Here is a 123,149-nt window from a genome sequence, read left to right as displayed (position 1 = left end):
GCTGCTGTCGCGGAAAGAAAACAAACACCCACTCAGAAAATATTACTTACCAGAATACGAAACACTGAGGATCTTGGATAATTTGTCACGTTCTTCGGAAACTGATAAAATCACTTCTAGGTGAACTTCTATTAGAGACAAGGCTTAATATGTACTAGGAGCCGAGTCTAGCTTAGCACGCGTCGCTTGGAAATCTCCGCTGTAAACCCCTCCCATATATATAATCATTAGATATTCTAAATGTTTAGCTATTAGCGAAACAAAATGGGCGTTATTCCTACTTTCCTCAAGCGGCGGTTTTCGGAAGCTTGCGCGTGGAACATGGTGAGGCCATAGAAATTGGATAACAAACTAGAACGATTTTTGAAATTTTGTCGCGTGGTCCGATTAGAACTTTTAATGAACCCTGCCTTTGGGCCATGCTTTTCGTTTGGCTGGCAACGAAAGTTACGCCCATAGAAATCGGATAACAAACTAGAACGCTTAATCGAATGGCTGGCAGCCCACCGATTAGATTCTTGGCTAAAACGACAGTAACACCATCTACGCCGCGCGCACGAAGCTTATTTTATCTAGTGATCAGGTCCACTTTGTGAATAACGTAGGCACTGATGCAAATAACCATTTACAGGTGTTGTTGATTCATTAGTGGTCTTTTTCACTTTCTTTAACGGTTTTAGCTGTAAGTACAACGCGAGAGAAGGCTGCAACCAAAGATAATTTAAACTTCGTACCCTAGATTCGAATACTGGGAGCTTTCCCATTCACGGTTTTGTTACGAAGCGTTTACCCTCTTCCGTCCGGCACGTGACCTCAGAAAAATCGGTTCCATCGGTTGCGGTAAGGCGCCATATTTAGGCCTAGATTTGTTTTATTTAAAACAAGAGTATTTATAGAAACACGCTTAATTGTAAATCATATATTTCCAATAAAAACTTACTTTAACAAATGGTAATTCTGGTGCTTGAATATCTTCTTTCGGTAATGATGCCAATCTTGAAGAATTTCTAAAATTTCAGGCAAATATTCCTTAAGAATGTCGATATTAAACACGAAGCCTATTAAAATGGTAAATGAAATTGAATGAACTATTAAGTTTAGTCAAATTATGCTTGAATCGCTTGTAAGATTATATTACTCACCTTTAGTAAGTCTAGGTTTTTTCTTTCGATTTGAAACTTTTTTAGTGCTATAATTGTGGTCCATCATGTTTTAAAACTTCGAGTTGAACGCAAAACGCGTCAAATTACGCACCGCAACTTCCAAAAAAAAATTAGTTTCTATCCCTAGATGGCAGTAGTGCGCCACCATTGGAGCGAATTTTTTCTGAGTTCCGGCGGGAAGTGGGTAAACGATATCGGCAACGCGCGAGAGAGTGATTTCGAATCTAGGGTACGAAGTTTAAATTATCTTTGCTGCAACTATCCAGAATGTGGTTTTCGGATTCATATTTTTGGAAAGGTAAATACAGCATTTCTTTGTTATTTTACGAGATGATAGATTATCTTTTGAATAATTATTGTAACTTATCTTTATTATAAAAAAAATAGTTTACTGTATTTAATGCTAGTTAGTAAGGCTTAGCCTTTGCTATCTGATTCTGTCACTCTTGTTAGCTAATGTTATGTTATGTTACCTAGCTAACTCATATCCAAAAGTTAAATTTTTCTTCACTGTTTGTTTGGGAATTTTACATTGGTCGCATAAGCCTAACTATTTATAACACTTAGTTTATAGTAGGTTTTCAGTTTGCTTCTGTTAAAATTAGATGTACTTTTGTTTAGAGAAACTGTCTTTGCTAAAGGATTATATTAGGTATTAACCAAGTATATTCTTGCTGGCTCTGAGGTCTACATTTAGCGTTGAAATAATGCACAATGTATATACTAATTTAAAGTATTAAATGTAATTTTTTATTCGTTTGATTCGCTCGCGTTCTACATGTTGAACAGTCTCATCGGTGTCGTGTTTTCTTTTCAAAGCATTGATACTGGTCTAGTGGCAGTCAATATGATCTTAAATTGAAGTGACCCATTATTCCCACTTTCCCATCATTTTCTCTCACAAAACCTTCATAATTGCTTCATTTTCAAGCGATTTATTGCAGAAATAACAAGAGTTAGCTGGGTGGTAAATTTTAAACGCGTTTATGAAGAGCGGCCGACGCAAAATTTTAAGACGCGTTTCGGGTACAACGTTGAAACCGCAAATACGACACAACGATTGCTCGTTTGTAAAATGTTCACAGACTTTTTTTTGTAGGAAATAGCCGGGCCCTAATGTTCGTAATTGGGTTTATAGCCGTACATACAATACTAACGTAGATATTCGCGATAAACCATTACTGTGCACCGGTTTCCCCCATAACCATTGCGCGTAAAACAACTATTTCTAACAAGTAACCAGTGAAAGATATGTTTTTGTTTGAGTAATTACTCCTTAAATATTTAATTACGCAATTTTGAATCATTCTTCATTTTTTATTTTAAAAAAAACTAGCTTTCTATGATTTGAAGAAAAAAAACGCGTTTTCTAGTGCATTCTTGGCGATTGGAAATTATGGTAAAAAGAAAACTATTTCTAACACTAACCTGTGAAAAGATATGTTTTCTTTTGTGTATTTATTCTTACACGATTTAATTACGCAATTTTGGGCCATTCTTCAACTTTAATTAAACATAAGTCGCTTTAAAGATGTCAAAAAAAAAACGCGTTAGCGGCGAGCTAAAGTCGGCCATTTAATCTTAGGCGAAATAGAGTGTTAGTTGACCAGTGCGGCGACGATGGCGTAACTTTCGTTGCCAGTCAAACGAAAAGCATGGGCCAAAGGCAGGGTTCTTTAAAAGTTCTAATCGGACCACGCGACAAAATTTCAAAAATCGTTCTAGTTTGTTATCCGATTTCTATGGCCTCACCATGTTCCACACGCAAGCTTCCGTTCTAAATTATTTATTTTACATCATGGCATGTAATATAACCCTGTTAATCAATCACTCGAACTAAATTTTACGTAACGCCACAAGTTAAAATCAGTAACCCATTTCTCCATTAGACAATGGTCTTATATTCCAAAAACTAAAGGTAATTAATAAGGAATAATGGTGACTATTTCTTCTGGTCTTCGTTGAAAGGTTACCGATTTTAACTTGGAGGCGTTAAGTAAAATTTCTTTGAGGTTATACCTAACGAAATTATCGTCAAATCGTGTGCCTAAAACGTAAAAATCGAAGCATAAAGGCTTTCTCGGTTTCAAACGAAAATGACGCGCAGCGCCTCTCGCGGCGAGTTAACGCCTAACTTGGTTTAAAAGTTTTTCCCGCCCATTTGAAATTAATGTTAAGTTGGCGGTAATTAATCATATATTTAACGTTAGGGAAACAGTTTAAGAAGGCAGCGTAGTTCAAGGGCAATGCATACGAGAGACGTTAGTGACTTAAAAGGTCTACAATATAACAATTTATATAATTTAATTTTAATTGTCATATAATTTCTATAAAATACTACTCTAGGTTGTAGATAGAAGTATTTCGAATCACCGCTCTCTCCCTAGATGTCTATCTAGTCATACGTATTAACTTGAAGCACGGCAATTTCGAACAAAAAACGATTAAATATATCTTCAAAGCTTTTCTTGGGTTTCTTTAAACTCATTTAATATGGAAAAGTGTTAATCAAATAGTTTTTTTTCTAAAAATGGTTTTTTAATTTACTTTAAATCATCGCCACATTTCACATTAGCGTCAACGGAAATTATAGTTTATATATTTTAAACCAAGTTACGCGAGAGCTTCCCACTAGAGGCGCTGCGCTTCAATCGCTCTCTGTCTATGATTTAACCAATGAGTTAGAATAAATAGAGTTCCAATCAAATCTGGGATTCGCTGGACACGTTTTATTTGAGTAGGAGAATTAGGCTTAGATTTCAACTTTACCCAATCGTGTCGGTGCCATCTGTTTCTATAAGCAGACACTTTTACAAAATATATTAAGGTTTAGTTTTCCAATAATACGATATATGGCACCAACACGATTTGATTAAGTTCATTTACTAGGCCTAACTCTCCAGCAGTCCAACTCAACAAATACTGTCCCGCGAAATGGTACATGTAGGTCCTGGAAGGCGGATTTTGATCTCTTTTTATTCTACCTCATTGGATTCAACTAAAACTTTGCAGATAAACTATTGAACTTTATAGAGTAGTTTCAGTTCGTAGCTTTGGCTATGGCCGCTATTTTGTGCGGGATTTTTTTCTCTATTTGAAAAAGCATAGGTGACGTCGTGTCACGTGATACTGAAATCACTGTATAGGCTTCGAGATTAGAAAAGATAGCGCCATCTACTTTAATACCTGCCAACTTAATGTGTGAAGAAATAGCAGACGAAGTTTGAAGAATGTTCGGCTTTTATATCGAGATAATTTTGAATGAGCAGACAGCTTTCACACATTCGATTTAGCGTTTCCATTGGGAACCTCCGAGCACTCCCGGAGTGCTCCAAAATCAAAATCGTATTCCATTGGGAAAAAAGGGGCAACTCCGAGAGGGAGGATCGTCTTCCATTGGCAAAGGTACTCCCTCCCGGAGTGCTCCCGGAGTGCTCCCAGCTGCCGCAACTCAAGAGCCGGAGGGAAACAAAAGAGTGCTCCGAAAACGTTTCGTATTTCATTGGGAGCTACCAGGGCGAATCCTCCGAGCGCCTCCTACAGAGAGCACTGACGTCATTCAACAAATCCGGATCACACTCGGAGGTTCCCAATGGAAAACGCTATTATAGACGACCCGAGGTGGTTCTCACCGATTTAGTTCAAAGCTGGGGGATTGTTAGACGTAGATGTAGCATGAAAAATGTTAAAGGGAAAAGTTACGCTGGGCTTCCGTTTTGCCATGGCAACCCAAAATGTTTATATATATATTTATATTTCAAATTTCCCAATTTGATATGAATTCAAATTCAAAATTCAAATTCAAATTCATTTATTTTCTTTCGATTTACATTAAAGATATTAAGGGCCAAGTCAATTTGTCTTGCTGTGCAAGATAAATTGTAAAACAATGGTATCAAGTATAAATCATGTAGCAAAGGTAAAAGCATAAAATAAAACAAATGTAGAACTTACAAAACACAAAATAAGAAAGAGTAACATTTGGAGCAAGCAAAAATAAATTTAAAAAGAAAAAGCAGAACAGACATATTTATAGAATATTTTCAAGTACTAAGTTTTTAATAATTTTTTTTGGCCGTGTGGGTGGTAGTACACCGTTTAATGTCTAGCTGGTAAATCATATTATATTTTTTAACTCCGTTGTAAAATATTGAATTGAGGCCTTTTACAGTGTTACATTTTGGAGCCTCCAAGAGACCTAAGTTCCTAGTTGTTCGGATGTGGATTTTTAATTTAAATATAGGTATTTTTTCATTGTGTAGATTTTTAAATATGAATAATAGGTTAGAGTAATCTGTTAGCTGATATACATTTAGAATTTTCGATTTTAGGAATTACGGTTTGGGCTCAGTTAGCCAAGGTACATTGTATATATGCCTTAAGAGTCTTTTCTGGACAGTGGCGTAACTATAGGGTGGCAGGGCTGGCAAAATGCCACGGGCCCCCGACCCGAGAGGGCCCCGGCCCAAGCGGCCGCGAGTTCAGAAATAGCCTAACGTTTTTAACAAAATAGGTACTTAAAAACTATAATTTTTTCAAGTACTTAAAATCAATTAAAGTGAGACGCAACTAAGGACCATAATATACAAATTCAAACTTATAATTAAGCCGTATTTACTCCTAGGCATATTTAGTCGACGCTTTTTAAGAGCTTTTATTTAGTAATATATCCGCAGCCATATAAATCTGAAGTTACTTTCTGATTCAACGTGTAATTTAGCCTTTCGTGGCCACAGAGAAAAGGCAGATAGCAATGATCCAAGCTCGCGGGGAAACGTTTTGAGTATTGTTGAGTTATTAGGAAAATACGATCCGATTTTACAAGAGTTATTAAGTAAACCAAAGGGCCAGATAAAATACTTAAGTCCAAAAATACAAAATGAGCTAATTTCTGTTCTGGTTTTAAAAATAGAAAATGCACTTGTGAATGAAATAAATGCCGCACCATTTTACTCTATCATATTTGATACAACTCAAGATCTTTCAAAAACTGATCAAATGTGTGAACTTTACCGTTATTGTATGATCGAGAAAGATGATAATGGAATTCCAAAGGCGCTCGTCATTAAGCAGTCATTTTTAGGATTTCATGAAGTTAAGGATCAAACTGCTTTAGAAATGTCCAATCAAATTATTAAATCCATAAATGACAAAAATATTCCTATAAATAAGTGTCGAGGACAAGGATATGATGGTGCTTACACAATGTAAGGCACTTATGGTGGAGTTCAAAAACCCATAAAAGATATCGAGCCAAATGCGGTATATGTTCATTGTGCTGCTCATAACTTAAATCTAGTACTTAATGATGCAGTAAGAGAGGTTATTGACATGCAAATTTTTTTTGACACAGTTCAACAAATTTATAATTTTTTGGACACAGTATCAAAAGATGGAATATTTTATCAAGTTATATATCTAATAAAGAAAGTGAGTCTTCAACTTCGATAACATTAAAAACATTGAACCCTACTAGATGGGCAAGACGTTATGATGCTGTTTTTGCTTTGAAAGTTCGGTTTGTTGAAGTCCAAAAAACGCTAACGAAAATAATTCTGTTAAATTGCAAATCAGATGAAAGAAATGAGGGCCCCATCCAAAGAATTGGCCACGGGCCTCAGATGGTATAGTTACGCCACTGCATACGACCCTTCCTTTGCCTAAAACCCAGATACATATTACATTAAAAACAAGTGTCGGTGGTTCTGTGGTAGAACGTCCGCCTGTCAAACAGGAGGTCTCGGGTTCAAATCGCAAATTGATACTAAGACGAATATCGTAAGTAATTGGTGGAAACCCTGCCATTGGAAGTTGAGAGGTTGCCATAACATTCAGCACTCGGTCCGTCCCAAAAGTCAATAAGAAGGAGTTGGAGAATACGCACCCATAACAAACGTAGCGACGGTGGGCGTTAACGGAAAAAAAAACTCAACGCAATCGCAAATTTATCCATTAACGCTTACCGTCACACGGTGGTTTTGCCAACCTTTAAACTGCTAAAACGGTTGTTCGACTGCGTACGCAGTGATTACCCTTTGCCCCGAAAATGCGAAAGCGTTAGCAGGCCACACACACACACAGACTGACACGCTGGTAGTATAACCTCTCCTAGGGTACAAAGTCCCCTCGGAGAGGTAAAAAGGAGAGGAGAGAGTATCGAGCCTTGGGTTACGCCTATCTTTATATTTTTTAAATTTGAAAATTGATTTTTTATTTTTGTAGTACAGGTCCTATTTGTTAGATAGCTTGTTATCCATTTGAGAGCTATCCCTCTGATTCCCAATCTCTCTAACTTTTTTAATAACCTAGCATGCGGCACACTATCGAAAGCTTTTTCTAAGTCTAGAAATATTTCAAGCGAGAACTCACTTTTGTCTAGAGCATTTAATATTATTTTATACACACTGGAGATGGCTAACTCAGTACCGCGCCCTGCCCTAAAACCAAACTGGAAATCTGATAAAATCTGATTTTTTTCGCAGAAAGAGTTCAATCTATCGTAATAACTTTTATCAAAGATTTTAGCAATAAATGACAACACTGATATTGGCCGGATCACCCTTTTTAAATATTGGTGTAATTGTTGCACATTTTAGTTTTTCTGGATATGTGCAGTAGAGAATGAAAGATTAATTAGAAATACTAATGGTATAATTATTAAATTAATAATATGTTTAATAGGCCTTGTATGTAGACCATCCAGCCCAGGGCTAGATGATACTGATAGTGTGTTTATTAGCGTTATAACTTCTCGTTCTGTAGTTTCAAAGAGGGCACATGTAGTTTCACTTCGAGGGATATTAATAGTGGTGTCAAATTTTCTACTGGCATCAATTTTTTCAGTAAAATGTTTATTTAGGTCATCCGGCTGTATAGTCGTGGGAATGATGTTAGATTTTTTATTTCTATTTGTAATTTGATTAATTATTTTCCATTTATCTTTACAGGACTTAGCACTTAGAATTTTGCTATTTAGGAATTTATTTCTGGCGTTTCTAATCTGATTATTACAGAAGTTTCTGTAGGTTATATAGCTTGAAGAATTTGCGGGTGTAGTGTGTCGTTTGAACTGTTTATAAAGCTTTCTTTTGTTTTTAATTAAAGTTTTAAGTTCAGGTGATATCCATGACTGGGGACTGAGTTTTATTCGTTTAGTAGGGAGGCAGTTTTTGTATGCTTTACATAGACGGTCTTCAATCATTTCATAAGCCTCGTTAATGTCATCAGTCGCGTAGAGACCATCCCAATTAATTTTCGATATTTGAATTGACAACGGGCAGGGAGTTGTTTAGCGTTAGGGTGGTCGAGGCTAGCTAAGATTACTTCGCAGGTATCAATGAAGTTTTTAAATATGGCAGAGTGTGGCCTATAGATTATAACTAGAATTTCCTCCGTCGATATTATTTTTATACAATGACTTTCAATATCTTCATTAAAAAAACAAGAGTTATTTAAAGTTTCAAAGTCCAGGTTATTTCTAACTTAGAAACCGACACCACCCCCCCCCCCCTCCTGTTTCCGATCCCAGAGAAGACATAATTAGGTACGTAATAGAGGACAGTCATTCAAGAACCAAGTCTCAGTTAATGCAAATCATAAATTAATTCAGTTAGCCTAATAATATAAGAACTTACCCAATATTATTTGAAGTTGCCGAAATGGATCTGACCAAAGTTTAAACTACGCACGAAGCTTATAATTAACAATAACTTTCTTATTCTGTTTTTTCTTTTTAATTTTACAGTAATTGTGGTCAATGACCCTTTTATTCATGTATGTTAAAAGCCATTTGTTGGAAATTCCGACTCGCAACACAAAAGCGATCTGTTGCAAATTGCCGCTCGAGACACCAAAATAAATGATAACGTATTTTATACTCAGCCTGAAGAAATCCTGGCAGATGGCGTAATGAACCGAGGCAAAAGGGACGCAAAAATTCGAGCTAAGAAAACTCCGTCTCTTCCTCTTCACCCCCATTTCTCCATGTTTGGGGTCAGTATTAGTTTTCTAAATATGTCGCCATATATTTGCCGTCGGTAGTTGAGCAATCGATGTTTTTTTTTGGGTCGGTCGGATTGGGGATGCTCAGGTATTCATTTGGGGGCGCTGAGCATCCCTTGGCCCCCCTCCATATACGGGCCTGACGGAATATTTCCTTCCCAACATTTTCCAGCCACCCATGGACGAATTATATGAGCCAGCTTATGTTCATCGATTTCCGTTGCCCTTTAAATTAAGAATGTATGTAGATTTTTCTTGTAATCTTATTTAAGTCGCTTTAATGGAAAAATGCGCAAATAATTTACCTTCTATTTCAAGAATTTGAAATCTGCCGATAGACGTATTTATCATTCACCCTTCTAGGCTTAAAGTGGCACAAAAACGTTTACATTTTGGGGGTATCACGTGATTTTGGAAGTGGTAAGGTACGCCTGAGTCACGTGACGGAAAGGGAGGACTGGTCAGAATACCATCTGCGAAGTAGCAGTAGCGCGTAACACTACAGATTTGTTTGCCAACTCTGGAATTCGTGTAATCTTGCTTTAACGCACATTGTTGTTAAAACAAGTAGGTTAATCTTATTTTGATACAGTTGAAAAATCTAGCTGTTAAGAGACAAAGTAATAACAAACCCACCTAGCACAAGTTTATGTAGTAATTTTCAGTTATGTGGAGATAATCAGTTAGTTAGATCAAGTTCATCTTTTATATTATCCCGAGGGGCTAGTCACATAGGTAATCATGTGTACAAATCTTCGGTAATCACGGCAATTCGCTTAAGAAAATCCGAGGGGGTAGCCACTTAGAAAAAATTTGTACACCAGATTTCTGATTTCCAAATATTTCCGATATTTCTTAAACATTTCCGATATTTCTGAAATATTTCCGATATTTCTGAAATATTTCCGATATTTCTTAAATATTTTTCTGATATTTCTTAAATATTTCCGTTTAGTTCTCTAGATTTCCAATATTTCTTTGGATTTCCCGATTTCCAGAAATATCTAAAATATTTCCGTTTATTTCTCTAGATTTCCAATATATCTTTCGATTTCTCGAGATTTCCAATATTTCTTTCGATTTCTCGAGATTTCCAATATTTCTTTGGATTTCCCGATTTCCAGAAATATGGAAAATATTTACGTTTCTCTAGATTTCCAACATTTCTTTGACTTTCTAGAGATTTCTTTAGATTTCTAATATTTCTAATGTATTTCTAGATTTCCAGAAATATCGTAAATATTTCTGTTTATTTCTCTAGATTTCCCATATTTCTTTGGATTTCTCGAGACTTCTAATTTTTCTTTGGATTTCTCTAGATTTCTAATATATCTCCTAAATTTTTAGATTTCCGGTAATAATTATTACGATTTCTCACTATTTGTACACCAGATTTCCCTACCCCCTCGAGAAAAGCACTGGAAATCACAGATGAATTGTGAAAAATCACGGGAAATCACAGATAAATTGTGAACATTAGTGGAAATCACAGATAAATTGTGAACATTAGTGGAAATCACAGATAAATTGTGAACATTAGTGGAAATCACAGATAAATTGTGAACATTAGTGGAAATCACAGATAAATTGTGAACATTAGTGGAAATCACAGATAAATTGTGAACATTAGTGGAAATCACAGATAAATTGTGAAAAATCAGTGGACACCACTAAGAAACTAGTGTAAATCTCCGAATGTTTTTCGAAAATCAGTAATCAGGTGTACAAAGATTTTACGAGTGACTACCCCCTCGTATTATCCCCACCCAACAATCGGCTCTCAAATTGTATTTGATTCATTATCCCTAGTCACGTATCTGAACGGATCTTTTATACATTTAATTTGACCACTTAATGGTATTTTTTTTTAACAATTTTTCTGTTCACACTATAAAATTTTCTTGCTTACAATTAGTGGGATACAATTAAGTGTCGCATTTAATTGTATAGTGTGAACTGGGCTTAACTCATCTGACCAAATTCAGACAGCTGAACAGTTATCTGACTTATACCTTTAGTAGATAATAATTTTGTGGACAGAAATAAAAATTAAGATTGATAAAAATTTCAAAATAAATTTAATCGGTGGATATGTAAAATCGATAATTGGGTCATTCCATTCGATTTCAACCAATCATGTCACCAAGAGTCAATCGATTTTTTTTTTAATTTTAATCACGGATAGATTTCCATAAAAAACGGAGATACCCTAGTTTTTAGCTGAAAATATTAAGAATTGATAGAGTAATCCCAGTTTAACCGAAACCCCCCATTTTTTGGCATAGCGTACCTCGTTTTCAGTACCCCTTCGCTTAAAAATTAATAACCTTTTATATATAAATTGTATTTTAACAAAATTAGACAATCTTACAAATTTCGGCAAGACCAATTCAGAGGCGGAGACTATGTAGTCCTAACGGGAATTGGTACTACCAAGAATGTATTTATTTATACTCAGGGAGAATGAATATGTCGAGACTATCGACGGACACGTTGAGCCCCCAACCCCGTCACGTTAATGGGGGGGGGGGGGGAAGGAGGCGGTCTTATTTTTTGCGTCCTCGCTGCAGCGTTAATCGCGTCGAAAACGTAATTTTTAAGAACCAATGAGATTGCAGTATTATTTGATTTTATTAAAGCGGAGGAGCATACCGGGGGCCCCAACGGGTGGAATTGGAGAAACGCTAAAAATAATCTCGACATATTCATTCTCCCTGAGGATAAATAAATACATTCTTGGTACTACAGTAGGTTAATGGATGTCAAAATGTATATTTTAATTCGAGGGGCTAAAGGGTCATGTGGAAGATTGAAAACACAAAATATAATCAGACTACGCAAAAATAATATTTTAAAAATTTAAATTCAGCGCCTTAACGTAGAAGTTAGAAATTTCCAAAGGAAATAAACATTTTGTTGTAGAGGTTTTTAGTTTGAGATTTCTTTATAAATTCGTAATAAATTATTTTTGAAAAAAATATAATTATTTTAATTAATTTAATTGCAATAAACTAGGTTTTTTCTATAGCTATAGAGTAATATCGGCGTGACGTATGTCGACGTCACCCATGCTTTTTCCTATAGATAAAAAACTGCCCTCAAAATGGCGGCCATAGCCCAAAGCTACAGAGCGATACTACTCTATTTATAGATTAGTTTTCAGTCAAAACAAACATTACAGGCGACACTAGGAAGTTCAATGCCGCTATTTAACACGTAATTATTTGCAATTTAATATTTTATCAATTTAATACTACGGTTTCACGGCTCAAAATTAAGGGTTTAAAAATATATACACAAGTTAACCGTTTGTCATGACCTAAACGGAACGACAAATGTCATGTACCTCTTAACTTGATTTTGCGATTGATATCAACGCCTACAGCGACTGTTTCCAGAGCTAGATCCTTTATTCTTAAAGATTATGATTTATAAAATATTCGAGCATTATTTATAACACATCTTTAAATACGTAGTAATAGCCGGGAGTAGTGGCGTACTCCTGTAATCCCAAGCGTCCGGGAGGCAGAGTTTGTGGATGACCGTGTGAGGACGACCACTAATCCCCCAACGGGTGGTTGTCATACTTCCACCACGGGTTTCGGTCCAACTAGGGTATCTCCATTTTTTATGCAAATCTATCCACGTTTAAAATTAAAAAAAAATCGATTGACCGATGGTGACATGATTGGTCGAAATCGTATGGAATGACCCCTCTCCGTTTCAGAGACGTACGGAGGGTATATGGCGCCCAGCTCAAAATTTTCATAATGGCGCCCCCTATATACAAAAAAAATTATAAATATCTTTGATATTTTAAAGATAGGAGTTTTTCTGACGAACCCCTACATGAATGACCGCTTGGCACCCGGTTAAAATGTACCCCCTGAACCCGGGGCGGTACGCCTCTGCTCGGTAATTCATATTATGGAAACGTTTTTTATTTTCCTACTAAATATTTTTTTCAAAAGTATTGTAACGGTAATGATAAATCTAAAATGAGTACTTTTTTATTATAAATTATTAATGAGTAAAATTACATTATATAAACAAATACCACAAAATAAAGTTACCGAAATATAATAAGCTACATATTAATATGAAAGGTATTTATAACCTAAATAATAAATTCGTATAATAATTCTTTTTAATAATGTTTCTTATTTCATTCAATAGATGGCGCTCTAGATCTAAAATAAAGATGGAGCCTGAAATGGGATGAACAGCATTACCACCAGAGCTATAATCCACTTTTCAAAGTTCTTCTCATCGATTCTTGATAAAACTAGCGACAAATACATGGAATTCGTTGATCTCCCACCCACGATTCTCCCTTTAAATCCCATTGAATTTATTTCTAGCTTTATACAAAAGCCTTCAAACTCTTCAAAAGGGGCTTTAAAGATTTTGAAAATATATATTATTTAGTAATGTAACCTGAAAAAATGAGACGAGAGGAATGACCTAGGTACACAAAAAAGTTTTATGAGATAAAATTTTTAATTCTTTGACAGAGTACATTAACTACATCGGAGCACATTGAAATTAATTTGACACCGAAAGATTGAAAACGACTAACTGAGAAAAAAGGTCTCTCAAGTTACAAAGTTAGCCAGCGTAAATTCTTTTTGGTGAGTGAATCATCGGGTAGAGTTACCAGCCATTTACTAAAGTTCTGCACGAAACCCGCCAACATGACAAGTACAGCAGCGCAAATGCTGAACACGTCCGGCTTCTCTTTGAAGAAAATGATCTGCCAGATGAAAGCGGACACGATATCGGAGCCTGCTCTGGCGACGGACACCGGTCCCGCGTGTTCGTACTGCAACGCGGCGGTCATCATCAATTGACCGCATAAACCGAGCAGACCCATGACGATCAACCAAACGGGTTCCCATCTGTCGGGGTCCGGAACGACGAACGTTCCGAAGGAAGCCGTGTTGCAGACGCTGACGATGGAGGCGGTCCATCCCTGGTGAAACAATATCACCGTCCGGTGCAAGTTATTGTTGATTTTCCGCACGATGATGATCATACTAGCGTTGAATACGACGGAGCAAAAGCCGTAAGTGACACCCATTACGCTGTACACGCTCGAAAATTCCCAGGAACTGTTTGGCGAGTTGATTAACGGAAGTTTCACCACCAATATCAATCCCAGGATTGTGAGGAACAGTGACACAATCAGGGCGACACTGCATTTTTCTGTTTGAAAGGATAGGTTTCGGATTCATTTTCAGATTTACTAAGCACACGATGAACTCCGTAAATATCCCAGATTATGATTTACTACCACCAAAGTTAATATAGAACTCCGTACCCTAGATTCAGAGAGCTTTCCGATTGACGGTTTTGTGACGAAGCGCTTACCCACTTCCGGCACGTGACCTCTGTAAAATCGTCCTCCATCGGTTGCTGTAGTGTGCTTTTTATAGTTGGTAACTATGGAGCTTCTTTTTTCGGAGTTTCTGTAGGAAGTGGGTAAACGCTGTTGACTAAGCTAGAGGCAGTGATTTCGAATCGAGGGGTAAGCCAGTCTCAGATAATCTATACACCCAGTTCGTGCATTTAGCACTGTCAAAGGTACGGCAGTGTACACCGAGTTCGTAGAGTGTCTTACCCCTCGTTTCGAATCTAGAGTACGAGGTCAAAAAGAGGGGCGCCTCGATTTTTAAACGTTGGTTTAATCAGAGTGGTGGGCAAATGATAAATATCGGTGTATAATTATTTCCCCATTCATTCCTCTTTTTTCCACCTGCGATGAAAGATAGATAGCGGCACTTTTCTCATAGTCACTTCATTTGTCACAACGTTAACATTGAACCTATGAACTACCAATTGCGTGAGTACAGAAAAGCGTTCAGTAGCTCTTGACGTAACGCTGCAACGAAATGCAACGGTTCAGATACCGCTGCAGTCGATAAGTGACAACAACTGTCAACAAGTCCCGAGTCCCGCCGATGCGATATTAGGTGCATGTGTGAACCTGGCTCTAGTATATTTTCATTTTTTGCCGAATTATATTGCGCGTATGTCAGTTCGATATCTGACACGTGCTAAATTTTTGAAAGCCTCGTAATCATAGTGAGCCCGTGCAGGAAGCCGTGTCAAGGTGTAGGACCGACGTGACGCCTGATAATTTGTTATTGAATTGCTTCTTTTTTTCGCTAGAGGCGCTTATCATTTTGGGATCGACGTCAATTCTAATCCTCTTCACACATAGCTACGACTAATTATTTCTAATACCTGACACTCTTACGGAATGTAATTATAGACTTATATTTGTAAATATGGTGTAAATGCTTTTGAATCTCAAGGTGATCTCCGAAATTCTAAAATTATTTTGAGGTTTTGACCGAGGGGCAGCTCACTCCTAGGATTATTAAGACACCCTCGTATGATTAAATCATGATTAGATTAAATTAAAATTTAATAATAATCAGCTACGCCTAATCATATACGTTAAAGTTAGTGACCATGGTAATTAAGTATAAAATAAATAAATAAAAGCACGACGGATACTTCATGGTTTAAAATTTCATATTTATTAAAATTAGCACTTCGAAACCCCTTGTCAAGTGAAGTGACTCTGTTGCGATTTAAAACCGAAGTGCTGATTTCGTAATTTTGGAGCTGATGTTCGGACAAATTTCAGGAGGTTCAAGCTGATCTCAAGATTTCTAAAATTTTTCTTTTGCTGATTCAATTTCGATGGTCTGGAGTACCAAGGCATTTTCAAGGTCGATATTGCTCTGTTTAGTTTTTTTTTATTATAACTAATATTTTAATTTATTTTCGAGATAAACACGTTGAAGGCCGAGATCGCCATTTTATATTAATTATTTTTATTAGAAATTTTAAGATATTTCCGAAATAAACATTTTCAAGGTCGACATCGCCATTTTCTTAAAAATCACCCATTAGAGCAGTTTGGCGGATAAACTGTTATATGTGTACCGTGTACTTGTGTGTTAAGTAACCGTATGAGGGCGTTAAGGTAGAAAAGACAAGGCGGGAGATAGCTATCACTATGCCCGTTTTGGTTCACCATTTAAAGCTAGTTAGGTAGCGGCTAAAGCAGACGCTATGAGTTTTTCCTCATCGTTATTCGTTAATTTGACTTTAATATTAATTTAATATAATAATATTAAGTATATTATATTTAAAATATAATTTTTGCATCGATTGCTTATATTTTGATAAGTTTATTTAAAAAAAAATGTTCTTATGACTTTTTAATTTGTCTGTAGCAGACGCTAGGTCATATGCGCTACCTCGGAGAAGCTAGCGCCTTTACGCCACCTAGACTCATTTCGGTTGCGAATAGGGGAACGTGTCACGTTAACAGTACTCTTCATTAAACATTTTTTATTATGATAATCAAGTGTTTATCATTGCCGCAATAACCAACATCAAACCTTAACAAGTTTTCAGGGGCATTTGGCCGGATGTCCGACCCACGGGATGGGTACGACGCATATAGTGCGGCGAGCATTTTTACGAACCTTGGGTATGACGGTAGTCTTACCTTTGAGGAAGAATCGTGCGAAAAGCGCCACTAAAATTGGACTGCTGAAGATGATGACGTTAGCGTCGGCGAGGGGCAGTCGTTGCATGGCTTCGAATCGCAGGAAAACACTCGAAGAATCGAAAACACCGCGCAACAACAGCAACACGGCGAGGGTCCTGTTGCGGAACATGGGTTGTCCGCTGTGGATGGCCATCGGCAAAGCGAACATCCCGATGAAGAGAAAACGAATTAGCCCCAGCTCGCCCGGGAACATGTCGACTTTCTTGACGATCACTGATGTTAAAGACATCAAAATTCCCGACGCGACGGCCAGCAGGATTCCTCTCAGGCTTTTCAGGAAGCTCTCGTCAGTCTCGGTCGAAGGTGCCTGGGTATATGGCAAGGGCTGGCTTTCGGAGACGCAGCATCGTGCTAATGGACTGTAATTGGTTAACTGCACATTTCCCTTGGACACCACCAAACGTGTCAATTCTCCGATAGGTGTGTAAAACTGCGCAAATAATGAAAGTTACATAATCAGCTAGGTTAATACACAAGGCACCCCCTTAGGCCCAAGTCATCCAACAATTTTTCACGCCGTTAAATCAGGTGACCGGGTTACAATTCGTAGGAGGGTGGTGACTAGTCTTTCATGCCACTTCCTATTACCGTTAACCTCAACAAACTTTAATGGAGGGCAGTGGAGAGAAAACTTGCAAACTCAACGCGGAAGGAGGTGTTCCGAGTTTTCACCTAGTGGTTAGTGCCTCCAGAAAACTATAATTTTAAAAAGCCCGTGTCAGAATTAAAGTGTCAAAATTAAACTGAAGAAATTTACCGTAAACGGGCCTTTATAAAACCACCAGCAGGTAGGCTAGAATATAGAAAATGGACCCCTTATCTCACGTAATGACCAAATATTATCAATTTGGGGCCCCTCAAATATTACGGATAGGCTGTAACCTACCTAGCCTACCCCCGTCACTGAACACGAGGCACAGCACCTAGTGCCTACGAAAAAGATAAGACGATATTTTACCCGAGGGGCTAACCACTCTTAGAAAGTCTGTACACCGGATTACGCTTAGATTACCACTGCCAAAGGCAGGGACTTCGAAGATTACCTGACCTAAGCCCTATTTAAATTCTAAATTTAACTCAATCTATCTGACAAAGTAATTAAAAACTTATACTAACACTCCATATAAAAACCCAAAATACCCCAAAACCAAAGGCAAAATACACTTCCAAGCTAACATCATTAGTTTGTCATAACGATAACGGGGAAAAGAACCCAGCACCCACAAAAAGAAAAATATAACCACAAATAAGACAAAAAAAGTCTATATTAAAAAACAAATAACAACTAAGCAAACTTATGAAAATAATATTACCATACTCTGCAATAAAAATTAAAGCAAAACCTTCAGAACCATATTCCACATTAAACCCTGATACCAATTCAGACTCCCCTTCAGCAAAATCAAAAGGACTACGATTGGTCTCGGCTAAACAAGATAAAAGCCACACCCCTAATAAAACTAGTAAAAGACCTAACTTCACTAAAGAAAACCCTCAACTCTCCCCCAAATTAAAACTACCTACTAACTGCACAGTACTCAATAAAATCAAAGCCAAACTTACCTCATAAGAAATAGTTGGAGCCACAGCCCGATAACAACCCAACATTCTATAAATAGAATTGGAACTCCAACCAGCCCCCAAAAGAGAATAAACACCTAAACTCGACAAAACTAAAAAATAAATTAAACCATACTGATAAAAAAAACAACACCCCCTAAATTACATAAAGCTCAGTAAGCTAAGGCTAAAAATAGACCTAACACCGGTCTTAAGTAAAAAATCATTTTATTACTATACAAGGGCTAAATCTGCTCTTTAGTTATTAACTTTAGACCATCCGAAAAAGGCTGTAAAAGACCAATATAACCCACCCTATTAGGCCCTTTACGAACCTGAATATAACCTAATACCTTACGTTCTAGTAAAGTAAAAAAAGCGACACACACCAGAAGACACACTAACATCAAAGTATAGCTTAAAATTAACAAGATTGTTAAAAAAAGACTGTCTTATAAATGAAGCTTAAATTCAGCGCACTAATCTGCCATATTAACCAAATAGATTTTTTCTAATTAACATAAGATAAATAATTCATAGATTCTGGTCCTTTCGTACTAAGAAACTTTTTAAAAACTATAGATAGAAACCAACCTGGCTTAAACCGGTTTGAACTCAAATCATGTAATTTTTTAATAGTCGAACAGACTAACTAGCAAAGCTTCTTCACCTTACAGTTTAATTAATTCAACATCGAGGTAACAAACATACTCTTCGATTAGAACTCCAAAAGTATATTATCCTGTTATCCCTAAAGTAACTTAGTCTTATTTCACCAAAAATGGATCTTCATTAGTTTTAACTAAACTAAGTTTATTAGCTACCGCCCCAGTATAATTAAATTAGCTGTAAAACTAGAAAAATTTTTTAAAACTAAAACAATTAAGCTTTATAGGGTCTTATCGTCCCATAGACTAATTCTAGCATTTTTACTAAAAATTTAAGTTCAAAATATTCAAAAAAGACAGACACACCTTATTTATCCCTTCATACCAGATCTCAATTAAAAACCAAATGATTATGCTACCTTAGCACAGTCAGGCTACTGCGGCCCTTTAGTACAACCAGGGGGCAGAATTTACTTTAAATAACGGCCTTAAAGAAATGTTTTTGATAAACAGTTAAGGTAAATAATTGCCGAGTTCCTCTATTAAACTTAGATTCAAACTAATTCAACTAAAACTTAACCAAAAAATAACCAGTTCTTATCTCTACTAATTAAATCATTATGAACAATTTTTTAAAACTAAAATCTTCTCTTTATAACCCTTCAATTCTTAACAAAAAAAAATTATTAAACAACAAGCCACTATTAAGCCTCACTAACTACCTCTAACAAAAAATATAAAAATCATATGTTAAGCTTAACCCTAACAAACTTTTTGCTATTTTTTATTATCAAATAACACCTACCTTTTTAATTTCTAAAGAAACCAGATAACCTAAAATTCGATTAGCATCTCACTACTAAATACTTATTCCATTAATTTTGTCACAATTAACACTTAAGCATTTAACTCATTCTAATTCGGGAAACTAAAATATATCTAAAATTTTAATCTACCCTGAGACAAAAGGTACAAAAAATTCTACTTTTAACTAAATCTTTTAATACCTTTACAGTTCACACTTATCTAACTTTTTCAAAAAAATTTAATAAAACAACAAAAACAATTAGCTTATTCAACCAAATTCCCACTAATACTCAAACTAAAAAATATTCATAAGAGCACTCCGTGATACAAAGAACTATTTAATGTAAATAAATCGCTTTAAAGCTCTACTCTAACCTCTAGATGCAAGTTCCCTTACATCTACTTTGTTACGACTTATCTAATATTAAAATTAGAGTGACGGGCGATATGTGCATGTTCTAGAGCCTGATTCAACTCATCTTATTAATAAAAATTTACTAATAAATCCTTTTTCACACAAAAATTCAATTTATGATCCAAACCTTTACTAAAGTAACACATCTCTACCCAAGCATAAACTACACCTTGATTTGAAGTAACAAAACCAACCTATCTATAGTGAAAACTAAAAATTTATTTAACTAAGTAATCTAACAACAACGGTATATAAACTCAATTACTTAATAAAACCAGGGTAAGATTTATCGGGGTGCATCGATTACAGGACAAGTTCCTCTAGGGGGATAAAACACCGCCAAATTCTTTAATTTTAAAATTATTCCTTAAAACAATATAAATTAGCATAAAAGGGTATCTAATCCTAGTCTTTACCCTAACTTTTCATCCAACAAACCATAAAATTTATTAAAGAATAATATTTCACTAGTTAGTCCTAAATTTCTTTTAAAAATCAAAGTCAAAATGTGCATAAACAAACTTTATATAAACCTTACGTATAACCGCAGCGGCTGGCTCACTTTTAGCTGGCTAATTCACTTTAATCTATATATAAAGAAATTAGATAAACATAAATAATATTTCTACCCCCAGAGTCTATCAAAAAATATATAAAACTTTAAAGCAACTATAAAAGATTTTAGCTTAAATTAATCTATCCTGTAACTTAGACAAAACAATAACCCTTTAAAAGAATACCTAACTGAACCGCTTAACAATAATAATATAAAATATAACAAAACCTAATTTTTCCTTTTTCTAGGTTGGGGGTTAAAAAGAAAAAGAAAAAATTAAGTTTAATAAGACAACTATCTCCTGTACCTTCAAAGAGCACTGTGCAACAACACCAAAACTTAAAAGTAAGCTAAATAAGCTTTTAGGCCCATAACCTAACGATGAGAATAACTCCTTTTATAATTATAAAACCTGCCAACCTAATTTTCCTAATAATAGTTTTATTAGGACCAATAATCTCCCTAAGAGCTACATCCTGATTTTTAGTCTGATTTGGCCTCGAAATAAACTTAATAGGCCTTATCCCACTAATCATTAATAAAGTAAATATTAGTAGCTCAGAAGCTGCTATAAAATATTTCTTTGTACAGGACGTAGCTTCTTCTATACTTATTATCAGATCCGTACAAATAGAAATAAATTTTTCATCCTCTTCTCTTACACTCTTAGCATTAATAACAAAAATAGGGGCAGCTCCCGTACATTTCTGAATCCCTACGCTCTTAGAAAGCGTAAGCTGACTAAGCACATTTATTATCCTAACATGACAAAAATTAACCCCTTTACTTCTAGTAACCTTAACAATAACTAAAATAAATCTCTTATTTTATATTGTGTTATCATTATTATTTGGGGGTTTGGGAGGGTTCAACCAAACCACCGCAAAAAATATTCTCGGATTTTCGTCTATCTCCCATTTAGCGTGGCTTCTAGTGGCGCTAAAACTTAACTTAAAAGTCTTTATAGTTTATTTTCTTGTTTACTCAGCTACCTTAGCCATTTTATCAAATATTTTGAATAAGCATAATATTCACTCACTTAACAAAACTATATTTATATCCAAAGGATCCAAGCTACCTCTCTACCTCATGATATTAAGTTTGGGGGGGATACCCCCCATAATTGGATTTTTCCCAAAGATTTTAGTTCTAACACTGCTACTTACAAATGCCAGATACTCCCTAATTCTCTTAATGTTGCTAAGTTCTATAATTAACTTATATTTTTACCTACGAATTACTTACACTGCCTTAGTCATATTTAACCAATGCCCCCCAAATCTACAAAAGGGGCAAAACTGATTATCAATTTTATTCCTTTTATTGGGCCCTCTAACCATGCTAAACTATTAAAGCTTTAAGTTAAAAAAACTATAAACCTTCAAAGTTTACATTAATCAAAATTAAGCTTTAATAAAGTATATCTTAAAATTTGCAATTTTAAATTTTTTTAAACTATAAAACCATAGTAAAAGGAATAACCCATTAATAAATTTACAATTTACCTCCTATTTTCAGACATTTTACCGCGATGATTATGTTCAACTAACCATAAGGATATTGGGACACTATATATAATTTTTGGAGTTTGGGCCGCAATAGTTGGCTCTGCCCTAAGCATTCTAATTCGAATTGAATTAGGGCAACCGGGCTCAATAATAGAGAATGAACAAATTTACAACGTAATTGTTACCTCCCACGCTTTTGTTATAATTTTCTTTATAGTTATACCTATCATAATGGGAAGTTTCGGGAACTGATTAGTTCCCCTAATACTAGGAGCCCCAGATATAGCATTCCCCCGTTTAAACAATATAAGATTTTGATTACTCCCGCCTTCTTTTCTGAGATCAACCATAGTAGAGAGTGGGGCCGGAACAGGATGAACAGTGTACCCCCCTCTCTCAAGAAACTTAGCCCATAGAGGACCCTCTGTTGATCTAACTATTTTTTCTTTGCATTTAGCAGGTATCTCCTCAATTTTGGGGGCTGTAAATTTTATCACAACTGTTATTAATATACGAACCCCAGGGATAATTTTTGAATGGGTACCCTTATTCGTTAGATCAATTAAAATCACAGCAATCCTTTTCCTCCTCTCACTACCAGTTCTCGCAGGAGCTATCACAATACTCTTAAGTGACCGTAATTTTAATACTCCTTTTTTTGACCCGGCGGGAGGAGGAGACCCAATCTTGTACCAGCACCTATTCTGATTTTTTGGGCATCCAGAAGTATATATTTTAATTCTCCCAGGGTTTGGAATAGTTTCTCACATTATTAGACACCAAACAGGAAAAAAAGAACCGTTTGGAACACTAGGGATAATATACGCAATACTAGCTATTGGTATCTTAGGATTTGTTGTCTGGGCCCACCACATATTCACTGTAGGGATAGATGTATATACACGGGCTTACTTCACCGCTGCTACAATAATCATTGCAGTTCCTACAGGAATTAAAATTTTCAGCTGATTAGCAACAATACATGGATCAAAGCTAAATTTAGACCCCTCTCTTTATTGAAGCCTAGGTTTTGTCTTTTTATTTACCATGGGGGGACTCACAGGAGTAATCTTAGCAAACTCTCCACTAGATATTATTCTCCACGACACCTACTATGTAGTCGCACATTTTCATTATGTTCTATCAATAGGAGCAGTTTTTGCCATTATAGGAGGAATTGTCCACTGAATGCCCCTATTTACAGGACTAATTATAAACCCGAAATGATTAAAAACACATTTTATCCTTATATTTTTGGGGGTTAATTTAACCTTCTTTCCCCAACACTTTCTGGGTTTGGGGGGGATACCCCGGCGCTATTCCGACTACCAGATGCCTACGCCTCATGAAATGTTATATCCTCGCTTGGTTCCACACTATCCATAATTGCAATAATTTATTTAATTTTTATCATTTGAGAAAGTATAGTAGCCCAACGAGTCATAATATTCTCTTCCCACATACCAACTTCTGTGGAATGGGCACATCAACACCCTCCAATAAGTCATACTAATATTCAATTAAATTTAGTATTCAATTATGGCAACTTGAAATAAAATTATCTTCCCAGACGCAGCTTCACCTATTATGGAACAAATAATCTTTTTCCATGACCATACTTTAATTATTTTGATCTTAATCACTATCTTAGTCTCATATATAATAGTTAATTCATTACTTAATAAGTTCTCAAATCGACTCCTACTAGAGGGTCAAGAAATTGAGACTTTCTGAACAATCATTCCCGCTTTCATACTTATTTTTATTGCCTTCCCATCGTTACAATTACTTTATATAATGGATGAAACAAACCACCCAAATATAACCATCAAGACTATAGGGCACCAATGATATTGATCATACGAATACACAGATTTTAAGGACATTATTTTTGACTCTTATATAATCCAAACAAATGACCTTTCAAGAAATAACTTCCGATTACTAGAAATAGATAATCGGGTAGTAATCCCAACTAATATTAATGTACGCCTTTTAATCTCAGCTACGGACGTAATCCATTCATGAGCAATACCCTCAATAGGAATTAAAGCAGATGCTGTCCCAGGGCGAATCAACCAACTCCCTCTTTTATCCCTACGAAATGGAGTATTCTACGGCCAATGCTCAGAGATTTGTGGGGCAGAACACAGTTTTATACCCATCGTTCTAGAAAGTATCCCGACACAAAATTATATCAACTGGATTAATATAGAAGGTTGGGAAAATATATAAATAATACCATTAAGTGGCTGAAATTGTAAGCATTGGTCTCTTAAACCATCCTATGGGTCCCCCCTTAATGAAGAGGGTAGTTAATAAATAACAGTATTTTGTCGAAATACAATCGCAATCGCTCCTTTTATTGCCACAAATAGCTCCTATAATATGAACTAGCCTTTTCTTTTACCCTCTCATTTTAATAAGATTAACTTTAATTATACTAAGTTTTTACAAAAAATTCAATACTGAGGCCATAGACAACCTCCCGAATCAACAAAACAAAACCTTGAACTGACAGTGATAACGAATTTATTCTCCACTTTTGATCCATCTACTTCGCAAAATTTCTCAATAAACTGAATTAGCGCCTTTAGCCCTATTTTCATTATACCCTTATGATTTTGACTTTCACCAACACGAAACAATATTTTAATAAGTAAGGGGGTAAACTCCTTAACTAAGGAACTTACAGCTCTATTGGGGAGAACTTCAACACAAGAAACACCCTTAATTATTATCGCACTAATATGGATAATTCTAATTAATAATTTAATAGGACTATTCCCATTCATCTTCACCGCCACAAGCCACATAGTTATTACACTAAGCTTAGCCCTTCCAATCTGAGTCACATTTATACTATTCGGATGGCTAAATAATACAAATAAGATATTTGCACACTTACTTCCTAACAACACTCCAATTGCTTTAATAACTTTTATAATTATAATTGAAACAATCAGAAATGCAATTCGACCTATTACACTCGCTATCCGATTATCTGCTAATATAATTGCAGGGCACCTCCTTCTAACGCTCCTTGGTAACCAAGGAACAATTAATTCTTTAACTAAAAGAGGAGCAGTTATTTCAACACAATTCTTACTCTTGACCCTAGAATGAGCAGTAGCCATAATCCAAGCTTACGTTTTTATCGTTTTAATCTCTTTATACTCTACAGAAATCCATTATGAAGAACTTTCACCCCTACCATATTGTGGATCAAAGCCCATGGCCTTTAACAACATCACTGAGTGTCCTATTTATAACTTCAGGTATTATTAGATGAATATACCTAAAAATTAACTTTTTACTATTAATTAGACTAATAATACTATCTCTATCAGCCTACCAATGATGGCGATACATCACTCGAGAAGCAACATTTCAAGGTATACACTCCAATAAAGTTATAATAGGGCTCCAATGAGGTATGGTCTTATTTATTATTTCAGAAGTATTTTTCTTCATCTCATTCTTTTGGGCTTTCTTACACAGAAGATTATCCCCCAATATCGAAGTAGGAATAATCTGACCCCCACAAAGAATTCAACCTTTTAACCCCCTTCAAATCCCCCTACTTAACACAACAATCCTTCTATCTTCAGGCATCTCAAATACATGAGCACACCATAGACTCCTACATAATAATTTTTCACAAGCTAATTCAGCCTTAGCAATCACTCTAGCCATAGGAGTATACTTCACACTTTTACAAGCGTGGGAGTACATCGGAACCCCTTTTACCATCGCAGATTCAATTTATGGCACCACATTTTTTGTCTCAACAGGGTTTCATGGTTTGCATGTAATTGTAGGATCCACCCTTTTACTAGTCTCCTTACTACGACACAACAACTTTCATTATTCAAGTCTTCATCATTTTGGGTTTGAAGCCTCAGCTTGATATTGACATTTCGTAGACGTAGTCTGGTTGCTTCTATACTCAATAATCTACTGATGAGGGAGCTATCTACTTAGTATAATCAAAGTACAATTAGCTTCCAACTAAAAGGTTTGAATAAATTAGATAATCATTATTACACTAGTTTTAATTGCCCTAATAATTAGATTCCTATTTATGTTTCTCACCTCTAATTTAGCTTTTGCCCCCCACACTGCGCTAGAAAAAATTTCCCCCTTTGAATGTGGATTCAACCCTCTATATAAGAACCGAGTCCCATTCTCTCTCCAATTCTTTTTGATTGCATTAATTTTCATTGTATTTGATATCGAAATTGTCATTATAATCCCCATCCCTATTAGAGACTTTATGTCAATAACAATAGTTACATCCGTTATTATTCTAGTACTTATCTTAATACTAGGGCTATTACACGAATGGCACCAAGGTGCACTTAATTGAACTTAAGGTTAGTATTTAAAAAATAAAGTTTAATTTGCAATTAAAAATTGTAAGTCTACCTAGCCTTAATCCCTTAATAGTAGTATAACATTACATTCAGTTTCGGCCTGAAAGAAGGACAAACCCTATTAATTTAATAGAAACCAAATAGAGGTATCTTATTGTTAATAAGAAAATTGAAAACATTCCTATTAAAAGGACTAAATAAATAAAGTCGCTAACTTTAGAAATGTTATTTGATAACATAGTCTTTATTTTTATGGTGTAAAAAACACGTGGGATTTTCAGACCCAAACTACCTTTGGTTAAAAATACCTATAAAATTCTTACCCTAGTTGCTTCAAAACTATATTCTACTTAAACTATACAAGTAATAAAAAAACAACAAACTATAACTAGTAGGATAAGACCCAGCTGTGACCCTAAAAAATTATACTGATAACTTTGCATTTTCACTCTTATTTCACCTAAAACTCTATAGGCACCTACACCTCCCATTAATTCATTTCAACCTAAATCCCCTATAACCATGATCCTACCAATCTTATCCCCTAAAAGCATTGCTGGGTAAGAACTAACCCAATTTAAAAATCATATCCCCAATAAAAAATTTATCACCACATTAACAAATTTTACTAAAAAACTTCTATAAAATACATTTAAGAATACTAAAAATAGTACCAAAAGAACACAAGTAAGAGTAAAAACCTTTCCCCAACAAGATAAATAAATACCAGAAACATAATCCAAAGTAAGCCATTGGACTATACCCCCAAAAATTACCCCTAAAAGTCTTATACCTCCAATCGAAAAATTTATAGTGCTATCCTCCTTTTAAATAAGTAAACATCCCCCCTGATAGTCTCTTATACATAAATAGTAAACTAGACGAAAGCTATAAATTATCGTTATAAAAACACAAAAAAAAACCAAAAACAATAGAGAAATTTTTAGACCCTATAAGGTATAACTCAATAATTAAATCTTTAGAATAAAACCCACAAGAAAAAGGAATCCCACACAATCTTAAAAAACTTACTAAGAACCCTAGACCAATGAGAGGAGAGCTCTGTATTAGCCCCCCCCCCCCCAAACCCGAATATCCTGGTATCCAAATATACTATGGATAACAAAACCGGCACACAAATATAATAAAGCCTTAAAAATAGCATGAGTCAAAAGATGAAAATAGGCTATTTCTCAGAGACCTAAAGAAAGTGTAAACACTATCAACCCTAATTGACTCAAAGTGGACAAAGCAATGACTTTCCTAAAGTCTATTTCTACACAAGCACCCAAACCCCCTATAATAAGTGTTAATAAAGAAATCACTATTAAAACCCCCCTTAGTTCTAAACCTAAGAGCGCCTCAGAGCGAATAAGTAAAAATACACCTGCAGTCACTAAAGTAGAAGAATGTACTAAAGCAGAAACAGGAGTGGGGGCAGCTATAGCTGCCGGCAACCAACAAGAAAAAGGTAACTGTGCTCTCCTGGTTATCGCCCCTAAAATAATTCAAAACCCCAACTACATTTAAGTTTCTTCCTAATTCTCCAGGGGATAACCAAATAAAATCCCATCTCCCGCTTGAAGCCAAAAAAGAAATTCCTAATAAAATACCCACATCCCCAATACGATTCATTAAAACAGTGATTATCCCAGAATTATAAGACTTAATATTAGGGTAAAAAATTACTAAACAGTAAGAAATTAAACCAAGCCCATCCGACCCTAATAACAAGGATACTAAGTTAGGGCTTAAAACAAACAAACCCATTCTCAAGACGAATAAAACTACCAAATAAGAAAATCGCCTAGAATTCGAGTCAGCTCTTATATAACTTCTTCTATAAAAGAGTACAAATCTTCTAATAATCAACACTACAGAAAGAAAAAATAAGCCTACTCAATCAAACAAAAGTATAAAACTCATTCTAATACTCCCCTCATAGAGAGAATACTCTAAAACAAAACTTTGACCATTTATTAATAAATTGAACCCAAAAAACAATACCCCCATAAAACACACTCTTAATAACATAAATCAAAATTTAAAAATATTCACTACCTAAAAACTTCATATTATCTCCAACACCACAAATTGATATTTTTCTTAAACTATTTAAGGCTAAAAAAATCTAACTTCAAAACTAAAAGTAAAAGAGGGACGATATGTGCTAAGATAATAAAACTTTCTCGCAAATTGAGGCAGCTAAAGAATCTATAACTACACAATAAAGGCCCATGCTGGACCAAAGAAAACAAATATAAGGAATATGCAGCCCCCAAAAAAAATATTAACCCTAAAGGAACTGCGTATAATCTCTCAACACCCAAAATTCCAAAAGATAAAATTAATTCCCCCATCAAGTTCAAAAATGGAGGGGCAGCTATATTTCTTGCACTTAAAAGAAACCAAAATAACCCCATAAAAGGGTTAGCTAATAATATGCCCCGAATTAGTATAAGGCTACGTGAATGTAACCGCTCATATACCATATTAATTAAACTAAATAACCCAGAAGATGTAAACCCGTGGGCAATCATTATAATAACTCCACCATTATAACCGTATACTCTCAGACTAAAAACTCCCCCTAAAAACATTATTATATGCCCAACAGAAGAGTATGCTACAAGAGACTTTAAATCTCCCTGCGATAAACAAATAACTCTAGCCAAAACACCCCCCAAAACAGAAAAACTTACTACTAAATCTAATCAACTTTTAAGGGCATTCACAAAAAAAGGTAAAAATCGAATAAGACCATAACCCCCTAATTTCAATATAACACCGGCTAGTACTATAGACCCAAAAACGGGTGCTTCCACATGAGCCTTAGGAAGCCACAAATGCACCATATATGCCGGTAATTTAACCAAAAGAGCAAAGAAAATGAAAGGAAATATAATTAAATCAAAGTCACAATTAATATAGTACAAGTAGCTATAGCCCAAACTCCCCACATCTAACCCAATTAATAAAATCCCGACTAGCAACGGCAAAGACCCAAAAATAGTGTAAAATAGCATATAAAGACCAGCACCAACCTTCTCAGGTTGTGCGCCGTACCCCACAACAATAACTAAAAGAGGGACCAAAGACACCTCAAAAAAAATATAAAAGAGCATTAAATCATTCACGCTAAATCTTAAGAATAAGAAATTTATAAGAACAAGACCCAAAGAAAGAAACAATCCTCCCCCCCTCTCATTAATAAAGAATGAGAACTCAATAAACTTACTACTATAACCATAATAGTCAAAAACAAAAGAATACACCCTAAGCTATCTAAACCAAAAAATCTTCTAAAAGATCCCCACTCCCCCAGAGGATAAACAGAGACTATAAATACTGTTAAGAATAAGAGATAAGCTACAATAATAGAAGACTCTAACAATCCTGAAAAGAAGGTCAAAAATAGTCTACATAAAAAAATCCTTAACATTGTAACAAATTCATTACACTAAATATCTCCCCCCAAACCCTTTTACTAGACTAATCAAAATACCCAATCCCAAGCAACCTTCACAAACAACAAAAAAAAGATATAAAAAAAGAACTAAACTATCTAATAATATGTAGCCAACTCTATTAACGACTATGAGATAACCACTTAATATTAGAAACTCTAATCTTAAAGTCAAAGGTACGGCTCTGTACACCGATTACGCGGAGTGATCAGCCCCTCGATTTTACCATAAATGAAAATATAGGACTGTTGAAGTAGATTTTTCAGCGAAGCTATTTAATCTACGTTTTAAATACCAGAAAACGGCATTGACTTAACTTACCATTTTGAAATCAGTTCAGTTAGTCGTCAAACTTGTAGTGGTTAAAGGTAATAGTTAGTGTAGGGAGCTGTTGGCTCGCGTGGCATGTAGGGCTTGCCACCACCCTCCTACGCATTGTAACCTGCTGTTAATAAAGAACCAACTTTTCGTGAGGCGGTTTACACGTCTAGTCGATGGTGAGATTAGCTCTTAGTAAATATTTCAAAATACGCAAAGGTAGGACTGACAGACTTTTAGGTGAGGGCGGTACCCCCGCCAGGAATTTTTAACACACAGGCCCGGTCTGATTTAAAGACCCACCCCTGTCTATATAATAAATATTTTAATTTTGAAATGTCCGATTTTAAAGAATTTTCTTGACTATAGTTAAAATTTTAAAATTATGACACTAATATGTTAATTTAAACGTTTTCTTAGGAAAGATACAATTTTCTGCCCTCGCAATTTAATCAAAGAATGATACTCTTCTATTAGAGCTTTTACCAAATTCGTCAACCACTAAACTAGGGTTTTCTTTTAAACAATTTGACAAATCCCGATTAATGGACAACGTAGCCAGATTTAAAAGTCTAAATTCTCCCATAGTTGTTCGAAGACGTTGTAATGCCTTCAAGGATGATAATTAAAAGACATTAGGTTGATAATACAAACATAATTTAATATTCCCGATGATAACACACGCGCTACATAGGTACCGTCTCGATCCTCTACTCCCTGTACTGTGTTAACTTATCACATGACAGATGGCGGTAGTAGACTAGGCGCGGTTTTCAAATATGACACTATTACAATCCTCCCCTTTTTACAAAACTTGAATTTAGGCAATTCAGAATTTAATGATTATCACAGATAGACTTATATCTTAGTGTTTGTTGAGAAGGTTGTATAGTTTTTGGAGTTAAATGTTTTAGTTAGTATTCTGACTACATTTCCTCAATTAAAAATCGTGGGGGACGACGATTTTCACGAAGCGGGTATCTTCGTTCAACTGCAATGTCCTGCTGGGGTGCCGGAACTGCATCGTTTGGCGGTTCTCTAGCTACGTCCTCCTCCCCGTGTAACTGGACCGGACGAACAGGAGGATGGAATGGAACAGGATCCTCGTCAGCGAAATTGTCGTGCTGTCGGATTGGATTGGTAGCGTCGCCCTGAAAGTGTCTGAAAAAACTGTGGTTACGAGTAATAGTTCGTTGCATATTGCTGGCAGTAACCATCGATCCTTTGGTTTTGGTCACAACCAGAACGTCAGGTGCGAAGGTTGGTGAAAGTTTGTTTTGCTTCTGAGTTTTGACTAGGACACGATCACCGGTAGTAAAAGGTTTAGCCTGGTGATGTAGTTGACGATCGGCATGATGTTTCATACGATCTTTAGCTTGGGTGTCATTTTGACGTAACTTAGCGAAATTCGACTTTGCTTCTGTTTCTGTGAGAACTTGAGGTAATTTGCACTATATTTCTCTACCAAAAAGGATGGTCGCTGGAGCGAGGCGAGTAGATGAGTGTGGTGTAGACCGATAATTCAATGGGAATTGATGAATCGAGTCGCGCCAGTTGGTTTGTTCGATGGAAGCTGTTTGCAAAGACTTCTTTAAAGTGCGATTGAGGCGTTCCACGAGGCCATTAGCCTGAGGCCACAGCGGTGTTACGCGGCGGTGGTGAAATCCAAGTTCTTTCGAAAACTTCGCAAATTCGAAGCCATTAAAAGGAGGCCCATTATCACTTCGAATAGTGGTCGGGATGCCAAATGTGCAAAACAATCGTTTTAGTACGGGTATAACTCTATCACCGGAAGTGGATCGTATGATTTCGACGATAGGAAATCTGGAGAAGTCGTCGACCAGAACAAGCAGATATTCTCCGCTGGGAACGGGACCGACGAAATCGATGGATACACATTGCCATGGTCCGTTGGGCAATGGAGATAGAGTAATTGGGTCTCGTTCATTTGGTTGACTGGTGGCTTGGCAAGCGAGACAGTTGGTCACTTTTAACTCTACTAAACAATCCATTCTCGGAAACCAAACTTTGCTTCGCAAAAGTTGTTTAGTTTTTGTTGCACCTTGGTGTCCTTCGTGGGCCAGATCTACAGCGGTTTGGCGAAGTGATGATGGTAGGACGACTCTTGTACCACGCATGAGTACGCCGTTTACTACTGAGAGTTCCTGTTTGATATTTTCCATAGTGTCGACATCTGTGCGACAGATAGTTTGAGGGGAAAAGTCAATGGGTAAACGCCATTCAGATAATTGCAAAAATTGTATAACTTGCTGTAAGGTGTGGTCTTCACTGGTGGCCTTAGCGACTTGGGCGAGAGTCATGGCTATTGGAATGAATCGTTGTAAAACGTGGAGAGCGTAGACGTCTGCAAGATTTGATTCTCGACATGGTACTGAACTAGTTTGTGGTGAGCGAGATAGGAAATCGGCTGGGTTATTAATCCCCTTTTCATATCGTGTGACGTAGTCATATCTTTGCAGTCTCAAACGCCAGCGTTCGATCCGAGCTGGTGAGTGAGGATTAGTGGTATTAAATACGAACTCCAGAGGTTTGTGGTCGGTGATTATGGTAAATTGCTTTCCATATAAATATAGATGGAACTTTTCACAAGACCATACAACTCCTTAGGCCTCCTTTTCGGTTTGAGAGTATTTCATCTCGGTTTGATTTAGGGCGTGACTCGCGTAGGCGACAGTTCTACGTTGTCCGTGGTGGTCCACTTGTACCAAAATTGCCCCCAGCCCAACCGGACTGGCGTCGGTATATACTTCCGTTGCTTGGTTTGGATCGAAAAAACGAGGGATCTGTCTGAAGTTAATTCTGCTTTGATTTTCTCAAAAGCGTTCATTTGGTCCTGTCCCCATTCAAAGATGGCCCCTGTTTTAGTAAGCCGGCGAAGTGGTTCGGCGATTGTAGAGTAATGCGGAAGGAAACGTGAGCAGAATGTTACCATACCCAAAAAACTTCTTATTTCTTTAGCTGATTTGGGGGGTGCGGCGTTCTTAAGTGCCGATACTTTAGCCGGGTCCAAGGTCAATCCGTGATCACTGATGATCATTCCTAAGAAGGATAAGGAGCTTTTGTTGAAATCGCATTTATCCGTGTGTAGGGTAAGCCCATTTCGCGATAGAGCTTGAAGAACTTTTTCTAGAGTGGAATCATGATCAGTTTGGTCAACGCCCCCAAGTATGATGTCATCCGTCATATTCAAAGTGTGTGGTATACCACTGATTACTTCGCGGATTGCATTTTGAAAGACTTCTGCAGCCGATGAGATGCCGAAATTCAGCCGTTTGTACCGGTATAACCCTTTGTGGGATGCAAATGTGGTGATAAAACGCGATGATTGTTCTAACTCTAGTTGGTGGTAGCCGCTGCGAAGATCAAGCTTGGAAAATACTTTACAGCCACTAAGAGTCGCAACGATATCATCTATAGTCGGAGTAGGGTGTCTCTCCCTGATAATTGCAGTGTTTGCGGCACGCATGTCTACGCAGATTCTGATACTATTCGGGTCTTTAGGCTTTGGTACCAGTACTAGAGGTGAGATCCAAGGTGTAGCCCCGGTTGCTTTTTCGATGATGCCCATATTTTCCAAATTTTCTAGTTCTTTATCTAGCTTTCCTCTGAGGTGAAAGGGTACTCGACGAGCAGGCTGGGCGATTGGTGTGACGAGCGGATTAATATGTAAGGTAAATGTTTTGCTATACCCTTAAATAGCTCTGGAGATTTGGCCAATATAAACTTGGTGGAGTTCATGATACTGTTGATGTTTCCAAGTATTACTAAACCCAAATTAAGACTGGAACGAAAACTGAGAATTGGTTTGGTATGGCTTCCTTCCCCCTTAACAACGACGATTGAGGTGTCAATGGTGTGTGGGTTGCGGGTAAGACGTGTTTGAAAAGAGCCAATGATAGGCAGAGCCTTGTCAGAGCCGTAAGCAAAGACTTCTGTGTAAGAGTGTTGAAGCCTGGGTAGCGGATCCAAAGTGTGATAGGTGGTTTGATCAATCATATTGACAGTGGCGCCTGTATCAATAAGCCATAGTATCTGGGTGTTGCCGATTGGTATAGTCACTTGAGGTTGCTCAAAGGAAGGTACATGATTGAAAGATGGAATCGTAACCGTAACAATGGAGCCATCGGAGTCAGAGTACTCTGGTTCGGTGACGTGGAAGGTAGGAGTCGGGGTAGTATCTTCGGTATGTGCTGTGGTGTGGATGGTTTCAACAAGGTTCAGATGTCGGTTACCTTTCGAAGTGCGACGGGACTGATTACCCCTCGTGGCAGGTGTCGCTGGAATTTTAGCGTTTTGTTTGGATGAAGATGGTTGCGACCGACAACAGTGCGAAAAGTGACCTATTTTCCCAAAGAAGTGACACTTTTTGTTAAAAGCCGGACAACCTTGACGGCCATTGCTATGTGGATAATTTCCTCCACATCAACCGCAGATTGCCGACGATGATCTAGATGACTGTCTTGAAAAAGGCTTTGATAACTGGTTATTGACGGCGAAAAGCGATTTACTTGACCCTTTCTGATGGCTGGCACACTCTTATATCCCCTTATTCTGGGCGTCTGCCAGTTCGTGAGCGCGAGCAGTATCGAGAACGCCATTGAGGGTGAGGGCGGAATCACGAAGAATTTTGGCGCGGAAAGATGACGATAAGCATCCTTGGATGATTTGGATCTTGATTTCTTTATCTGGAGACGTAAAAACGCAGGTTGAAGATAAATGCCGAAGCCTGGCATGGAATTGGTCCATCGTTTCACCCTCCCTTTGTTTGGCTGAGCGAAATACCAGGGTCTCATAATCGGTGTTGGATGCTGGTGCAAAATGAAGCTGGAGCTTGTTTTTAGCCTCATCATAAGTCTGTGGATCGGTAAGAACGTTAAGATTCTCGAATATTTCTTCAACGTCGGGACCGGCGTAATGGAGCAATAAAGCTTTCTTGCGAGGGTCAGCGGGGATAGCGAGTGCCGTGAGAAGATTTTCGAAACGTCGAATCCATGTTTTCCAACGCGCCGCGACAGCGGCGGAGGCGCCGTGCCCGCCGAAAGGCTCGAAATGCGGTAAGGAAGGCAACGTGGCGGTCATTGTACGTTAAGCCTCGGTCCAGAGGAAACAACGGGTGAGAGGTGATTAAGACGAGTTTAGAAGGTAGAAAAAAACTCACTGCGATTAAAGAAAAATCTCCGTCGCCATAATGTAATGCCTTCAAGTATGATAATTAAAAGACATTAGGTTGATAATACAAACATAATTTATTATTCCCGATGATAACACACGCGCTACATAGGTATCGTCTCGATCCTCTACTCCCTGTACTGTGTTAACTTATCACATGCCAGATGGCGGTAGTAGACTAGGCGCAGTTTTCAAATATGACACTATTACAGACGTGTTTCTATTCTTTTCAGGGAACTGAAACTTCTTTCTGAGATGTAATTGTTACCACACTATGTTTTAATCTCCTGTTAGGGATAATTTTACGTTTACGTAAAGCTAAAGGTTCGCTGTTACGTTCAGGTACTGCAATAAAAGCCGATTCCGCGACTTTAGTAGCTTCTTCCCAAATAGAATCAAAGCGTTCAGAGTTTCTACAATCTTCTAAGGTCTTGACAGTAGCTTGGCAAATGGCAACGGCTTCCGTAAAAATAACTTTGGAACTTTGTAAATATTCCGACAGGAAATTTGTTACGCCTAATACTTCATCTAATGCAACAACTAATATTAAGACAATGACCACCTACTGCTTCTTCTACTTTAACCCTTACTCCTTTTACGTGTCCACTCATTACACTAGCTCCATCATAAGTCTGTGCAACACAATTCTCCAGTTTGAAACCACCCTCTTTTAAAAGATTTATAATTGCCAAGCTGATACTCTCAGAATCAAACTTGTGTAAATTTGAGAACCCTATAAATCGTTCTACGACACCTATTTCTGCTTTAGTTATCGAATACAAAGACTTAACTGCTCTACTCCCGCGTTGTCTCGTGTTTCGTCAGCTATTACAGAGTAGAATCCACCGGATTTGTTGACCTCTTGAACAATAATTTTTCTCACTAAACTTGCACAAATGCCAATTATTTCGTTTTGTATTGTGCTGTGCAAATATTTGGCATTATTCGGCATATTATCGCACTTGGCTTTTAAATCAGGACATTTTATTTTTAAAAGATCTAATATTGCAAAAACGTTTCCCCTATTCCCAATATTGTCGGCGGATGTGTAAGTGTTCCCCTGAAGTGCTAAATCTTGTTGGGCACATAAAATAATCACTTCCACGTGTGTAGATAGGACCTCTCTATTTCTAATAACGTCTAGTCTATGGTGGTCGTTAACCTGGCAAACTATTGATCCACGGTATTTGGATTCCATGTAGTCTAAGTACATTTTGTAGGCCAGTTGGTGAGAAGATTTGTTGGAAGTGAAGTGTTCTTCGAATTGTCTCCCCATGTTTTTCCAATCCGAAAATCCCTTTAGAAATGCAATGTTTCTACTGCCTAAAAAATGACGGCAACAAAAACAATACACTGCATCCTTTGCAACTGAATATTCAATCATTTGATATTTGTCATACATACCAAGAAGAATTGAAACCCCGATTTTTACCGCCAATTAATCTTTTGGAAAAGGATTTAATAATAATAGAGAACTTCAGCAGTATTACTAAAACAGTGACTGTTATCAGTCCCCAAGGATTCTAAACCCTTTCCCAATTCTTTGACTAGGTTTTTCTCAGAACTATAGTTATTGCTTTGCGCCGACGATTTCAAAAAACGTGCCATTGCACCTTTCTGACTACTAACGAAACTATCTTCCCTTTTCCGTTTTTCTCGTTTTTGGGACCCAGATAAAAGTTTTCTGGTACTCATATTTCAAAATGCTACTATTATATATTAATAGCGAAATAACCTTAAAAAGGTTTAAGAAAAAAAAGCTTAGTTAAAACAGACTTTTTAATAATACCAGCTATATCAAAGCCCTGAAAAAAGCTGTTTGAATTTTTTTTTCTAGAATAGCTAATTATCCTTGAAAAAGGCTTTTTGAATAATTTGGCTAGAATAGCTAATTAGCCTTGAAAAAGGCTTTTTGAATAATTTAGCTAGAATAGCTAATTAGCCTTGAAAAAGGCTGTTTAAAAATTAGCTTAAAACAGCTAAATAGCCTTTAAAAAGGCTGTTTGGCAAAGTTAGTCTCGGAAGAGACTTTGAAAAAATTTTACTGGGAGAGAATCGAAATTGAGAACTACCTGTTTGTTCAGGAGCGGAAAACGAAATGAAGAAACGCGCGTTATCTGGGACAAGTCCGACCACCGAAGGTCTAGGTCCTTTCTCTATGATCAGTGGTCACTGATATCACGTGATTTCGCAAAAGGGACAAAGTGTAAAAAAGAAAAAACCCTAATCCCCAGGACGCTCTCTATTCAAAGTAGTGACTGGTACGATGCTTTACGCTTCGACTTCAGCTCCGCGGGGATTTCCCTTCGTTTAAGCGTTACAACGGTTTAAGTCGTATTAAAGAAATCCAGTTTCTTAAATTTATGCCCCCCTTTTGTAGAATTCCTAGAAACTAAGCTTATGTTTATTGTGTTGGTTGGAGCTAAGTGATCACTGAGGCGAACAGGTGGTTTTTTTTGCTGCATTCCTTGTTCGGCGGACTTCCCCATCCCGGGCCAGTCTTTTGTCATATACTCTATATCAATGTTAACAGAGTACACTACCAAAAGCAGAAACCACAGAGTTCGCTGCCTTTGGTTGTGTACTCAAGTAATCTTGATTTCGAGTATAGGTGGTTCAAAAGAGAACGTTTTGTTAGGGCCATTTAGGACTCTTGGAAATTGGAATTGAATGGGAGTTCTTTTTTTAGGGGGCTAGATGACCAATTTTTAAAAATAAATAAAATTTAAAAATTACATTTGGAGGCCCCAGAGGCAATTTTTTTAAACTTTTAGAGGCCCCTAAAATGGGCCTAAATTTTTTGAACATAGGCACGTGCCTACTGCTGGCGGGGGCACTGGGTGAGGGGGCGGACACTTGTGCAAAATCCCGTACACGAAATCGTAAAACTAAATCCGAAATCATTGAAAAATATCACGAAATCTTCCCGCAAAATTCATAAATCTTAAAAGATTTCGAATTCATGACGAAATCTTGAAATCTCTGACCAAATCGAGTAATGTTGGAAACAATAAAAGTCAACGGGGGCGCATTCGCCGGATCGCGTAGTTAGTCTCTCTCATTTTGGACGTGAGAGAAAAACCCTGCGCGCGCAGGAGCGTACTACGTCAGACATTCCCCAGTCCTCTGAGGAGCTAGTAATTCGGGAGGGCTAAGACGATATTTACGTTTGTCTCATTGTCTGTCTGCCGCAGGTTTTTTTTAAACCACTATGATAAAACAAACATAAATTTTTAACTGTATTATTTTTTTATTACAATTTATATTTACTTTTATATTACAATTTATATTTAATATTATATTACAATTTATATTTAATATTATATTACAATTTATATTTAACTGTTTTCATTAAAATTTATATTTAATTGTTTTCATTAAAATTTATATTTAATTGTTTTCATTAAAATTTATATTTAATTGTTTTCATTAAAATTTATATTTAATTGTTTTATTACAATTTATATTTCTTTTTATTCTTTTACTTATCATTCTATTTAATTTCATTAGATAACTACATAAAATGTGTAAGACTTATTTAAAATTCATAAGAAATAAATTATTTCTTATGAATTTTAAATTATTAATTAATTTGTACTTATTTTATTTCAAATGGTTTAAAAACATACATATTTTTTGTTAAAAACTATTACAAATGATATCATAGCCAAAGCCACTTCTAAACAACCTTATTATTTTACAATTTTTAATTACTCTTATCCGCCCTTCGTTGATCGTCGCTCTCTTTATTGAAATGTCTTGAACACTCTCTAGCATTTTTAATATTGATGACTTCTGGTTTACCACATTGTTCTAACTACTTATTTCTAGTATTTATATCTCTATGGAAGTTGTTATTTGTAGTATCTTGGTCACTAGTTTCTTGGTTGGAGTTGTTACAACCCAATACGCAACCGTAACACTTCATTATTGGCATAATTGAAATTTTAAATAGCTCAAACTATTCCATATTTATCCTGATATGAAAAATAATTATAAAAATCATTAACGGTAAGCCTAAAGATTCATATAGCTAAGAATTGTTTTCGACTTGTTAAAAAAGGTATTATCTGGGATTAATATAAGGAATTATATACCTTTACAGTTCTCAAAGAATTACATATTTTAAACTGAGGAATAATTAACAATAAATATTTATTTCTGTACTATATATTCTATTTATTATTTATTTAACGTACCTTTTATCTTCCAGAGTTCCAAAAGTTTATTTCATATCGTGCTGCGGCTTTGTTTGCATGGACGCAAAAATATTAGGCCTAACGGAGATTTTCGCGTTGCTGGCGGCCGTCGCGTGGATTCGGACGGGGTGTGTTTCTTCTCTCTCGGAATTTGTGACGTCAAAAGCTCGAGGCGTGCCTCTTCTTCCCGCCCCAAAGGTTTTTCCCCCACAACCGGCGCCCAGTGCGTCCGCGTGAGCCAACCTTATAGTGCGGCTAAAAAATATAGTATTTGAAAATATTTTGTAAATATAGCTGTTTTTCTTTTATAAGGTTTATATTTGTTTATTTTTATTTATTTTTACTATTGTTACATAATTTATTTGATAGCATTGTTTTACAATCTGTTTTGCACAACCAGCCAGGGCTATAAGTCACAAATTGACTTGACCCTTAAGACCTCTATGTAAGTCAAAGATAATTAATAAACAAACTTGAAAATAAAAAAAGTAGTAGGGTACTACTACCCATGCTGGTTTTGTCACCAGTCTGGGTATGTGGACGCTGGCGTAGGGAATTCTTATGAGACCACCGTTGTAGTAGGCTTTATGATTCGCTTGGAGCACCGGTATATAAATTCTGACCACATGCCTCAAGCGTTAACTCGTTTCTATAACATCCCCTATCCTCTATTATAATGTATATAAAGATGCTTTATCTCATCGTCCACAAAGAGCACGTAGACCTAGCATATCGCTTAATTATTATGCATTATATTAGTTTTTTTAAACACGAGGACGTGTTTTGTCGTTAGGGGGGAGATGTGTAAAATATTGTTGTTATTGATGTATTGCCTTGTTGTCAAAATTGTATTTACGAGAAGTTTGTTGCCATAGAGACAACGGCGCGTGCATATTTTTAAAAAACGTGGTTAAGTTTCAGCGCACGCAACGTTTTTATTAAAAAAGTCCGGCAGTTGAAATTTGAATTTAAAAGGGATAAGATTGTTGGAATGTTTAGCAATTTGGATTAAACGTTTTGGAAAAAAAGAAACGGTTTAAACTTATTTATAACCGCACCAGATCAATTAATTTTACATTTTGGTGGCAGAAGTGGGATATCGCTTGTTATTACTGGGAACTACAGGACGTGTAACGCGAGAATATATTTGAAATATGCCTCAACGACGACAACCAGACCCGGAACCAATTCATCGGTCAAGTCTCAACGCTACTCCAGAGAAGTACGATGGTGACGGTGATTTCGGAACCTGGCTGAAATAATTTGAAGTGTGCGCTATCGCCATCGATTGGAACGACGACAGAATTCTACCTACATTACTTACGAGACGAGCCTTCAATACCTACGACGCTTTAGCACCGAATCAGAAGGACACGTATGTTAACCTTATTAATGCGTTAAAAGAAGCTTTCGTACAACCAGAACGACAACGAGTGTACGTGGCAGGATTTCGGGCAAGATTTCAACAACCGGGAGAGCATCTTGACGATTTTTGTCAAGATCTACGGAGATTAGTTGAAAGAGCCATGCCAGGCCTAGGAGCAGTTGCTTATGATACGTTGATACTGGAGCAATTCTTATACGGACTACAGCCGGAATTACAAGATCGGGTATTTCAAGCTAATCCAAATACATTGACTGGAGCTCTGTCGATAGCGAGACGGTTTGAAGCTATAAGCGAATTACGTAGAAACGAATTTCGTCCTTCCAACCATTGCCTCGGAGCCTCACAGGGAACGAGTGGTGGACTTCTCGAAATGGTGCAATCGACAAGTACTACTAACAATGATGTCGAAGCGTTAAAAGATACAGTCTCAAAGCTAGCTATCGAATTAGCAGAGTTACGTTTACAGAAGTACCACCAAGAAGCAGGTTCAACTCGTCAAGTACTGAACGCCTGTGCGTCAGAGTTTCAACCTCCGCGAAGTCATCAGAATCACTATGAAGCAGCGGCGTAATTTAGTCAAGCTCATCCTAACGCTGTAAACTACTACCACCCGTTTCACGTTCCACATTTATTTGAGCAATTGCAACAACATTTACCACCCAATATTTATCAACCGTGTTTTGAGCAAGCACAATATCAACAACCCGATTCAAGACCAACTTGCTACTATTGTGGGAGAAAAGGACACTTTGAGCGTGACTGTTTTAAACGTCAAGCGGATCAAAACCGGAATCGTAGATTTCGTGGTAATTTTCCGATCGGTACGGACCAAATTGCTTCTCAAGATGGAAGAACTCCAATGAATAGTAGAAACCAAGTTGGGCAAATTAAAGGACGCAACGGAGTGACGTATTACATTTCTGTAAAGATTAATGGAGTTAAGTCATCGGGTCTTGTGGATACCGGTTCTTCAATCACTATTATTCGAGGGTCGATGGCGCGTGACTTGGCAATTCCTAACTCGATTACACCCGCAGAAAGTCAACCGAAATTATACTCTATAACCGGTGAAGGTATACAAGTACGAGGAGTCGCAGAAGTGGAATTCGAATTTGGAGGATCTAAAAAACTTTGGGAAGTATATATAGCGGATGGATTAGTCAACGACTGCGTTATAGGTTGTGATTTACTAGATAATTTAGGAGCTGTTCTCAAGTTCAATAAGAAAGTTCTAAAAATTGGTGACACTACATTGCCTTTGATTCGATCGCAACACTCGTGTGATCCAGTTGTGTGTCGCGTTACGCTGGACGAAAATGTTGAAATACCCGCTCAGCACGAACTGGTCGTTCGTGGAAAACTCCAGGGTGAAATAATTCCAAAAACTTCAATCGACCTTATCGAACCAGTAGAAGGATTTCGTCAATCAAATACTCTAGCATTGGGAAGATCACTAGTCAACACTAAAGGAGGCGCTCTGTACGTCAGATTGCTTAACACTGGAAATTCACCAACGACTCTCTTCCGCGATTGCGTACTTGGTACTCTACATGAAGTAAAAGATGTTGAGGAAGAACGAGTAAATGATTCGGTCGGAAAATCGAAATTATCGTTATTACTAGATAAATTTAACCTTCACAAATGACCAATATCAACAACTGAAAAGAAACTTTTACAAAACTTTCTTTCGGAAAATGAAGATTTATTCGCGAAAGATCAATTTGATTTGGGATTAGCTAAAGGCGTACAACATCGTATAAATACCGGTGATGCACCCCCAATTAAAAAGCGACCGTACCGTATTCCAAACGCGCAAAAGGAAATAGTGGATATCCAGCTAAAACAAATGTTAGAACATAAAGTCATTTCTCCTAGTTCTAGCCCCTGGGCTGCACCGATTGTATTAGTCAAGAAAAAGGATAACACCTGGAGATTTTGCGTCGATTATCGATCATTGAATGACGTAACGAAAAAGGACGCGTATCCTCTTCTGCGAATAAACGATCCATTGCATTATTTGTCTGGAGCTAAATTATTCACTACTTTAGATCTGGCCTCTGGTTACTGGCAAATTGAAGTTCATCCCGAAGATAGGGAGAAAACCGGATTTATTACGCAACAAGGGCTATTTGAGTTCAACAAAATGGCTTTTGGATTGACCAACGCCCCGAGTACTTTTCAAAGACTCATGGACTGTGTGTTGCGAGGACTTCAGTGGGAAGTTTGTCTTATTTATTTGGACGACATTATTGTGTTTTCTTCGACTTTTCGGAGCATTTGGAGAGACTCGAAAAGGTTTTCTTTCGTCTTCGGGACGCTGAAATTAAAATGAATCCCCAAAAATGTAACTTCTGCCAAGAAGAACTGGAATATCTCGGTCACGTAGTGTCTGGTGAAGGAATAAAACCGAACAAGAAGAACATACAGAAAGTTTTGGACTGCTCGGTACCGCGTTCAACTAGTGAAGTGCAGTCGTTTTTAGGGCTAGCGTCATACTATAGAAGATTTGTTAAGAACTTTGCTAGTGTCGCCTCACCACTTTACGCGCTATTGAAACCCAAAACTCAGTTCCAATGGACAGACTCCTGTGACGAAGCGTTTAAAACTTTGAAGACTCGTTTAACATCGCCACCTATTTTGGGATACCCTAATTTTAAAGAGCAATTCAGAGTTGAAACGGATGCTTCCGGTTCAGGCATTGGATTTATTTTGTCGCAAATTCAAAATGGGAATGAAACAGTCATATCTTATGACATAAGTATATGTATTTGTACCCCGCTGCTCCGCCTTAAGCACTACAGCGGCCACCTAAAACAACCAGCCCCGGACAAAAGTGCGCTTTGCGAAACAACGTTCGGCCAGTGAGACAGCCATCTAGACTGCCTCACATATAGCAAACAAACGCCCTCATCATGGCCCAACAAAAGGCGAAATGAGTTCAAGGAAGAGAAAGCGGTGAAAGATACCCCGGAAACGAAAATAGAAGTTAGACACCCCAAAATCACCCATTCCACCATCGAAATACCTGTGAAAGAGAATGCCAAAGATGCTTTATCTCATCGACCACAAAGAGCACGTAGACCTAGCATATCGCTTAATGATTATGCATTATATTAGTTTTTTTTAAACACGAGGACGTGTTTTGTCGTTAGGGGGGAGATGTGTAAAATATTGTTGTTATTGATGTATTGCCTTGTTGTCAAAATTGTATTTACGAGAAGTTTGTTGCTATAGAGACATCGGCGCGTGCATATTTTTAAAAAACGTGGTTTTATTAAAAAAGTCCGGCAGTTGAAATTTGAATTTAAAAGGGATAAGATTGTTGGAATGTTTAGCAATTTGGATTAAACGTTTTGGAAAAAAGAAACGGTTTAAACTTATTTATAACCGCACCAGATCAATTATTTTACAATAACATTATATCTCCTGGGGATAGTTCCTCTATGGTGATGGACTAGCAGCGGCTAGTGACGTCTACAGCGAAAGTAGTGGCGGCGGACCTTCAGCCGGGGTTTGAAAAAATGGAGGTACGAACGAAAGCGACTTTTTCTTCCCAGTTGGCCCAGAATTTCAATCAAAACTAGTACAAACAACTGTAAAATATAATGTATTGTTGAAACGAGATCATATTTGTGTCTTTCCCAAAATTACAGAACTCCCCAAAGAAAAAGAGGAAATGCGAAGAAAAACATTTGTCAGTTTCAACTTTCATTCTTAGATATACATAAATTTCTTAAAATAATTCTATTTTGCTATCTACTACCATTTAAATTACTCTATTTAGTAATTACAACCGCGCTCTATAAACTATTAACATGTATATAGGAGTCAGTAGTTAACCACCCTCTTTCTACACACACGCGGGGGGCGCAGCGTTGCCCCGCGCGCACAGGTGAGTGTCGGGAGGGGGAATGAAGTGGGGAATCTCGTTTCCTCCCCCCACACGCACAGGTGAGTGTCGGGAGGGGGAATGAAGTGGGGAATCGCGTTTCCTCCCCCCACACGCACGTGTTTTGAATAATTAAATATATCAACAAGTGTTTAGTGATTAATGACATGTCAATCAAGTGTTGAATTTTAATGAGTTTAAATTAGGGTACGTGTTTACGTAAACATGTGCTAAATTCCACACTAGTGACCGCCATCGTTTGGCGGGAAATTTCTTTAGCATGTGTTTATTGCTTAACGGGTTTAACCTGTTTCTTCCACCGCCTTATTACATTCAAGGTTGTTTTACATAGGTGTACAGTTTGTTGATGAACTTTCCCCAGGGTGATGTTACTAGCAATGCGTGTACGTGCTAAAAAAATTATATGGTTTGTGAATTTTTAATTGACATTTCAGTGGCCATCTTTGGAATGGATATTTTTTTATAAAATTTTTGGGTGAGAGTAAAGTTTGTAGGTGACTATTTTTTTTTTTAACTACGGAGTACGTGCTTAGAATTTTCATGTGCATTTTAGTTACTTGTCAAGCGTGGCCATCTTTGTAACGATTATTTTAGGGAAATTTGTTCGTTTCGGAAGCGCCATATTTACTTTAATGTTAGGTTAATAGATCAATGACATATTTTTTACGTTCAAGGTTGTTTTTGAGGGGACACTTTTAAATAAGCTGTTCCTATATTTAACGGTTTTTTAGTTAATGATTATTAATTTTATATATTCTAACAAACAGTTTTCATGTACATAAAACGTTAACATCGTCAATGCATCAAAAACCATCAGTTTACGTATACATTGTCTTTAAAGTGTATATTTAACATTTGATATTACCTTACCGTTACTTAACATCGAACATATAACCTTTGGTCTGGTCGAACATGTTTCAAATATTTGGTCACGAAAGATAATCTGTCTAGGGAGAATGATAGGAAATTAAAAATTTATATACAAAACTATCGACTTTAATACGCTATAATATTTCCACTTCTATAATGAACTAAGGTGGTGCCTTGGGTATTAGCCTATCTGATTATTATTATTTACTCTTAGGATTATTATTTATTCCAGATCCAATACTTTTTCCCGTTCAATACTTTAAGGGCGCGGGGTAAAGTATATGGTACCAGACTTTTTATTGAGCGTACATATTTACCGATCAGTCTGGAAATGTTGCTACAAATTTATTGAAACATTAATTTTCAACGATTCTTTATAAATCTGCGTAAATAAATGGCGTTAATAAATTCGTGAACCCTTACTCTTCGTGTATTGAATAAACGTAACAAATTTTATACAGTATTAAGAATAAGAACTTTCCAATCTTATGTATATTGAATTTACATACGTGTATCGAACTATACTGTCTTACCTGTCAGAAATATTTGTATAAAGCCGTTATAAATTACATAGAAAACCTTAATTTTTAAACAAGGCCGGTTCGCACTCACAATATATGAAATTCCGTGTATAGAATAAACGTACAGTATTATTTCTAATAAAACTTTCTACTCTTATGTATAAATCTATCGTAAACTACATGTCAAAAATATTATTCCCTGCGAGCGCGTTGACAAAGCGGCGCGGGTAAAGGCTGTTTCAAATAAATTCTAATGTTTCCGTACATTTTTCCGGTTCAATCGTTGTCAATAGGCTATTATATAATTATTAAAACAAGTTGTAAGGACTACATGTTATAAAATGGTCCGCAAATAATGGAAAATTTCGTAAATGTGGTATAAGAGGCGTAATGCTTTCAGTGGCAGCCATATTTGGAACCTTATTGTATTCAGGGTTTGATTGCCATATCTCACCACTAGGAGTTTTTCGCGTTTAATTAAGGACTTAGCGGCCGCCATCTTTTTTTACACACGAACCTGACTGTAACGACTATTTTTTATTGCATTAATCAGAATAACATTAACATAATTAATAAGCCATATTTTTAAATACTTGACATTATAAAACATTTCAGTTATATTGTTTCCCCGAACGGATATTTTTAAATGTCCCTATATAACTAGCTGTTCGTATAACGAATGTTAATATTTCGGTTAAAGTTAATAAAAACCACCTATGGACTATAATGCAGTAAAATGACCAAAAAGGTAGAAACGTTCATAATAAAAGGGGGCAAAAAGCTATCCTTAACAAATTTAAAGTAATGATAAAACCTACGAAATACTTGGACCAATAGGTCTTCAAAAATAAAATTAAAACGCGAAACTCGGACCAAATAAATCTTAGAGTCAAAAACAAATTGATATTTTGGTAACTTGTTGGATTTAATATTTTTGTCCTTGTAAATAATTGTGAAACATTTGCAATTAACAGTTACACTTTCTGTTTTAGTTACGCCAGTTATTTTGTTAATTGGGAACAAATAACTTTTTACAAATATAACATAGTACATGATTAGAATGTATACATCCTATATAAATATTATATTTTTGATCTTAAAGGGAATAGAACCTCCAACGCGTTCTTTATGGAAGACCCCATCAATTTCCTTTATTCCCTTCACAATCAGCGATTATCAGCGCCGCAGGTGTGAAAAGCCATGGCATGCAGCGGACAATATTCGAACCCTCGGAGGGTGACAGAAATACCAGAGGTTATATTCCCTTTAAATCAAGGGCTCGAAAAAGTCCTGTCTTGGATAATTCGGAAGGCTAGTATTCGGTGTGGTAGACAATCGTGTATGGGGATATTAATATGGGTGAAATAATAAATAAATACTAAATAAGATGTTATTTCTAATTAGTCTTAAATATTTTCCTTATATCGTGCCACAATATTTTAAATTATAATTTTTTATATACCACAATGATTATATTTTTACGTGTGATTAACTGTAAATTGAATGGTTCGTCATTAAGCGTACATTTTCCCCCTATACGATTCAATTTGTTTTATTGGTCCTTATTGACGGCTATTGTGTATTATAATTATTACGTTATATGATTATTATAGCAAGTTTTATTTGGGTACATTCTACATATTCTACAAACAGTAAATAAAGGAAAATTTCGTTACAAAATGCTGGCTATTTTTAATGGCATAAAGCCAATAAAATCTATATAAACGTAAATTTGTGAATTGAAGCAGTACATTAATAAAGTATCATTAATTTTATATCGTACTTATTATTATTGTTTTCCTACTGTAACTTTTATTTTCGTTTTTAATGTTTTGTATTAAGATTTTTTAAGTGTTATGTATTACACATTTAACCGATTTACATTGTAGTTTCTTTTACATACAGCTTATAGAAACTTTTCATAGGATATATTTTGTATGAAGTACCTGTGTAACTAGTTTTTTACAGAGTAAAAACCACCACTTAAATAAATTATAAATAAACGTTTAAGCTTAACAACCGTCAAATTGCTGAAAATAAAATTTGTATATTCAGTAGCGCTCCCTAAGAAGATTTGGAAGAGGGTTGAGTAAAGATCTTTGAGCCACAACATATTATAGTATAATATTTAGTTCACAACCTGTAAGTCATTATCTTTTTAATGTATTAAATTCATCCGTCTATTATTATTACTATAATAAAACACTATGATTAATATTATTTTACATTTTATCGTATACGACATAACAAAATATTGTTTCATTTATATAAAAAAGACTTAGTTATTATATATATCAGTAAAAATATTTAAGTCTAAGGAAATCAAATAAGATTAGTTACGGAATGGTTAAATTATGTTTTTCAATGTATATAACATATCATTTTTGATAAAGTCGACTATTATAAAATCACTGGTATTTAATAGCGTCAGGCTTCATGGAATAATAAATATTACTGACAGGTGTTTTTTGGGATAATTTTTACAAAGCGTCGTTTTTACCCGAGATTTAATGGAGCCTATGTTGACAGAACGTGAAATATTTAAAACATGCAGTTGCGGAAAGCTGTTTCAGCGATAAGTTATATAAGTATGACACTAATTCTAATTTTCGTATAGCTATTTTCACCTGTTTAGAGGGTGTATAAGATTTAATTACTTTGTTAATCATTTTTAAAAAGCCTATAGGTGTTGTTTTATTTTTATGGTCAGTTCACTCCTATACGGTTCAATGGAAATTTTTTACCCTTATTTTTCGCTATCGTCTATTATAATAAGTTTTAAAGTCTACATAGAGTGGCAATTTATTCCAAGAGTGGGATTCGGGCATATGTATTCTTATACAGGGCGTCCACTAAAATATGGACCAGTGCGAATATCTAAAATACAGTTTTAGGTACGAATTTGAAATTTTTAGGTCGCATAGAGTGTGGAGGGGGAAACCTTCTTTGGAAATTTCGATGACCTTGAACTATTTATTCAAGGTCATTCAGAAACTATCTCGAGAACCGTAAACGTCAGAAAGTTGGTTCCAATTAAAAAAGTGTTCCCCGTCACGTTTTAGGTCTAAATAGCGTAGACCCAAGCGGATTAGACCAATAGGAAGTCGAGAAAAATATACCAAATTACAAAGGTTGTAATTGGGAAAATTGCAAGAAAACGCTAATAACTCCAAAACAAGTCGTGCTACATTATCGAAAATTTCTAGTTAATATCATCATGGTGGGAGATTTTAATATTCGGAAAACTGAATGACCTTGAACCATGTATTCAAGGTCATACTAAATTTATACTACATATTACATAGACATAGCGTTGATACATTTAATAATTATTTTATTTAGATTATAAATATAGCACTCAGAAAGTTTTTCATCAAGTTAATTTTTATTGGAATATGCAAAAAAAGTTATAATAATAACTTATCACACGTGCTTCGAAGCTACCAGCTGATAAAAAAGACAGACTTAGATATTGATAAAAAAGCTACCCATAATGTCACTCCGTTGAGAAAATCTCGCCAATGACGTCACTGGCGAGATAGCCGATTTTTCTCTCTCCGTTTCGACTTTCCCTCCAAAACCCTCAATCAGAGATGCGCCCCCGTTGAATATAGTCAAGATATTGAACGTATGAATTCAATACTAAGTAATAATTTCAAAAATACTAAAACAAATTGCACGTAATTTGGAGTTCTCATAATTATTTTCCCTGATTTCCCAGGAAAATTTTCATTTTCCCTGACTTTTTTGCTTTAAATAAATTTCACTGATATTTCCAGGTTTTCACTGATTTCCATGTTTGTATGAACCTTGGGTGAAGAGTTTTTGGTAGGAGCGCCCACGATTTGTGTAGACGAGTGCTTCGCCTCGTACACCCGCTAGGATCCCAACCTTCTCATTTCTTAAAGGGCAACGTAAGTGAGCTGGCATTTGTGTGAATATCTATGCAAAGTGCGAAATTTACGGTTTCGCCAGTACCGAGTGGGGGTGTAGGGGTTTAAAAAGCACGTTGCTTTTTCTTTTTTTTTTGCCACAGAGCTTGCGTTGCCCTTTAATGAGTAGTCTCGCTCTTCATAAGTTATTTGTTCGAGATATTCTTTTAACTCCCACGTCGATTCGATTTTCACGCACATTGTCTTTCGTCGCGGTTGGTTGATCATTACGCGGATTTTTTACGTAATGCCTTACTTCTAAAAACAAGTTATTATTAAAGCTTGCAATTTTTATCCAGAAATCTTTATGGCGGGAGAATTCGACGACTATATCTTTCCACCCATCGTCTACTTGTTTAGATGGGCCTTGTTGAGATGGACCTTGCTTCGATAGGGGATGTTTCGATGAGACTTAATTGTTTAGATGTAGATGGGTTGTCGACAATCTCATGGCATAATAAGTCTTCTTGAAGAACTTTTTACCTCTGCGAGGGGACTTTTTAATGTGGCGGTGCAGCAACTATAGTAGAAAAGTGCGGTGAACACGTTTACCGACTTCTTTTATTTGGCGTTTCAGCACTGTTGTTGAAGAGTTTAGAGTTAATTACGATTCTGAACATGTCTCCCCAGTTGACGACTCTGCAAATAATGTTGACGAAAAGTCTTCGGAATGTTGTTTTTTTTTGCAACATCCGTCGCCTGAAATTTTCTCGTTCCCAGAAATCAGGATCTAGCCTTTTGGCAGCGTACCTTTCCTTGTCTAGCAAGTGTCGGCTCTATCATTGCCACCTGTATTATGATAAGGCCCTTGTTATTAGAGGGCAATGTATCTATCTGATTCGTCGAAAAAACGACTTTATTGGAGAGCGTGGTGCCATCTATTATTGGCCAACGAAGCTAAAATTTAAAATAGCGAAACAATAACGTCGTCAGATAACCGTTGTAGAGTATTGAAATTAGACAACTTATACTCTACTTAGTGGACTTTAACCTAAATTATATATCCCATATAAAATATATCGTTTAAAAAGACTAAAATTTAAGTTATTGTGAAATTTACAAACTAGCCAATCAACGCGAAGTGTACTTTTATTTCCCGCCTTTAGAGTCAAAATGTAGCTTAAGTATCTTGATTTGATTTCGACGCTAGCGACATCTGTTGCAAAAAAGAGCTTCTTCACGCGTTGCCGACACTTGCTTTAAACCTTGGAGGAGAGAAGGAGTTCCTGGAGGGGAAAATATAATACCAAGAGCATAGGCGATAGGTACCCGAGCGCGGGACAGGGGAAGGCAGGGGGCGGTAATTTTTGGTCGAATCCTAGAACGTTAGTAGGATCTAGCGGTGGATAAATTTATTAAAAAATTAGAATTAGTCGTCTGCACATTTGGAAGACGTTTTTAGATCACACAAGGCTTAGGAATGCCCAACGGTCTTTTATGCGTTAGTTTAAATATTAAAACTTTTACAATTAATTCATTATTATGGGAAAGTACTGTTGTTATATAGATTGTAGAAGTGATTCAAGATTTCACAAGAATATAACTTTTTCTCCAGTACCTAAACCTGGAAAGAGAAATGCTAAGCTAGAGCTCACCCGAAAATGGATTTCTAGTATTAACCGAAACTCCATTACTGCATCAACTTTAAAAAAAAAAACATTTTAAGTTTATAACCTTATCAAAACGTTAAACTGTATAAAACATTCCGATCAACATCCTAAAAGCTTGCTAGTCGCGATCTGTGTTGTAGGTCAAGGTTAGAGTTCCCTTTATGAACCTTGGGTCAAGGTCAAATAGGAAAAAAATAATAATATAGTTCCGAATTCCCCTCAATGGTGGCAGCATTTAATGAGAGTCTGACCAAAAAAAAACGTCCCGAGCTATGTTTTTCATATTTTACCCTCCAAGTTTAAACTATCTGTAACTTATATCAAAATCCAACAGTAGACCAGTTTCGCGCAGTACTGTGTAAGAACTCTGTCTTTTCTCGGAAATCAGCCAATATCAGTAAATCTAATATACATTCAGGGTATCTGTAGCTTATATGAACCTTTTTGGCTATATTTGTTTTTACTTTTTTTGGCCTGGATTTTCCTAATACTATTTTTCGAAGTGAGGTGATGGATCCTGGTTATGCCTGAATTACACCTTTAAAATATTGTATCAGAATTCATATAATTCTCATATTAAATTTCACGTTCATGCAGAATCGATGAAAACAAAACATCACAAATATAATTTATTTAAATGCAAAATGAAAACGTTCAATTGAATAATAAAACGTCATCCGAACTGTTACTTTTTTTAATTTGTACTTGCGGGAAGTTATGCCTCCATTCTTTAACTTTATTTATGGAAATTTGATGAGAAAAGGATACGTCCAGCAATGATAAAACACGGCAGTTATTTAAAATTCTAATAAATGAGAAAAATAAATAAATTGACAATTATTAGTTTCATAGTAAACACAATGTCAATGACTGAATTTTGAATAACAAAATGTGAATAACTAGGAATTGCTATATTTAAAACACATTAAATGATATTTCTAAGAACATATTTATTAATACTTAGGGGTAATAGGTGTTTTTTCTAATTTAACGTAACCTTCTTGTTTGAATGTAGCTAGTATGTCACAACTTTAACTTTGATAATGGCTGCGTTCAGTAACTCTAAAAAAAGCTCACCGCTGAGCTCAACGGTAAGCGGTTATATACTGAACGGGTAAGAGCAGCTTTTTCCGTTGCTAAATGGTCACGTGACTTCACAGCTCGAAGTAAGGCTAGCTGCAGACGCTGCAACAGACAATTAAAAAAAAATTACAACAAGCGTAAAAAGCGTTCAACAAGATCCTACGTCCCGTTAGCAACGATCTCAACGAATATAATTTTACAGATACTTGGTTTTACGTGCGCGTGCAAAACGCGCGTGTTAAAACTATTCTAATAAACCTATGACATCGTGACGTAAGAAGATTAAAGATTTATTTTTAGACTTGTACAAAACCGCCCTTTTTAGCAGGGCGGCTCACCTTTTATAAAGGAAGCTCAGTCAATACATATTACATTAAATATAAGAATTAAAATATATTTATACTTTACAAGCGCTACAAGTGGTCGCGACGTTACTTAGCACGTTTCCATAGACCAAGGATGGTTTCAATTTGGTTAAAATCGACATCGTCGGTGGTGAAGCTTAACAATTGCTCAATAGATTTCGTATAGTTAAGTGCCCACCATTCAACGATGTATTCCTTTATATCTAAAGCCGGACAATCTAGAATGTGCCTGATATCCTCCAAATCATGTTGGCACAATTTGCACGAAGGTGAGATATTATTCAGGAGTTCGGATTGGCGCAGGCTGGTTAGAAGAGCACCTGAACGTGCGCCAAACAATAAGCCACTAAACCATGAACCGTCATAGAACGGTTCCGGTGCAGGTTTAATCTTCGTTTTATACACCAAAAGGCTACATTTTCCAGCAACTTCATTTATCTAGTCTTTCCGCAGCATCCCGAAACTAATAATAAAGGGACCGTTAACTACCGAGGAAATCGTTCAAGCCGAGTTATATTGTATATTAAGAGCTCAGAAGGAATCGTTCAAGAAAGAAATCGGTCACTTAGAATCTAAAATACTGACGCTGCACCCTGTATTAGACAATGGATTCATTTGTGTGGGAAGTCGTTTATTTGGAACCCATTTTACCGAACGTGAGAAAAACCCTTGGATTCTAGATCCCGAACATCACTTGACGACATTAATAATTAAAAACTACCACGAACGTCTAATGCACGCCGGAGTTAACGAAGTTATAACAGATGTAAGAGAACATTTTTGGGTACCCAGAGTACGCCAACTAGTAAAGTAAACTATATACAAATGTGCAAAATGTAAAAGATTTAAAGCAAAACCAGTAACTGTAATAAGTGCGCCATTACCGAAAGCCAAAACGAAACCGTCACCGCCTTTTGAAGTTTCTGGTATCGACTTTTGTGGACCATTGTTCGTAAAAAATGGAAACAAGTGTTACATAACCTTATTTACTTGTTCGGTAACTCGTGCAGTTCACCTGGAATTAGTCTCGGATTTAACCACAGAGAAGTTCTTAATGGCGTTTAGAAGATTCATAGCGAGACGTGGTATAGCACGGGAGATTTATAGTGACAACGCTAGAACATTCAAAAAAGCAGAACAAGATTTAAAGAAACTTTGGGATAACGTAAAAGATCATGAAGTAGTCAATTTCCTCGCCACCCACAGAATTAAATGGCAATATTAGCCGATAGAGCGCCATGGTGGGGTGGATTCTACGAGAGAATGATAAAGAGCATTAAGGTGTCGTTAAGGAAGGTTTTGGGTCTCTCGAAATTGAGCTACGAAGAGTTAGAAACCGTATTGACGGAAGCCGAGGCTGTAATAAATTCACGTCCGCTAACCTATTTGTCTGAAGACGCTATGGAACTGCACCCTTTAACACAAGCACATTTTTTGATTGGTCAACGATTGACCGTATTACCATCGGACTCGAGAAATAACGCACAAAAATCAACAAAAGAAGAATTAACTCATCGCGTAAAGTATCGTCAAACTTTACTGGATAATTTTTGGAAGCGCTGGCGATCAAATTATCTATTGGAACTGAGATCTATTCATCACCGCAAAAACACTCGAAATACAGAATCACTGAAAGTTGGAGAAGTAGTGCTAATTGAAGAGAAAAGGCTACCCCGCTTGATGTGAAAGATGGCCGTAGTGGAAGAGGTTATTAAAGGTCGTGACGACATCATACGATCATGTATACTACGTCTTCCGAGCGGAAATAAGACCCATTCAACTTTTATATTCTTTGGAATGTTAAATTTGCTTGAACTGTATTCAAGGGTGGGGTAAAGTGTAAAATATTAAAACTATCGGAATAATAATAATATAAAATTAAAACAAAAATAACAATATAAATGTATAAAGTTTAGATTTGATCGCGGGCAAGCACGTGAAAATATATTCACATTTAAAATTTCTCGAGATGACAGTAACGTTAGAAACATCGTTTTAAAAAGTTGTAAATTTTCGTTAGGGTTAAAGTTTTATTAAAAAGTCGTTACAGAAAAGTAATTTGTATTTCAGTCTACAAATATAGCTCTCCCAAATCAACTTATTTGGGTTATTTCCGTAAAATACTCTCTTAAGGAACTTCGTTCTAATTCCAGCCTGTTGGAGGCTTCTGAACACTATACCAAGAAGCATGTTGGCCGGTAGCAGTAGAAGGCGTCCTAAATACTTTAATTTGCTTAGCGCTTCACGATCCTTCATTGTGCTCCAACCCATTTCTCTCTGAATAGCCGCATTAGCCGAAAAGGGTCCCGCCGATAACGCACTACGAGCCGCTTCTCTTTGGGCCTTTAGCGTCGCATCCGAAAGAGCAAGAACCTCATTGGCATAAGTAACCGCAGGGAAAGCAACGGTTTTCCATAAAGTGCGGCCCACGGAGTACTTATTGTAAGAGTTACTCGCCAGATTTTCACGGCCCATCTTAACCGCGTGGCCTTTAGGGTCAACTCCTTTTCGTGTTCATGAATATAGTTGACTCCTACCGTAGAGAAGAGAACGCCAAGGTACGTATACTTCGTGTTAACATCAATTGGTACCTTATATAGAAAGAACTTATAACTCGTAGCTTCTTCTCCAAAAATCAAAACTTTTGATTTTGTACTTCCAAAGCGCAAACCCTGGCGATCCGCAAAAGAAGAAATGTTGAGGAGATTCTGGAGATCTGACGGTATAGTAGCCAAAAGAAGGACATCATCAACAAATAGTTGGGCAAAAACACGTAATCCATCTTCGCCATTTACGAAGGCTCCGAAGCCTGAGCTTTCCAGCTGATCAGCTAATGCATTGATGTTAATGGAGAACAGAACTGGGGAGAGAGGACATCCTTGTCGAAGCCCGACGGAATTTAGTATTGGTGAAGTGGTGACACCCTGTGCACTAAATATGCTGATAGTGCCATTGTACAGTTGCTTCAACTCAGGGGCGTATTAACCATTAAGCAGAGTAGGCACGTGCCTAGGGCGGAATTTTCCTAGGGGCGCCCAAAACTCTGATAAAGTCCCACGGTTGAAGTACTTGGCTTGCCCGTACTTAGCTGACCAATCCGTTAGACAATGCCTAGGGCTCCGAAAGGGTTAATCCGCCTCTACTTCAGCTTTTCATCTCCAACGCCTAGACCGCTCAATGGTTGCCATAATTAAGGAAGCCGAACGCTATCATACGCCTTTTCTAAATCCAAGAATCTACAAAATAGTTGTCTGTTACTCTAGCGATACACTTCAATAAGTTGGTTCAGCACAAAGAAGTTGTGCGCTATCCTACGACCATGACGAAACCCATAATGCGACTCATTTAAAAAGCCATTAGGTAAGTAGAGATTCGTTCTTTCCATAGAATAGCGTAAATTTTGTACATAATAGACGTCATTGCTATTGGCCTGTAAGATTCCAACTAGTCGTCCAGTTTAGCTTTAACCTTACGGATAAGACTAACTCGGGAAACCTTCCAATTTTCAGGGATGTCAGCAAACTCTTTAATGTCATTATAAATATAGCAGAGACAATTTAGCGCCAGAGGACCAAGCTAGCGACAAGATGCTTTCAGCATAGATTCCATCAGTAGTATACCCGTAGCTTTCCCACGTTGAAACTTTTTAACTGAATCTTCAAACTCCTTTGGTGAAACGGATCGTTAATTTGCTCAGAAGATTAAGTCCTTGGTTCTTTCGACTCAGGATTCCTCGCGGACGAAGCACCAACAGGGCGGTTCAACAGGTCATATTCTAAGTCAGATATACAGGGTGTCTCAATTTGCTCGATCAGGCAATTTTTCTCAAAATGTATTTATGCTAGGGTTCTGAAATTTTCATGGTTTATTTGTTAGGTATGGAAGGCTTTCGTTACTAAATTTCAGAAAAATCGAACGATTTTGTGCCGTTTTGGAAAATTTATTTTTTCACCGGTAGGTGTCACGCAAAATGTTTCAATAGAAAAGTTGTAGGGCATAGTCGAGAGTGTAAAAATAATTTTGGTTCGGTTGAAAAAGACCTATTTTTCACTGAGTTTGGTGGTCGGGGGAAAAACAAGTTGTACTAGCAGGCAATAGCCTTTAACGTAAACAATCGTACATAATCACAACACACATGTACATTTATTTTAGGGAACTTATGCTTTCAGCTATGTAGTTACTAATCAGATCTGCAAAAAGTTATTGTTATTTAACGAATTGTAGGTAACATGCATTTCAGTTATAAGATTTCGAAAAATAAACAAATAATAATTAGCCCAAGTGACAAATGTTTTTAATGACTTCTACAAAATGTTTTCACCTTCTGATGCAATGCACAAATATGCGAAATGCTCCCCGAACCATTTCTGGAGTCACCCGGCGACATGCTTCGATGATTCTTTGTCGTAAATCTTCAACGCTCGTCACAGGTGTTTGGTATACGTAGTCCTTTACGAATCCCCAAAGAAAAAATGTCGAGTGGTATTAGATCAGGGGATCTTGCAGGCCAACGAACAGGACCAGTTCTTCCGATCCATCTTCCAGGAAACTCGTCGTTTAGATATGCAACCACGTCACGATATTGGTGAGGTGGCGCCCCATCTTGCTGGAACCAGATGCGTCTGTACTCGGCCAGAGGAATGTCGCCCAACACGTTGGATATTTCATTTTGAAGGAACTCCCAAGTAGTTTTGACCGTTCAGACGATTTGGCAGGAAGAACGGGCCAATAATTCTGTCACCTAACAGACCAGCCCACACATTTAAGCGAAACTGCACTTGGTGGCGGTGAGGAAATCCCCAGTGTGGATTCTCGTAGTCCCACATATGTTGGTTTTGACGGTTGAAAGGCCCATCTCTTCCGAATGAACATTCGTCGGAAATCAGTAGTTGATCGTGAAAATCCTGGTGTGCGTCAGCCATGAGGCAAAACCAATTGCAGAAGTCGAGTCGGCGCTGTCTATCACCGTCATGCAGTCCTTGGTGAAGTGTCGCTCGATAAGGATGAAAATGGTGTCTTTTGAGTGTTCTCCAAACGTAGTTTCGATCCAACCCTAAGTCAAAGCTGGCAGTCCTGACGCTCGCTCGAGGATAGGCGACGAAGTAGGCAAGTATGGTGTTTTCCATGTCGATGTCCTGGAGACCACGACCACGAAACCTCGGATTGATATTACCCCAGTTGTCGAAGTCGCGGACCACTCTAAGAACCGTCGTATGACTTGGTCTGCAATTGGGAAATCTTCGTCTAAATAACTGACTTACTAGAGTAGCATTACGACGACCTTCTCCGTAAAATAATTCTAGCATATGAGCGCGCTGATCTCGAGTGTAAAGAGGCATACTGGACAACAATCGGCCAAGCTGAGATAATGTTTTAACTTTGAAATGTAAACGCTTTAAATACTACTCGGACAATTGATATTTCACGTTAAAAATCAACAAAAGAAAAATAAGCGTAATTTTTGGTCTACAAATCTTTGTTTGATGATCTTACTCGTAACCACGTCGAAATGGAAGACGCGGTCTTTGTCTACTTTGTCTAATTAGGTGTTGAACGTAATAATTTTCTTTAACAATAACTTTTGCAGATCTGATTATTAACTACATAGCTGAAAGCATAAGTTCCCTAAAATAAATGTACATGTGTGTTGTGATTAAGTACGATTGTTTACGTTAAAGGCTATTGCCTGCTAGTACAACTTGTTTTTCCCCCGATCTCCAAACTCAGTGAAAAATAGGTCTTTTTCAACCGAACCAAAATTATTTTTACACTTTCGACTATGCCCTACAACTTTTCTATTGAAACATTTTGCGTGACACCTATACCGGTGAAAAAATAAATTTTCCAAAACGGCACAAAATGGTTCGATTTTTCTGAAATTTAGTAACCAAAGCCTTCCATACCTAACGAATAAACCCTGAAAATTTCAGAACCCTAGCATAAATACATTTTGAGAAAAATTGCCTGATCGAGCAAATTGAGACACCCTGTATACACCGTTTTCTGCATACGGTTTACTACTTTTTAGGATAAAATAATGCTTAAACATGTTAAGGTTTAGTGGTTTTTAATAACCGTTGCCCAGGGTGACATGTTCGACGTCCCTACAACCAAAATGTATGACGTTATATCCACTTTTAGAAAACACGTTAGTTCAACGTATTTTTGTTAACTGGGAACCAAGGCGTAAGACTGTGTAAGATCTGGTAAGATTCACCGCCTTAAAATGTTCGTCTACTTTTAAGATACATCGTGAACGAACCAATGAATGAAGAGTTATGAAAATAACTTTTAAATAAACCTTGAAACTTATTTACAGTCATATTTATAATTAACTGATGACAAAATTAACTGATGACAAAATTAACGAATAAACCCTGAAAATATCAGAACCCTAGCATAAATACATTTTGAGAAAATTGGCCTGATCGAGCAAATTGAGACACCCTGTATTCTTGTATACACGCAATCATAAAAACAAGTTCAGCAAGCGTAGCTGAATTTATAAAAAGAACGATTACTATATTGAGGCAATACACGGGAATCATGATAGTTTCCTCCCCAGCCTGAATGAGGGGAGAGGAAAAAGTTACCAGCGTCCGCTTCAATCACGTCCGAGGATACAAGGTTTAGGGAACCAATGAGATTGGTTTTATTTGGGGTTATTAGCTTATTCTTGTAGCATATAGGAGAGTGGGAGTAATGCTAAAAATCACCATTATCCCTAAGTAGAAATAAATACTTTCTTGATATTACTCACTACTCAGCCTATTCGACAACAACTTTAAAAAAAAATAATCTTACTCTTCTACAGGTCTCTGAGTTATCTCTCGGGTTCCAGAAACATCCAATTCTTCCAAATACGGGCAGAATTTTGATATAAGCCACAAATCATTGTCATGGAGTGACCTACAAGGAAAAATTATGAATATTGCAATACATAGTATTATCCAAAGAAACCTTTTCTAGTGATTTTTGCGATTGACTGCGTCCACTAAAACTATTAGCTTAAAAAATGATTTAATATTGTCTACCTGACAGAGGTTAATGTCAGTCTTCGCATTCTTAGTCCACGCAATCCAATAAAAGTTTGCAAACATCCAGTTCCGCAGTCAAGCCCTAAACTTTAAATACAGGTTTTGTTGATGTAATTTATGAAAAACGGGTAAAATATTCGTAAAATGAAAAGAAAATCGTGCACTTTCTCACACATTTAATTCTATTTAATCGTATTATTTAGACAATGCTTACCACCATCCAAAATTTAGATCACTTAAATGGGGACATGCATTTGCCAAATGACACAGTCCATGCTGCCCCAGACTAGTTCCACGCCAAAGATCCAGTGTGGAGAGTTTACTAAGATATTTAGTTAAACACTTTAATTCCAAGTCCCATTAAAATACATTTCATACTGTCTCAAAAGTTGGAAAAAATACTACCTATATGGTTGTAAATTTAATAAACAATCATCCAATGAAGAAATATTTTGGCAGCTTCCCACTGACAAATGTTCTAGATATATACAAGACCTGAAAAAAGAACAAGTCGGCTTCACAATATATCAGAAGTAAATTTACCAAAGTTATTGGAGAGTGCCAGAAGTAAATGAACCAAAAGGGTGGGGTGCATTTGGCCGACTCCTCATTTGGCCGACTGCTCATATGTCCGAATGCCCATTTGGCCGACAGCTCATTTGGTCGACTTTTCGGTCGGCCAAATGAGCAGACCATATGGCCGACTAGTGCGACTACTCATTTGGCCGACTACTCTTTTAACCGAAATTCTGGTCGGCCAAATGAGAAGCCCATTTTACCGACTGCTAGTTTGGCCGACTGCTCGTTTGGCCGACTGCTCGTTTGGCCGACTGCTCGTTTGGCCGACTGCTCGTTTGGCCGACTGCTCGTTTGGCCGACTACTCATTTGGCCGACTACTCATTTGGCCGACTGCTCTTTTGAACGACTGCTCTTTTGAACGACTGCTCTTTTGAACGACTGCTCTTTTGAACGACTGCTCTTTTGAACGACTGCTCATTTCACCGACTGCTCATTTCACCGACTCTTATAATATAGCCTGTCCTTCTCTATGTCTTTAGTGTTAGGTTGACTTATAGAACGGGCAATGTATTCTAAGTTTTTTGCGACTGACGGCGCCGCGCACTCACTTCGCTCGAGCGCTGGGGGCGGGAATTGTGGGTATCCAAATTCGATATACACGTCATCACTAGATGGCGATAGTGGACCCATGAAACTTGAACACGTCAATTAAAGGGAGTTTGAGAGATATCGCGGTCTCATAACTTCAGTTTGTTTACTTCTGATAATATACTATTATCATTTTCCCAAATTATTGAAAAATGCAGTACCTCAATATTTTAATGAATGGTTTGTCACTTATTAGAGTATTATTCAAACACAGTATTTCCAGCTTTCGTAGAAGTGAAATTTGTTCAAACCCTTGTTCAGAGTGAATGTTCAGACAACCAGCTACGTTTAATTCTGAAATGGAACAATATTGTATACAATTGAAATAAGTTGAATATTTAAAAGATATAAGATTAATTATATCAATAATCGGCTAGGCTAGGCTAATACCCAAGGCACCACCTTAGGCCTAAGTCATCATAAGTTACATTATACCAATAAGTATGACAATTAGCAATATCTGTTACCTAACTGATTTCCATACCCTCTAAGCTCTAAATACGCTCAATTTAAATTAAACTACTACTGGGGATGATAATTTACTTCTCGGTTTGGTTTGCAAGTTCAAATTGTGGGCTGGACAGATTAATCATACCCAAAGCACCATCTTAGTCCTAAGTCATTAATTAATTAATTAATTAAGGTGGTCATGCCACGCGAGCCAACAGCTCCCTACACCTAATATTACCTTAACCGCAACAAGTTTTTATGGAAGGTGAAACAGAAGAGCTCGGGGAAAAACCCCTAAACCAGTGGGGAGAGAGCTTGCAAACTCAACGCAGGAGTTGTTCCGAGTTTTCACCCAGTGCCACAAGCTGGGAGTCCTAACGCCGGCCACATCGAAACTCGTGAAGTGACACTCCAAACCAAAACCAAAACTTAATAATATTGTTTGAAGAAAAACCGCGCAGGCGCACTACGTATTTAAAACCGTGATCCATCCCCAAGGTCATTCGAAGCGTTTGTTGTTGGTACGTTTTGTAGGTAGCGATTATTTCCACCCCAAAAATTGCCAACTTATTCGAGTAATCGGGTACCCGACTATGCAATTTTTTGGTACTCGATAATCGACGAAAATTTTCCAATTACTTATTCGAAAAAATGCCGAGAAATTGACGATTTTCGAGTACTCGCACAGCCCTGGTAACCCTTCAAGCTAGCCAACTTAGGCTCTGCTAAGTCTGCTTCTTCCTTAAGCCAAGGTATAAGGTATCATGCTGACGGCTAAATGGTACCGGGGAAGCGAAAATACGGTCTCACTAACGGTCCCCTCGGGGAACTAGACGAAACTCCGTTGTAACTAGCCTTCCACCCGGGAGGAGAACGACAGAGTGGTGACCTTTTACTTTCCTACATACTCGTGGGATCGTTCATGGATTCTGACAAACAAAAACCAAAACAAAAGCAAAATGAGCAAGGGTCTGCTTCCAGCAGTACCGGGCTGGATAGGGAGTCTGAGTCATGATCGGATGTTACCCGACACTCAAAAACGTTGCCACGCAATGCACGCTGCAAGGCTTGCTAAGGAGGTTCAGTGAATTTTGGAGCTCGAAATGACTGTTGATCACATACAACAGTCCATAATCGACTCCTACCACCAAAACTGTCCGGCAAAATCTACCAACCAGCCAAGATTAGTTCCTTGGTGGAATAATGAGATTGGTAGACTTCGCAAAACAACTTGCAAGCTTTTCAATAGAGCTAAGAGGTCGGGTGATTGGTCAGCCTATAAGCAGACCCTCACTTCCTATCATAAGGCCATACGGGAAGCCAAACAGGCTCCTTTGAGGGATTTTTGTGAGAGTATCTCTGATATTCCCAATACGGCCAAATGATACGTTGTGTCTATGGATCGATTCTATGTTGACGGATCCGCTCGCGACGGCCTCCTTGCTTGGCGAATCACCGAGGCCCATGGGGGTGTTCTCTCACCCCTGCTGCGGTGCCTGGTTGTGGACGAACTCTTGGTGCTCAGGCTAAGCCGGGGCGGCTATCACAGCTTGAGATACGCCGATGATGTCGCGATGATTATTACTGGGAAATTTCCAGGAACCATTCCGGCTATGACGAGAAAAGCTCTCATCTCTGTGGAATGCTGGATTAAAGAGGTTTGCCTCACCGTCAATCCTGATAAGACGAGCATGATTCCCTTCCCTCGGAGGAAGGTACAGGACTGGTTCAACGATATTTCATTCTTTGGGACCATTTTGGTCTAGTCAACTGAGGTTATTCTCGACAGTAAGCTAACATGGAAGCATCATCTTGATCTTAGTATTAGGAAGGCTAAAATGTTATTCTGGAGAGTAAGTGATACAATAAGCAAGTCTTGGGGTCTTAACCCAAAGGTTTTTTATTGGATCTATACTATAATAATATACTGACATATGCAGTAGTGGTTTGGTAGTCGAGGGCAGTGCTCAAGGCAGTTCAGGCTGAATTACGCACCGTGCAAAGACTGGCCAGTGTCAGTCCTGAGCTGTGAGAACAGCCCCAATCACTTCTCTGGAGTTGCTCCTGAATATTCTACCGCTCCATCTTTATATAGAGGAGGTTGCAATCATGAGTGCCTATCGGTTACTACATAATGGTTGGTGGAGGTCTGTTAATTGGGAATGTAATCACACTAAATTGTTTCGACAATATTCTGGTAATTTACCGATCTTATTGGTGGGTTCTGACAACATGGCTGCAAAAGTTATACTTTGGAAAGCTGTTTCCAAGACGCATAGATTGGACTGGCAACACAGATTTTGGAACCAAGGGTTAAATTGTTTGGTTCACCGATGGCTCTAAGACTCACTAGTAGTTTAACCCCGTCTTTCTGGATACGCGAGGGGGGCGCAGCGTGTTTTCCCCCACGCGTCCCCAGCTGCGCGACGGGGGGGAATGCAGCGGGGAATCGCGATTCCGCCCCCCCTCGGGCGCGTGTCACGCGTGCACTCGTGCGTAACGAGCACAGGTGTTAATTAATTAGCCTAGTTAGTCGACCTGTTCAAGGTCAAAAGGGTGAATATTAATGAGCGTGGTATTGTTTTACCGTTAGGGGTCATTGACCTGTTAGATAGTAACATGTGTTTAGGATCATCAAGTAGTTATATGTTTGAATATTAATTTTTGGCGGGAAAGTGTAAGCGTCGATCAACAAGTGGTTAAACTCTATAGGTCTATTACATGTTTGACATGATTTTGGCGGGGAAACGGGTAAAGTTTGTACCTTTAAAATAAACCGTTAGGGTATTTGACCTGGTAGCTATATGGTTGTTAAAGTTTTGGCGGGGATTTAACATGCGTTTATGATGATGTAAGCGCGAAAATGAACAAGTGGAGGAGGGTAAAGTTTGTATTTACTAGTATAAACGTTTGCATGGTTTAATTACCTGACAACGGTTAGGAAACGTCTTTGGGATTATGGACCCGAACAAGTGATCTCTTTTAGTGGATGTTATATGGTTGAACTCTTAGCCATTTGGCGGGTAAATCAGTATATTTGTTTATAACAGTTAGGTAACGTCTTTGGGGTTAATCAACAAGTGGTCTTAAGTAGTAAATATTAAAGAGTTTTATAAGCTGTGTTTAAACGTAAGGAAGCGCGTTAAAAATGACTTAACAGAACGGGGTAAAGTTTGGAGGCTGGTTTTAAAGGTTGTTATATGAACTCTTAGTAATTTGTAAAATTCACGTGTTTTGGCAGCCAATTCATATTTAAACGGGTTCTGTGTATTGAAAAGGGTGTCCATGTCTGTTATTTTTAGGAAATTTGCCATATATACTTTAGATCAAGCTTGTTTTTAAACAAGTTGTCCCTAAAGGATTTTTATATATATTAACATAAAACGTCGCATTAAAAGTCGGTAGATGACTTGGGCCTAGCTGATTATTATTATGACAATGCATCAAAAACTATATATTACCGTCATTTAACCTTTAATAAGGCCGCGGGGGTAAAGTTTGTAGGTAGCCTGGCCATCGTTAATAATAAGCCTAAAATTTATGAAATGTAAACTGGGTATTCAAGGTTATTTTTGGGGTGAAGAAATTAGGGAGTTTAGTTTTTTATTGGATATTTCAAGTTTTTAACATAGTCAATACGTTAATAACGTGGTAAAGATAGTATATCCTGTCGTCCGTTAGGAAGTGTCTTTGGGGTCATCTCACGTAAACATGTGTTGAAAATGGGGAATTACATAATGCCAAAAGATATTTCAAGAACACGTTTTCCCTAGATAGTTCGATCAAAAAGCCGCGTCACGTGATCATCTGATTTACGGTTATTGAAAGGGGTCTTCCATAAATTAAATTATTATAATCATGCAATGCTGCCATTTTTCGCCACTAGGCTAGTATATATGGATTCGGGTACATGTTTTCAAATATAAGTCACCCCTAATAGGGGTCCCTTTTAAAGATTTTATAGGTTATTAATCTAACATTGTCTTTAAGCACATAATTCGTTTTGTCTTACACAGTGTATTCAAGGGTATTTTTGGGGTGAAGAAATTAACTAGGGAGTTAAAGTTTTTAGTGGCCATCTTGGATATTTCAAGTTTTTAACATAGTCAATGCGTTAATGGCATCTTACATAACGGGGTAAAATTTGTATTACTTGTCGAGCGTGGTCATCGTGAATAATATTTTTAATAAGCCTTAGAAAACTAAGTTCAATGTTAAATTCGTTAACCTCGCAGTTTGAAACAAGTTGTCCCTATATTAAGAATAAGCTTGGTATTATTAACAACATCCGCAGCTCTGGCCTTATAAATGTTTCATTGTATACAATGTCTTTACGCACATCGTGTACATTTCCTTCAAAAATATTAGTTTACGTATATCCGTAACATATAACCTTTTAGTTTTACCAATCGGACATGTTTTAGTTATGGGACAATGATAGGAAACTATCGTCTTTAATCATATAATAAACTAAGTATTTACTCTTAGGATTAGCGCGGGTTGAAGTACCAGACTTTTGTTATTATCTGGATATGTTACTATTGAAACATTAACGATTCTTCTAAATATAATGCATTTATAAGTTCGCGTATTGAATACATAATAGTATTAAGAACTTATGAATACGTGGCCACTATACGAAATATTTACATAACAAGGTCGGTTCGCACTCACAATAAACGTTAAAAAATCCTCTAATCTATCGTATATTATTATTCCGTGTTAACCAAGCGGCGCGAGTAATGTTTCCGCAGCGGTTTAATAGACTTTAACATGTACGGTTCGTTAATTTTCGTAAGTGGCAGCCATATTTAGAACCTTATTGTATTTAATTGCCATTTTTCACCACTAGGAGATTCATCCTTTTAATAGCATTAACATAATTTCTAAATGCAGAGCTATTTAGAGGGTGATTTGTTATCTTTTTAAACTTATAGGTGTTGTGGCCAGTTATTGAGATTTTCACTCCTATACGGTTCAATGCGAATTATTATTAATCGATATTGTCAATTATATTAAGATTTCAAATAGAGTTGCAATTTATTCCGAGAGGGGGTAATGTAGTTTTAAATTATGACATACTTTATATAGTATATCAACTTATATATTATACGAACAATAAAAAGTACAGCTAGATAAATGGCCAAAGACTATTTTCTTACATAAGAGCTTCTTTAAAAAATTTACATAACAGAAATACTACACAGACATTTAATAACTATTTTATTTAGATTATAATATTACACTCAGATACGGTTCAATGCGAATTATTATTAATCGATATTGTCAATTATATTAAGATTTCAAATAGAGTTGCAATTTATTCCGAGAGGGGGTAATGTAGTTTTAAATTATGACATACTTTATATAGTATATCAACTTATATATTATACGAACAATAAAAAGTACAGCTAGATAAATGGCCAAAGACTATTTTCTTACATAAGAGCTTCTTTAAAAAATTTACATAACAGAAATACTACACAGACATTTAATAACTATTTTATTTAGATTATAAATATAACACTCAGTTAATCAAGTTAATTTTTAACGAAACATTCAAACAATTAGCAGCCTATCGATTTGATATTTTAGTTAATATTGCTGGCAATTAAACTTTAGGTTCATTTCACAGAAAATCATGTGTAGTTATACAACAACTTAAACACAAGTTTTTTTGTTTGATACCTGCTTAATGTAAAAGTCGCTTCACGATTTGGTGGCGCTTTGGGTTTTAGCCTGGCTATTATTTAATAGACTAGTTTCTTAATCTTTCAGGACTTTTTTGTTAGGAGATTTCAATATCGCGGCAAAGAATACGTTTCTTAGTATAAAAAGCGAATAAGAAAAAAATTCGTTGTGTTTTACGACTACCTATCTATCATAATTTTTTAATCTATGTGTCTGTAATCAAATTATTCCAATGAAATTTAATAGCACATTGAATATTTTTGCAATGGAAATAAATTCTAAAAGTACATGGTTGATATAGAACATTACGTGACGTTTTTCAACTTTAAGGCAGGTTACTATCTAGCTTTGAAGTTTTTGAAACTTGAGATATAAAATATGAATTCAATCTATTTGGGATACTATCAAAATAGCTCTAAGTAATTGTTTTTGAAAGTTCATATTCTACCAGAAATATTAATAAAATATATTATAACAAATTCAAGTAGTTTACGGTGATCAGATATTTACAAAGTTTTAAATCTGTTTAGGTCTACGATTTGTATTACTTTTTGTTGTACGAGTTGATAATCGGCTATTTTTTATACTAAACCAATCGCGATTTTTTATTACCAACACCTACTAAGTTTTATTTATAAAAAGAATAAAAATCCGAAATGAGATATTCAGATCACGTTTTTCATGAGCTGTTATTCCTCCGGATGTCACGGACATTTAAGTACAATCCCCCCCGATGTTAAAACCGATGCTCTAATTGTATTAGAGTTTATATAACGGTTGTGAGATATTTTAATAAAAACGTTTTTTTCGTAGAATGAGGAATGTGTGTGTTGAATAACTTTACCGCGTGCGTAACGCCTCCCTTGGTCTTCCCTCTCGCCAAACCACCAGCGCCGAAATATCCTGCGGGCTTAGACAGGGCGGATGGAGAGCGGCCGTTTAACGTATAGAGCTAGAACGGCAACAACTTTCGCTTTTTACACGCCAGCTTGTCCCAGCCTTTTGATCAGTGTCTTTTTAAGAGAAACTAATCATTTTCGACACTATTCAGCGGCCCCATTTTTCGAAATGAATCAATTTTTATAGGTACATTTTAATTTATTAAAAAACACAAATAATTTATACAATTAAAATATTTTTATTTACATTCAAATTTATTGAAGGCATCGTCATTTTAAGTTCAATGTTAAATTCGTTAACCTCGCAGTTTAAAACAAGTTGTCCTTATATTAAGAATAAGCTTGGTACGTCAGGTATTATTAACAACGTTTGCAGCTCTAGCCTTATAAATGTTTCACAGACGGTTGGTAGTAAAAACCACCTATGGACTATAATACAGTGAAATGACCGAAAAGGTAGAAACGGTCATAATAAAAAGGGGCAAAATGCTAACAAATTTAAAGATAATAAACTTCAAGAATAAAACTCGGACCAAAGAGTCAAAAAGCTATAACTATTATTGAAAACATTAACAGTTACTCTTTGTTATAATTAGAGTATTATAATTCCCCCATTTAACGCATACTATTATTATTTTATCGTCACAAGATTGACTTAGTTAAATATAAAATGGTCGTTGGTATTTCATAACGTCATTCTTCATGGAATAATTTACTGGCAGGTGTTTCAATTTTTAAAAAGCGTCGTTTTTACCCGAGAGGTAATGGAAATGGTTGAAGGGAAATATTTAAGTTGCGGAAAGTCGATAAGTATGACCAAAGTCAAAAAGCTATAACTACTATAATCATTAACAGTTACACTTTCTGTTATAATTAGAGTTTACAAAAATCTTAAAGTAGAATTGTTAGTTTATCTCCCGTGTTTTTAATGTAAACATCCTATATAAAAAATAATTGCTTGACAAAGTCTTCGGATAATTTAGAAGGGTAGGTGTTAATATAAAAAAACCGTTACAAATTATTACACATGTGTTATAGAAGTTCCTAAGCGTCCCGCTAGGGGATTTTAGTTTATTATGAAAATTTACACATGTATTAATAAAAAAGCGTTAGATAAATTAGCATGTGTTATAGAGTTTCCTAAGCGTCCCGCTAGGGGACTTTGTAAATATAAATAGAGGCGCGCGTTGATTTGCATTTATTGCTCAACTTGCATTCGACGCGAAGAAATTGTAAGTACATTTTAAAATTTGGGGAATTACATTTTTTAAATGACCGTTTATTATTATTATTCTGGCACGATCAGGCCCGTCTTAAGACCTTTTAGGGCCCTGGGCTAAATTATTTTTAACACTTTTGCGATCCCCAACGGTAAGCCTTTGTATGTCCGTTGTCTAAATTCAACTACACAATAATCAAGCCGAAACTTTACAAAAGTATAAAATAAGACTACTGAAAATAAGATTTTTACTGACAGTGACTCGCTGCTAGGTTTTAGAAATTGTAGGTACCGTATGATACGCGATGTGGCGATGAGTCAAATTACTTTAGACGTAACTAAAAGATACATAATATTAAATGAGCATAAATAATATTTACCAACTAAACCCTTATCCCTAGCCGGGGCCCCAAATTTGGCTGGGAGCCCTGGGCTGTAGCCCATTTAGCCGATGCCTTAAGACGGCCCTGGGCACGATGGAAGTTGAACGAAGAGTAATAGATTATTCAGTCTGTTTTTATTGAATTTTAGAAAAAGTTCGTGCATTGCACCGAAACACCCAACTGTTCACCAATAAGGTCAAACGTGGTCTCGAATATAAAGGCGAAAAGCTTTTCTACAAGAAGACTTATTATGCCACGTGGTTCTCGACAACTCATCTAAACAATCACCATTCAAACCAGTTGATGCGCCACCCAAAAGCACCCCATCCAAGCCAGGTCCATCTAAGCAAGTAGACGACTGCTGGAAGGATATAGTCGGGATAAAAATTGCCAGTATAACAAGTTGGCAAGCCAAAATAGAACTCTCCTCGGAAGAGTTCACTGAAGCGTAACTGTATCCGTGGTTCTGCGGTAGAACGCTCACCTGTCGTGCAAGAGACGTCTATAAAAATCGTGGACTTACGAAAAACTATTAAACTTGCAGAATTCCGGCGAAGTTTACGACAACGATTCAAACCGTATTAAATATTTACGCAGGACTTTAAAAACACCATGGCCCTCGATCTTAGCACCCGTTTCAACCCTAAAAATTTTTACTCGATAGATAAAATCATTGCCAGTTCTTCTCGAAAGTATAGGTGTAAATCTATGCTATTCGAGTGTAATTTTAAAAATTTAGACCAATTAAACCACGCGGATATCAGTAACCAACTGACCCGTATTTTCCAATCAATATTAGATAGAATTACGGCCGATAATTTAGGCTACACGCGCGTCAGGGTGGTGGTAATTTCCGATGAGCTGCAAGATCCGATAAATTTCCAATTAATGAATATCAATGAATTGACAGCTGAGAGAATTTTAACGGGGATTGAAAAGGTAGCGCAGTCCGTAAAAACCATTTTTTTAGATTCACCCCTCCGATTTGACCTAATATTTCTTCAAGATACCCCTATGAGAGGACCCCCTCGCAGCGTTAGAACAAGAAGTTATGAATGTTTAGATCAGTATATCAACCAAGGTAACACATTTATTCCCATTAGAAATACGGACAATTTATGTTTTACGAGAGCCCTGGCGGTGGGAAGAGTTTTGGCCGACTATCAGCATTTAAAAAGTTTAGGACTGGGTGCTAGTTTTAACGAATACCAATTAAAGACAATTAGAAACGGGAAAAAACCCGAACAAGAGATTGAAGCTAAAAAATTACACGCCCTAGCGGTGGTTCCCGAAGGCCCCGTAGAAATAATAGACATTAACCGATTCCAAAATATATTACCCGACTACCAAATTATATTAATCTCGGCGGACGATAATTTCGATAAAGTGTTTATTGGACCCTTTAAAGAAAAACAAATTTTCCTCTTAAAAATTAAAGACCACACCCACGTCGTACGATCTTATTCGGCCATGTTTGGGGCGCAATCTTTCTGTAAATTTTGTCTTACCCTGTTATATAAAAACAAACAGAAAAAAAGTCACGACTGCGGACCCAATCTTAAATGCCGTCGATGTCGCGGCCCAGAGTTCCACCCCAGTATAGAACAGGCTACCCGTTGTCATGACTGTAATAGGTATTTTGCCGGACCAAATTGTTTCTCCCAACACGTAGAACTAGGAACCTGTCAGGTTTTAAGGCGCTGTTTAAATTGTGGGAAAGACTATGAAGGCAATCATAATTGCGACAACAAATGCGCTTTTTGCAAAATCGAGCATCCCAAAAACGAGTGTCACGTCCGCCCATTAGAAATAAAATCGAATGAGAAACGACTATGTTATTTTGATTTTGAAACCATAACGACTGACACTAAAATTAGACCAATTTTAATCATTTCCGCGATGCAAGAAGCGCCATTTTCGACCAATTATGATTACCGAAAATTTCACGGCTTTGATTGCGTTCAAAATTTCCTAGATTATTTATTAGCATGCCAGGTGACAGTTAATGGTCGGAAAAGAGATACGCGGCCTCTCTTTGAAAACGTCATATTAATTAGCCATTTCGGGAGTGGTTTCGATACGTTGCTTATTCTTAACGGTCTATTAAAACGAAAGATTAAACCCGAGATAATTTATACCGGTTCCAAAGCCCTGGGTATGTTTCTCGCCCAATTTAAAATAGCCTTTATCGATAGTTTCATGTTCCTACCTACAGCCCTTCGAAATTTCTCGAAAACTTTTAAGATTGTCCAAAAGAAAGGTTATTTTTGTTATTCATTCGCTACGGAAAACAATTTAGATTACATCGGCGACCTCCCCGAGAAAGAATATTTTGGTATCGACAAATTTACGGACGAGGAAATCGTGGAATTTAATCAATGGTACGATTCCCAACGTTACGTCGTTTTTGATCTAAATAAAGTTTTAACCGAATACGCGATCGATGACGTTAAACTTTTACAGAAAGGATTCGATAGTTTTAGAAATTTATTTTTAAAAACAGTCGATTTTGATTTGTTAGGGTCAAACGCCATAACGTTGCCGGGAGCCGTCACAAATTTATTCCTTAGTAGATTTGTCGAACCAAACACTATCGCGATTGTTCCGGGGACGGGTTATAGGAAACGGCATAGTGTCAAGGCCCTAAAATGGTTAGCTTATTTGGAAAAAAAACTCAACGTGAAATTTCAAACGGCGCGATCGCTAGGTGGAGAACATGTCATTTACCCCTATCGATTAGACGGTTATTGTTCCTCGCCCGAAATAATTGCCGAATTTTACGGCTGCCATTACCATAAATGCCCACTGCACACTGACCACCAGGCTTACGATAAACAGTTAAAAGATTATAATTTAAATATTTATCTCAAAACCCTCGACCGCGAAAATTTTTTAAAAAAGGAAAGGCCTAATGCACAGTTTATTAGTATATGGGAGCACGAGTATGATCAGTTAGTAGAAGACCCAGCAATTGCGAGTTTCTGCGATTCCCTACCCTTTACCAAACCGATAGGAGCGAGAGACGCCATTCGTGGGGGGAGGGTCGAAAACTTTGTAATTTACGCCGAAGCCACTCCCGATCGACCAATCAAAGTCGTGGATTTCAATAGTATGTATCCGTCGGTCCAGATGAGTTCCTATAAATATCCCAAATCAAGCCCCGAAATTATAACTTGTAACTTTAATTTTTCCGTTAACGCTTATTTTGGTCTTATTAAAGCTACGGTGCTGCCACCTACCAATTTAAACCTCCCAATTCTCTCAGCTAAAATTAATAGTAAAATTTATTATACTCTCTGCTACAAATGTGCAGCTGAACAATGTTTCGAATGTACCCATACTGATCGAGAGCGTAGCATAACCGACGTGTGGACGACTCCCGAGTTTTATCTAGCGATAGAGTACGGTTACAAAGTTATTACAATTCACGAAGTACATCATTACCGAGAGACATTCGATAAAGATTGTCCGCTATTCGATGACTATATTCGGCTTTTTTACAAAATCAAAGTTCAAAATTCGTCGTATCCAAAAGACATAATTACATTAGAACAAAAACTTAATTATTTACGAGACTTTAATGAAATTGACGGGTTAGATTTAAATTTAGACGATATAACCGATAATCCCGCTTTAAAAGCTATTGGCAAACTTAGTCTAAACAGTCTGTGGGGCAAAAATTCCATTAATTTAAATCGAGGCCAAAGTGTTTTTATTAATTCTTATAAGGAATTAGTCGAAATTTTGGCCGATAAAACCAAAGAATTAACGGATTTTAAACTACTAGACGATGATATAGCCTTAGTCACCACTCGTTTTCGGGAAGACTACGTTCCAACTTATCGGAAAGGGTCACCAACGATAGGCGCGTTTGTAGCCAGTTACGGTCGTATTAAATTATACAAATTAATGGCTCAAATTGGTTCTAATTTAAATTACGTCGATACTGATTCTGCTTTTCTTTATATGAGTAAAGACTTAAATATTCCGCTAGGGACTACCCTAGGTACATTAGCTGACCAGTATCCCAATGAAAATATAAAAGCCTTTGTTTCCTTGGGATGTAAAGCTTATTCAATTTTATTCGAATCTGGAAAGATTGTCACTAAACTTAAGGGCATTACATTGACTAAAAAAAATCAGTCAATTGTTAACTTTGAAGCTTTGAAGAACCTCGCTACACGCAACCAACAATTGAAATACAGCGTCGAAGTCCCATTTAACGTGAAACGTTTAAAAACGGGGCAGCTATTCCAAAAACCAGCTGAAAAACTCGTTGGATTTACGTCTAACAAGCGAATCTTCAAGAGCGACGGTACCAGTATTCCCTTCGGCTACAAAAATGTCATTTAAAATTAATTGTATCTATAAAAATATGCATTGAGTTTTTCAATAAATTTGAATGTAAATAAAAATATTTTAATTGTATAAATTATTTGTGTTTTTTAATAAATTAAAATGTACCTATAAAAATTGATTCATTTCGAAAAATGGGGCCGCTGAATAGTGTCGAAAATGATTAGTTTCTCTTAAAAAGACACTGATCAAAAGGCTGGGACAAGCTGGCGTGTAAAAAGCGAAAGTTGTTGCCGTTCTAGCTCTATACGTTAAACGGCCGCTCTCCATCCGCCCTGTCTAAGCCCGCAGGATATTTCGGCGCTGGTGGTTTGGCGAGAGGGAAGACCAAGGGAGGCGTTACGCACGCGGTAAAGTTATTCAACACACACATTCCTCATTCTACGAAAAAAACGTTTTTATTAAAATATCTCACAACCGTTATATAAACTCTAATACAATTAGAGCATCGGTTTTAACATCGGGGGGGATTGTACTTAAATGTCCGTGACATCCGGAGGAATAACAGCTCATGAAAAACGTGATCTGAATATCTCATTTCGGATTTTTATTCTTTTTATAAATAAAACTTAGTAGGTGTTGGTAATAAAAAATCGCGATTGGTTTAGTATAAAAAATAGCCGATTATCAACTCGTACAACAAAAAGTAATACAAATCGTAGACCTAAACAGATTTAAAACTTTGTAAATATCTGATCACCGTAAACTACTTGAATTTGTTATAATATATTTTATTAATATTTCTGGTAGAATATGAACTTTCAAAAACAATTACTTAGAGCTATTTTGATAGTATCCCAAATAGATTGAATTCATATTTTATATCTCAAGTTTCAAAAACTTCAAAGCTAGATAGTAACCTGCCTTAAAGTTGAAAAACGTCACGTAATGTTCTATATCAACCATGTACTTTTAGAATTTATTTCCATTGCAAAAATATTCAATGTGCTATTAAATTTCATTGGAATAATTTGATTACAGACACATAGATTAAAAAATTATGATAGATAGGTAGTCGTAAAACACAACGAATTTTTTTCTTATTCGCTTTTTATACTAAGAAACGTATTCTTTGCCGCGATATTGAAATCTCCTAACAAAAAAGTCCTGAAAGATTAAGAAACTAGTCTATTAAATAATAGCCAGGCTAAAACCCAAAGCGCCACCAAATCGTGAAGCGACTTTTACATTAAGCAGGTATCAAACAAAAAAACTTGTGTTTAAGTTGTTGTATAACTACACATGATTTTCTGTGAAATGAACCTAAAGTTTAATTGCCAGCAATATTAACTAAAATATCAAATCGATAGGCTGCTAATTGTTTGAATGTTTCGTTAAAAATTAACTTGATTAACTGAGTGTTATATTTATAATCTAAATAAAATAGTTATTAAATGTCTGTGTAGTATTTCTGTTATGTAAATTTTTTAAAGAAGCTCTTATGTAAGAAAATAGTCTTTGGCCATTTATCTAGCTGTACTTTTTATTGTTCGTATAATATATAAGTTGATATACTATATAAAGTATGTCATAATTTAAAACTACATTACCCCCTCTCGGAATAAATTGCAACTCTATTTGAAATCTTAATATAATTGACAATATCGATTAATAATAATTCGCATTGAACCGTATCTGAGTGTAATATTATAATCTAAATAAAATAGTTATTAAATGTCTGTGTAGTATTTCTGTTATGTAAATTTTTTAAAGAAGCTCTTATGTAAGAAAATAGTCTTTGGCCATTTATCTAGCTGTACTTTTTATTGTTCGTATAATATATAAGTTGATATACTATATAAAGTATGTCATAATTTAAAACTACATTACCCCCTCTCGGAATAAATTGCAACTCTATTTGAAATCTTAATATAATTGACAATATCGATTAATAATAATTCGCATTGAACCGTATAGGAGTGAAAATCTCAATAACTGGCCACAACACCTATAAGTTTAAAAAGATAACAAATCACCCTCTAAATAGCTCTGCATTTAGAAATTATGTTAATGCTATTAAAAGGATGAATCTCCTAGTGGTGAAAAATGGCAATTAAATACAATAAGGTTCTAAATATGGCTGCCACTTACGAAAATTAACGAACCGTACATGTTAAAGTCTATTAAACCGCTGCGGAAACATTACTCGCGCCGCTTGGTTAACACGGAATAATAATATACGATAGATTAGAGGATTTTTTAACGTTTATTGTGAGTGCGAACCGACCTTGTTATGTAAATATTTCGTATAGTGGCCACGTATTCATAAGTTCTTAATACTATTATGTATTCAATACGCGAACTTATAAATGCATTATATTTAGAAGAATCGTTAATGTTTCAATAGTAACATATCCAGATAATAACAAAAGTCTGGTACTTCAACCCGCGCTAATCCTAAGAGTAAATACTTAGTTTATTATATGATTAAAGACGATAGTTTCCTATCATTGTCCCATAACTAAAACATGTCCGATTGGTAAAACTAAAAGGTTATATGTTACGGATATACGTAAACTAATATTTTTGAAGGAAATGTACACGATGTGCGTAAAGACATTGTATACAATGAAACATTTATAAGGCCAGAGCTGCGGATGTTGTTAATAATACCAAGCTTATTCTTAATATAGGGACAACTTGTTTCAAACTGCGAGGTTAACGAATTTAACATTGAACTTAGTTTTCTAAGGCTTATTAAAAATATTATTCACGATGACCACGCTCGACAAGTAATACAAATTTTACCCCGTTATGTAAGATGCCATTAACGCATTGACTATGTTAAAAACTTGAAATATCCAAGATGGCCACTAAAAACTTTAACTCCCTAGTTAATTTCTTCACCCCAAAAATACCCTTGAATACACTGTGTAAGACAAAACGAATTATGTGCTTAAAGACAATGTTAGATTAATAACCTATAAAATCTTTAAAAGGGACCCCTATTAGGGGTGACTTATATTTGAAAACATGTACCCGAATCCATATATACTAGCCTAGTGGCGAAAAATGGCAGCATTGCATGATTATAATAATTTAATTTATGGAAGACCCCTTTCAATAACCGTAAATCAGATGATCACGTGACGCGGCTTTTTGATCGAACTATCTAGGGAAAACGTGTTCTTGAAATATCTTTTGGCATTATGTAATTCCCCATTTTCAACACATGTTTACGTGAGATGACCCCAAAGACACTTCCTAACGGACGACAGGATATACTATCTTTACCACGTTATTAACGTATTGACTATGTTAAAAACTTGAAATATCCAATAAAAAACTAAACTCCCTAATTTCTTCACCCCAAAAATAACCTTGAATACCCAGTTTACATTTCATAAATTTTAGGCTTATTATTAACGATGGCCAGGCTACCTACAAACTTTACCCCCGCGGCCTTATTAAAGGTTAAATGACGGTAATATATAGTTTTTGATGCATTGTCATAATAATAATCAGCTAGGCCCAAGTCATCTACCGACTTTAAATTCGACGTTTTAGGTTAATATATATAAAAATCCTTTAGGGACAACTTGTTTAAAAACAAGCTTGATCTAAAGTATATATGGCAAATTTCGTAAAAAATAACAGACATGGACACCCTTTTCAATACACAGAACCCGTTTAAATATGAATTGGCTGCCAAAACACGTGAATTTTACAAATTACTAAGAGTTCATATATCAACCTTTAAAACCAGCCTCCAAACTTTACCCCGTTCTGTTAAGTCATTTTTAACGCGCTTCCTTACGTTTAAACACAGCTTATAAAACTCTTTAATATTTACTACTTAAGACCACTTGTTGATTAACCCCAAAGACGTTACCTAACTGTTATAAACAAATATACTGATTTACCCGCCAAATGGCTAAGAGTTCAACCATATAACATCCACTAAAAGAGATCACTTGTTCGGGTCCATAATCCCAAAGACGTTTCCTAACCGTTGTCAGGTAATTAAACCATGCAAACGTTTATACTAGTAAATACAAACTTTACCCTCCTCCACTTGTTCATTTTCGCGCTTACATCATCATAAACGCATGTTAAATCCCCGCCAAAACTTTAACAACCATATAGCTACCAGGTCAAATACCCTAACGGTTTATTTTAAAGGTACAAACTTTACCCGTTTCCCCGCCAAAATCATGTCAAACATGTAATAGACCTATAGAGTTTAACCACTTGTTGATCGACGCTTACACTTTCCCGCCAAAAATTAATATTCAAACATATAACTACTTGATGATCCTAAACACATGTTACTATCTAACAGGTCAATGACCCCTAACGGTAAAACAATACCACGCTCATTAATATTCACCCTTTTGACCTTGAACAGGTCGACTAACTAGGCTAATTAATTAACACCTGTGCTCGTTACGCACGAGTGCACGCGTGACACGCGCCCGAGGGGGGGCGGAATCGCGATTCCCCGCTGCATTCCCCCCCGTCGCGCAGCTGGGGACGCGTGGGGGAAAACACGCTGCGCCCCCCTCGCGTATCCAGAAAGACGGGGTTAAACTACTCTCACTCAGGGGTGGGTGCTAGAGTTTACTGTCAGACTAAGAAGTTTGGCTCTTTTGAGAGCCTCGGCGTTTTTGCTACGGTTTTTCAGGCAGAGATTTCTGCCATTTGCTTCTGTGTTAAGAAGAAGTATCGGGGCAAGACTGTTCAGATTTTCTTGGACAGCCCTTAATCAGTTTAGTATAACTTCTAAACTCGTTCTTAGCGGTTTCAATCTTTTTTCAGAACTGCGAACCCATAATAGGGTTCAACTCTATTGGGTGCCTGGTCATAGGGGGCATCATGGCAATGAAAGGGCCGACACTCTGACCAAGGAGGGTGCGGAGGCTAGGTTCTTGGGTGCTGAACCTGCTATTCCAATACCCAATGGCCTGGTTGGCATGGCACTATGTCTGAGAGACAGGTCAAGCTTTGGCTGCTTGGCAGGCCAAGGAGTTTATCCCTGGGCCTTCTAAGAAATGAGCAACTGAGTTGCTCTCGCTCTCTAAGAATAGTATCAGGGTGGTTACGGGCCTACTTTTAGGTCACTGCCAGCTTAATAGACATGTGCATCTGATTGGCATCAGTGAGAGTCCAATGTGCAGGGCATGCCTTGCAGAGGAGGAAACTTCCTCTCATGTCCTTTGTGTCTGTGATTTTTATACGGCTCAAAAGGTTTGAGCATCTTGGTATACACATGCTGGAAACGAGCGATCTTTCCAATATCTCGGCGAAGCAAATCTTGTGCTTCGTTTCACACACTGATTTGTGAACATGAGAGTGAGTAAAAAAATGGTTGAAACAAATGCTGCAACAAAAGCAATATAAAAAAATTTACCTTTCAAATTCACAAAGCTGGAACAAAGCAGAGTCAAAGAAACGTCTGTCAAAAACTGACAAGACACTAGTCGGATGCAAGTAGTGATGGCTGCATTAAGAATATCGACACCATTTTCAATAAAAGAGCAAAACCCTCTTGTCGTCACATTTCTACACCATGACAAATTCATGTATTGAGTGTGAGCTTTGAAATCTAAGCGCTTATTCATATACTGCAAGGCACAATCAGTCACCTTTATTAAAAATAAATATAGATATTTAATTATATGTATGTAAATAAAACAGTCACAGCATTTTCAGTTAAAGGAAGGGGAAAAGTTTAAATTGAGTATAACACCTCTTGTTTGGTAGGGTGCGCTTAAGACTATACCGAGTAGCTTCCACAAGCCTTCCTAGCAAGGGGCGGCAAGTAGTTAAGTTTAGTTAGGGTGTTTAACCTTTTTAGGAATGTGGGGTAAAACCCGATCACACTAAATCCTTGCCGCCCCTAGCTACATGTAGGAAGGCTTGTGGAAGCTACTCGGTATAGTCTAAGAGCACCCTACAAAAAAAGAGGGGTTATACTCCCTTTAAAAACATCGTAACTTGGTTATGAACATTTTCCAATGTATTTTGACATGATCTTCCCCATAATATACTATTTTTTTTTTATTTCAAAGATTTTAAAATATTTGATTTTCTTTTAAAATTTAATTTTTCAAGCTACAATGTTTAAAATTTTAAATCGGGGTATGGTAAAGAGTAAATAAATTTACCCTAGGCCAGTAAGGTTGAAGATTTAGAAACTTGTACAATGTATTGTCGTAACAGAAATTCCTAAACGATCTAAGGGAAGACAAATTATTATGAATTATTACCATATTTTAAGGATCAAAATAATTTTTTTCTTCTAAGCATGTTAATATGAAATTAAATATTTAAATGTTAATTAATTAGGTTATCGTAATTGCATATTTTGCAATAAAAAGAAAATAATTTGAATTGGCACATTTTACTAGAAAATTAGGCAAAATTAAAGTACAGCGGATACGATAGAGTTTGATGCGGAGATTACGAGGGTATTTTTTTTGGTCGCAAATGAAAGTTTCATTTATTTATTTAATTTAAACGGTGCCACCCCAGCCCCATACTTATATTACACCGATTTGCCGTCTTGAATCGGGTACTACGAATAAAGGGTTTTCTATACAATTGCACTAGTTATGATGTTAGTAGGCTACAAACATTATAAGTAGTGCAATTGTAAAGAAAACCCTTTCTTCGTAATACCCGAGATTTCAATAAATCGCAAGACCAAGGCAAAGTGGGGTACGCGAAGGGTAAAAATTATAGCAATTTTAGTTTTAAGCTGTACTTAAATATTTTAATATTAATATTTTATTTAATATCCAGAAAAATGTACAAAAGTTTCAAGGGTTGGGTGAATACAGCGAAGCCGCAGCTTTAAAAAATTCCAAAATCACGTATTTTCCTTACTGTTTTGCCTTGCTTCTAAACATGAACGGAGCCGCCAACGCCGCTTTGCACGGCTCAACGGGGAACTTGATCGGCTGCGATAGGTGCGGCGCCGACCAGTTGGTAGACTCACGCTGTCGCCCCACCACTCGGTCTCACCGGGAATGGAGAACATGGTGTTGGTTCAAGGCCCGGTGTCCAGGCCGCCCACCTTAAGCCACGTCTTCGGCGGTGGTCGTGGACATCCACATGGCTAGATATCCGGCGATAAACCGTTTTCTCCTACCTGAACGTGGCAAAGCCCGTTTGGCATGTGCCCAAATGCCTGAAATTGGGATCACAATCTAACACGTTATAATTTTTCCAGCAATCCGAATTTATGGTAGAGCCCGGCACAATCCACGTGTCGATGAGAGGTATTAGCGTAGTGGCATCTCTCTTAGCAACAGACACCATAAAAAACCCTTTGCTCTCTCTATCAACTCCTCCAAACACCCACTGTCCTTCAACTCGACGGCTGCGATTGAACTTCAGTCTCTAAATTTCAATTCGTCGTTCTCGACGACAACCACTGGCCCTCCAATCCTTTCGCTGGTGAGAATGGCAGCTTCAAAAACCACCTCTCTGCAGTCTTGGTACCAACGCGTAATGGACACTTTTGAAATTCGCAGTTCTTGAGCAGCAAAGGTTTCCGGATTATTAAATGTGAAAAAGTAAATTGTCAGCAAAATATCTCTTAACAACAATGGAGATTCCTTAAACCGCGAACGGAATATTTGGTGTTGCACTGAATTTTCTTCTTCTGTTTCGGTACTGCCTAGTACCGGCGACAACGGTCAAGCGCTGAGTCATCTTGGTATAATTGCGTTTTTTGATTGCATTTCACACAATCGAAGCCCTTCGCCATAAGATTTTTTCTTGAAAGCATTCGATCATTTCAGCGAAATTACGCAATAAGCGATCCAATTCGAATAATGTGAAGAATTAACCTTTGTAAATTTCGCTGTCATCCTACGATTCACCAGTAGAATCTGTTGGTTCACCAGTAGAATCTGTTGGTTCACCACTAGAATCACTTTTGCCTGAAGACATACTAAATTTATTTTTATAAACTAGCGGGATAACACATTTGTCTTATTTTCTAAATCTTGCGAACTCAAAAACACGTTGTGTGGGGTACCAAAACAGTGGTGTCTGCGAACACACGACAAAAAGAATTACAACAAAAAACGTAAAAATTCCCAAAAATTTAAATTAAATTAAAAAATTAAATCTTCATTTGCGTCCAAAAAAAAATACCCACGCTATCTACGTGACAAGGTCTACCAGCCGCAAGCCAAAAAAAAGAAAGCTTCACCCAAAATCGGCAAAACCTAACCTAACCAATTAAGTAAAAAAAGCAATAAGGCCGCTTTAGTTTACTTCACCCGAAAAGTGCAATGATTTTAGCCACTTCGTATTTTTTAGCATAACTAATTTAATTGGAAGTTGGATCTAAATAGGCTTTTACCAGTACTCTCACACTTTTATAAAAGATTTAAAATAATAATAAGTTGTGGTTCAGTAATAAACACTGAACAATTAATGTTTCGTAAATTACACACGCATCAACCTTTCTCTTACTTAGAAATTTTAGAACCTACTGGAAGTTGAAAACGCAATGATCAGGGAGTGTTTTAGGCAGGGTTTAAATTGCTTTGCTAATTTTAAATGCTATGCTTATACTTTGCTATTGCTATGAGAAAGGTTTAGACCAAAATGCTCAACTGTTCTATGTTGTTAGAAATATAATGCTTAACTATACTATGCTTGTAAAAAGTAAAACGTTCAAAATGCTTTACTTTGCTATGCTGTAAAAGAAAAATTGCAGTTAAAGACTAAACTGCGCTTTGCTACAAAAAAGTGCATACGGAATAAGCTAAACTGCGCTTTGCCATTAATTTTGAATATGCTTAACTGTGCTATACTGTTAAAGAAATAAAAAACTGAAGTGCTTTCTGTGCTAGGCTCTTAAAACTAGTAGGTTAGAAATACTAAATTACATGTATGCTTCACTCGTAGAAAATTGAACGCCCTGTATGCTAATTTCGCTATGCTATTTAGAATTGAGTGCTTTATAATGCTGAATTTTGCTATTAATTAGAGGTCGGGGATGGTTAACTTTTATTCAATAGATAAAGCTCTCAAAATTATTCGTCAAACGTTTTGATCAAGTAATTTATATTTCTGTATTATCCGATTAAATTTGTAAAATTAATCGGAAAAACGACGTTTTTTTCGATAAAAGCTAAAGTTTTACGAATAATACATGTTTTTTAATCATTTCCGAAATATTAACCGGTAAATTTCTTTGTTTAAATTTTTTGCCCGAAAAAAATCAATTTAATCGTGGATAATGATTAACCGTCCCCGACCTCTACTATTAACTGCTATTAGAAAGGAGGAGCTTCAGCATTTAAATATTGATTTTGAAAGGCGTTGTCACGCAGACGAGCATTAACGGTTGCCAGGGCCGTGCAGAGGGAGGGGACAAAATCTCCGGAGCGGGGGTTAAATAGTGCCCTCCAACATGCTTAATAGGGGACTGCTACGGCAGGGGTCCGCGGCTGAGTACTTTCCCCGTGACCCCTTCCCCACTTTTGAACTTTCAGTCAGAAGGGACCAGGTTTACGTGATGTTGCTGTTCCATGACCTATACTTCGTTACAAATTACAGGAAATTATAATCTTACATCTGCAATGGTTACCTAGCATTAGAAAGTAATAGCGGCCAGTGCCGTCTTAAGGCATGGGCATTGGGGGCGCATGCCAAAGATGTTGATTTATAGACAACAGTAACGAGATTTAACATGGTTTCCCTAACAAATAAATTTCCTTTAGTAACTATTTATGATGATTACAAAATGTATCGGAAAAATCGTAATTCCCATGCAGTATTGAAGTGTATTTATACATAGATAACCACACTGTAAAAATATTGAGCCAAATTGACCCCTTAAAGATGCATCTTATTAATGATGCACCGGGCTCGAATAGGGGCCCTATGATGTTCAAGATTCGGTGTTGTCCATGGCCCGTAAGGGGAACCCTCTGGTGTCAGTGGTCCGTATATTGGGCGGATGATGTCCAGGGCCGTAAAAAGGCCCCAATATGTTCAGGTTCTAGGTACGATGACTTTTTTTGACCAGTAAATAAGCTATATGTTGACTAGGGCTAGTAGAGAGACAATTAAGAAAATATAAGCGTTTCCAAACGGTGCTCTATTTCACCCTCATTCTTAAATTAGTTTGTTCAAAGCACCCTCTGATCCAGATGTACACCTTCTTTTTTTTTCGGGAAAAGGTGAATTAATGCACTTTTTTCAATGTGTTTATTTACAGTGTATCTAAAAATTTGCGTTTTGTATGTCCTTACCTAAATTTCCTTCCCTTCCCTCCACTTTTGTCTAAAGTATGGTCCCACCCAGAATTTGTCTCTCGGATCGCGCCTTAAAAAGGGCCTAAGCTTAGTTTTTGTCCAAAGCCCCCCAAAACCCTTAAGACGCCCCTGCCCCCTACCTCATAGCGTTTTCTGATTCGTCATTTTATCACAATTCTCCTACGCTTAGAGGGAAACGACGGAACAGACGTCTTCATGACGTAAGAGAGGTAACTATCTTCCCTTCATAGCAGTATACCAATTTCCCTCCACTGACTTTCGGAATTGACTTATATGGGGCGACAGATATTTCAACGCAACTCATTCTCTGTAGCGAAGCGCCATCTATAATTACGTGGTGTAATTTAAAAGCAGATAAACGGTCGATACGAAGTACATGTATGCAAGTGCGATACCACCATAGGTTAACGCTTTTACCCCACATTCTTCGAACCTTAAAGCATTTTTGGTTTTATGTGATTAATTCAGAATACAATGGAATGGGACGTCAACAGGCCAGCAAAACTTTAAGTTCACTCGCGTTGTTACTCGGACCTAATATACCCTCATAAACCATTTTATTGTTGGTGCTCCATCTGTGACTTTTCCTTGAAATGATAAAATATATTTTTTCGCTTTTCGGCGGTAAATAAAGTAGAAATTGAAAATCATAAGAACGGAAAACTATGATATTATAGGAAAATAGGTGAAAATATTTAAAATTATACTAACACATTGAAAATGTAACTAACGAGCCCTTGTTATCAGGTTTGAATATCGTAATTATAGTAGGCGCGATGATTTAGACCCCCTCAATCATAGTCGAAACTAACAAAAATTGCAATTATTATATTTTTGTATCGGTTGCGCAACTCAAACATTTCTGTGTTGTAAAAGCTTAGAGAAATAGCCAAAGTTCCAAATGACAAGAAAAGTGTAGCGAGTAGATATTGCGACCCAGTAACATTTAAATATCCTAATTATTGACGTGTATATTTCTCGCATGAGCAGTTGCTATGAAATCCAGGACAGCGTATCACCAAACAGAGTGATTAATGACTTTCCACTGACATATCATATTTAATCAATGAGATACATTTTTATATCATTTGTATTACATATAATAAAAAGGTTTTGTTTTTCAAAATCGAATCACATTAAATATCAGATTTCAGTGGCGGAGTAACCAAAATAGGCTGAATAGACTTAGGGACCCGAATCTTAAAAAAAGGTGAACCAAAGACGAAGCTGAACTTGAAAAATTATTTTGGGTGCCTAATAAAGCCTAAGCTCAGGGGCCCAGGTAGTACTTAATCCACCACTTACAATTTTATATAGAAGAGACCCCTACAGGTCTTGTATCTAGAGTAGTATGTTAATGGTATATAAATATAGAAATGTCATCTAAAAGCGAACATTGTAGTTTAGCAAAAAATTCTATAGTTTAGCATAAAATCAGTTATATCGACGTTAAATGTTACAGCAAAGCATAGAAAACGGATTTTCGTGCGTGAAATGCTAAAGCACAGTATAGCAAACTGGTTTTTTGAACCAATAATGCTACAGCAAACCTAGTTTTAGAATACAAAATGCTATAGCATAGCATACGAAGTTTTATACTCAAAATGCTACTGCATAGCATAGTAAACTAATTTTTGAAAACCAAATGCTATTGCAAACAGATATGTTTATCGTCATTTGCTATAGCATAGTATAGTGGGCTCAGTTTTCGAACGAAAAACGCTATAGCAAAGCATAGCGAATACCATTTAAGAACTGAACTTGCTATAGCAAATTATAGCAAACTTTATTTCAAAATAGTGTTTACTATGCTTTTAAATGCTATGCAGTCTAAACTAGCAATGCTATGACTACGATTTGCTTTGCTTTTAAACCCTGGTTTTAGGTATTTGAGAATAGGATTTTAAATTGATTCAGTCCACGACTACAGCACTCGTGTAATCACAAACACTCTTATATTCCCTAAAAATAATAATTATCGAAAACGAATTGGGTAATAATTTAGCAAATAGTAATTTGAGGTACTTAGTGATTTTGGCTTTTATAAAAGGGACTTTCAAGAAAGAGCTGGGGGGGGGGGGGGGGGGGCGTTGAAGTCCATTTAAAATACGTCATTCGGTGGCTGTTCGTCGCATTTAAAAAATTCCACTCTAATGACGTTTCAGTTACGTTTTTTTGAATCGACTTCCGACCCCTCACACCATCCTTGAAAGTCCAACCATGATAGAGGAGAAACATGTGCCAATTATTAGCTTATCTGGAGGTTAATTTCCGTATTTTCTGCCAACAGAAAATCTCAGTTCTCCCTCTTTGAACAAGTTCGGGAGGAGGCACATGTCTCTCACTTACAAGGCTGGCAGGGGCGGATTAACCCTTTCGGCGCCTTTAGGCACAGAAAAATTAGGCGCTCCTTGGCATTGGTCAGCTAAGGAGGGGCGTATCGGATTTTAATAAATAAATAAATATATTTTAGTTTCCCCAAACCTTTTCAGCGTTATTTTTAGTATGGGAAAGCCAAGTACATGGACCGTGGGGCTTTATCAGAGTTTTGGCGCCCCTAGAAAAATGGCGCCCTAGGCACGTGCCTACTTTGCCTAATGGTTAATACGCCCCTGAAGGCTGGTAGATAAAATACCCAAATATTGTGAAATTAAAAAATTTTGATCCAAAGGTTTTTCATTATATTTTAAAGTATCCAACCTTATTTAGCAATTAATACTAACCTGCAAACTCTCGCCGCTCTACATAAAGTCTTCAGATCCAAATATAAAAATATTTTCTGACATATTTCTTGCTATAAAAAGTATTAGTGCATTAATTAATAGCCGAGTTGCGGCAAAATTGCACTACAGCGGCCTCATGTAATTTCGTGTTTATTTTGGTGGAGAATATAGCACTTGACGCGTAGATTACGAAACAATTTTTTTGGGCCGCAAATGATAATTAAATTAATTAACTTAATTTTAAAAATTTAGTAATTTTAGGGAATTACCGTGTTTTTGTATTTTTTTGTGGCGGAGAAATTAGCACTTGACGCGTAGATTACGAAACTATTTTTTTGGGCCACAAATGATAATTAAATTAATTTACTTAATTTAAAAAATTTAGTAATTTTAGGGAATTACCGTGTTTTTGTTTTTTTTTGTGGCGGAGAATGTAGCACTTGACGCGTAGATTACGTAACTATTTTTTTTCGGGCCGCAAATGATAATTTAATTAACTTAATTTTTAAAATTTAGAAATTTCCGTGTGATTACTTCCAAAACACGTAAAAGACGTTACTAAACTCCCCGTATTGGCGCCTGACGCACTTTGAGATTCCCCGTATTGGCGCCTGACTCACTTCGCTCAAGCGCAGGGGGCGCGCAGCGCCTCCCCAACCCCATACTAAAAAAGCGATGGGCCATCTATAACGCGACCTAGAGGACAGTACCAAGCCTTACGCATAAAGTATATACTTTTAATCTCAACCAGAAACAAAGTGGCCCAAAAATAGAAAACACCTAGAAAATGAACAAAAATTGTAAAAGATTTGATAAAGTACGGGAATATCACTTTGTGGCCCAAAAATACAAAACACTGATAAAATGAACAACAACTGTAATTGATTTTATACAAAAAGGGAATATCACGTGGAATTCATTAGGACACCGAAACTGTGGTGTCGGCGAACACACGACGGAAATAAGTACAACGAAACACGTGAAAATGCCCAAAAATTAGAAATTTAAAATTACATTAAAAAATTAAATAATCATTTGAGGCCAAAATAAAAATTACCCTCGGCATCTACGTGACAAGGTCTATCAGGCGCAACCAAAATTAATATAAAATGCAATGAAAATGAGAATTATTAAAATTTAAAAATTAAATTAAAAATTAAACAATCATTTGGGGCCAAAATAAAAAATACCCCCGACATCTACGTGACAAGGTCTATCAGGCGCAACCAAAATTATATCAAATTCGATGAGGCCGCTGTAGTACACTTCACCCAAAATGGGTGTTATTTTTCCAATTACAATACTTTTAACCCTTTTTCTGTTTACCTTTTTGATTTTTAGCTTACTTTGATCGAATTGACCAAACCTAACCAAAAATTTATAAAATATGTCAATTTCACCAATTTTTACACTATCAAGTTTCATAATTATTTATTATATTTTGTCAATTTTGTTCAAAAAAGCTAAATTTGATCAAAATTGATCAAATTTGTTTTTTTTCTTCAAATTTTATAACAAATATGAGATTTTTTATCAACTAGAGGCCTATTTTGCTCGTTTTTCCTTAGAAATATCAATTTTTTTATCAAAAGTTGATCAATTAAATTTTTTTCGTCAATTTTGATAACATTTTTCTATTTTATAAATTTTTTAATTTTTGCAAATTATTTACATGTTATATTAAATGGGAAAATTTTCATTTCGTGTTGTCAAAAACATTTTTGGTTGCCATGGCAAAACTTTTCCCTTGCAGGTTTTTCAAGTTATTTTGAGGGGTACATGATACCTGAGTTTGAACCAAATCGGTGGGTAACACCTCAGGTACGTAGAAAATAATTTCTTAGAATTATGGAAAGTATTTATTGTGTATAAATCAAATTATGAAAAATTCGGGAAACAGGCCCTGATCAAAATCTAAAATCAATATTTACTAACTGGGAGTTGTTGGAAGTAGTTCGGCATACAACTTTCAATTTCTGCATTTGATTCCGTAGTGTTGGTAATTACTAAGTGTGAGCTCGGATTTGGCCTGTTGAAAAATGACCCTACTAGTGCAACTGCATCAATCTGATAGAAATATTCAACCTCTTCATGGCAAAATTCTAGAACGAGATAACTGAAAAAAAAAACAACCAGTGTTTAATTGGTAAAAAGAAAGTTGGAGGCAGGGTGCAAAAACCTACCAAACTAGTTTAAAACTTTTATGCATTAAAAAAAGCAATTGGTAGAATAAATTGCTATATAATATTTTTGAACTGTAAAATGTAAAACTGAAATCATAATCGGATTTAGAAACTAAACTAAAACTAACCTTAATATTGCATGACTTTTGTTTCTTTGTGTCATATATCACATGCAACGTAACCACTCGTAAATATCTAAACAACATATCGACAAATTTCAAAGAGACCTGATGGTTTTATTATTATTACTATTATTATTAGGCGCTGGGTGGTTGGGCACTTCGACCAGAGGTCCATTGTGCTACCCCAGCCATTTAGACCTGAAAAAGTCCCATCTCTGAGACGAGGTGCAAGATCTACTTTGCAAAGAAGTTGGAAAGATCTCTCGTTACCAACCTGTGCATATCTAGATGCGCAAACCTTGCCATCAGATCGGGTTAGTTTTGAAATAACCCAAACAAAAACGGAAACACTATGGGATGGGTCAGGTCAGGTTACGCCTACATTTAATCCTAACTTTAAAACAGATTTACTGGCTTCACTATGGTTAAATAAAGCACTTTTCAAAATACAGAATCCTAAATTCATTATAAAAATTCCAATAAATGCACTGATTCCATGGTAGAATTTTCTGTGACAGGAAGTTGAACATAAAACTATGAAGTACACCAAGGATAATTACTTTGTTTTAAATTCTGTATGACGCAGCGGTGGTGAAAATATTCTAGATTTTTTCAATGATACATTTTCCTTCAATTTTCGTCTCCACAAAAGAACCCAACTGCAATTAACAAAAATTTAAAAATAAATTAACATACAGATTTTTTTATAATATTGTATGTAAGAATAATGTACTCTTTAGTAGGTATAGTACCTTGAAATTTTTTTTTAATTGACCATTGACATAGAGCTACAGTTTAAATCTATTTGATAAAATAAAACCATTTTGCTCAGACAATGACGATTAGGGTTGTCTCTGATACTGTTAGTACATTAATCATGGTAATCGGCTACTGTGACTTGAAAATAATAAAACCACATTAAATAAATATTTTTAAACATTAAAAATTATTTCAGCCCTTAGAACAGTCATTTTAGGTATATCTTAATATATATTTAATGGCCATACCTTGGTATTAAAATCCTATTCGCGACCGAAAATTATGCCCCCTTTTGTTCGCCATTGAAACCTAGATAGGTAGTGGTTAAAGCAGATGCTGATAGTTTTTCCTCATAATTATTCGTAAATTTGACTTTAGAAATTATAATACTCTCATTTAAATATAATTTTTGCATCAATTGCTCATATTTTTATAAGTTTAATTAAGAAAAAACGTTCTGATGACTTCTACAGTGGCCTCAACAGGATTTTTATTTTGTGAGGCTAATTGGGGCAAATATTTACATGACAGGGGGGTGTAATCCTTAAAGACATATTGAAGATGGTACTCACTTATGCTAATATACTATTATGTATTCAATTTATATTCCAATATATCAATACCACTTTTATTAATTCTTCTTCTATAAAGTAAGAAAGTTATAATCTACTTTCTTAGGAGAGTGGGGCCCCACCAGAAGTTTTTGGAGGGGGATTTACAGAACTTTTTGGGGGCTTATCTTGAAGGGGGGGGGGGGGGGGGTTGCTATAGCACAAAGGGCCTAACGACGTCACTGCATCTTTAGAAAATTGGCAAACGACACCTTGGTTACCAACATTCAACTAGCTTCTGTAAATTCCTATCATAGCATTAAAAAGTTTGGGAATAAACTACCATCACATTTCTTAGTTTATCTGGAGTATTTAATGTTTTTTTAATTACTAGTGACTAAGCCACACTTTTTTGAATGACAGGGTCAGATGAGCTTTAGTACTTGATTCTTGAAGCTGCTATTTTGGAAAAGTTGATATCTTAAAAAAAACTTTTCTAATACAAGTAGCGGAACCAGAATTTCTTTGGGGTACAAGCTTGATATGGAGTTGGGGAGCCCCCTTATACAACGTCAAAACCACTATACAAGTTAACATAAAAAATTTATAACTAAACACTATGCTATTTCCAAGATCAACTATTAATTTTGTAGCATTGACTTTTAATGGCTTACCCCGCACCTCTTCCACTCAAATTTGTTACTTCTATTCCTCAGGCCCAAAAAATAAAGTTAATTACCATAAAAAATTTGGTGAAAGCTTGAAATCATTAAATAATAGTATTTATCTTCCAATCCCGAAATCAACCAGAATTAAATAACAAATTTTCCTACCTCAAATTAGTTTCATCATAAGCAAAAATTTGATTTAGGGCTCCTGGGTTATAAGTTTCAAATACTTTTACTTCATGTGGATATATTTTAACTTCGTATATTAATTCTGAATTGAATTAAAAATAATAAAAATTATAAGTACAAAAATTAGTTTTAAAGATATATTCTTATCTGAGATAATTCCAATTGCTTAATTTTTGATTTGGTAAATAACTATTTTCATGTTTAATATGAAATTACTCCAGATTTTGAACAATTCGGGAGGGATAAAACTGATCTCCCGGAAAAATGCTTATTTTTTATCCCAGAATTAAATTGTAAGCAAAATAGTTTGTAGCCATATTTAGCACTATCCCTGTTGAAAAGTTCAGATGTTTGTTCATTACAATTAAAATTTATAAAACCTTAGACCTACATATGTACCCCTATTTAGGTGAAAACACAAAAAAAAATTAATTCTAAGGCATTTTTAGTTGTCATAAAGGTTTTTGCACCAACGTAATTTAGAGCATTTTTTGAAATTACAGATTAAAAACTACAAAACCTACCTATAAAATCTTGGCTGTCATATAAACATCCTAACACTTGGAAAGAATCTTTCACACATTGAGGAGGGAGTTTGTAGAAAGGCTGCTTAACTTGCCAATTTCCGTAATTTCTCTGAACAGACATTAATATTTAGAGAAAAGGTCAAGGAGTCGCATATGAAACAAAAATGTAAAGGATAATTGCCATCATTTTTTAATTTTTTAAAGTGTTTGTATATATTCCAACAGATCAAAAGTATTTAAAAAATTCTCAGATTAAAGAATTTGAAAATATTTTTTTATAAATTTTATTTCCAGGATACGATTTTTAATGTCTAATATATTTTGGGTAGTTATAGGTTAAAGCACTTAAACGTATGACCAGCCTCTCACCCCAATAATTATTATTATTATTATTATTATAAATTTTATTATAATTTCTTGACTAGCAAAATTTAACTAAAAAAATACTAATAATGACCCTATTACAACAATAAATTGAAAGAATTTAAATTTTAAAGGGCAAGTCAGTGAGGAAAAATATCTTCGCCACTTGCATCGATATTTAAACTGTGCAACACTAAAACTCCAGTGGTCGAGTCAGAAAGGGAATTCCATGTGACTGAGGTACATTAAAAAAACTAAGCCTTTTTTATCCATTTTGACCAAGTGGAATCTTCACGAGTGACTCACTGGCAGACTTGTACTGAAAATACCCAAATTTCAAGTGGCTCCCACTTTTGATAACAGATCCAAACAATCAAATCCTCGAGACTAACACAACTAATTACTGAAATGCAAACAAATACTATGTCCTTTTAACTAAGTCTTAGATGAAGCAAAGAGAGACCACAGAAGGACAGTTAAGACTCAAGTCTTTGGTCTCAAGGAAGAGTTTTTCAAGGATAATAATAATAAACCCATGCACCCCCACACCTTCCACCCGGGTCTTATCTAATTCAAGATGTGAATTCCACACCAAACACCTCTCCCTGTTACCAGAAGTCTTGGCTGTTTTCGTGGCAAGCTTGTCATGTAGGCACCTCCTTAATTATAGCAAAAAAATGCCTATAGCATTTCAGTTATTATACATAGAAACATAATTCCAATTGGAATTTTTTTTTTTGATCTTTCTAATGACCAGAATGTTTTCTCCAGGTGTAATTTAACTTTAGGATTCTTTTCAATTTATAATTCCTTTATGGTACTCAAAACAATAAAAGTAATAAAATTTACTCACAAAAGAAAATGCTTGAAAAAAATCTCCATATGAGGGAAAAATTGTTGAGCTTCCAATGAGGTTTAAGGCAGAGTAAGATATGACATTTTCAGAACCACTGCCATATTGAGAACTGAATCCTACTACTTCTGATGGGTACTGAACCAAAGAAAGACTTCTTTGGGTAGATACTAATTCCACTTCAATTTTATAGAAAGAGAGCTGCTTTTATTGAGACCAACCAAAATGTAACCCATTTGTCAGCCCAAAAGACTATCTTTTATTGGACTATGGCTCAATTGAGCCATAATTTTGTCCCACCCCTAAATTAAGTTTTAAATTAATGGACGGTGGACCTTTTTGTAAACAAGTGTAAAACTTAAAAGGTGTTCCAATAAAAAGCATTTTATTATTATTATTATAATGAATACTTCAAATAAGTTTACACATACACGTATATATACTGAGGTTATTTTATGCCTACGGTCCTGATTTTACGGTCCCCAAAGGGCGAAGGTGCAAAATGTAACATTTTGTGTTAGGTTTCTAGAATAAGCCAAGATCACACTGTGTCTAGGGGCTTAAATAGGTATACAAACAAGAACCAGGTTGTAGGTGAGGCCTGACTAGAAATTTTACAAGGGGCCCCTAAAGTTTTAAAATTAGTTAATTTTTATGGGTCAGCCCTTAACTTTCTTTAAATTGCATTTTGATTTGTTTCTAAGACAAACTCAAAAAAAATACAAAAACATGCCATCTAGCTTCTATTATTAATCCAAGATGACACCACTAATTGCTATCTCTCTCTCTTCTGAACCAGTCATGGAAGTTCAAAATGAAAATGCAAGTTCAGCATTCAAAAGTGGTTTCGTAACAGTCTTAAGGTCTATTCATACATTCCAAGATTTTAGCAAAACATTGTTGGCAAACTGAGCTGCTCCGTGAGAATGGATAAAATATTTTGATGTGTTGACCTCTCAAAATGCTTTGGTTGGCCAATTTTTTAAGAACCACCAGTTTCTCTGTCTGAGGCTTAGCTCCAAATACTTATATTTCATAATTTTCTTACACATCCTTTAATTACGAATAAGCCAGTACACGAATGAAATCTAGGTAATTTTCGGTGGAGCAAGACCAGAGAAAAACAAAGTTTGGCAGAAATGTTGCCTCGTATGCATAGGCCTTTATAGAGTTTTTAAGTGTTGATATTTTTAATTTTAAACATTTTAAATGAAAAAAAAGGAAGGATTATAGAATAATCTCTTATAGGCCGATTTGCCATATATTGAAATGCTGGTGTAAGCTTGGATTAATAATAGTGTCAAAATTATACATCCAGGTAACACTATAGAGTAGTATCAGAGCGACCATGCTTTTTCCTATAGAGAAAAAAACGCGCCTAAAATAGCGGCCATGGCCAAAGCTACGAGGTGATACTACTCTTATTTTTAAACCAAGGTGTAAGCTGATAGTATTAGTGGTCATGTTTTTACTATGCATGAAAAAGACAAAATTGAAAACTTCTAGTGAGACCACAGATACCATATAATCCAATTGCAAGGTAGAATTATTGACCTGAATGTCGAAAATTGAGCTACTTGTTACTACAATGCGATATGAGGGATCACAGGGCGTAAAAGAGAAGTTGGTCTGGGTACGACTATGAAGATGTTTTTTACAGCACAACTAAATCCATGTTACCAAATGAAAACAAAATTTTTGACAACAAATTTAAAAGTGTAAATTAAATACATTTAATATTCATATTGTCTGTGGTTACTGGTGAAGTCATATTTGTCAAGAAAAGATCGGATATCAGCAAGGACAGATATCCCTCCCCTTACAAAAAAACACTGCTTTCTCAACATGTAATTTACAACTGGTAAACCTGGTAATACATAATTTTGGTGGTCTTAAAGAGAAGAGAGGGCAAGTTTCAATTGCTTACAGTTAAAGGTATCAGTCACATTATGTAAAAATTGCATAGCCAAAGATATACATAAGGGAAGGGTTTGAACTTGGAAACCCACTTTGCCTACATGATTTTTAAAAGTTCCCCGCTTAACTGGTGTCAACGCCATCTATAAATAGCCTTCTTTAGTACCAACATGGCCAAATGAACATGACAGTACAACTATAACATCAAAATAAATTCCAGACAACAACACTTTAAGCAAGTATTATATTATAAATTTTATATTTACTTGTAAAAAAGGTGTTAAAAAACAATCGTTATCATTTAAAATTTTAAATACGCTATTTAACCAAGGTTTAATCCATGGTTTAAACGCCGTGATAACCATTATCCATAGTTATAAATATAATAAAGAAATAGACACCTTACGCGGAGTTTGATTTGACAAAAAAATACGGGAGCTATAACTAGCAGACAGCCGGCAGTTGTTCCGTATTCCTGGGGTACTACGTGTAAAGCGCCACTTCAGTTTGGTGGCGCTTTAGGCTAGGCGCCCACTGGCTCTCCGCTTCGTATCCGTACTGCCTTCCACAAGGCATTGTCTCCGTTACGAAGCAAAGGCTTGTGGAAGGTAGTACGTAGACGTTACGAAGAGCAGTGAGCGCTTGGCCACGTAGAACCTAACGCTTAAGAATATTTATCGGGTTTAAAATCAGACGCAAAAACTTTAGCGGTGAATCTGAAACACGGGTAGTACGTTCATGTTAAATAGCTAACATGTTTTATAATTAAATACCAAAGTTTTTGTGGTTTGTTTATTAAAGGGCAACGCAAGTGGTCATGCAGGGGGGGGGGGGAACTATGTTTTCTTCAACAAGCCGTAAGTAGGTTTTCCAAGGATGATTTTATACAGCGCGAAAGCCTTATTCTCCTTGGTGTAGCCACGTGACGCAATTTCGCTCTCATTCGCGAATTTTTCGATTTTCTTCGCTGAGTTAGCTCGCAATCAACGAATCCAGGAATTTAGGCCTAGCTTCATTTATTTATTATGGAGAAAAGAACTGGGTTAGTTTCCGAGAGTTGGACTTTGATATATTCGATTTAACAATGTTTTGGAATAAAATTATTTGTGAATTGAATATTTTTAATAATGGAAGTTGAAACATTAGGCCTTGGACGCGGTAAATCTCTGCCGCTAGCCTTACATTGGATTAAGAAAATTCAACACCACACACACTCCTATATCCCGTCTCCCTTAACAATTTCCCTATCATCAAAAATAAATAGACATAAACAGAAAGTCTCGCATTGGAGGCAAAGCTCGCGCCATGTAATCTGAGAAACTACTTTAACCCCTTTAGGCGGTGCAGACCCCCTTCGCGGACCGTTACAAATTTAGGGCATTGTACGAGGTACATGCGAAAACTGGATTTAAATACGTCGCTCTCCGCGAAATAGCTAGCAGCTAAGTTCGTAGTCTCCGCGCGCACGTGTGTACCAAAATCAAAACTTAATGTTTTAGTTTTGTGTTATAATGATGGAAATTCTCGGAGAGTTATGGATGTTATTATTAAGAATTATGCTGAAGACGTAAACCTATTTATTTCATCCCATTTACTTAAAGGAATTATAAATCCTAATATTTCAGTGTTCGTTTCTTTCTCTTCCACAGATTTTGGATATTCAGTTACTAAGCCTAGGTCTACCTTATCTAAGTCTTCTAACGCTTTGTTTTTTTTTTTAAATATCTTCATTGTTCTCAATTTCAACGAGTTCATTTTGGACTCCAGTCGTATGCAACTCTTTTATGTAAAAATTACAATGACTTGCCTGGTTTTTAGCATTTTTAGGCATTAATGCCACTTGAGCTGGGGTTTTTTTTCGAGCCATCTAGAACAGAGATGGGGAAAACCGTGATCCCTCTCTACTCTTCAACTCTCCCTCAAGAGGGAAATTGGTAGCCAAAAGAATTGCGTTTTTCGCTCCCTCTCCCTCTTTCTATTGAGGGACTGAACCAGAGAGGGGATTTTCCCCTCTTTCTATTGAGGGCCGTTTCCAGAGAGTGAATTTTCCCCTCTTTCGACGCTCTTCGCCATCTCCCTCTTTCTAAAGAGGGACCCTCTGGAAACTCTAGGCATTCCCCTCCTATTGTTATTCCAGCGCGCTTAAAAAGGCGGGAAATTCGAATTTCAATGGAATTTTCTCACTTTAATGGGCGGGAAATTCGAATTTTTATTTATTTTCTGTCTTTTAGAATGACGGAAGTCACTGTGGTGGATTCTCAAATGAAAATTAATTACTATCGAATTGCTTTAGGAGAACTAGTTTCAAACGAATGGTTATTATAATGAGATAGTAATTAAATAATTGGTCGTTGTTACCAAATTCGGCTGAAAGCAAAGGCTACGTAACGTTTTGCGTGTATTGAAAAAAATATTGATTTAAAAAATTTTAAGAGTAAGGAATATATATATATATATATATATATATATATACATAACAGACTGTTGAAGTGGGGATTTCATTAAAGCTCGGGGAAACGGATCAATTAACCGCCAAAATTTCAATTAATCATAAACATTTCGATGAACTGTTTATTTATGTATATTATTCGCGACCATTTGTGACTTTATATTTAACAAATAAGTTTTTATTCGGATAATATTCGGATATGGATATAAAAGAAATGAACGGAAAATTACTTATCCGAACGCTGAGCCCTAGATTTCGTTATAGGTATCAGAATTTATAGTAGAATTTAAATAACTCTTTGAAGCAAAAAGCGAGAAAAATTAGTTAGCCAACGCAATATTTCTTTGGTTTGATAAACCCGAGGAAAATTTGATATTACTGTGATATTTTGAAAACACGTGAGTACCGAGAACAGAGCGAATTTCCACTCCTCTTATCCTGTACTTAATTTTTGGACGAGTGACAACTGATTGACATATCTGACAACTTGATTGTCAGCTCTGACAGCTTGAGTAACCACCGGGACAATTCTATGTATTGTAGCTTACCTCTTTTTTAAAGCTCATTATATATATTCTATTCAAAAACAGTCAAAGCCGTCGGTCAAGCTGTCGCTCAGTTTTTCGGGGGCCAAAAAGAAGCACCCTCCCCTCTCGTCTACAATGAAAGGGGTACGTTACTTAAATGTTAGTAGGCGCCAAGAGCCCAAGTTGGTCCGAACAATTATTTCAACAGTTTTTATAGAATTTTAGTTTTTACTTTATAGGATGATTTAACTAGGCTAACATTTCATTTAACGTATGTTTAATTCATTTGACGTAACCTTGTTCAAATTTAATATGATTTCTAACGTTTCACCGTGATAAAGGTTGGTATTTTTTTACGTTACGAGGGCGAGAGAATATCGGAAAATAAACTTTTTTGCGTTACCATAAGTAGCTTAATAGAACTAATTATGACACTTCCTATTCATTGAATGATATTTTTTATTGAATCAATTTCGCCAATGGCTAAATAAATCATTGTGTGGCTAATGCTAGACACATCTGCTCCACGATTTGTTTCTAGTACTTGGAACTCTCAGTGGACGATGCCTGGGCCTATTGAAAATTGAAACGCTTTCAAATGTGTAAATAACCCTTTTTTGGGGAAAATCACGAATAATTATTTAATTGCGAGCTAAAATCACAATTATAAACACTCGCTTATTTTCAGTAGGAAAAATAGTTTTATCGCAAGTTAGGGACAAGTATTTTATTTTATTGGGCCTTCTAGTCATTTTTGTTGATATGATATAGTATGCGTATTACTAAAAAAAATAGGCGACATTCATTGAAAATAATTTTTATTGGTTCTTAACTAATTTGTACTTAGTACATTGAAGTTTTCAATGACTTACCTTTGCCGTTGTCAAGTTACTCGCAACTGAAAGTTTAAGTTATTAAAGGGGGAAGATTATATGGCGTGTGCCTTCTTTAGTTCTAGTCAATTTATTACTTGTTTTAACTCGTGAGAAAATAAGTACTAAATTGCGACCGTACCTTAAAATAATTGACAACTTAGGTTGCGGTATAAAATCACGCAACGCAACGTAACATTTTTAGCTACCCTTCACACCCCCTGTCACATTTATTTACGTAATTTGTGAACGGGCCCAAACAGGGGCGGGTTAACATTTTGACGCACCTTGGGCTTAACCTAACAAGGCTTGACAGACCGGTCAAGCGGGTATTAATACTATGTTCCCTTGGGCCTGACTATAGTAGATCTAATTTTGAATAAAACGTTTGAGGAAATGGAAAATATTTATAAGAATTTTGGCGCCCCAAGAAAAGTTAATACGTCCCTGGGCCCAAAGGTAATACCACCAAACCGGCACCATGGAAACGTTGATGCGCATGTTTAACGTATAAGCTTAGGCTAGAAGTACTCTTTTGGCCAATACATTTTATGGTTAACCTTTTTTCAAAATGAGAATGGCCCTGAAAAGGGCCGTTTTTGTTTTGGCCCTGAGAAGGGCCTTTTTTTCTCTCCACACCTTCACCTATAAAGGTAAGAATGATAATCTTAATACCACGATGATTTATGATGTACTCATTTACCAACACTTACAGATATCTTAATTTTTCAACAGTACCCACTCCCTGAATGTGAGGAGATTGGCCACATTGAATAATGTTATGCGGCTTCTCCTATAGCGCAGAATCGCTCCTGCTATAGAGAATGTCCTCTCAACATCGGCGCTTGCTGCCGGTATACTTAATATCCTTCTGGCCAGTTCGGCCAAAATTGGAAATTTATTTTGGTAACTCCGCCAAAATAGAACTACGTCACAGTCTAGGGGCTGTAAAGGCTCTGCTAAATACTGGGCTATCTCACGTCCAAAACTATTCTCCTGAACGCTGCTTGACGGCATCTCGGCTGTCCGGACGGACCGAACCCTTGACCAAAGCCCTGGCAAATTCTCCCGTCCCACCTCCTCGTCACGACGTCCATCGGCTGCAGGAATTCGAGCTGCAAACTCCTGTAGATTTCGGATTGCGTCACTTTCCGATAGCGACCGGAAGATCGCCCCTCCTTCCAACGTCTCCGATACATTCATGACGGGAAACGATGCTGTAAAAAAAAAACAAATTTTTCATGTATTAAATTAGTTTTGGAAAAATAAATTTTTAAATTATCTTACAAGGAAATAGAGCGGTTTTCCCTCGAGGGTCAAGTACGGCAGCCACCACGTACTCTGGATCCACGATCTCCTCAAAAAAACGCGATTTTAATCGCGATAGCAATTCTTCTTGCAGCTCTTTAAAATAGGGCGCTCGTGCTGCGGATATTTGGTCATACACTTCCAGAAGAGAGCCGATGACCAGGTGGGCAACGGCCTCCCGCTTCTGGAAGCGGTCAGTTGCCACCTTGATGGGTTTCATCAAACGCATCAACTCTTTCATCTGATAGAGATGGTCTTCACTTGGCAACTGGCCTTCAAACGCACCCGCTTCTATGAAAGTGGCCTTGAGTGCCGATAGCATTCCGTCCTATAAATTTGTTTTATTATTTTTATACTCGCCACACCTTTTTATTTACGATTACGCTTACTTGAACAAGACGTTCCATGGCGGAATATATGGAGTTCCATCGTGTCACCCCAATGGTCTTTACATCAAGGCCACCGGGTGACTTTCCCCGAAAAACTTCACTCCACTTGGTAGAGCGATGGAGGAACGTCACCCAGTCATTCACCCGCTTTATCATTGTTTCGGCTCTTACAATTTGTTTTACGGAATTGTTGACCACTAGCTGGAGCGAGTGACAAACGCACCTTTTGCGGGACCATGTATCGTGGAGGATCGGGATATTATCAGTATCACTAGTCCAAGACTCCTGGCTCGACGGAGATCCATCATCCGACGGAGTGGTCGGGTGAATCAACATTTGATTGAAGGTATCCCATCCTATTAACGAAAGAAAAAGTATTAAATGAGTCGAGTCCTCTACATCTACTTCTTAGTGGAAAATGAAACTTACCGTCGTCCAAGACGAAACTCTCGTTTTCCGAAAGTGACGACTCCAAATCGGAATCGGGACAGTCGATGGTGGAGGATGAAACATCGGAAGGAGTTGCGCATGGCGACTCCAATTCGGTCTCCCAGGGCTCTGCCACCACATTCATCATATTCATCGCCTTGGATATATTTGACGCGTTGTCAGCGCAAACGCAAGATATCTGAAAATTATGAAAATAAAATAAATATTATCTCGTTGTGACTGTATGGAATATGTAAGGATTAGTATATCTTACGGAAGATGGCGACAACCCAAATTCGGCTAAGATTGCCTTAATTTTTTCGAGGATCGCGGATCCGGTATGGGCGCCCGGGAAATGCGAAAACGCCAGCAAAAGGTTACGGAAATTGAAGTCCGCATCAATAAATTGAGCGCGGACTCCGATAACCGATTGCTGGCGTCGGCTGGACCAAATATCTAGCGTCAAATGAAGGTTCCCACCCTTCAATTTGCCTAGAATTGTCTGAAATACAACCTTTATTAAAATCTGTAACAACTGAAAAGAAGCGGGCGATAAGAGTTGACTTTTAAGACAAGTATAGAAAAAGCTATCTACCATGATTTTTGGTTTTAGTTCTTCGTGAACTATGCGTGATAGTTCAGTAGTCACGGTTCTGCGACTATACATTTCCAGGTTGGGATTCGCGAATTCCAGGACCTTGCGAAATCCGTTCCCGTCCACGACGCTAAAGGGTAAGCCGTCGACCGCAACCATGTTTACCAACAGGCGCTTGAAAAGCGCTTGCGTGGCCTTTCTCGCGACTGGATCAATTTTTGTTTTTTTAGCCGTAAAAGTATTTGACCCTTCACCCAACACATCGATGGCCAGATCGTTTTCGGCGAATTTCTCCAACAAAGTGATCCCGTGCACAAATATCTTATAAACAAAAATAATGGAAAAATTATGAAGAATAAATAATATTCACGGGTGAAATCATTTATACTTACAGAGTGCCTTTCTAGGTTTGATGGGCTACTGGTGTCCCCTACAATTTCTTTACTACAAACGTTACAGAGCCCGACAACAGATATCGAAGGGGTCAAGCCATCGGCTTCGGCTATATTTCCCAGATAGGAAAAATGTAAATGGATTTGTTTTCTTCCATATTGCCCTTTATCAAATTTAGCCACCATGGTGACATCTCGAACAAGTACTCGGGGCAAGTGTTTCGATGGTCGCTTTCGACCCTTACGACTAACACCCACCTCAGGAGTCACAACGCTACTATTCAAAGACCTATAATTTGCAGATTAAAGCGTGTTAAAAGCGGGATGATTAAAGTTCTAAAACGCGGGAAAAAAGCAATAACAATCTAGTTTTTAATATCTAAATACAGTAAGATCTTCACTGATAAATTTTGTTAAAGCATCAGTGGAAGAAAATCTATCTTTGGGCTAACCTAACAAAGAGAAAATAATATAATAAATTCGAAATACTTACATTTTGGTCTCCGAAGAAATCTTGATGCGGAAACCGAATGAAAATAAACTAATAAAACGGCTTAAGAATAAACTTGGGAAAAGCAGTGGAACACCTAATACAAACAGAGAGATCGACTAGAAACTGTGGACCATTCCTGGTGAGGTTCCCCTTTTATACCAAAATTTGGGGCTCGGGCGACGGAGCGTCGCCGCATGGTCGTCGCCGGGACCCAAAATATTTCGGTGCGCCAATTTGGTCAAGCTAAAAAGACTATACTGCCCCCTTCTGTAGGGCTGCCTAATCCCCTTCGCTTTAATGACAAGATACAACACAGCGGGGGAATTGAGTTAGGATTATCGGAATGAATGCACTCGTTTCCCACTTTCTTGTACAAAAATTATCTAAGCGTCTCTATGTCTGGCTTTCGTGAAGCTGGAGACTCCAGCTTTCCGAAAGCCAAACATAGAGACGCCTGGAGTTTAGCCGAACAACTTGGAAAAACTTAAAATTTATATATTTATACTATATTTATGACTTAATATGCGCAGTGGAATTATTTATTTCAATACACATTTTGTTGTTTGTGATATAAGATACTAATGAAATCCGAATCTAAAAGACCATTAAATTGAGGGTAGTTAAATTGTGTATCTAATTTAGAGGTCGGCGTTTGGATAACAATTAACCGTTTGTTTGGATAATATCCATTAACAAAAATTATCCAAAAAATAATCAGTTATTTTTGGCTTTTTCCCATATTAAGTCGTTTTTGTCCATGGATAATATCCATGGATAAACGGTTAACCGCAATTTTTATGATTAATTGAAATTTTTCCAGTTAATTTATCTGCTCCGCCGATCTCTAATCTAATTTCATTTATTTTTTCTATTTTTCTTCTCTTCAGCAACGTTAAGCAAAAGGTACATAATACCCATAAGAGTGACATGTGATAGTCATAAAGCTAATTATTCGGGAATAAGATATCAGGGACTATAATCATGCTAATTAAATAAATAATTGTTTTAGGGACGTCATCTTGGTGGGATTTTTCACTTTCCGGTTTAGCTCTATGGACATATTGGAGAAGGAACCTTCATAGATTATAATATAATAAAGTTTAATATGCAATAAAACCGTTTACAAATAAACCAATAAATTATAACACAGTGATATTTTCTTATGTCTCAAAAATGTACACTTAAAAATAATACCATATGTATTAAAATTATTTATAATACGGCTAATAGGACTAATATACTCTTGGGGTAGCATATAATAATGCAGTACTTCTCATATTACGTATACGTGATAATGGAAACACTGCAGTATTATATGCTACCCTAAGAGTATAGTATTCAAGCCCGTTCTGTGGCTATTTGTATCTATTTTACTTATATAAATAAATAAATAAATAAATAAATAAATAAATAAATAAAAATAAATTAATAAATAAATAAAAATAAATAAATATATAAATAAAAATAAATAAATAAAAGAAATATGTAATTTTACGTTGAATTTTACGTAAATCTCATTCACGGGAAAAAAGAGGTGATAATTTTCGAGGCTTTAGTCTTGTGCTATAGCATAAGTAACATAATAAGGATATGTATGACAATTAGATTTACAATGAAACTTATGTGGTCTAAAGTACGCGAGACTTCCGCCTAAACCGACATACCTGGTTTCAGATAGATAGGCGGAATATTAGGCTTCAATGATAAAAAAGCATGTATTTAGCACACATGATTCACACGCGGGCTTCAAAACAAAGCCAAAGCCTCTCGCGATTCTAGAACTTGCTCTCCGATATTAGGCCCAAATTTTAATTGAAGAGTTTTTACTAAGGACGGTAAGTTGCAAGTCCAAATCGCCGCTTGAAGAGAGTATCAGTGCCGAAAAAAGGTTCGGTTAGAAAATAAAGCAATAACAATAGGAAGTGTCATACTTATCGTTAATATGTTGCTTATGGCTATACTCAAATAATAGGCGATTCCCTAGCAACGAACGTTTCATTTTGCGTTTTTACTTAAGCTTATAATTTTTTTAAATAAATTAACGCAGCAAATGTTAAAACGCATCTATTATAACGTAAGCTTATTTAAATGTTTTTGATCATGATTCGAAGTAGGCTTATTGAAATCTGTACGTATATTTTTAGATTTGGAGAAACTGGCGTTTCTTCGCAACAAACGTTTCCTTTTGCGTTTTAACTTAAAGAGTAAGTTGCAAATTATTCGTTACCGCCTTAATATTACTTTTAAACGAAGAAATTACGTTTAAAATACCCGAATATAAAGTTTCGTTGCTTTACGTTTCGTAGATAATTACAAAAAATTAAAAGAACTACTACGAGTTATCTCATTGGTCGCTTTACCCAACATAGAGTTTAGGCTTGCATAAAAATTCTTGGTGCCACTATGATGCTACTAATTCCGTGGACGAAAACAAAAAAAAACCCCTATTGAACCATGGGATTCTACTAACGGAATTTTTTTATACGGACGGTACGCCATAGAATTGAACAATTTGATTCATCGTGCAGTTAAAGTTAGAGAGCACGCGCGAAAACGCACGAGACCCTGTACACGGAAATATTAGGAAGCGCGCGCTCCGGCAAATAACACTTTTTATACCGAAGCGCGCGCTCCGGCAAATAACACTTTTTATACATGTATGCGTATATTTTATTTTATAGAAAGAGCTAAATAATAAAATCGCTACCTGAGAGCAAAAGTCAAGTAAGTCGAGATACGTGACTATTGAAAGAAATTCAAAATAAGAATCCTCGAGTGATTTCAAATTAAGGTGACTCAGTACAAAATTTTAAATATATATTTTCACTCGATTTTGATCAATTTTCATTATTAGATTATCATTGTTATTATGCTAGATTTCGAACTTAAAACCGGTTTTTCTCAAATAGGGGTTTTCAGTCCTACGGTAGGCGTGTTTCTCTATTTTGTCATTTTAGCTTGACCAAACACACGGTGGAAGGCGCGCGGAGGTAAAATTTTGGGACCTGGCGACTGAGTGGCGACAATCTGATGCCGAGTTTTGAATGCAAAAATTAACGCGTCCAAAGTTACGGAGGGAGGAAGTGGGTTGCGCTAGTCTCTTACATTCCGCAAATATCGAGATACTAACAATAATAGAAAAACCCATCTCGATACCGAGTTGCCCCTTTCTTAGTGATAATGCGCTTGGAGACGCAAAGTCTGGCTGTCACCTGTGGCCGAAACTTTCACTTTTCTTAAGCCACTTCTTATCCCGTTCTCAACCCGGCCAAATTGTGGGGGGGGGGGGGGGATAATCAACGGAACCCCATAGCAAAGACTATATATACGCTTCGCTTACTAGACAGGCGTGTTCTATGTAGAAAATAATAACGCTGTTTTCTATCATAGAGCGAAATCTAGAGTTACACAGTAATTTTCCTTACCTATTTTTCTTATCCTCCCCCCCTGTCTGGGCCAGTGGCCCTCAATAATTAAAACTTAAGGTCTGATATTTATCATATTATGCTAGATATTATTAAACTTTCAAAATCGTTTTCATAAGCCAAAAAAAACCTGTATGGAAATTTGGGGCGAAATCGAAAGGGTTCGGGTGTTCTGCGGCAGGCGTTTTGTCATGGAATAACCCATTAAATAAACTAATAGATAAGTAATAAGCATTTTTCATAACTTTCATAATAATCAAGATAAACCCTTTTGCAACGCGCTGATTATTACCTTACTATACGATTCGCTATGTATTTCTATAGAAATTACGGTCTATGGTTGTTTTTTTTTATGACAGTTTTTGACACTATTTAAATTTTTAAGTCTTCGACCAATGTAAGTTTCTTTTACCATTTTTCGAATTTCCGTCTGAAATTAATTTTAAGCGAGCAAGTTTATTCAAATAATTCACGGATCGTGACAGTTTTTCGGGGTTTCCATGACTCATTTTCCCGTATCCAGAAAGCGACGAATTGTCGCCCGCGAACAGTGGGTCCATACGGAAAATATTTGTTCAAATACTCTCGTTTAATCCTTTCTTTTGTCGAGATTATCCAGGCGCCTCGAAATCGGGAGAACACTTGTCCCGTTTTTTTTTTCTCATCTGCCCTAGGACGGGGGCTACGGTAACTACTTCCCTCCTTTCTTCGGCCCATCGGTATAAAACGCGAAAGCGAGAGACTAGGTTTTCATGACTTCTTCGATTTTCGTCATGGACAGTCTTGAAGAGCTGAGAGGCGAAAATCGTTCCTTGAAACGTAAAATAGACTGCCTGCAGAGTTTTGAAGGTAATTTAGAGAATCTTTTAGATCACTATCGGGACCTGTTGTTGCAAGAACGTTTACGTAACAAGGAAATGGAGGACAAACTCGCCAAGTATAAGAAAAAGTTGGAGACGTTCAACAACGCACTATACGTGGCAGTGTCAGGATGTTGTGGTGGGAAGCGACCCAAGACCGAGTAACCGGACAAAGGTCAATTTATTGGCAAAAACGGCCTTTTTCAGGGCCACTCTCATTTTGGTTAAAGATACTTAATAATGTATTGAACTCATTTTATATAAGAAAAAACCTTTTATGTGGTTTTCGCTTTAAATAATGCTATTTTTAATCGAAACATTGCTTTTTCAGTGGTTTTTAAATAGGCTTACGTTTAAAACTTGTAAGAAAAATTTAAATAGGCTTACGTTTAAAACTTGTAAGAAAAATTTAAATAGGCTTACGTTTAAAACTTGTAAGAAAAATTTAAATAGGCTTACGTTTAAAACTTGTAAGAAAAATTTAAATGGGCTTACGTTTAAATCTTAGGACGAGGAACATTTAAATAGGCTTACGTTTAAAACTTGTAAGAACAATTTAAATAGGCTTACGTTTAAAACTTGTAAGAAAATTTAAATAGGCTTACGTTTAAAACTTGTAAGTAAAATTTAAATGGGCTTACGTTTAAATCTTAGGACGAGGAACATTTAAATAGGCTTACGTTTAAAACTTGTAAGTAAAATTTAAATGGGCTTACGTTTAAATCTTAGGACGAGGAACATTTAAATAGGCTTACGTTTAAAACTTACGACGAGGAACATTTAAATAAGCTTACGTATAAAACTTGCAAGAGACATTTAAATCAGCTTACATTTAAAACTTAGGACGAGGAAATTTTAAATAAGTTTACGTTAAAATCTAGGAGCAACAAACACAAGGAGAACGCAGCTAGCCTTTAAACACGCTAACGAAGGGTTGTGTACGAATTTCATTGGACGAGCGTCACGAGCCTTTACGCTGAACGTTTTACGAGCGGGGGGGGGGGGGAGACAATTTCGGAATTTTCCCCTTCCGACGGCAGCAGGCGCTAAAGCGTCTAGCCAATGAAAAACGTACACAAGAAAATCCACGACCTTTGACGGGTTGCGTTCTTCTTGTGTAGGGTGCTGTGTTTGTTGCTCCTAGGTTAAAATCAATAAGCTTACGTTAAAATCAATAAGCTTACGTTAAATTCAATAAGCTTACGTTAAATTCAATAAGGTTGGTGGCAAAACGGGGCGCGTATTATTGTGGCTGGCTCCTTTCCTCATTCTTCTGGACAGCCTCTCGTTCTTCTCTTCGCCTACAAAAGGATTAAAACGGGATTTCAGGCCATATTCGCCGGCCTGGCGGTGCCCGCCCGCCGGGTTTCTCAGATTGTAGACGAGAGCCACGGGGGGAGTGTTATAAACCTAGCCACGTGTTTTCATCATATCACTTGGGTAGAAACTTAATAGGCATATTGGTTCATATAGTATATACGAAATAAAACTTACGGTGTTTTCCTATGGCGACTTTCTCACCTCATGGGGTTTATTAATATTAATATAAATAGGCTAAGCTTATATAATATTGATATTCCATTGTAACGTCCTCATTGTCCTTACCAACACAGTCCTGGTACTACCCCCTCCCAAAAAAAAAGATAAACAAAACCACGAGGATGATTCCACGTGACCAAAATGTTTATATATAAACGGTGAAACATTGATAATAAGTTGAATTATTTCAGTAATTAAAAGTAAATGTTACGGATTAAACTAGACTAATTAACTAATACCGTATACGAAAAGCTAGTTTCCCTTTTTGACAGACAACCGGCCCAATTAATAATGCCCTGAATTGCTTTCACGGTGGAAAACAAAAACGATATTCCAAGTTTGCAACACAGACCAATTTGGTGAAATTAAATATTTGCGAATCTAAGTATTATTAAGCAGTTATTTGTTTATATATACTGTCGTTCATCATTAATTTTACCATCACAATTGTTTAAAAACGTTTTAATTGGACCAGCTAAGTTTACTTCTATATAAAACGACAGATAAACATTAGAGAGGTTAAACAGGATGCTCTAGAAGTTTGAACGTTAACGTCGGGAGTATCTAGACGTTCGTGAAATAAAATTCTTTGGAACCAGTTAAGCGCGCTTTCATTTTGACTGCTAAAGAAAGCATTTACAGTTACGACATAATTTTTACACGTTTGAGAATTAATTGCTAAACGGGGTACATGACGAATATAAAGAAGTGTCTAACAAATACTAAATCGCGCCTTTTGTATTTCTGCGAACATGTTTTTTGTGTACCATACTTTACTTTAACCGCGTATTCGTAGTCCAATTTCGCCGATAATATACGAGACTTAGGAACATTTCAATTACGATTGCTAAAACGCTGGTTGCTAGAAATGGAACAACGTGCCATAATTATCTCTAGATTTGATGAGCGGAAAAATTTAAATCTCCAGTACTTTTATTTAAACTCAAATATTATACACATTAGCTCGATAGAAATATCGTGTCGTCTTCAAGTTGTAAAAGGTTCCGACTCCGAAGTTTAATCGCGAGAAAAAAACCGTGGAGAATGAATACGTGACTCTCGACGTTGTCGTTCAAACTTCGAGAGTGCCGCTCTGCTTAGCCTCTCTATTAGTTAAACGTGTACTTTGATTATATGTCATGAGGGTATTAATACATAACTCTATAGTTCAATTATCAAAGATATAATTTTTAATTAAATAATAAATATTAAAATCTTAAAGTTTAAGGTTCACGGTCTTAAATTAAAACGAAGATTTGAAATTTAAGAAAATGAAGAAAATTGAACTTTTTATATTTATTTAGTGTATATGAAACTTTAAACATTTTTGATATTCACGTTAAGATATAAAATCCACCACAGTGATTTCCGTCATTCTTAAAAAATTCGAATTTCCCGCCCATTAAAGAGAGAAAATACCTTTTTAAGCGCGCTGGAATAACAATAGGAGGGGAATGCCTAGAGTTTCCAGAGGGTCCCTCTTTAGAAAGAGGGAGATTGCGAAGAGCGTCGAAAGAGGGGAAAATTCACTCTCCCGAGTGAGCGTTAAAAACGAGGGAGAGAGGGAAAGAGGGACGCTCCATTCCCTCTTCCAGAGGGTCCCTCTTTTCAAAGAGGGAGATCGCGAAGAGCGTCGAAAGAGGGGAAAATTCTCTCTCTGGTAAAGGCCCTCAATAGAGAGAGGAGAGGGAAAGAGGGACTCTTCATTCCCTCTCCCGTGATTCCCTCAGAGTTTCGCCCATCTCTGATCTAGAACTGAAAACTAAGCGGACCATCGAAAAAGCCAGGGTGTTTAGCATCGCGAAACACTACTTTTAAAAATTTCCGACCAAAATTTCCAAATGCTTTAGAGGCGATCTGATTGGGTGGCACTCAAAGGGTGGGAAGCATTGGCGGTTTGCACCTTAGAGTTCATGGAAACCAAAGGGAAACCCAGCTAGCAAAATCTCGTTGATAAACCGTTTGTGAATCGTTGAAACTATGTTGAGAGATAAACGTTATGAAAGGGTTGACGATGTCACCAAAATAGACGGTTTATAAAACGGTTGATATTAAGTCTTTTAATACTAACAGAAACCCAAGTATAAACGTTATTTGATTAACGTCTCTTAAACGTCAATATTAAATGTTAATAAAACTATTAAACGATGCATAATGAACCTATAATAAACGTTATAGGACTTAAGTCAATTAAACGTCGGTTTTGAATATTTTTAAAATTACTGAACTAGATAGGGTACCCGATATTTCCCGGGTATATACAGCACAACAGCACTAAAGAATTTTTTCCCTTAGATATATACCTTTCACCAAACAGTGCAGGCAATTACCTAATAATACGCGGCTATGACAAACAGTTATTACGGAAGTACAACGGTGTCGTAACTCTCTCCACGCATGGCACCGTACCCCATATAACCAACTGATTTATGCAAATTTAAACAATTATACGTTGATAACACAATAATTTCCCTTTTATCATAAGGCCTAGTGTCTATAGAAGAAGGCTTTTAAAAAACATTACTATACTTTAATCGTTTTCCGTGTGTAGGGCCAAAGAATGAAGAAACTCGGTCTTTTGGCTAAGACCAAAGTGTAGTATCTTGTGTATAGCGGATATACCTAATTTTTAAATTAATCCAATTAATTAAAGATGTTTTGCCGACCGTAACCGTTGAAAACCACAGTCAGGGTACCATAAGATAGTATACCAAATTTGGTCGACCTAAGTTGAAAACTATAGATTCCTATAGCGGACAAACAAACATATAAATACAGTTTATATTTAGTTAAATATTAACCACTTCTATAACATGTTTTAATTAGAATATTTTTATTAAAACATGTTTAAGAAGTGGTTAATATTTAACTAAATATAAACTTTTATTATTCGTTAGATTAAAAAATTAGTTGATAGCCAAAAACATAACAACGTCTCATGTTTGTCAAAAGATATATCCTTAAAAAATTAAATAATATAACGTTATTTTAACCTTAATATCCACATTAAATGTGACGTTTTTGAAAGTGATAAATATAATGTAAATAACGTGGTTTTTTCAACCTAACTATTTTGATGAAAACATGAGTTCTAAAAGAGGTCAATATTTTACTAAATATAAACGTTTATAATTAGTGGGATAATAACCATTAAACGTTATTTTGACCAAAAACCAAATATTGACCATTTTACAAACGTTATTTTGCTACCTGGGAAGGTACAGAATACCGCAAATGCGAGACTTTCTGTTTATGTCTATTTATTTTTGCTATCATTATACCCCGACAGAATATTTATCTTTTTTTATTACATTTATTTTGTAGAAGTTTAGGATCCGATTTGTCGGTAAGCACGGAGACTTCACTTTCCTCGGCCATTTTCGCGACTAAAGAATGCATGGATTTTGCGTAAAAACCGCGAGAGGCGCATTTATACAAAATAAATTCGGCAAATATGGTTCTGCTTTTTTTTACAGAGGGAAAGGCTATGGCATATAGCGCATGCGCAGTCGTTCTTTTTATCTATAAGATAATTTACTCCCCTGCATGGTCACTTGCGTTGCCCTTTAAGAAAGTAGTAGTAATAGTGTTTTCTACTGAAAATCGGTTTTTATTTTTTAAAAATGGCTAACATTTGTGCTCTTACGCATTGCAATAACTTTTCAACAAGTTATTGTAAAGAAATTACATCCGCTTGAAAGTAAAATAGAAAAAACCGGTGATGCTAACGTCTCACCTTTAAATGTTGACCAAGGATCATTTCGTGTAGGTTTAATTATGTTATTTTAATTTGAGCGAGATCTCCTTGGTTTTTAGCCAACTTTGTTAAGTTGTTATGAAGATATATTCCTCTCTCTATAAAAGAAATGTAGTCTAAGAACTAGAACTTGCTGTATTACGAAATATTGTTGGCATGGACATTTTCCCAGATCTCCACGAAAATATGTTTGATGCTAAAGTTGGAATCGAACATCATTGCATCACTTTGATTAAGAAAGTTATTAATTTATATTGCTAGCTCAAACTCCACAAATTAGGGAAGGACAAAAATCTAGAAATTAAGGGTCAATTAAACCATCAGACTTAAATTGTCAAAGCTCATTTTATTTCAAGGATAATAGCTACATACCGTTAGTAGAATCATCAATTTCATTTACTTTTGTTTACAATTTAGAATCTCAGAATATTCCCATAGCAAGCCATAACCACAACACCTGTATAGAGTAATGGCAGTGCTACGTCACACGACGTCACCCATGCTTTTTCCTACTCATAAAAAATTCGCGCCCACAATGGCGGCCATGGCCAAAGCTACAGAGTGCTACTACTCTATAGTACACGAGTTACTTAAGCCTTTGACTTGACAAAATATCATTTCGTCAATTAGAATTTTTTTATTTTTTTATTAAAAGATCATCTGCTGCTTTTTATTAGGGTTTTGAAAGAATTAATAGGTGTTTGTAAAAAAGATGAAAAGGGAAAATAAATTAGGGGGAAGGCATTAAAAACTGGTTCGGCACGTGACATTTTCTCCTCTGACCCTTTGAGCAGACGCTCCGAACTCTCGGAAGACTCGGATCAAGAATATATTTTCCGCAGTTGTTTTTATTTAAATCTTAGTTTTGCAGATTAGATTTTAAATACATTTTTTATGTTGCCTTTATTTAGTATTCGTGGTTTCGTTGTTTCCTGTTAGTAAACCATCTTCATTGAAGAGAAAAGGTAGAATATATCTGCCAATATTTTAAGCCTATGACATGGGTGAAGCTTCGCAATCTGCTGTACTCGATATGGATTCAAGGTACGCTCTAATTCTTATTAATACACAAGTTGGTTCTAGGGTCTTTAAGATTGATTAATTAAGAAGTTAATCATATTACAGTTCTGGCACACGTAACAAAGATAAAGAGAACCTTATTCTACCAAAGGGTAACTGGACGAAGCAAATGCAATATTTTCCTAAGAAATTTAGTGAGGGTTGTATACGAAAACATTTCAACCGCAACAAAGCCAAGAAGCATTTTCAAAATGGGTACCGCATGTTTAAAGCGGGCAAGGTGTCAAATGTGCAGCTTAGTATTGGTGGAAAAGAAGTTGACTTGACTCGTAATCAAAGTTATCCATTATTTATAAAAAGTAAAGTCCAGGCCTCGTTCACTTTGGCTACGAAGTATGAAGTCGCTAGTAGACTTAGCGGATCTACTGGAATGGTAGAAAAAGGCAAATGCAATTGTAAAGCTGGTAAAGGTGGAGTATGTATTCATGTGTCGGCTCTCCTCTGGCATTTGTTGGATTGCCATCGTGAAGACCGCAAAATTATTCCAGACGATCTAGCTTGTACGGAGAAGAAGAGAGTGTGGGGTGTCCCCAATGCCAAGGGTGCCTTAGCAACCAAAAAGTTTGAAAATCTTAATTTCATACGACACGTACCTGACAAATCAAGTGAATCTCTGAAGAAAAAAGCCGACAAGTTGAAGCAATTCAATTCGCTCCGGAATCATGGTTCAGAAGGTGATAACGATAACATGAAATGTAGGATTGAGAAGCTTTGCGACAGGTTTAAGAATGCTTCAAAACGCAAATTCTTAACTCGTATACAAGAAGAAAACCATTTTGTTCCTGAGGTAGCTGCTGTTATCGTAAGAAATAACGAGTTGATAGAAGTTCAAACAGATCTCACCAAAAGAATACCATTGCCAGTGAAGATATTCGATATTAGTCAGTGCAATGAACGTTATTGAAGATGCTATGGGAAAAACTACGTCTGTCCTTAAAATAACACTAGATGCTGCACAAAAATTGGAAGCTGAAACAAAAGACCAGTCTAACTGTGAAATGTGGAAAGCTGAACGCCTAGAAAGGATAACCGCTTCCAAATTTGGAGCCGTCTGCAAGCGGAAGAAAGAGGCAACCGAAAGCTTCTTAAAAAATCTTATAACAGGTGCAGATATATCGAGAAATAAGTACGCCCAAGAAGGATTAAACAACGAAAAAGCCGCTACAGAAAAGTACAAAGCGTTACGAGAAAATATAGAGACTTTTTCAACAGGGTTTTGTGTTAACCCATCGTTGCCGATGTTAGGCGCTTCTCCGGATAGGCTAGTTTTAGATAAAATCACAGGCCAATTTGGACTCTTAGAAATAAAAACACTGTCAAAATGTAAATTTGAAAATATTTCGATCAACGAAGGCGTTAAAAGAAAGGAACCAACTACTAAATTTCTAAAACTAAACGAAAATGGTTCTTTAACATGTGATAAGAAACATAATCATTACTATCAGATACAGGGTCAAATGGGTATTAGTGGTCTCCCATGGTGTGATTTAATCGTTGATTGTGGGGATGACACACCATTTTTAGAAAGAATATATTTTAATGAGGAGTTCTTTAAAAATGATATGTTGCCAAAGTTAACAAATTTTTACGCTAGTCATGTAGTTCCCTTTTTAAAAAAACAGTCAGAATCGACTTGTAAATCGTCAGTTGATAATTTAGAAACAAATGAAACGAAACCATTAGGACAAATTCCAATGAGACCCTTTGCTGTATTATGGCTTTTGTACGATGACCAGGTATCGCTCTGGGTAGTATAATCGTTTGGTGTTTGAATGAATAGCTCGGTACAATCGATAACGCACCGAGTTGTTGGGTACGTTGTTTTGAAAGCCTCTGGCATATCCTAGTTAACTAGTTCCCTTGAAGGCCATATTTTGAGGCAAGATAATCTTTTGTCTAAAAAATCAAACCAGGTAATGCATAAGTTTGATACAGTCTTAACCGAAATTTCGAATCGATATGCTAAATCTTCCTCAAAAAGTCCCACTTTGAGACGACATAACACCAAAAATAGCTGTTCCTTTAAATCTAGGGACATTGGTCTTCCTCTATTATTCAAATCTTTTCTCTCTGTTTTACGCTCGTAGCCTCCGTTGTAATAAAAATTAAGGTTTGGCAAATCTGGTTCTAAATATTCATATAAACTATTAAAATCTTCCATGGATTCAAATCCAGTGTAAAACTGAAGCATAGAGGAACAATTCATGTTACGCAGGGACATTTTGGTATTTTTCATTTTAGCCTCTTCTTTTAAGGTTTCAATTGCAAGTTTTAAACTTCTTTTTTCATTTTCTAATTTTTCCACTTCCTCATTTGCCTTTGAAAGTTCCGAATTCCTTAATTTAAATTTCTTAACTTCTGCAGTTAGTTCATGAATTTTTTTCTCAAAACCGGTGTTTTGCTTTTTTAGGATTACGTTTTCACTCGTAAGTCTAGCCATATTTTCAACCATTAACATTAGCATACAGATTGTCCCATGTTGCTTTTTTATTTTTTTCGTTAGCTCCCCATAGTCTTGTTTAAGGTTATAACAGTGGTCTTCACTTGACTCGGGTATCGTAGAGTTTTCGTTTTCACAATCACTTAAATTCATTAATGAACACGCTTGGTTTCCTACGTTTAAGGGTGGTATTTCAACAAAATTGGAAACATCAATAAATCTTTCTGGTATGAGGTCACATTGCTGAGAGTTGTCATCATTGTGGTAAAAATATTTTGGCTTAGTATCTCCGTACATTTTTCGTCCACTAACGTTGAAATAACGACCACATACAGACTGATGTTCAGATTCTAAAACCCTTCTTACGGGTGTGTTCCACGGTCTCTTCTCGGATGCAGTACTTTCAACTTCTTTCGTGTTGGCTGTTATTATATTAATCCATTCATTACGTAAAGCTTCATTCCGGGGAAAGGGAGAAAATGAAACATTTGGATTTCTGTACGTAGAAGTGAAGCAACCCGGAACGCAGCACCTACGACCACCAGCTCGATTAGACATTCTAAAATTGAAAATTAAAATCATAAATATTCCAATTTTCTTCCATAAATTGTGTAAGTCTTACCTGGTTATTTATGGTATGGATTCCAAAACCAAGTCTTGTTGTTTAGCTTTTTTGATTATTCCTAAATAGAAAATAAACATTAATATTATGATAAACATACTATTTCTATGTAGTAAAAGAAGAACTCACCTTCAGTTAGAAAATATTATTAATCCAAGGTTAAGCGCTCAGGAAAAGTATAAAATCATTAAAATGCCCATAATAAAGGTATAGATTAAGCCTTGTTAGTTTTCGTTGTGATAACTTGGGAAAAAAATAGACTGATTACTCTAGCGATTTTCAGGTTTTAGTTGGCAGTTTTAAAATATGTCCAGCCCGATTTATTTAAGTTATCTGGCAGTACTGAAAACACTAACACGTGACCTCAATTTTTTTACAAACACCTATTGATTTATTTACAAATTATAAATAAAATTAACCTTATTTTAAATTATCACAGCCGAAATTTTCGCGAATCACGTCAGAGTACCAAAAAAGATTACAAACACGATCACGTGATGATATTTTATTTTATCACCTAATCGACAGCCGTCGCTTAAAAGGAATACGGAACAACTACCGGTTGTCTGCTAGTCGTCGCCTCCGTATTAACCACCCGTACAATCTTGGGTCTATTTCTTTATTATGTCTATGCCATTATCACTGTAAGCTTCTGCAGACCATGGGCCAATCAGAGTTGCCTGGCATAAGTTACGTTTACGTTTTTCAGCCTTATCAAAAAAGCGCCCACCGTCAAAAATGTTTTTATCGAAAAAAGAGCAAACATTTTTGCCCACTAACTTGATAGCCAAATTTTTATAGATGCGCGAATTTTTGGTCAAATTATTACTAAATATAAACAATAATCAAACCAAAAAAAATTAAAAAAATTTGCAGTGTAGACACTACAATAAATCATCCTCCCAGTTAGGAGCAACAAACACAAGGAGGACGCAACCCGTCAAAAGTCGTGGATTTTCTTGTGTACATTTTTCATTGGCTAGACGCTTTAGCGCCTGCTGCCGTCGGAAGGGGAAAATTCGGAAATTGTCTCCCCCCCCCCCGCCCGTAAAACGTTCAGGGTAAAGGCTCGTGACGCTCGTCCAATGAAATTCGTACACAAACCTTCGTTAGCGTGTTTAAAGGCTAGCTGCGTTCTCCTGGTGTTTGTTGCTCCTAGCTCCCAGCAGTACCACCGCCAGGAATTTTTAACACACAGGCCCGGTCTGATTTTATGTTAATTTAAACGTTTTCTTAGGAAAGATAAAATTTTCTGCCCTCGCAATTAAGAGCTTTTACCAAATTCGTCAACCACTAAATTAGGGTTTTCTTTTAAACAATTCAACAAATCCCGATTAATGGACAACGTAGCCAGATTTGAAAGTCTAAATTCTCCCATAGTTGTTCGAAGACGTGTTTCTATTCTTTTCAGGGAACTGAAACTTCTTTCTGAGATGGTGTTTGCGACAGGAATGCATTGAACAACCTTGTAGTGCTTAACAAGGTCAGGGAAGCCATCTTCCATGGCCATTAAATAGTGGAAGCAGTCGCTTACGCTGTTCAATTTTTTGGGGATAATTAGATTTCTCGCAATTTTAATTTGACTTTTTAAGGAATCAAGGTTGAAATGAAACCTATCGTATGTTTTACAATGTGTTAGGATATCGATTTCGTTTAGGAAGTTCTCAGAGTTAGGGTCAAACGCCATGATACCATTATATAGACCAGAATTTTCTAATAGCCGTATTTTCATTTCAGAAATAAATTTGTCTATTAATTCGAAATAGGTGGACCTCATCTGGTTTTTGCTTCAGTTTCCCTGGTCCCCGTTGTAATTGTTACCACACTATGTTTTGATCTCCTGTTAGGGATAATTTTACGTTTACGTAAATCTAATGGTTCGCTGTTACGGTCAGGTATTGCAATAAAAGCCGATTCCGCGATTTTAGTAGCTTCTTCCCGAATAGAATCAAAGCGTTCAGTTTCTACAATCTTCTAAGGTCTGGACAGTAGCTTGGCAAATGGCAACGGCTTCCGTAAAAATAACTTTGGAACTTTGTAAATATTCCGACAGGGAATTTGTTAAGCCTAATACTTCGTCTAATGCAACGACTAATATTAAGTTGTTAAATGGGATATATACCCACGACACTCAGCAGCCTCATCGGTTTTCCGTTTTCAATCAGATTCTCTAAAGTTAAAACTACGGAATCGAGTCTATTGCTAAAATAGTTAATCCCTTTTTTTTTGCTCCACCATCGAGTGTCGCGGCTTTGTGGCATTTTCAGTATGTCGTACCCTAGATCTTTTTGAGAATTTTCAAAATATTCACTTCTAATAACCGAATTGCTTTGAAAGTTGTAAATGGCTTGAACCAAACCAAGTAATTCCCCAACTGTCGATATTTTGGAGCAACAGTCAACTAAAACTAAATTTAAGCGGTGGGCGTAGCAATGAACGTACGGACAATGGCCACCTACTGCTTCTTCTATTTTAACCCTTACTCCTTTTACGTGTCCACTCATTACACTAGCTCCATCATAAGTCTGTGCAACACAATTCTCCAGTTTGAAACCACCCTCTTTTAAAATATTTATAATTGCCAAACTGTTACTCTCAGAATCAAGCTTGTGTAAATCTGTGAACCCTATAAATCGTTCTACGACACCTATTTCTGCTTTAGTATATCGAATACAAAGACTTAACTGCTCTACTCCCGCGTTGTCTCGTGTTTCGTCAGCTATTACAGAGTAGAATCCACCGGATTCGTTGACCTCTTGAACAATAATTTTTCTCACTAAACTTGCACAAATACCAATTATTTCGTTTTGTATGGTGCTGTGCAAATATTTGGAATTATTCGGCATATTATCGCACTTGGCTTTTAAATCAGGACATTTTCTTTTTAAAAGATCTAATATTGCAATAAAGTTTCCCCTATTCCCAATATTGTCGGCGGATGTGTAAGTGTTCCCCTGAAGTGCTAAATCTTGTTGGGCACATAAAATAATCACTTCCACGTGTGTAGATAGGACCTCTCTGTTTCTAATAACGTCTAGTCTATGGTGGTCGCTAACCTGGCAAACTATTGATCCACGGGATTTGGATTCCATGTAGTCTAAGTACATTTAGTAGGCTAGTTGGTGAGAAGATTTGTTGGAAGTGAAGTGTTCTTCGAATTGTCTTTAGAAATGCAGTGTTTCTACTGCCTAAAAAATGACGGCAACAAAAACAATACACTGCATCCTTTGCAACTGAATATTCAATCATTTGATATTTGTCATACCAAGAAGAATTGAAACCTCAATTTTTACCGCCAATTAAACTTTTAGGGAAAGGATTTAGTTTAGGCTGAACTGGAAGGCAATCTTTATCTAGACTAATATCTAAGTTATTCAACGCGTGTAAGCCCATTTCTTTTGAATTGGACACGTTGTTTGATGTATTTTGTCCATGGTTAGAGTTGGGGTTTGCAATTACTTCTGCAATTTCTCCTTCATGAGTTAGTTCCATTTGCATATCAGTACTGACGTTTGGAAGAACTTCAGCAGTATTACTAAAACAGTGACTGTTAATAGTCCCCAAGGATTCTAAACCCTTTCCCAATTCTTTGACTAGGTTTTTCTCAGAACTATAGTTATGGCTTTGCGCCGGCGATTTCAAAAAACGTGCCATTGCACCTTTCTGACTACTAACGAAACTATCTTCCCTTTTCCGTTTTTCTCGTTTTTCGGACCCAGATAATTTTCTGGTACTCATATTTCAAAATGCTACTATTATATTCTAATAGCGAAATAACCTTAAAAAGGTTTAAGAAAATAAAGCTTAGTTAAAACTATGTAGTCTTCAAACAGACTTTTTAATAATACCAGCTATATCAAAGCCCTGAAAAAAGCTGTTTGAATATTTTTTCTAGAATAGCTAATTAGCCTTGAAAAAGGCTTTTGAATAATTTAGCTAGAATAGCTAATTAGCCTTGAAAAAGGCTTTTTGACTAATTTAGCTAGAATAGCTAATTAGCCTTGAAAAAGGCTTTTTAAAAATTAGCTTAAAAGAGCTAAATAGCCTTTAAAAGGGGTGTTTGGCAAAGTTAGTCTCGAAAGAGACTTTGAAAAAATTTGACTGGGAGAGAATCGAAATTGAGAACTACCTGTTTGTTCAGGAGCAGAAAACGAATTGAAGAAACGCGCGTTATCTGGGAAGTCCGACCACCGAAGGTCTAGGTCCTTTCTCTACGATCAGTGGTCACTGATATCACGTGATTTCGCAAAAGGGACAAAGTGTAAAAAAGAAAAAGCCCTAATCCCCAGGACGCTCTCTATTCAAAGTAGTGACTGGTACGATGCTTTACGCTTCGACTTCAGCTCCGCGGGGATTTCCCTTCGTTTAAGCGTTGCAACGGTTTAAGTCGTATTAAAGAAATCCAGTTTCTCACTTTATGCCCCCTTTTGTAGAATTCCGAGAAACTAAGCTTATCTTTATTGTGTTGGTTGGAGCTAAGTTATCACTGAGGCGAACAGGTGGTTTTTTTTTGCTGCTTTCCTTGCACGACGGACTTCCCCATCCCGGGCCAGTCTTTTGTCATATAATCTATATCAATGTTAACAGAGTACACTACCAAAAGCAGAAACCACAGAGTTCGCTGCCTTTGGTTGTGTACTCAAGTAATATTGATTTCGAGTATAGGTGGTTCAAAAGAGAACGTTTTGTTAGGGCCATTTAGGACTTTTGGAAATTGGAATTGAATGGGAGTTCTTTTTTTAGGGGCTAGATGACCAATTTTTTAAAAAAAATAAAATTTAAAAATCACATTTGGAGGCTACAGAGGCAAATTTTTTAAACTTTTAGAGGCCCCTAAAATAGGCCTAAAATTTTTGAACATAGGCACGTTCCTACTTGTGCCTACTGCGCCCAGTAAATCGCCAAGTAATATTTCCTAGAGCCAGGACCTTCAAGTCACTGTTTATGTGAAATGTACGGTTATATGAAAAAAAGTGAATTAGAGGTAATAAATTTGGTAAACTTAACTCAATGAAATTTTAACTAATGTATTTCACTTCTATAAATCAAACTCTTGCATATGTTCCGTAGCATTCGTACCAGGCAGTACATAATAAATACATTTCAAAAATAAGAAATTGAGATGTAGGTCTATGTTAACCATTTTTTTATCGTGAATATTTTCCGACACTTTATCTATAGATAAAAATTTACCGAATGACGATCACTACACCCAACAGGTGGTTGTCATACGTGTATTTTATCTGTCATATGTATATTAGACGGTGAAAAATTTCAAGGAGGGTTTCTGACAAATATTTTTTCTGGCAAAAATAATTTATTATGCACTTAAAAAGCTTAATACAATACAATACAATAAAATAAAAGTTAAAGGTAATAGAGTAATTCCCCGAGAGAGGTGCCGGGCGGGAAAGTGTACTTCAGCGGGCCCATCTCTGAAATATATTATCTTGCCCCATATGCATGGCACTTTGTTTAAAATAGCTTACTATTATTATTATTATTATTATTATTATTATTATTATTATTAAGTTCAAATGAAAGCGTGAACGATGTTTGAACATGACAAAAACATCAAATTTTAAAAGTTGTTTGTTGAATTTGTAGGCTACAGTGTATTATTCCGGTTATCGTATCGGTATCGGTTAACCGATACTTTAAACTGTAACCACTGAAAAGCGATATCAGTACCATTATAGTACCAATATAGAAAAAATAATACAAACCGTAGCGTTGTGACCATTATTTCGAGACACCGCACATTAGATACTTATAATTAAACACGCGTTTGGACGTTAACCGTCAAGCAGTTGATCATTTGAACTCTGGTCAAGCACCAGTTGTGGCAATGTAATTTGTAAAAAAAAACAAATCCCAAGAACAACTTGGCAAGTGGTTTTAGGAATATCCTTTTTTATACGCTAAAGCTTTTAAAAAGCTATTTGCGTTAGAAATTGTTTTTAATAATGGTTACCACAATTTTAAACCAGCCTTTAATTAAACATGTTGTTGGATCGCTGTCGAAGTTACGTTATTAATAATCGCTTGGTGCATTTTAGGTGTTTCCCAATTTCGACGAAAGTTTGTAAACGCGATAACTTCTCAACCGTTGGTTGTAGAGGGAAAATATTTCCACTTTCTAAATATGAATCGACCATTGTGAATTCAAAAACGCGCGAGTCAGTGCCGTAGAACCAATATTTAAAAAGTTGTCAAAAATGAGTTTTGACGGT

The 123,149-nt window shown here is 36.4% G+C and overlaps 2 protein-coding genes across 3 annotated transcripts; both read right to left on the bottom strand.

The window, feature by feature from the left end:
• Positions 1–52,613: 52,613 nt before the first annotated feature.
• On the bottom strand, positions 52,614–97,470 carry Fbxl4 (F box and leucine-rich-repeat gene 4). 2 transcript variants are annotated; one of them, XM_090159902.1, is made up of 15 exons: positions 95,841–97,468; positions 93,823–94,023; positions 92,604–92,715; positions 92,056–92,161; positions 90,473–90,571; positions 89,543–89,723; positions 87,608–87,678; positions 80,748–80,817; positions 79,991–80,225; positions 61,804–61,936; positions 60,880–60,969; positions 60,689–60,796; positions 60,472–60,561; positions 60,242–60,346; positions 52,614–52,794 (listed from the first exon to the last, which is right to left on the bottom strand). In XM_090159902.1, the coding sequence occupies exons 1-15, from the start codon at positions 95,880–95,882 to the stop codon at positions 52,644–52,646; spliced, it is 1,794 nt and encodes a 597-aa protein (XP_090016028.1). In that variant the 5' UTR covers positions 95,883–97,468; the 3' UTR covers positions 52,614–52,643. The 2 variants fall into 2 exon arrangements, 1 of the variants encoding a protein (XP_090016028.1); XR_016476851.1 differs by lacking the exon at positions 52,614–52,794 and having other exon boundaries at positions 60,284–60,346; positions 60,472–60,556; positions 95,841–97,470.
• Positions 97,471–100,142: 2,672 nt separating this feature from the next.
• LOC149925446 (uncharacterized) lies at positions 100,143–102,886 on the bottom strand. Its single transcript, XM_090161758.1, has 8 exons — positions 102,701–102,886; positions 102,309–102,629; positions 101,988–102,248; positions 101,714–101,912; positions 101,285–101,640; positions 100,875–101,223; positions 100,326–100,804; positions 100,143–100,232 (listed from the first exon to the last, which is right to left on the bottom strand). Exons 1-8 carry the CDS (start codon positions 102,884–102,886, stop codon positions 100,143–100,145), a joined length of 2,241 nt encoding a protein of 746 aa, XP_090017884.1.
• Between the last annotated feature and the right edge of the window lie 20,263 nt (positions 102,887–123,149).

The sequence above is a fragment of the Leiobunum rupestre genome, chromosome 10 (assembly GCF_980474605.1).
Source record: "Leiobunum rupestre chromosome 10, qqLeiRupe1.1.hap1, whole genome shotgun sequence".
NCBI lineage: Eukaryota > Metazoa > Arthropoda > Arachnida > Opiliones > Sclerosomatidae > Leiobunum > Leiobunum rupestre.
Note: the sequence above shows the minus strand (reverse complement) of the source record. Positions and strands in the feature narration are given on the sequence as shown.

Coding starts and splice junctions, on each gene's coding strand:
- Fbxl4 (XM_090159902.1), bottom strand. CDS start 95,882: ATGGCGTTGACACCAGTTAAGCGGGGAACTTTTAAAAATCAT. Junction 89,724..90,472: donor CATACAGAATTTAAAACAAA/GTAATTATCCTT, acceptor TTTTTTTTTCAG/TTATCTCGTTCTAGAATTTT. Junction 52,795..60,241: donor ACTCAGAGACCTGTAGAAGA/GTAAGATTATTT, acceptor CTCATTTATTAG/AATTTTAAATAACTGCCGTG.
- LOC149925446 (XM_090161758.1), bottom strand. CDS start 102,886: ATGGTGGCTAAATTTGATAAAGGGCAATATGGAAGAAAACAAATCCAT. Junction 101,641..101,713: donor GAGTTTCGTCTTGGACGACG/GTAAGTTTCATT, acceptor TTTCGTTAATAG/GATGGGATACCTTCAATCAA. Junction 100,805..100,874: donor GAAAACCGCTCTATTTCCTT/GTAAGATAATTT, acceptor TTTTTTTTACAG/CATCGTTTCCCGTCATGAAT.